Below are 144,179 nucleotides of genomic sequence, written 5' to 3' on the forward strand. Positions count from 1 at the left end.
GCCTGTTATTTCTGTTAAAATAGGAGATCATTGTTATCATGGCTTATATGATATGGGTGCGAGTGCTACTGTTATACCACATACTTTATACGAAGAAATTAAGAATGAAATTGCACCTGCTGAGTTAGAAGGTATTGATGTCACAATTAAACTTGCCAATAGAGATACTATTTCACCAATTGGAATTTTTAGAGATGTTGAAGTCTTGTGTGGGAAAACTAAATATCCTGCTGATTTTCTTGTTCTTACTTCTCCGCAAGATAGCTTTTGTCCCATTATATTTGGTAGACCCTTCTTAAATATTGTCAATGCTACCATAGATTGCACAAAGAATGTTGTTACTGTTGGCTTGGATGATATGGTTCATGAGTTTAATTTCTCTAAGTTTAGTAAACAACATCGCGAGGAAGAATTACCTAGTAAGGATCGAATTATTGGTCTTGCTTCTATTGCCGTACCTCCTAGTGATCCTTTAGAACACTATTTGCTAGACCATGAAAATGATATGTTCATGAATGAAAGAAGGGAAATAGATGAAGTATTCTTTAAACAGGAACCTATTCTGCAACATAATTTGCCTATTGAAATTTTAGGGGATCCTCCTACACCCAAGGGTGATCCCGTGTTTGAGCTTAAATCGTTGCCTGATAATCTTAAATATACTTATCTTGATGAAAAGAAGATATATCCTGTTATTATTAGTGCTAACCTTTCAGAGCATGAAGAAGAAAGACTGTTGAAAACTCTGAAGAAGCATTGTGCTGCTATTGGATATACTCTTGATGATCTTAAGGGCATTAGTCCCACTCTATGTCAACATAAAATAAATTTGGAAGCAAATGCCAAACCAGTTCGTGATGCTCAACGACGTCTGAACCCTAAAATGAAAGAAGTGGTAAGAAAATAAATACTAAAGCTTATGGAGGCGGGTATAATCTATCCCGTTGCTGATAGTGAGTGGGTAAGTCCTGTCCATTGTGTCCCTAAGAAGGGAGGTATTACTGTTGTTCCTAATGATAAAGATGAATTGATTCCATAAAGAATTATCACAGGTTATAGGATGGTAATTGATTTCCGCAAATTAAGTAAAGCTACTAAGAAAGATCATTACCCCTTACCTTTTATTGATCAAATGCTAGAAAGATTATGCAAACATACACACTATTGCTTTCTAGATGGTTATTGTGGTTTCTCCCAAATACCTGTGTCGGCTAGAGATCAATCAAAGACTACTTTTACATGCCCTTTTCGTACTTTTGCTTATAGACGTATGCCTTTTGGTTTATGTAATGCACCTACTACCTTTTAAAGATGCATGATGGCTATATTCTCTGACTTTTGTGAAAAGATTTGTGAGGTTTTCATGGACGATTTTTCCGTCTATGGTTCCTCTTTTGATGATTGCTTGAGCAATCTTGATCGAGTTTTGCAGAGACGTGAAGAAACTAATCTTGTCTTGAATTGGGAAAAGTGCCACTTTATGGTTAATGAAGGTATTGTCTTAGGGCATAAAGTTTCTAAAAGAGGTATTGAAGTTGATAAAGCCAAGGTTGATCCTATTGAAAAGATGCCATGTCCCAAGGACATCAAAGGTATAAGAAGTTTCCTTGGTCACGCTGGATTTTATAGGAGGTTCATTAAGGACTTCTCAAAAATTTCTCGGCCTCTGACTAATTTATTGCAAAAAGATATACCATTTGTCTTTCATGATGATTGTGTAGAAGCATTTGAAACACTTAAGAAAGCATTAGTCTCTGCACCTATTGTTCAGCCACCTGATTGGAATTTACCCTTTGAAATTCTGTGTGATGCTAGTGATTATCACTACTAGGAAAAGGGCTATAGATGAAATTGACACTAATGGCGCACCAGACAAGTGGTGCGCCACTCCAATATACTAATGGCGCACCATGTGCTGAAGCGCCATTAGTGTGGAAGACACTAATGGCGCACCAGACACACGGTACGCCACTAGTAACAATTTTTTTTCATTTTTCCAAACATACTAATGGCGCATCCAAGAAAAGTGCGCCATTACTAGTTCTAACTAGTAATGGCGCACCAGCCACACGGTGCGCCACTACTGTATTTTTTTATTCTTTTTTTGCAAAACTACTAATGGCACACCGTGGCATAGTGCGCCATTACTAGTTTAAACTAGTAGTGGCGCACTACGAAATGGTGCGCCATTTGTATATATATATATTATTTTTTATTTTTTTGCAAAACTACTAATGGCGCACGGCTAGCAGGTGCGCCATTAGTATGTTGGGTTACTAATCGTGCATGGTTGGGTGGTGCGCCATTAGTAACCTGGGACCAACTAGATATTTTGGACAGCCACACCTACACACTCACTTTCCCCACTTCATTCCCTCCACCTCCTTCTCCAAGCTTGTCGGCTGCCTCCTCCTCCTCACGTCATTTGCACCATAGATTCATCAAAATTAAGTGGTTAAAGTACCTTTTTTTGATAGATAAGTAAGGGGAAAGCTATCTTTATGTTGTAGATCTACTTTTTTTCTCCCTAGCTCGCTCCAACAACGTGCACATGCACTTTTTGTGGCCTAGCTAGATCTATGTATGTTTGTGGTGTTGCATATATGTTTGTGGTTGCAGGTACCGGTATTTGAAATGCGATAGTTGCCAATATTTTGCCGGAATGTTGATTCATTTCCGTTTCGGCGAGAATTTTGGCACTATGCATTCTTTTTTGTCCTATTTTTAGGGAAAGTCATGCCAAAAAATTTCTTGGTTCTAAAATATCGTTTTGCTCTACCCCGCAGGCGACCATGGTCCGCACGATGACCGAAGGCATCGTGAATATGTTTTTGAGCTCCGCGAAGGCCGAGATGCTTCAAAAGAATGAGACGGAGATAAGATGTCCGTGTCGAAGATGCAAGCTGAAGAGCCTTATTGCGGGCCCGGATTTCGGGCAGGTGCGGGACCACCTGCTCTTGCGTGGTTTCATGGATGGCTACCGGTGGCAAGGTGATGAAGATGACTATGAAGTTGTCCATGGGGGCCGGGCAAGAAATGAGGAAGGGCAGCAAGACAACCACCGTGGCTCAGGCGGGCGAGAAGACGAAGAATCTCCAGGACATGATCACAACGGTGATGCTGTACACAGTCATCATGTAGAAGATGCCGGACATGATGACGAGGAAGATGCCGGAGCAGACGAAGGGCATGATCATGAAGATGAAGATGCCGGTGGAGCAGACGATGATGGACCATCGATTGGCTGGGTGAAGGACCCTCATATTCAAGAGCTGCTTCTCAAGCAGACGGATAACGCAAGAGCTGCCGCCCGAGAGAAAGCCAAGCTGGATCAACTGGAGATAGATGCGGTTACTCCACTATATGAAGGATTCAGGCCCGAGGATACCCACTTGAAAGTAACGCTCATGGCTCTGGAGATGAACGTAAAACACAAAATGACCGACGCATGCTTCGACGAGAACATGTCATTCTGGCACAAACATCTTCCCAAGGGGAACAAGTGCCCTACCAGTTTCGAGGAGGCAAACAAAATCGTGTGTCCGCTGGATTTACCGCACGTGAAATACCATGTGTGCATGAACAATTGCATCATTTATCGGGACAAGCACGCGGAGTCTACCATATGTCCGGTGTGCGGCGTCACTCGATACAAGAAGGGGAAGAAAGCTCCTCGAAAAGTGGTGTGGTACTTTCCGATCACTCCTTGTCTGCAGCGGTATTTCGCAGACCCTAAGGTAGCAAAGCTCCTGCGTTGGCACGCGGATAGGGAGGAGAAGAAGTGAGAAGATGAAGCAAATGATCCAGAGATAAATAAAAAAGAAAAGATGCTGAGTCACCCTAAGGATGGGAGCCAGTGGCAAGCGTTGAACTTCGAACACCCAGAATTTGGGAAGGATCCAAGGAACATCGTGCTGGGCGTGAGCACCGATGGAGTCAATCCATTTGGCAGCCAGAGAAGCACACATAGCACCTGGCCTGTGTTTTTGTGGATGTACAACCTTCCCCCTTGTTGTGCATGAAGAGGAAGTACATTCACATGAGTATGCTAATTGAAGGGCCGAATCAACCAGGGAACGACATCAATCTGTATCTGGGGTTGCTGAAAGAGGAGCTAGACACGCTGTGGAAAACACCAGCCAATACGTGGGACGCCGTAGAGAAAGAATATTTCCCTATGAGAGCCGCACTGCTCATGACGGTGCACGACTATCTCGGTTACGGATATCTCGCGGGGCAGGTGGTCCACAGATTTTTTGGATGCGTCAGGTGCATGGATGACACAACGTATCGCCAGCTAGATAGAGATCTCGGGTCTTCGAAAACCGTGTTCATGGAACATCGAAGGTGGCTTCGCGATGATGACCCGTGGAGGAAACACAAGGATCTGTTCGATGGTGAAACCGAACCCCGAAGACGCCCGCGTATGAGGAGCGGCGAGGAAATAGATGAGTTGTTGAAAAATTGGAAAGATTGCCCACTGTCGGGAAAGAAGCAAAAGGCGCCAGAGCCAGGAAATAAGCTAAAGGCGCCAGAGCCACTGCTGAAGGTATGGAAAACGAGGTCTGTTTTCTGGGACTTGCCGTACTGGAAGATCCACCATGTGCCTCACAACCTTGATGTCATGCATATGACGAAGAACGTGTGCGAGAGTATGCTTGGTACCCTACTCAACATGCCAGAGAGGACCAATGATGGGCCAAAAGCAAGGGCAGACTTGAAATCAATGGGCATCAGGCAGGAGCTTCACGCTAATGATTATGATGATGATGATGTTGATGATGAGGCGAAGAAGGACACGGAAAGTCGTCGCAAAGGCAAAAAGTCCAAGAAGACCGGAAATGACTACCCTCCCGCGTGCTTCACTCTAAGTCAGGAGGAGATCGAGCAGTTTTTCACCTACCTCATAGGAGTAAAACTTCCTTACGGTTACGCGGGGAAGATAAGCAGATACCTAGACCCAGTGAAGCAGAAGTTCAGCGGGATGAAGTCTCACGACTGTGACGTGCTGATGACGCAGATACTTCCAGTTGCAATCCGTGGGATCATGGACGCGCACGTCCGTGAAATGCTATTTGCCCTAAGAAACTTTTTCAATGTCATCTCTCGGAAGTCGGTTGGTATGAGGCAACTCAGAAGGCTACAGGAAGAGATCGTGGTGATACTATGCGAGCTTGAGATGTACTTCCCGCCCGCATTCTTCGACGTTATGGTGCATCTGCTGGTCCATATCGTGGAGGATATCATACAACTCGGGCCGACGTTCCTGCACAGCATGATGCCGTTCGAAAGGATGAATGGTGTCATCAAAGGATACGTTCGCAACATGTCACGTCTAGAGGGAAGTATAGCCAGGGGCTTTTTGACCGAAGAGTGCATCTCCTACTGCACGAATTATCTAGGCATCGAGAACCCCGTTGGTCTGCCCATCAACAGGCACCTCAGCAGGCTCGCTGGATGGGGTCACCATGAGGGTCGCCGCGAAATGCATGTCGACTTCGAGGGTCGACTCGCCGACTTTGAAATAGCAAACGTAGTCGCGCTACAACACATAGACGTGGTCGATGCTTGGGTGTTAGAGCACAAAACCTTTATTGAGAAGACGTACAATGACCGAGGCCAACAGAGGACGGACGGAGATATAATCAAAGAGCACAACTCATGTTTCACGCGTTGGTTCAAGTAGAAGCTTCTGTCGTACCCTTTACGTGAGGATTCTTCCGCCGAAGAACAACTCATATTCGCCTTGTCACAGGGTGCCGAGCACAACCTGATGACCTATGAGGCATACGATATCAATGGCTACACATTCTACACCGAGGACAAGGACATGAAGAGCGATGGTTATCAGAACTCCGGGGTAACGATGGAATCCTACACCAGTAACGACAAGGACAGATACTACGGAAGGATCGAGGAGATCTGGGAGCTGAGCTATGTTGGAGAGAAGGTCCCGATGTTCCGTGTCAGATGGCCCAAGAGCGTCCTAAAAGAAGACCTGTATTTCACCACCATGGTTATACCCGAAACCAAATCCAAGACCGCGGGCGCAAACATCACCGCGAAAAATGAGCCATGGGTACTGGCTTCCCAAGTGGACCAATGCTTCTTTATTACCGACCCGTCAAATCCAAGTCGTGTTGTCGTGAGGAGAGGCAAAAGGAAGATCATCGGAATGGATGGAGTAGCCAATGAGCAAGACTTCGACAAGTACGGCGACCCGAAGATTGAACATGACGACGACGATGAAGTAGCAGCATACACCACAAGAAGAAGCAGGACAACCCTACCTAAAGGATGTCCGTTCCACAGAAGAACTCCATTTGCGAAAAAGAAGGGCAAGAAGATTGTGAACAGATAGCTAGCTAGCTAAGATCGATTGTATTTAAATTGTAGTATTCATTTCTCGATTGTATTTCATGGGCACTTTTTGAACTATCATGAATATTTTTAAATTTCATGGGCACTTTTAGAATTCATGAAAAAATATTGAATATCCATGAGGACACTCGATCTCGATCCCCCTCCATCTCGATCGCTATCCCCCCTTGCCAGATCCCCCTCGCCGCGGAGCACCCCCCACACCCTCCCACGCTCCACCGCCGCCGCCGACCCCCGCACCCTCCCCCGCTCCACCGTCACAAATGAATGCAACTAAAAATCCAAAAAAACAAATTTGATTATATTTTCAAATAACAAATCTGATGATATTTTTTAAAAAATTATTACTGTTTTTATGAAAAAATTATTACTGTTTCATATTCATATTCATTTTCTAAAAAATTATTAGATGCAACAAAATAATAAAAAAAATCTTACTTATGGTGCACGGCTGGCTAGTGCGCCATTGCTATCTAAAAAAAGAATACTTATGGTGCACGGTCCCGCTGGTGCGCCATTGCTATGAAAAAAACATTCTAATGGCGCGCCGCCAGGGGGTGCGCCATTAGTAATCTTCCCCCATCCATACACTTTGTCCCTTCCTGTGGGGACCCCGACTCATAAGTCGTGATCACCGAATGCACGTGTACAATGATCCCAGAGATCAATGCTCACTGAACACACAGAAGCTGAATAACAAGAGTCTTACATCCATACATACCGTATTACACAAGTAGGACCATTATGGTCAAGTCTTGATTATAACATTGCAGCGGAAATCTTTGTCGATAACTTGGACCCATGCCATCTGCCTTAACCCTATAGGCATTCTGACTGGGAAGCGTCCTAGCTCGCATGCTCGTCACCGAAGTATTCTTCATTATATCTTGTTCTTTCATGCCTGGCCAATAAAATAACCAGTGGCAAGCCAATGAGTACTTTGAATGTACTCGCAAGCAACCCATGTTTTGGTTCAAGGTACAACAAGGCATGATATAGGTAAATTTTTGCGGAAAGCTAGTTTTGAGTGCAATGACATGTTCAACAGCGTGTTAGACATGCATCAGGAGAATTCAAGTAACCATGAGGACAGGTTACAGATATCAACATAAATAGAGTGGGCACCAACCCAACTCAATCATGTCAAGTCCTTGACTTGACCCAAGTAGTTCTTCCCACTTATCCAACACACACACTGGTTTGTAAAAAAGTGGACGTAGCCCAAGAGCGGTTACCCAACTGTCCTTGACCATGGACACGGCTATTCGAATAGTTTTACACTCTGCAGAGGTTGCACACTTTACCCACAAGATCCGGGGAACTTCCGTGTCATCCACGACCCGCGGTACCTCAAGTACCCGGGGTAAGCACCCGATCACTATCTTTCCCTAGACCACACTAACAAGGAGTCCACTCGTTGTTCCGTATCCTCACGATGTACATCATACGAGATTCACTCGAGATCGTAACATCCAAGAGGGGACGCAACGGTGTATCCGGTGCCCTGTAAAAACAGTAATGGCCACCCTACCTGGCACGACCCCATCCCGAGAGAGAGCACCAACTCTCCCCCGTTATTAGTAATGCGGGCTCCAAGCTAGTATCGGCGTAGGTAATCAATAATGCCCTTTCCCATATAAGGGTAGAGTGATTGCGCATGTAAGGTTTGAATAACGGTCGCAACTTAAACCAATCCTTGGACGAGGGAAAGAGCGTGGGAGCTCCGCCTTGCTCAGGGGAGCCTACTGGTGGAGAGAGGAGAGGAAGAAGAGCTCGGGCTCGGTTGAATTTAGGTGGAGGCCGGTGGCTCGGCTCCGGCCTTGGAGGTGGATGGAGGGCTCGGGGAGAGGTTTGGCTTCGTCCCGTGGGTCTCTGGGAGGGAGAGAGGGCGAGTAGTGAGGAGAGGAAGGCTCGGGGAGACCCTTAAATAGGCGGGCGATGGTCCACCGAGGACTCGTGCACCGGCGAGCTCGTTGCCATCACCACGGGTCACAGGAGCTCGTCACAGTGTGTCTGGGGCGTTCCTGGATTCGGTCCAGAGCTAGGGGAGAGAAGAGAGAGAGCAGGGGGGGCCAGGGGCACCGCACGTGTGAGCTTGCTCACTGGTGTACTCGGGCGGCCGGCGTGCGTGCAAGCAGGGGCAGGAGGAGGGAGAAGGAGGAGGGGGCCGACCAGCTGCCATGTCCCGGACGCCGAGGCGTCTTGTCGGGCGTGCTGGGGAGGCCCGAGGTGGCCGGAGGCGATTGGAAGGGGGCGGCTACAGTGCGGGAGCGCACTGTAGCACGCTCCAGAGCGCCCATATGGCCGGCATGGTATTTTCGATGCCTTGTGGGCGCGGCCAACCGTGTCCAGTAGCTCATGGGTGGAGTAAAGAAGTAGGGAGGGGCATTGGATGCTCTAGATGGCCACTGGGTGAGGAGAGAGGAAGAAGAAGTGTGCAAATGGCTGTCCAGAGGGGAAAATGAGGTGGTTTCACCCCTCAATTATTGATCTGAGATGCAGCCAGTGCAACTGGAGGTAGAAGAGGTCTAGGAGGGGCTGTGGTAAAAAGATAGGGTCATGGAGATTAGTGGAAGAGGTCAAAATGATGCTTTTGGGAAAATGGCAGAAGGTGTTTGTTGTTGGTTTGGGCAAGAAAATTAATTCCACTTGCCATGAGAATTAACAGGATGGAATGGCACATAGAAATAGGATGTTCCACCAAGTTTGAGCTCATTTGGGCAAAGTAGCCAATGTAACTTTGGTAAACCCTAGAAATCAACAGAAATGGCTTTACCAAGATTTAGTCATGCAAATCTATTCTCCTTGATGCACCACTTGGTGTAGTGTCATCATTTGAGGTTATGAACATGTCCACAAAAGTTGAGATCAAAAGGAGAAAGTTGCCAATGTAGAGTTGTTCAAATTTGGTTCTGAACAGGAAGGGTTTTGGGGCACTTTGAGCAAGATAACATTCTCTCCAACTTGTGCCATTTGGTCTAGATGAATAATTAGACCATTTGAGTATGTTCACAAGGTTTGAGAACATTTGGACATGTTTGGCAATGTAAAGTTGCTCAAACTTCAAAATGGACAGAAATGGTTTTGGGGAGATTTCATGGGGTTATACTATTCTCCATGACATGATACTTGGCAAGATCATCAAACATCTCATATGTGACATGCTAGAATTTTCTTGGAATTGTTGGGGAATATTTCCTGTAGAAATATTTCAAATCCTTGAAATGGGCAGAAATGGTTTTTGAGGGATTTGATCAATATTTTGAACATGACCATGTGTTGAAACTCTTATATATGGACAATATATGTCCATTGAGTTTCCCTGATTTTTGTCCAATATTTTTGAAACAATAAAATAATTTTTCCCTATTAAATACCATTTCTGGCCTTAAGAAAAAGCTTTTAAATAAAATAGTAAAATAACTTTTAAAATTATATTTTTCTGGTTTATGGGAGTCCTATATCTAATAGGGTTCAAATATACCTTTTGAAAGATTTTTCACACCCCAAATCAAGTACTTGCAGTGCAAACCTCAATTCAGGGGTTTTGGAAAACTAATTTTTGAAAATACTTTTTTGGCAAAATTATTTTTGTAACAAAATACTATATTGCTCTATACACATGGCATGATCATTGGTTCAAGAGTTTGGAGCAAGGAGATGAAGTATAGGAGTTGGAGGATTTATTTTATTTTTAGAGCACTTGCAAACAACAGACAAAATCCAAACAAGGCAAGGTCCAAAACACTCAAAAGTTTTTGGCAAACCACATTTTATCATGATTTATTAGCTTAAGTGTTGTGGCATGAAAATCAGGGTATGACACTCCCTCGTCCCTCCCTCTCACCAGACACTTCGTCCCTCTCCCTCCACCGCGCCGCCACCGCTGCCCCGACCCACTGCGCCGCAGCCGCTCACACTCCCCCGCCGCCTCCCTCTCCCCTTCCTCCCCCTCGAGCGCCACCTCCCCCCCGAGCCCCGCCTCCCCCCGAGCGCCGCCTCCCTCGCCTGCCTCGAAACCCTAGAAACCTGCCGGAGATTTGGAGCCTCGGAGCCACCGGAGACTTGGAGCCTCGGAGCCGCCCCACGTCCACCAGGAGAGGAGGCTCGCTGGAGATTTGGAGCCTCGGAGCCGTCGGAGACTTGGAGCCTCGGAGCCGCCCCACATCCACCAGGAGAGGAGGCCCCACGTCCACCAGGAGAGGAGGCCCGCGACCTTCCCGCCGTCTATCCCCGCCTCCCCCAATCTCGCCATCTCCGCCCTCCGTCATCTCCGCTCCAGCCACCACCTCATCATGGTCAGGTAACCCTCCTCCTTCTGCCTCTCTTCTCCTCTCTTCCACCTCTCCTCCCTCCCGGCCATGCCCTCTTCTTCTCTCTTTTGCTAGGTTTAGGTCAAATCCCTCTCAAATTTAGGTCAAATTAGGTTCAAAAAATTGTGGGAGTAGTGCCTAGCAAACATGAATAATTAGTACTCCATGTGCATTCGAGTACTTGGTACCTGCAAGATTTGGACACTCAACTGCAAAAGTCGAGGTATCTTTTTCATGCTTGTTGTCTATTGGTGGAAGGATCACTGCCTCTGCCTCACTTGCTGACACTTCCATGGTGCTATATCCTCTGTTGCTTTAATTGTACATCATTAGATATAGACATTTGAATCAAATTTGTGATCATCAAACATCAAAATTGCAGGGGAGAGGTTGGTTCCTGGATTGCATTCGTTGTAGTCATCATGCGGCTCTTCTTCCCGCGTCACTTCCCTGGTATCATTTCCTACCTAATCTTTTACGTATCCTTGCTGCCCCTAGAAATTATCACTATGTGTTGCATTTCTCATCTTTGTTGTGCCCTGTAAAGAGAATTTTCTGCTTATATAGCACTACCAAAAAACATGTCCTTATTTTTCATCTATGCAATAAGCCGCTAAACTGTTACATAAATCATGCAATGAATACTTGGTGCCTAGCAAACATGTATTTGTCCATGGTTTATAGACGAAAAAATGCACTGGACACACTGAAGAAAAATGCACTGTATCATGTATTTGTCCATGGTTTATAGATGAAAATGAGTTATTTTCGACATTAACCATTGCAAGTAGTGTGCTTCTACCACTGTCCTGCAAGGTAAGAGACATGTAGGACTGAAACTGGATCTAGTCCTGTTTGCAACTAGATACAGACTAATTGCAAACTGTGCTCTTTATTATATCCCAGTAAAATAAAATATAGGATAAAGTATGTAGTGCTGGCTCCTGAGAATGAGTAGAGCTATCTAGTCTCTGCAAGCAACTTAAAGCCCAAGTATTCAGTTGCTGGTCTGTTTGGTGTGATACATAACACAAGATGGGTTTGGTGTGGTTCTAGTCAAGAGATATGGACTCTTAATTACAAGTAAATATAGGGTTCAAGATGATTATGTTGATTATCCAGGGCTGAATCTTAATTACAAGTAAATATAGGGTTTAATTTGTGTTTGGGGTTGGAGCTGGGAAAGAGAGACAGAGGGATAGGAGGGGGAGAGGAAAGAGAAATGTTTATTTTAGGGTTTAATTAGGGCAGTGGCTGTTGGGGAACGTAGTAATTTCAAAAAAATTCCTACGCACACGCAAGATCCTGGTGATGCATAGCAACGAGAGGGGGAGAGTGTGATCTACGTACCCTTGTAGATCGACAACGGAAGCGTTAACTTGGTTGATGTAGTCGTACGTCTCCACGGCCCGACCGATCAAGCACCGAAACTACGGCACCTCCAAGTTCTACCACACGTTCAGCTCGATGACGATCCCCGGACTCCGATCCAGCAAAGTGTCGGGGAAGAGTTCCGTCAGCACGACGGCCTGGTGACGATCTTGATGTACTACCATCGCAGGGCTTCGCCTAAGCACCGCTACAATATTATCGAGGACTATGGTGGAAGGGGGCACCGCACACGGCTAAGAATATGATCACGTGGATCAACTTGTGTGTCTAGGGGTGCCCCCTGCCCCCGTATATAAAGGAGCAAGGGGAGGAGGCCGGCCGGCCCTATAGGCGCGCCAAGGAGGAGTCCTCCTCCTAGTAGGAGTAGGATTCCTACTAGGAGGGGGAATGAAGTGGGGAGGGAGAGGGAAATGGGGGCGCCGCCCCCCCTCTCCTAGTCCAATTCGGACAAGGGGGGAGGAGGCGCGCGGCCCACCTTTGGCTGCCCCTCTCTCTCTCCACTAAGGCCCATATAGCCCATTACTTCTCCCGGGGGGTTCTGGTAATCCTCCGGCTCTCCGGTTTTCTCCGAAATCACCCAGAACACTTCCGGTGTCCGAATATAGCCGTCCAATATATCAATCTTTATGTCTCGACCATTTCGAGACTCCTCGTCATGTCTGTGATCACATCCGGGACTCCGAACTAACTTCGGTACATCAAAACTCATAAACTCATAATATAACTATCATCAAAACCTTAAGCATGCGGACCCTATGGGTTCGAGAACAATGTAGACATGACCGAGACACGTCTCCAGTCAATAACCAATAGCGGGACTTGGATGCCCATATTGGCTCCTACATATTCTACGAAGATCTTTATTGGTCAGACCGCATAACAACATGCGTTGTTCCCTTTGTCATCGGTATGTTACTTGCCCGAGATTCGATCGTCGGTATTCCAATACCTAGTTCAATCTCGTTACCGGCAAGTCTCTTTACTCGTTCCGTAATACATCATCTCGCAACTAGCTCATTAGTTGCAATGCTTGCAAGGCTTATGTGATGTGCATTACCGAGAGGGCCCGGAGATACCTCTCCGACAATCGGAGTGACAAATCCTAATCTCGAAATACGCCAACCCAACATCTACCTTTGGAGACACCTGTAATGCTCCTTTATAATCACCCAGTTACGTTGTGACGTTTGGTAGCACCCAAAGTGTTCCTCCGGCAAAAGGGAGTTGCATAATCTCATAGTCATAGGAACATGTATAAGTCATGAAGAAAGCAATAGCAACATACTAAACGATCGGGTGCTAAGCTAATGGAATGGGTCATGTCAATCAGATCATTCAACTAATGATGTGACCTCGTTAATCAAATAACAACACTTTGTTCATGGTTAGGAAACATAACCATCTTTGATTAACGAGCTAGTCAAGTAGAGGCATACTAGTGACACTAAGTTTGTCTATGTATTCACACATGTATTATGTTTCCGGTTAATACAATTCTAGCATGAATAATAAACATTTATCATGATATAAGGAAATAAATAATAACTTTATTATTGCCTCTAGGGCATATTTCCTTCAGTCTCCCACTTGCACTAGAGTCAATAATCTAGATTACACAGTAATGATTCTAACACCCATGGAGCCTTGGTGCTGATCATGTTTTGCTCGTGGAAGAGGCTTAGTCAACGGGTCTGCAACATTCAGATCCGTATGTATCTTGAAATTCTCTATGTCTCCCACCTGGACTAGATCCCGGATGGAATTGAAGCGTCTCTTGATGTGCTTGGTTCTCTTGTGAAATCTGGATTCCTTTGCCAAGGCAATTGCAACAGTATTGTCACAAAAGATTTTCATTGGACCCGATGCACTAGGTATGACACCTAGATAGGATATGAACTCCTTCATCCAGACTCCTTCCTTTGCTGCTTCCGAAGTAGCTATGTACTCCGCTTCAAATGTAGATCCCGCTACGACGCTTTGTTTAGAACTGCACCAACTGACAGCTCCACCGTTTAATGTAAACACGTATCCGGTTTGCGATTTAGAATCGTCCGGATCAGTGTCAAAGCTTGCATCAACGTAACCATTTACGACGAGCTCTTTGTCACCTCCATATACGAGAAGCATATCCTTAGTCCTTTTCAGGTATTTCAGGATGTTCTTGACCGCTGTCCAGTGATCCACTCCTGGATTACTTTGGTACCTCCCTGCTAGACTAATAGCAAGGCACACATCAGGTCTGGTACACAGCATTGCATACATGATAGATCCTATCGCTGATGCATAGGGAACATCTTTCATATTCTCTCTATCCTCTGCAGTGGTCGGGCATTGAGTCTTACTCAATTTCACACCTTGTAACACAGGCAAGAATCCTTTCTTTGCTTGATCCATTTTGAACTTCTTCAAAATTTTGTCAAGGTATGTTGTTTGTGAAAGTCCAATTAAGCGTTTTGATCTATCTCTATAGATCTTAATGCCCAATATGTAAGCAGCTTCACCGAGGTCTTTCATTGAAAAACTCTTATTCAAGTATCCCTTTATGCTATCCAGAAATTCTATATCATTTCCAATCAGCAATATGTCATCCACATATAATATCAGAAATGCTACAGAGCTCCCACTGACTTTCTTGTAAATACAGGCTTCTCCAAAAGTCTGTATAAAACCAAATGCTTTGATCACACTATCAAGACGTTTATTCCAACTCCGAGAGGCTTGCACCAGTCCATAAATGGATCGCTGGAGCTTGCACACTTTTTTAGCTCCCTTTGGATCGACAAAACCTTCTGGTTGCATCATATACAACTCTTGATCCAGAAATCCATTCAGGAATGCAGTTTTGACATCCATCTACCAAATTTCATAATCATAAAATGCGGCAATTGCTAACATGATTCGGACAGACTTAAGCATCGTTACGGGTGAGAAGGTCTCATCATAGTCAATCCCTTGAACTTGCCGAAAACCTTTTGCGACAAGTCGAGCTTTGTAGACAGTAATATTACCGTCAGCGTCAGTCTTCTTCTTGAAGATCCATTTATTCTCAATTGCTTGCCGATCATCGGGCAAGTCAACCAAAGTCCATACTTTGTTCTCATACATGGATCCCATCTCAGATTTCATGGCTTCAAGCCACTTTGCGGAATCTGGGCTCACCATTGCTTCTTCATAGTTCGTAGGTTCATCATGATCTAGCATCATGACTTACAGAACGGGATTACCGTACCACTCTGGCGCGGATCTTACTCTGGTTGATCTACGAGGTTCAGTAGTATCTTGTTCTGAAGTTTTATGATCATCATCATTAGCTTCCTCACTAACTGGTGTAGGTGTCACAGGAACAGTTTTCTGTGATGTACTCCTTTCCAATAAGGGAGTAGGTACATTTACCTCGTCAAGTTCTACTTTCCTCCCACTCACTTCTTTCGAGAGAAACTCCTTCTCTAGAAAGTTTCTGAATTTAGCAACAAAAGTCTTGCCTTCGGATTTGTGATAGAAGGTGTATCCAATAGTTTCCTTTGGATATCCTATGAAGACACATTTCTCCGATTTGGGTTTGAGCTTATCAGGTTGAAGCTTTTTCACATAAGCATCGCAGCCCCAAACTTTCAGAAACGACAACTTTGGTTTCTTGCCAAACCACAGTTCATAAGGCGTCGTCTCAACGGATTTTGATGGTGCCCTATTTAACGTGAATGCGGCCGTCTCTAGAGCGTATCCCCAAAATGATAGCGGTAAATCAGTAAGAGACATCATAGATCGCACCATATCTAGTAAAGTACGATTACGACGTTCGGACACACCATTACGCTGTGGTGTTCCGGGTGGCGTGAGTTGCAAAACCATTCCACAATTTTTCAAATGTACACCAAACTCGTAACTCAAATATTCTCCTCCACGATCAGATCGTAGAAATTTTATTTTCTTGTTACGATGATTTTCAACTTCACTTTGAAACTCCTTGAACTTTTCAAATGTTTCAGACTTATGTTTCATTAAGTAGATATACCCATATCTGCTTAAATCATCTGTGAAGGTGAGAAAATAACGATATCCGCCACGAGCCTCAATATTCATCAGACCACATACATCTGTATGTATGATTTCCAACAAATCTGTTGCTCTCTCCATAGTACCAGAGAACGGTGTTTTAGTCATCTTGCCCATGAGGCACGGTTCGCAAGTACCAAGTGATTCATCATCAAGTGGTTCCAAAAGTCCATCAGTATGGAGTTTCTTCATGCGCTTTACACCGATATGACCTAAACGGCAGTGCCACAAATAAGTTGCACTCTCATTATCAACTCTGCATCTTTTGGCTTCAACATTATGAATATGTGTGTTACTACTATCGAGATTCAACAAGAATAGACCTCTCTTCAAGGGTGCATTACCATAAAAGATATTACTCATATAAATAGAACAACCATTATTCTCTGATTTAAATGAATAACCGTCTCGCATCAAACAAGATCCAGATATAATGTTCATGCTTAACGCTGGCACCAAATAACAATTATTTAGGTCTAATACTAATCCCGAAGGTAGATGTAGAGGAAGCGTGCCGACTGCGATCGCATCGACTTTGGAACCATTTCCCACGCGCATCGTCACCTCATACTTAACCAATCTTCGCTTAATCCGTAGTCCCTGTTTCGAGTTGCAAATATTAGCAACAGAACCAGTATCAAATACCTAGGTGCTACTGCGAGCATTAGTAAGGTCCACGAAGAAGCAACCTTGTATATTCCATCACGGCCGTCGCCCACGAAGGACTTGCCTCACTAGCGGTAGATCTTCACGAAGTAGGCGATCTCCTTGCCCTTACAAACTCCTTGGTTCAACTCCACAATCTTGTCGGAGGCTCCCAAGTGACACCTAGCCAATTTAGGAGACACCACTCTCCAAGAAGTAACAAATGGTGTGTTGATGATGAACTCTTTGCTCTTGTGCTTCAAATGATAGTCTCCCCAACACTCAACTCTCTCTCACAGGATTTGGATTTGGTGGAAAGAAGAATTGAGTGGAAAGCAACTTGGGGAAGGCTAGAGATCAAGATTCATATGGTTGGAATGGAATATCTTGACCTCAACACAAGTGTAGGTGGTTCTCTCTCAGAAAATGTGTATTGGAAGCGTAGGTATGTTCTGATGGCTCTCTCCACGAATGAAGAGTGGGTGGAGGGGTATATATAGCCTCCACACAAAATCTAACCGTTACACACAATTTGCCATACAATCCCATCTCGGTGAGACCGAGATCCCTATCGGTGAAACCGATTTGCTAGGGTTTGTGGCAGTGGCTATGACATCTGAAACTCGGTGGCGCCAGATAGAAAGAATCGGTGGGGCCGAGTTTGAATTTTGGTTTAGGTCATATGTGGATGTGGGAAGGTAGTTGAGGATTTTGGAGCATATCAGTAAGCATTTTGAGCAAGCAAGCCATTAAGCAACACCTCATCCCTCCTTGATAGTATTGGCTTTTCCTATAGACTCAATGTGATCTTGGATCACTAAAATATAAAATGTAGAGTCTTGAGCTGCAATCTTGAGACAAACTTTTTGTCCTTAGAATTTTGAGGGATCAACTTTCCTCATCCATGCCATGCCATTCATTGATCTTTTCCTGAAATATTAATCTTGGAATAATGTTAGCTCAATGAGCTATATGTTGTTAGGAATTACCAAAACTACCCAGGGATAGTTGCACTTTCAATCTCCCCCTTTTTGGTAATTGATGACAACATATAGATCAAAGCTTCGACAAATGATAGTAAGAGTGAAAGATATTGTCGCTTTGAGAAGTATGTGAAAAGCAAGAGCTCCCCCTAAATTTGTTCATATCTTAAGATTTGCTTTGGACTGCAAATGCACAATGAGTTAGGATCATGGGTTACTCTTCCATGTCACAAACATCTTGGTGGAGCGCTCAAAATAATAAAGATTGAATACATGCACTCATCACCAAGCAAAGTGAATGATCATATAAGGATAAGTAAGATAATATCATCTAAAAAGCATAAGTGTAGCTTATGATCAACCACATGATCATCAATGTCTCATAGATAATAGCATAGTATCTCAAGCAATCAAAAGACAAACAAAGTTCAACCACCAAAGCAAGAGAGAATAAAAAGCAACGCTCTCTCTCGAAGCCTATGATCTATACATGTTTCTCCCCCTTTGGCAACAAGTTACCAAAAAGTTCATAGAAAATGCATAGCACTAAAACGTCTCTCAAGCTTGGTCTTCAGGTGTTGGTGTCTGGATAACTCCAAGAACGAAGGCTTCAGTCAAAGTAGATGGAGCTGATGGAGTAGCTGCTGGAGCTGGTGGCGCTGAAGCTGTAGCTGGTGCAGATGAAGTGGCTCTAGTGTCTGGTACTATTACTGCAGTAGACCTCTGAGTTCTAGGCACTCTGGCAAATGCATCAGTGGTTGTCTTTCCCTTCCTCTCCTGCATATCATCTTGAAGTTGCTCCACAATAGACTGAATCTCAGTTACCTTCACATCCAAGTCATAGAATTTTTGCTCCATGATTCTTTCCAAGCTCTCCTGGTTTTGAGTCAGGGTGGCCAGTCCCTTCTCAATCCTCAGAGTGGATGCAATCAGGTAGCCAAGCTGATCTTGCTTGCTCTTCAGGAGATACTGAGATGCTTCTTCAGTAGTTGGCATCCTTGCAGCCTTTTCATCTTTTGCCTTCTCCTTCTTGGCTTGTGCGTGCACAGAAGATGGTTCATCCTCATTCATAACCACAATGTTGTCCTCGAAGTCTGGATAGATAGGCATGTGCTCCTTGTCCAGCAGATATGTACCAGTGCCCATCTTGGAGTTGATTAGCTCCTGGATCTGTGGGGCATACCCACAACTCCTCTTCTGATCTGCAGCTGTCCTCTTGATAGTTTCAACTATTAGGCTCATGACTTTGAACTTCTGTGGGACATCAAAGATGTGAAGCAAGTTAATTGCATGGCCTCTGATTATCTTGTGATCACCTGACTTTGGCAAGAGAGTGTGCCTGAGGATCCAGTTGATGGTTGGCAAGCCTGACAGAAGGTAATGTACAGATCCAAACTTATGTGTCTCAAGAGAAGCATCTGGGATCTCCTTATACATGTGTGCCATTGTGTTGTGATCCTTCTTCCTGTTGGCATAGACATCCAAGTCATCTTCACTCTCTTTTCGGGCATTGATCAACTTCGCCCATTCAGAAACCGTGGATTGGTACCTCGTACCTTCAGACATCCAGCCAATCCTTCCATCTGGGTAGAAATGAGCAGTGGAGTAGAACTGCATGATGAGCTCATCATTCCTTTTTGTGAGCTTCTGAGCCACAATCTCATCGACTCCACAAGCCTTGAAACTATCATGTACACCTGGATAGTGATCCTCATTCTCCTTGATGTAGTCCCAATCAACCCATCTCATGTCACACACTATGGGCTTCTTATCAAGCAACACTGTCTCATAGAAGTCCTGCTGTTCCTTTGTGTGGAACCTGTAATCAACAACAGTCCTTCTCCTGGTGGCATATGGATCTGACTCTCTCCATAGCCTCAACCCTGAGTCTCTCCTGATCTTCATGTTCTCAGCCACAGGATGAGCATCATTGTGGTCTGGAATCTTGGGTTTGAGATTTCTCAGGACTTGTCCTTCATCATCTTCATCAGCAGCAACTTCAGGCACTGGGGACTTGTTCTTCTCAGCAGCTGGTATACTCCTCGTATTCCTCTTAGGTGCACTCTTGGGCTTGGAGGCTGCTTTGGGTGCTTCTTTGGGCTTTGATGTTGCATCCCCTGACTTTATAGCATCACCCATCAGCTTTTGTGCCTTGGGTGCTGGTGCAGCAACCTCTTCTTCCTCTTCCTCTTCAGAATCTCTCATGATTGAGGATCTCCCAAGCACTCTAGCAGTGGTATTTTTTATCCTCTCCTTCATCTTCTTCCCTTCTGCAGCAGCCTCTTTGGTTTCAGATCCCAAAGGGACTTGAGTAGATGCTCTGGCCTTAGACATTGGAATTCTCTTTGCAGGAACCTTTTGCTTCATGCCTGGCTTGGTGGCAGCAGTGGTGCTATATTCCTTCTTAACCACTTTCTTCTTTGAAGTGGCCTCATCCTCAACTGCCACATAGTCTTCATCCTTAGATTCAGAGGTCTTCTTCTTTCTGGCCCCGGTGGCAGCTTTGGGTAAGTTGCATGGGGTGCTCCTGCTACCATCATCTGAACTGCTAGAGGGACTAGTGCCCTCACTCAGGTGAACCTGCTCCTCTGACATGTTCTGGCTATCACTCTGATCAGACATATTGCAAACACTGACAACAGACCCTGTGAATAGATATAGATGAGATAGAGTGGATGAGCATCACAAAATGCAGAGGTTTTTGCAAAAAAAATGAGTCAAAAAGTTAGTTTTAGTTTTCCACAGAAAGCATTTCAGATCAACCGATTTGTAAACTCGGTGATACCGAAGCAGCTATTGGAACCTAAACTAGTGAACTCGGTCAGACCGAGTCACAGTTCGGTGGCACCAAGACTGCTAGGGTTTCACAAAGTCCTGAACTCAGTCACACCGATCTCGGTCAGACCGAAAATTACATGTGCAATGGCCTGAGCCGAATCGGTGGTATCGAGTTCCACAACTCGGTGAATCCGAGATGGTTTCGACAGAAACCTCACCCTAAATTTTCAATTCACGACTAACCTACGGAGTGTTTTGACTGGATAAGAATGATCTCAATTGTGGCAAGATACATGGCGAACACAATGTGCTAGGAATCAGATAGGGATAGCACAGTGATTGAGTTCATACCCTAGTTCGGCGATGAACTCGCTACAGCAGCAACGGCGGGGATGATTCCCATTGACGGCGGCGGAGACCAGCGGCAGGAGGCGGCTGGCGACGAGGAAGACGATCCGGACACCCTGGAGGCAGAGCGGGCTAAGCGTGGGTCAAGGAGGTTCGGAAAGTTTTCCAAATTTTGACCCATGGGTATATATAGCTGGACCCTGTCGGTGTGACCGAGTGGAACAACTCGGTGGCACCGAGATTCATAACTGCAATCAGTTACTGAAACTCAGTGTGACCGAAAGGTTCAAATCGGTTGCACCAAGATTGAAAACCTAGATCGACTTAGTGATCTCGGTATGACCGAAATGGATGAATCGGTCAGACAGAAACGCACAAAGAAGTTTTGGAAGTTTAAGTCTATGATGAATCGGGGACTCCGAGTGCTCCTCACACAGAGTGGTTCGAATCTGACTTGATCAAATTTTGTGATGTAGCATGAATAGAGTTTGAGACGAGAAAAGCATAGATAGCTAGACAGGGTTCTTAGGCATTCTTGTCCATCCACTTGGCAAAAGAAAAGAAAACCAATCAATCAAAACAACAAGTGGATGTCCTCGAATGAGTAAAATATGCAATCAACATGCTCACACAATAAAATGGCAATTGAAATATGTGGCAAAGCATGCACAACCAATTATGCATCTATCAAACAATTTGCGATGACTAGGTCATCTATATATGAGTATATTGACTTAGGAGTCAAATGAGAACATTTGATAATAGGTCATACTCATCGTTTAAGCACAAGTGGGGTTACCACTTTTACATAAAGCATTGTTGTGTTCACACCATTAGAGTTGCTTTAGCTCAATTCTTAGAGTAAAGCTCCCCCTAGATGTGAGATCCCCCCTAAGAGGGATGAACTAACCTTGGGTTTTGTCGATGATGACTTCATGTAGATGTTGAAGATGTGGATGCTCAATGTTGATTTAGATCATTTGAAGCTATCCATTGGAGTGAGTTGCACTTTTAATACCTACACGGGTTAGTCCCACAAGGAACAAACAAGGATATCCATAGACATAAAGTGATGCACACACTAGATGATGTCTATGAAAGCTTTTAGGTTACCTTGTCCCTTGTCTTACCAACAAGAGGGTTTGTGACTCCTTGAACTAGTGCAAGATGTGGAAGTTGATTGCACTTGTTCTTGCCAAGATGATAAGAGTGAAGTATGTTGGTGGAGTCACCCTCAAGAACTCTCTAGTTCTTATTCTTCGGGATCCACACCATCTTGATGGGAATCCTCGGTGTTGTAGTTGTACTTGATGAAGTGGAACTTGAAGTAGTCTTGGGAACCCACTTGACTAAGGCCTTAGGAGCTTCTTCAAATGCATCAATTTCCTCTTGAAGCTTGTCCTTGCCTTTTTGCTTGTGGTCTTGTGGTGGAAGATCATCTTGAGCTTGTGTCCCTTTGAAAGAAGTAGGACCATACTTCTCTTGATGAGGAACAAACTTTGTCTTGGGGTATTGATCTTCCTCCCACTCAACTCCATTGGCATTGAACTTTCATTCAAAACCAACACCTTGATTCTTCCGGTGCCTTCCTTGCTTGAATACAATTTCCTTGAGTTGCTTACTTATGGCAAGGCTCTTGTAAACACCTTTCTCTATAATTCCCTTCAATAAACTATTTTCTTGCTCAAGTGTAACTTGGCTAAGAGAATCATTAGTGGAATCAATAGAACTACTAGAAGCAACAATATTGGATTTAGCATGATTATTGTTACTACTAGAGGAAGAATCTTTCTTGTTCTTGTTACTAGACTTGACTTGAGGCATGTAAGTGGATAAGAGTAAACGCTTGGCAATGTAAGAAGAACTTTTATTATGAAGATTATCATTGATTGCTTTTAAGAACTCATGCTCTTGCTCAAGGTTGAGCTTTTCAAAGCGTAATTTCTCATGAGTCCTTAAAAGTTCTCGATGATCTCCTAAGATAGTTTCATGAGCTAACTTAAGAGTGTTTAGTTCTTTAGTTAGAGACTCAATTTTCTCCTTATCATTGTCATTCGTTTTATCTTGATTAGCATGATTAATTGATGTTTCATTACAGTATTCATCACTAGAGTTGTCAACAAGTAAATCATCATCACCTAACAAGTCATCTTCATCACTATTGAAATCAATATACTCGGGGTGTGATACCTTTGGGCCTTTAGCCATGAAGCATGTTCCAAATCCTTCATTTGGTGAGTCAAATATGTCGTAGGAGTTGGTTGTCACAAGTGCTAGACCGGCAACACCTTCATCTTGAGTATATTCGGAGTCGGAGTGATAGCTTCTCTCGTAGTGGTTGTCGGAGTCGGAGCCGGATACCCATTCACCAACATGAGCTCGATGTCTTCGTTTTGTGTAGCTCCTTGATGACTTGTCCTTTCTTTCCGAATCCTTGCATCTCCTTGAGGGTCTTCGTTCATAACGATCATCTCTACTCCTTCTTTCTCTAGATGGTGATTCTTCTCTTCTACTTCTTCTCTTGGGAGAATCTTCTCTTCTCTTGTAGGGGGCCGTACACTCATTGGAATAGTGTCCGGGCCTTCCACAATTGTAGCAGTTTCGCTCTCGACTAGAAGATCTTTTGTCATTGTAGGACCTTGACTTGGAGTTTCTCTCTTTGCTTCTACTCTTGTAGAACTTGTTGAAGTTCTTCACCATTAAGTTCAATTCTTCATTGAAGGTTTGTTTCTCACTCGATGATGTGGGGGCTTCACATGAGGCTTTGTAAGCACCACTTGATTTCTTGTGAAGTTCCTCTTTATCCTTGAGTGACATCTCATGAGCAACAATTGTTCCGATGACTTCCGTTGGCTTGAGATCTTTGTAATTTGGCATCATTTGGATCAATGTGCACACGGTATCGTATTTTCCATCCAACGCTCTTAGGATCTTCTTGATGATGAATCTATCAGTCATCTCTTCACTCCCTAAGCCGGCAATATCATTTGTGATAAGAGCAAGCCTAGAGTACATTTCAGCAACACGTTCACCATCCTTCATTTTGAACTTGTCAAGTTGACTTTGAAGCACATCCAATTTGGATTCCTTGACGGAGTCGGTACCTTCGTGCATATCAATCAAAGTATCCCAAATTTCCTTTGCATTCTCAAGACGGCTGATTTTGTTGAATCCTTCGGGGCACAATCCGTTGAAGAGCATATCACAAGCTTGAGCGTTGTATTGCAGCATTTTCAACTCTTCCGCGGTGGCTTCACGGTTCGGTTCTTTCCCGTCAAAGAATTCACCTTGCAAGCCAATACACACAATAGCCCAAACGGCAGGGTTATGTCCAAGAATATGCATTTTCATCTTATGCTTCCAACTAGCAAAATTAGTGTCATCAAAGTAAGGACCTCTACGGTGATAATTTCCCTCGCTAGACGCCATACTCTCCTAGGTTGTGAAACCAAGGCTATGAGTGCCAAAAGCTATGGAAATCAAAGCAAATGGAGACCAAAGCTCTGATACCACTTGTAGGATCAAAAGTATGTCTAGAAGGGGGGGTGATTAGACTACTTGACCAAGTAAAAATCTAGCCTTTTCCCAATTTTAGTTCATGGCAAATTTTAGCTATCTTAGCACAAGTCAAGCAATCTCCACAAAATTCAAGGAAGCATGCAAAAGAGTATATGAGCAGCGGAAAGTGAAGCATGCAACTTGCAAGAATGTAAAGGGAAGGGTTTGGAGGATTCAAACGCAATTGGAGACACGGATGTTTTTGTTGTGGTTCCGATAGGTGGTGCTATCGTACATCCACGTTGATGGAGACTTCAACCCACGGAGGGTAACGGTTGCGCGAGTCCACGGAGGGCTCCACCCACGAAGGGTCCACGAAGAAGCAACCTCGTCTATTCCATCACGGCCGTCGCCCACGAAGGACTTGCCTCACTAGCAGTAGACCTTCACTAAGTAGGCGATCTCCTTGCCCTTAAAAACTCCTTGGTTCAACTCCACAATCTTGTCGGAGCCTCCCAAGTGACACCTAGCCAATCTAGGAGACACCACTCTCCAAGAAGTAACAAATGGTGTGTTGATGATGAACTCCTTGCTCTTGTGCTTCAAATGATAGTCTCCCCAACACTCAACTCTCTCTCACAGGATTTGGATTTGGTGGAAAGAAGAATTGAGTGGAAAGCAACTTGGGGAAGGCTAGAGATCAAGATTCATATGGTTGGAATGGAATATCTTGACCTCAACACAAGTGTAGGTGGTTCTCTCTCAGAAAATGTGTATTGGAAGTGTAGGTACGTTCTGATGGCTCTCTCCACGAATGAAGAGTGGGTGGAGGGGTATATATAGCCTCCACACAAAATCTAACCATTACACACAATTTGCCCAACTCGGTGGGACCGAATGGTTAAACTCGGTCGGACCGATTCAGCAAACCTAGTGACTGTTAGGATTTTCGGTGGGACTGAGATGCAACTCGGTAGGACCGATGTGGTTAGGGTTAGGGCATAACGTAATCTCGGTGTGACCGATTACACAAACTCGGTGGGACCGATTTTGGTAATAAGCTAACCAGAGAGTTGGTCAGGTAACCTCGGTGGGACCAATTCGCTCATCTCGGTAAGACCGAAATATTACAAAAGGGAAACAGAGAGTTTACATTGCAATCTCGATGGGACCGATCGCTCATCTCGGTAAGACCGAAACGTTATGAAGGGAAACAGAGAGATTACAATCCCATCTCGGTGAGACCGAGATCCCTATCGGTGAAACCGATTTGTTAGGGTTTGTGGCAGTGGCTATGACATTTGATACTCGGTGGCGCCGGATAGAAAGAATCGGTGGGGCCGAGTTTGACTTTTGGTCTAGGTCATATGTGGATGTGGGAAGGTAGTTGAGGATTTTGGAGGATATCACTAAGCATTTTGAGCAAGCAAGCCATTAAGCAAAACCTCATCCCTCCTTGATAGTATTGGCCTTTCCTATAGACTCAATGTGATCTTGGATCACTAAAATATAAAATGTAGAGTCTTGAGCTTGAAGCTTGAGCCAAACTTTTTGTCCTTAGAATTTTGAGGGATCCACTTTCGTCATCCATGCCATGCCATTCATTGAGCTTTTCCTGAAATATTAATGTTGTAATAATGTTAGCTCAATGAGCTATATGTTGTTAGGAATTACCAAAACCACCCAGGGATAGTTGCACTTTCAGCTACCGGACATGCCAGACATCCCTATGGCACAGGATCCGGACATGCATATGGCACAAGATCCAGACGACGGCCACAACGACGACGGTACATTTACCAAGTCGATAAGTACTTTGCCGAACATGGGTACGGTGATGAGTTTTGCGGGCCTCCTTCTAAAGAACCCAACCAAGACGACCGCGATCTAGCTGGTACGGCGGAGAAACGCAATTGCAACAGGCGTTGTCTGGCATTCAATTCTCAAGAGACGCCTGTAGCTGCCGCCTTCACCGAGCCTCAGATAGCTGAGGTGCGAAATATTATCAGCCCCAACACGCTCAAGAAGGCGGTCTATGAGCAGAACTCGGTCCCATTACAGCAAATCAAGAAGAAGGCGGAAACGAAAGGCTAAAAAGGGCGCCGGTGCGAGCAAGCCGGCACCGAGTACGATCCGTGCTTAGGACGGGCCACCTTCACCTAAGGATATCTCGAGGAGGGTGCATGTGGCGGGTAGGGTGATGCTACCGACAAAATATGCTCAATGCTGCAACCGGTGCTATGTGGAGTCTGCATGACAGTGTTCTTTCTTTGGAGAAGCGGTGTCTCAGAGAGAATGATGTGGCATACCCGTTTTTCGTGGCCAAGGTGCCAGAGGGCAAGGGCTTTATGGATGGCGCCATCGGGGGTACGATCGTCCTGCGGTTTGATGACATCTTTGCTATGTTTAACCTTCATCCGCCACACTACACCTTCGTTCGGCTGTTTTCGCTGAGTATGGAGATGCGGATCATTAGAGACAAGACCCCGGACATCGTGATAGTCGACCCCTTCTACATGCATGCCTAGCTCTTGGGCAGCGCTGGTGAGGGAGTCCTGGATTAGGGGGTGTCCGGATAGCCGGACTATACCTTCGGCCGGACTCCTGGACTATGAAGATACAAGATTGAAGACTTCGTGCCGTGTCCGGCACGGACTTCCCTTGGCGTGGAAGGCAAGATTGGTGATACGTATATGTAGATCTCCTACCATTGTAACTGACTCTGTGTAACCCTAGCCCTCTCCGGTGTCTATATAAACCGGAGGGTTTTAGTCCATAGGACGAACGACAATCATACCATAGGCTAGCTTCTAGGGTTTAGCCTCCTTGATCTCGTGGTAGATCTACTCTTGTACTACCCCTATCATCAATATTAATCAAGCAGGAGTAGGGTTTTACCTCCATCGAGAGGGCCCGAACCTGGGTAAAAACATCGTGTCCCTTGTCTCATGTTACCATCCGCCTAGACGCACAGTTCGGGACCCCCTGCCCGAGATCCGCCGGTTTTGACACCGACATTGGTGCTTTCATTGAGAGTTCCTCTGTGTGGTCACTTTTAGGCCCGATGGCTTCTCCGATCATCAACGACGATGCGATCCAAGGTGAGACTTTTCTCCCCGGACATATCTTCATATTTGGCGGCTTTGCACTGCGGGCCAATTCGCTTGGCCATCTGGAGCAGATCGAAAGCTACGCCCCTAGCCGTCAGGTCAGATTTGGAAGTTTAAACTACACAGCGGACGACCGCGGAGACTTGATCTTCGATGGATCTGAGCCGCAGCCGAGCGCGCCGCACTGTCCCGATGGGCATGATCTAGCTCTGCCGCCGAACAGTGCCCGGGAGGCCGCACCTATGTCCGCTCCCACCCTTGGCTCGGAGCCGACGACACCAATCGAGGATGGGTGGTTGGACACCGCCTCGGGGGCTGCAATCTCTACGGCGATCAAGCCGAACACCAGCCCTATTCTCTGCGAAGCCCGTGACTCCAAGGAGCCGGACTCCTCTCCAGACTCTGAGCCCTCCGCGCCCCTACCGATCGAACCCGATTGGGCGCCGATCATGGAGTTCACCGTCGCGGACATCATTCAGCACTTGCGCTTCGGTGATATTCTGAATTCACTAAAGTCTCTCTCTTTACCAGGAGAGCCCTGGCCGGACTATGGTCAGCAAGGTTGGGATGTGGACGACGGAGAAATTCGATGCCCACCCACCACCCACTTCATAGCCACTGTCGATAATTTAAACGACGTGCTCGACTCCGACTCTAAAGACATCGACGGTATGGACGATGATGTAGGAGATGAACATGAACCAACGCCTATAAGGCACTATACAGCCACCTCATCTCATGATGTATACATGGTGGACACACCCAAAGGAAGCGACGACGAGGAACACAGGGATGCAACGAGGGATCGTTCACTCGAAAAGCAATCAAAGTGGCGACGTAAGCGCCGCTCCAAGCCGCGCCTCGACAGAGACTGCAGCCATACAGACCCAGCCATAGAGCAGGACGAGCCGGCGGATGACGAACATGCCTTCGAGCAACCATCCGAACAGGGCAACTTTGATAAACAAACCGAACACCCCGTCCCCGGCGAAAACAACAGTCTGGACGACCTTACGCCGGATAGGATCATGGAGTAGAAGAACCTCCACGAAAGGCTCGTCACCACTGCGCGTAGCCTGAAAAAGCAGAAGCAGAATCTCAAAACTGCGGAAGATGCACTCAGAATCAGATGGAGCAAAGTACGCAACACCGCAGACAAATATGGCGACAGTCGCCGCATAAAAAGCTAACCAAAGCAAAAGCTACTGCCTGAATTTGACGAGGAGGCCTTAGAGCCCCCGCAGTCAAAAAATAGGAAAGCCACCCGGTCGGATAGACGACCGCATGGCCAGCATGGAGCGACAAGCGGCGCCGCACACAAGCCGGCACGCGATCCACCAAAGGATCCCCATAAAAAAGATGGCCCAACCAGATCTATCTACGGGCCAAGAAAGCAGGCTCTAGTAAGCAATGCAACACAACAAATATCCGAACATCACGGCACACCCAAATACAGGGGTGCCGCACACCCCCTATGTTTCACCGATGAGGTGCTGGACCACGAATTTCCAGCGGGATTCAAGCCCGTAAACATAGAGGCGTACGACGGAACAACATACCCTGGGGTCTGGATCGAGGATTATATCCTCCACATACACATGGCCAGAGGAGATGACCTGCACGCCATAAAATACTTACCCCTCAAGCTTAAAGGGCCAGCCCGGCATTGGCTCAAAAGCCTTCCCAAAAACACCATTGGAAGTTGGGAAGAGCTTGAGGAAGCTTTCCGGGCAAATTTTCAAGGGACCTATGTCCGCCCACCGGATGCAGACGATCTCAGTCACATAACTCAACAGCCCGGAGAGTCAGCTCGGAAATTCTAGAAGAGATTTCTTACTAAAAAGAATCAGATAGTCGACTGTCCGGACGCCGAAGCCCTAGCAGCTTTTAAGCATAACATTCGAGACGAATGGCTCGCCAGACACCTCGGCCAAGAAAAGCCAAGAACAATGGCCGCATTAACAAGCCTCATGACCCGCTTTTGCACAGGAGAGGACAACTGGTTGGCAAGATGTAGCACCAGCGACCCAAGTACATCCGAAGTTAGGGATGGAAACAGAAAACCCCGACGCAGCAAGGACCAGCGCCGGAATAAGGGAAACAGCCCAAAGAGCATGGCGGTCAACGCCGGATTCAAAAGCTCGCGGCAGAATCAGAGAAAGCCGCCCCTCAAGGATAACAGGGACGAGCTATCCAACTTAAACAAAATCTTGGACAAGATATGTCAAATACACAGTACTCCCAGGAAGCCTGCGAACCATACCCACAGAGATTGTTGGGTTTTCAAGCAATCCGGCAAACTCAACGCCGAACACAAGGGGCTCGACACACCAAGTGAGGACGACGACGAACCCCACAAGCAGAGCACCAAGAAACAAAAGGATTTCCCACAAGAAGTCAAAACAGTAAACTTACTTCACGTGATGAACAGAATGGCGCCAACAGAGATACGCGCCATACGGCCTATCCCAAAGGAGTCTCGCCAATGGTTGTTAAAACCGATCACCTTCGACCATCAGGTTTACTCTAGAAGTATCTGGAACGCAGGCTGGATTGCCTTGGTATTAGATCCAATAATCGGCAGACTCCACTTTACAAATGTCCTGATGGACGGCGGCAGTGGTCTAAACATGTTATACCAGGACACAATCCGCAACATGGGGATAGACCCAACAAAAATTCGCCATAGAAAAACCTCCTTTCAAGGGGTAACGCCAGGCCCGGATGTCCGTTGCATGGGTTCTCTCTGGCTAGAAGTTATGTTCGGCTCCCCCGATAACTTCCGTCGTGAACAGCTAAATTTCCACATCGCCCCATTCTCAAGTAGCTATCAAGCACTGCTGGGACGCGAAGCTTTCGCCCGCTTTAACGCAGTACCGCATTATGCATCTCTTACGCTTAATATGCCCGGTCCACGAGGCATCATCTCATTAAAGGGAAAACATTGAGTGTTCCTCCCGCGCGGAAGACAGTGCGGCTGCCTTGACAGCCCCACAATAAAGCGGCTTCACCAGCCAAAGAACCTAAATAGGTCGTCAAGACCACGGACACGGCTAGACGAGTCCGGCATAAACATACAATTGATAAAGGCTTAATAGCCGTATACCCCTGTACTAGGGGATCCGCGCATATAAAACAAGAGACAATAAAGCTCAATTTTATCCATTTCGATTTATACTTTGTTTATTTAGTATAACTCATGTTCGGCACGATCTTTCTTCAACTAAGTTCCTCTCTTTTACAGATGAACACCGTGCTACGCCCGTCCAGGATACGGCACAACGGAGACACAGGCGCAGACGTGCAGTAGGGACCCGTTCCAAGGATTCTTTTCAGATTAAGACCCTGCATAAACCTTTTTTACTGTCTCTTGTTGATACACATCCCCTAGTTTCTTAGTATAACCAAGGAGGAGGCTGGCGTTTTGGCATGTGGCCACGTCAGATTTTTGCGTGTACCCGGACACTAGGGGCTTATTACTAAGGGCGTTATCCCGCCCGCCCTCATAAAGACCAAATACCTTAGGGAGTGTTCGGCATCGCGAGTTTGGCCTTTTATGCATCAGCTCCGAATCATGTCTTTGGTCAAATGTTGGGTTTGCCCGGCTCCTGTGTTTTGCTACCTTACGTTCCGCAATATCGGCTAAGGCGGCACCAGGAGAACTACTACAATTGTGCCCCGGTTCGGCCAGGCGAGCACCTTAGTAGAGAAAGCCAAAAACTGACTGTCATGATATAGCGTGAGACTGGTCAACCACTCGATGACTTACCGGAATCTTTAGGATTCCTCTGCATTAACGAAGGGCCACTTCCCGGCCAGGCACATACACGCCCCGAGTTCAGGCGAGCACAGGCGCCACCAGGGGCTATATAAGTAGCCTCACTGTCAAACTCCTATGGCTAAGTGAAAGTGATAAAGCATCATAGTCCGATTGCCTAGTTCGCTGCGCTATCACCTCCTTTGTAGGACCAAGACGTTGGATCAAGTGTGAAAATGCGCCTTTTGCGAACACCCCCACATTATGTGCGTGGGGGCTGAAGCCGACGACTGCCATCTTTCAGATTATATATACATATATGTTAAATGGCCGCACAGGAGGTATTATAATACTTGCAGGCACAAGTATAAAAAGCTTCTACAATTTATCAAAATATTGTTTTACAATAATAATATGCTATTCGAATATAGTATCCTTCGAGCACTACGTCTCTATTAAACGAGCGCCTTGCAGAACTTCCTGAAAATAGTGCTCGGCAGGTACTCGGCTTCCATCCGAGTCTAGGGATGCAACAGCGGTGGCCTCCATTTCCGCCCAGTATGTCTTGACACGGGCAAGAGCCATCCGCGCACCCTCTATGCACGCTGACCTCTTCATCGCATTGATATGCGGTGCCGCACCAAGAAACTGCTGCACCAAGTTCAAATAAATTTTCGGCTCTAGCCTCGCTGGCCACAGATGACTCATGACATACTTCATGGCGAGTCCGAACAACCTATTTAGCTCGGCCCATTCGGCCAAACGATCGTCTAATGACAGTGGACGCTCCGGATTGTGGAACTGCGACCAAAAGAGCTTTTCCATTTCGCGATCTTCTTGATCTCGGAAGTGTTCGGCCGCATCTGCGGCACTCGCTGCCAAATCCAGATAGGTGTCCGCCGTACTCCACATCCGGTCTAACGGAGCATGTTTAGGATCAAAGAACTTTCTCTGCAGCATAAAGGGGTTTCCAGCCGCGATTCCTCCGGCCTGACGCAGCTCCTCCTTCATAGCCCTCATCATAGAGCGAGCATCCTTTGCATCGGCAACGGCCTTCTCCAGGTCCATCTATTCCGCCTGATCTTCTTTTTCAAGAAGCTTGCAATGGTCAGTGGCGCTCTTCAGCTTCACAGCCATCTCGGCCATTTCCTTCTTGCTTCGGCAGTGAGCAGCCTGTTCGGCTTTCAGCTCTTCAATTGCCTTTCCGGCAGCCGCATCACTTTTCCTGGCTTGCTCCTTGGCTCGGGCAAGTTCCACCCAAAGATTCTCCATGGCAGCAACACCATCTGCATCAAGCGCACACATTGTAAGATACTGGCATCAAGCTCCTCTTACCAGGTGCCGCCGGAGGAATTACATACCTTGTGCCTCGTCAAGCCGCTTATGGACAAGCGCGATGTCGGCATCTGCCACGTCAAGTTGCCTCTTTAGCTCGGCAAATTCATCAGTCCGGCTTGCCACCGGACACTTCGCCACCTATGTATGAAGGTGGCATATTAGACCTGGGATTATGATCCTCTGCGCGCCATCACTTTTGAAAACGCACGGAGTCTCAGGGGCTACTATCTACATAGGGCACATCTTATTTATGCGCAACTGTCCAAAAAGGGTACATTACTTCGCGTACCTCAAAACCTGTCAGTAAACTCCTGACGGCCTCGTGCAATCCGCTCTCCGCGAATGAAATCCTCTCAATCACCGTACCCATCAATGCACGGTGCTCCTCTGAGATAGATGCTCGCCCTAGCAGATCCTTCAGCTCCTCCGACCGCGCACCAGACGGTGCCGGACTCGTCCGATGGCCCTTTTCAAAGGCCGGACGCGGAGGGCCTTGGGGGGCCATATGACTACCTTCCGTCCCTACCGGATTCGGAGAAACCCTCCGTGACGATACCTCAGGGTCGCCCGCCTCGCAAGGCGGTACGGCAGGGGGAGGCGTTCCGCTCTCCATCATCTCCGGAAGAAGATCCCCCGAAGACGAGCTCTGCTGAGAAGGGCTAAGGTCCGAGCTACAAGGTAAATTTTTGATTTCTCTTCTCAAATATAACGCAAGGCTTTCTCTCATTTCTTAAAAATAAAAACTCCTCTCTACTTACGGCTCGGTGGAGGGCTGATCCCCTTGAGGGCATAATTCGGTCGAAATATCCCCCGGCGCAGGATCCTCTGACGAAGATTTCTTCCCCCGCTTTGAGGCCATGGTCTCTGGGTCGTCAGAGGCGGTCCTCTTCTTCCCCTGAGGAGAGGAATTTTCGATTCCTCCCTTCTGTACAACCTTCTTTGAGGAGGCTGTAGCTTCCCTGTCCCCTCCCTCGCTTGCCTCCGAAGGCACAACCTCCAACATCCTGACTAACATGGGATCCGGTGTGGTCTCGGGGAGGGGGTTCGGACACCTCATTAGCTTTGCTTTTGCTATCCACTCCTATTTAAAGGACAGCCCTTTCAGGGGCAATTTTATCATAAATATACGGATAGCGAGTCCGGGCACAAGGCTACTTGCTTGAGTATCCGGGCGATTGCAGCTCAGGCATGCGTCCTCGGTCAAGTCCGGACACATTGCTTGTGACCTGAAGAACAATTTGTACATCTCCACGGGCGTTGCGCCCATGAAATGCTGGAGAGTTCATGGTCCCTCCGGATTGAACCCCCACAGGCGGAGGGGGCGACGTTTGCAGGGCAGAGCTCGGCGAATCAGGATAATCTGTGTCACCACGACCAGACTGATATCTCTTTCTAGGAGATCTCGAATGCAGCCCTGCAACAAGGGCACTTCCTCGCATGGCACCCAGTCTAGTCCTTTTTTGACCCGTGACCCAGGTGGTGCCACCCACTTGGGGCCCCTGGGAACGGTGATGTAAAACCACTCTCGTTGCCATAAGCTGGACTCCTCTCGAAAAGAGTCCTCGGGCCATGGAGCACCAGCATTCTTGCTTATAAAGGCACCTCCACACTCCGCGTGCCGTCCCTCGATCATCTTCGGCTCTACTTTGAAGGTCTTGAGCCATAGTCCGAAGTGAGGAGTAATACGGAGGAAGGCTTCACACACGATGATGAATGAGGAAATATGGAGGATGGACTCCGGAGCTAAGTCGTAAAATTCCCGCCCATAATAAAACATGAGCCCCCTCACAAAGGGATCCGTTGGGAAGCCTAGCCCCCGAAGGAAGTGAGACATGAACACCACGCTCTCACCAGGCTTGGGAGTGGGAATGACCTGCCCTTGAGCAGGCAGCCTATGCCAGATTTCGCCGGTCAAGAACCTGGCCCCTCTCAACTTCAGCACGTCCTCCTCCGTATGGAGGAGGGCATCCATCAGCCTCGAAGGTCGGAACCGGACATTGTTGAAGGTCTGAAGCGCCTAAAATCTGGAGCCTTGAGTGTTGGAACCCAAGGCAAAGGGCGAACTCGTTTGAGATTGAAAGAAAGGAGTAAGGCCTTGGTCTCTTTATAAGAGGTTGAATACCAAGGGCCCTCCCCGTGACCGTTTGGGACTCGCCTTTGATCGAGAGAACATACCAACAGGTATGGTTGGGTTACCCACGCCCGTATTGATGAGAATCCCGGAATAAAGGGACACGATCTCTGCTTTCACAAGACGTGCCAAGGAAACCGCCTCGCTAAACGCACTGAGGTGGGACGGTAAAATGATTCGAATAAAGACTTGGCCGTGGTGTGATGTCACGCTACGGAATACGTCAGCAGATTACATTTGTGTAAATATTATTCTCTCTATGGCAATATGTGGAAACTTATTGTGCAGAGCCGGACACTGCCTTTGTGTTCAAAATCTTCTATGAAGTACTTGGAGGAGGAACCCGCCTTGCAATGCCGAAGACAATCTGCGCGCCGGACTCGTCATCATTGAACCCTGGTTCAAGGGCTACTGAGGGAGTCCTGGATTAGGGGGTGTCCGGATAGCCGGACTATACCTTCGGCCGGACTCCTGGACTAAGAAGATACAAGATTGAAGACTTTGTCCCGTGTCCGGAACGGACTTTCCTTGGCATGGAAGGCAAGCTTGGCGATACGGATATGTAGATCTCCTACCATTGTAACTGACTCTGTGTAACCCTAGCCCTCTCCGATGTCTATATAAACCGGAGGGTTTTAGTCCATAGGACGAATGACAATCATACCATAGGCCAGCTTCTAGGGTTTAGCCTCCTTGATCTCGTGGTATATCTACTCTTGTACTACCCCTATCATCAATATTAATCAAGCAGGAGTAGGGTTTTACCTCCATCGAGCGGGCCCGAACCTGGGTAAAAACATCGTGTCACTTGTCTCCTGTTACCATCCGCCTAGATGCACAGTTCGGGACCCCCTACCCGATATCCGTCGGTTTTGACACCTTCGTTCGGCTATTTTCGCTGAGTATGGAGATGCGGATCATTAGAGACAAGACCCCGGACATCGTGATAGTCGACCCCTTCTACATGCGTGCCAAGCTCTTGGGCAGCGCTGGGGACCGCCAAGTCGCGAGTTCACAGCTTGAAGGCGTCATTCGGGCAAACCCAGATAAGGATAACTTCCTCGTGTCTTACTTTCCCGAGTAAGTCATCCCTTAACCGCCCCGAAACAAATAATTTCTTAGATTTCGATCGTTCTTTCTTTTTTCTAACATTCCGTGTTTTCTGAAGTGAAACACATTTCACACTCATCCTCTTAAGCCCGAAATATTCCATGGCCACGTATTTCGATCCGAACCGTGACTCCAAGATAGACTACACAAATATCAAGAAAGTTCTTGATGATGTTCTCCCCGGCTACGCCAAATCTAGAGGCACCTTCACCAGGCCAGTTCATTGGTATGGCAGGCACGTGTTCGCCCACAATACTAAGTTTTACTGCGTCAAGTAGCCGCCTGGCGGTCAGAAGGATGCCTACTACGCCCTCCATCACATGCGGGCGATCGTACGGGACCATCATCACCTTCTGCTACCAGATAATCTCAAAGATTGGGTCACGAGCTTGTCGGCAATCCAGGATGCGGACATCAGACAAGAATTCTTTCACATCTAGTCGGAGTTTGCAGAAATCATCCATTAAGATGTCCTTTATACCTCGGGGCAGTTCTACCTCAGATATCAACCGTCCAACAGTGAGATAGACACAACGCTACAAATGCAGGATGACAACGCCCGCGATTTCATGACCATCACGACAGACGGCGGCTTCATCCACGCTCCGGTCCCATGAGTCGAGTCGAAAGTAGTGATGCTATGTGTAGTTCTGAAACATTGATTGGCTCATGTTGTAATTAAACTTTAATGAATTGAATGTCTCTTTGGTTTGGACGGTCGTTCAACTTAGATGTAATCGATGCTATTTATTAGTAGGACCATGAATCGTGCTATCAATGTCTTGCTTTTCTCTTCCGATCCTTTTGTTGCATATTTATATATTGCTTATGTATTGTCTGTTGTTTGGCTTGTGCATAGAGATGCCGTCGTATGTCGTGTACAAGGGTAAGGTTCCCGGAGTCTACGACGACTGGTACAAGTGTCAGAGACAGGTTCACCCTTTCAGCGGTAACAGTTACAAAGGGTACACCACTAGGGCAGAGGCAGAATCTAGATACGCCCGCTATCTAGCGGGAGAGAGGAGGGAGCGTTGCAGGAACCGGATGAAGACCAGTTTCATCGCGATTATGCTCATCGTGATGACCGCAGCTCTCTTCTATGTGATGGTAGTTTAGATGATCGATATCGACTTGTAATGTAAAGACAAACTCGCTACTCGCGGTCTCGAGACTTGTAATGTTTTATCTTTGTTTGATCTTTTGAATTCGGAGACTAATATGATGAATTGTTTTCGGAGACTAATCTTCTATTGTATTCGATGAATCCGCTGTTGCTGTGTGCTGCTGTCTATATTCTGTCCAATAATATTTTTCGTAACCTATGCAAAAATCAGAAAAGTAAAAAAATAAAACCTAATATTCATACTAATGGTGCATCACCCCAAAAGTGCGCCATTACCATGCCAAAGATACTAATGGCGCATCACTACACAGTGGGCCATTAGTATGCCAAAGGATACTAATGGCGCATCACCCCACAGTGCGCCATTAGTATGCCAAAGCACGTGGGTAAATATGGCCCCCTCGGAGGCATACTAATGGCGCATGGTGGTCCATACTAATGGCGCACAGCGTGGTGCGCCATTAGTATACCAGATACTAATGGCGCACCAGTGGTGCGCCATTAGTAAAAAATACTAGTGGCGTGGTACTAGTGGCGCATCAGTAGTGCGCCATTAGTAGGCAAAACTGGTGCGCCACTAGTAGGCCTTTTCCTAGTAGTGTATGTTGTAGGTGCTGTTCTAGAGCAAAGAGTTGATAAGAAATTAAATGTTATTCATTATGCTAGTAAGACTCTAGACAATGCTCAAAGAAATTATGCTACTACTGAAAAAGAGCTTTTAGCGGTTGTGTATTAGTAAAAAATACTAGTGGCATGGTACTAGTGGTGCATTAGTAGTGCGCCATTAGTAGGCAAAACTGGTGTGCCACTAGTAGGCCTTTTCCTAGTAGTGTATGCTGTAGGTGCTATTCTAGGGCAAAGAGTTGAGAAGAAATTAAATGTTATTCATTATGCTAGTAAGACTCTAGACAATGCTCAAAGAAATTATGCTACTACTGAAAAAGAGCTTTTAGCGGTTGTGTTTGCTTGTGATAAGTTTAGATCTTATATTGTTGATTCTAAAGTAACTATTCAAACTGATCATGCTGCTATTAAATACCTTATGGAAAAGAAAGATGCTAAACCTAGACTTATTAGATGGGTTCTCTTGCTACAAGAATTTGATTTGCATATTGTTGATAGAAAGGGAGCTGAGAACCCCGTTGCAGACAACTTGTCTAGGTTAGAAAATATTCTTGATGACCCACTACCTATTAATGATAGCTTTCCTGATGAACAATTAAATTTTATAAGTACTTCTCGTACTACTCCATGGTATGCTGCTTATGCTAATTATATTGTTGCTAAGTTTATACCACCTAGCTTCACATACCAGCAAAAGAAAAAGTTTTTCTATGATTTAAGACATTACTTTTGGGATGACCCACATCTTTATAAAGAAGGAGTAGATGTTGTTATTAGACATTGTGTACCTGAGCATGAACAGGAACAGATCCTACGCAAGTGTCATTCCGAGTCTTATGGAGGACACCCGCTGGAGATAGAACTACACATAAGGTATTGCAATCTGGTTTTTATTGGCCTACTCTCTTCAAGGATGCCCGTAAGTTTGTCTTGTCTTGTGATGAATGTCAAAGAATTGGTAATATTAGTAGATGTCAAGAAATGCCTATGAATTATTCACTCATTATTAAACCATTTGATATTTGGGGCTTTGATTATATGGGACCTTTTCCTGCCTCTAATGGATACACACATATTTTAGTTGCTGTTGATTACGTTACTAAGTGGGTCGAAGCTATTCCAACTAGTAGTGCTGATCATAACACTTCTATTAAAATGCTTAAGGAAGTTATTTTTCTGAGGTTTGGAGTCAATAGATATTTAATGACTGATGGTGGTTCACACTTTATTCATGGTGCTTTCCGTAAAATGCTTGCTAAATATGATGTTAATCATAGAATTGCATCTCCTTATCACCCTCAGTCTAGTGGTCAAGTAGAGTTGAGCAATAGAGAGCTCAAATTAATTTTGCAAAAGACTGTTAATAGGTCTTGAGGGAGTCCTGGATTAGGGGGTCTCCGGACAGCCGGACTATATCCTTTGGCCGGACTGTTGGACTATGAAGGTACAAGATTGAAGACTTCGTCTCGTGTCCGGATAGGACTCTACTTGGCGTGGAAGGAAGCTAGGCAATACGGATATGGATATATCCTCCTTTGTAACCGACCTTGTGTAACCCTAACCCTCTCCGGTGTCTATATAAACTAGAGGGTTTTAGTCCGTAGGACAACATACAATCATACCATAGGCTAGCTTCTCGGGTTTAGCCTCTCTGATCTCGTGGTAGATCTACTCTTGTACAACCCATATCATCAATATTAATCAAGCAGGACGTAGGGTTTTACCTCCATCAAGAGGGCCCGAACCTGGGTAAAACATTGTGTCCCCTGCCTCCTGTTACCATCCGGCCTAGACGCACAGTTCGGGACCCCCTACCCAATATCCGCCGATTTTGACACCGACATTGGTGCTTTCATTGAGAGTTCCGCTGTGCCGTCGCCATCAGGAAGGATGCCTCATCCCGTCTTTAGAGACGGCACTGTTGCCAGGGGAGCTATGGCTGTCGGCCAAACTCTCCGGCTAGGTGGTTTTCTTATGACCACCTGTTCGGCCGCTGCGCCGACGATGACTTCTCGGGTCATCGGAAGCAATCTTCACATCAACTCGGAACTCACCGAGAAGTTAGATCCAATGGAGCTCTCTTCCCTAAACGAGCTCTTGGATCGCATCGCTGCCCTGGGAGTCGCTACAGACTACGATCAGATTGGGCCTAAACCCGATCTGAGAGAGATCAACTCTCCCCAGGTCACCCATCACGTTGCAGTGGTGGAGGAACAATGCGGCAACCCTTCATCTATCTTAAGGACTAGCTATGTCCGGATTCCCGATCCCTCCAAGCCGGATACCCGCGGAGGGGAGGACATCACTCATGACCTGAACCTAGAGTCAGGCAGCGGGCTAGATTCATTGGAAAACATCCTAGAATCCAAACTTCCGAGTTCGGAAACTCCTTGGCCCCTGAGTCTCAGATTGGGTGAGGATTCGGATTCAATTCCACCCACCCACCCAAACATAAGCGATCTATCCCAAATTAGGCAAGAGCCCGAAGAAACAATACACCATTACTGGGCCAGATTCCTCCTGGTCATGAAAAGGATAAAGGACTGTCGTGAGGAAGACACAATTTCATTCTTCTGCAATAATTGCACGGACAAGGGAATCCTCAACGCCATAAGTCGCCGCTAAATTACATGCTTTGCCGACTTGGTGTCCATAGTACGAAAGTACTGTGCGATGGAAAACGCCTAGAAAACAGAAATAAAATTTTGGGATAATCCGGCCCTGAATACAAACCCAGTCCGATATAAAAGGGAGCACCATCGCCAGACACCCGGGTTAGACACCAAAAAGCAAAAACCCTCTATAGGGCATGGAACTGTACTGGAGGGATGGCTCAATGGACCCTGTAAAATTCACAGTACAGAGGGTGCCACACCAACTCATAGCCTTAGAGCATGTTGGATACTCCGACAGGTGGCCAAAAGTGGCGAAGATCTTCTAACACCAGAAGCCACAGAGTACCAGCCCAGGGATACCAGTTCGGTATTAACAATCTTCGATGCGTGGCGGCTCTAGGCCGCTTCATCTCCCGCTTGGGAGAAAAGGCATTACCCCTTTATTGCCTCCTCCGGCGCACCGAACACTTCGAATGGACGGATGCCGCCACGGCCGGACCCGACGAAATAAAAGCCATATTGGCAACAAACCCAGTCCTGGCCGCGCCAAACATTCGCGAACCAATGCTATTATACATTGCAGCAACTCGTCAAGTAGTAAGCGCAGTGCTCGTCATCGAACAAGTAACGGACGGACACAAATTCCCCCTTCAAAAATCGGTTTACTATGTGTCCACTGTCCTTACTCCATGCAAGTCGCGGTACCCGCATTATCAAAAGATAGCGTACGCGGTATTTATGGCATCCCGGAAGCTGTGACACTACTTTCAAGAGTGTTCGATAACGATAGCCTCGGAAGTACCACTTAACGATATTATAAACAACCGCGATGCGACAGGCCGGATTGCCAAATGGGCCATTGAGCTCCTCCCATTCGACATAACTTACAAGCCACGGCAAGCTATTAACTCACAAGTTTTGGCCGACTTCGTCGCCGAGTGGGCGGAAGCTGAACTCCCTAAAGAGTACGACACATATTCAAACTGGATCATGCACTTTGACGGCTCCAAAATGTTGGCTGGTCTGGGGGCTGGCATCGTTTTGACGTCCCCAACAGGAGATACAGTTCAATACGTACTACACATAATGTATACGGACTCCAACAACGCAGTCGAATATGAGGCCCTTCTACATGGTCTCCGGATGGCAGTATCCATCGGCATTCAATGCCTAGAGGTGTGCGGGGATTCGACCCTCACGATATCCCAAATAAATGGAGACTTTGATGCCAAGGATCCAAAAATGGCAGCTTATCGCAATGTCGCCCTAAAAATGTCAGCTCGGTTCGAGGGGCTTGAATTTCACCATATAGCTCGGGAAAACAATCAGGCAGCAGACGTCCTGGCACGCATCGATGCAAAACGTGATGTCGTCCCTCCAAACATCTTCTTGGAGAGGCTGTTCAAGCCATCCATAGTATGGGAAGGGGAACCCGGAAATAACAGCCCGGACCCAACCGCACTGCCCGACACCGAATATTCTGACATAATTGGAGACTCTACAACGAAATAACATCTTCAGCCCATGTAATAATGGCAGTCATCGCCCCGTGGACAGAACCATTCCTAGCCTACCTAACTAAGCAGGAACTTCCCGCGGACCAAAATGAGGCACGCTGCATAGTGTGGCGATCTAAAGCATATAAAGTGCATGAGGGAGAGCTTTATAAGAAAAGCACCACCGGAGTCCTTCAAAGGTGCATCTCCGAAGAGGAAGGGCGGAATCTTCTGGCTGAAATTCATGCCGGACTCGGCGGTCACCACACGGCAGCCCGGGCCCTTGTAAGCAAGGCCTTCCGTACAGGCTTCTATTGGCTGACGGCCCGGGCAGACGCTCAGGACTTAGTCCAACAATGCGTTGGTTGCCAGCTTTTTGCTAACCAAAGCCATATGCCACAAACCGCCCCCAAACTATCCCCGTCACTTGGCCCTTCGCGGTCTGGGGGCTTGACATGGTTGGACCCCTTAAAGGAGGAACCCACAAGCAAAAATACTTACTGGTCATGGTGGATAAGTTCACCAAATGGATAGAAGCCAAGCCTGTTAAGACGGTCGAATCCGGACCGGTGATACACTTCAAATCCGGGGTCGTACACCGTTACGGCGTCCCCCACAGCATCATCATTGATAACGGCACGAACTTTATGGCCGACGAGGTAAAACTCTGGTGCAAAAACATGGGCATCAAGCTTGATTATGCTTCAGTCTATCACCCACAAACTAACGGTCGGGTCGAGCGAGCAAATGGTCTTATCATGAGCGGCATCAAACCCAGATTAGTGCGGTCCCTCAAGGAATCTAACACGCATTAGGTAGAGGAGCTCGACTCCGTACTCTGGGGGCTGCGGACCATGCCGAATCGCACTACCGGATACACACCATTATTTATGGTATACGGCGCAGAGGCGGTTCTGCCCTGCGACATTATTCATGACTCACCTCGAGTGCGCATGTACGAAGAAAGAGAAGCCGAGCTCGATCGGCAGGATAGTTTGGACGCCTTGGAGGAGGAGCGTGACGTGGCAAAAGCCCGTTTCGCATTCTATCAACAGCAGGCTCGAAGATACCACAGCAGAGAAGTACGGGCCAAAACTTACAATATTGGCAAGTTAGTTCTACGCCTACCGGATAAGAAAAAGGACAAACTCAAGCCCAAATGGGGAAGGTCCCTTCATCATTGACCAAGTCCTGACTGGTGGAGCGTACCGTCTGCGGGAAGCATCGGATAATCGACTCGAGCAGAACCCATGGAACGCAGCCCGACTTCGAAGATTCTACGCCTAACGCTGGACTTTGTGTTCGTCTCCTTCCTATGTCCATTTTTTATACACTATCTGTCTTATATTTTTCTCCTTCTCCTTTTCTTTTCTCTCACAGCCTTTAGGGGCCCATTCGTGCCTTGTTTGCATGCAACTGACGCGCTATCCGCGCTCATCATACCTGGGGGCTTCTTTAACAGAAGCTTATTCATACGGGCTTTATGCCCAACACATGTATTATCCTTCCGCATGTACCCTTTATTCACCATTATATGCATCAATATGACTTAAGTTTTGGCCAAGCTGGGTTTCCTGGATCTTGTATTTATGCCCTATGTCCCCGTTAATTCGGCTAGGGCATAAGGGGTGCACCTCTGCGATTGTTACTGCCGGGTCAGCCGGATGTGTACCTCAGACTGGGTGAAGCCGAAATCTAGCGTTCTTAAGGGAATATTCGGTCGGCGAACTAAAGACGATTTTTCACTTATTTATTTATGCGCCCCAGGATGTTTTTTCTGCGTCTCTTCTCGCAGTCCGGACATGCACTTTAGGGCATGCCTCCCAGGGAAAGGAACCCCTAACGGAACTATTCTCCCTGGAAGATGTTTCTTACTAACCATGTAATATAACATAACTAGTTGGGCACTTGTCCGTTAAAGCACTAATGACCCCTATGCCTGGTCTCCACGCATGCCGCGGTTCTTACATAACCGAGAGGGTATTCAGATACACTCCGGACCGTCGGGTCCCGAGGTTGAAGCGAAAAGGTCTGCCACGACAAACGATCTACAATCCGGCTAGAAGGCATTATACATGTCACTTTAAATTACATAGTCAATTTGACTGGTTGAATTCCTCTTCAATACCATCCAATAGGCTGTCTAGTCTCCAGTCCTGTTGGGAATACTTTGCGGCCAATTCTACTTGGCCGTACACTAAGCTCACAAGGATCTCCTTCCCATCGGGCCCCACAGGTCCGACCTCGGCCATGTGGTTCGGGTCAGCCTTCATGTACCGCGTCTTCACCATTGCCCAGGCTTGCCTGGCGCCCTGACGGCAGGCCGATATCTTCCATAATCGGAAGCACCGCCACGCTCCCTTCAGCTTCTCTGCAAGCTCTCCAAGGCCTTCGGGCATGGAGACGGATGGCCACAAGGCCTGGGTGACGCCTTGCATCACCTGCCGAACTCATTCGTGTAGTTGTGAGAGCTCTGGAAGAAGGTCACCCGTAGAACCGGGCATTTCCTCTGTAGGACGACCTGTTAGCATACCTACAGACATAACTCTGTCAGCCAACTTCCTCGTCGAACTCTTTTTCAAAGTTCGTTCAAGCACTTACTAAATATGCCGCGTCAAAGCCGCTGATTCTCCTTAACAGAATCCGACAGTTGGGCCCGAACATCTTGTAGTTCCACGCCCATCTTGGTGTTGGCATCTAGGAGATCATTCTTCTCCCGCCTCAACCTCGTAAGCACACTCTCACCGGCCTTCAGCTGGCGTAGGAGTTGTTGCTTATCCGGATTTACTCCAGCGTCATCTGCAATTTTATCGTCAGATCTGCATATACGCCGCACTCTATATGATACTTATCATTTGAAGGATATATTACCAGAGGGGGTCTTCTTGGGCCCCCGTGCTGCGGCCAGTGCGGCCTGAAGTTGGGCTTTGCACTCTTCCAGCTCCTGGTACAGTTGGGTATTCTTTTCTGTAAGAACCTACATAACAAATGATCCTTAAATCAGTTATTCTAACTGTTTCAAGTCTCAGGGGCTACTGATATATATAACCACCAAATTTTCTCACCCGTATGTCTTTTACATACTGCTCCGTGGCTCTAGCTAGACCATTTTGAGCGGCACGGAGGTACGCATCTCCCGAGTTGAAGGCATCCAATGCCTCTTGGGACAAACAAGCATCACGAAGAACAGTCCGGCGACGCCTGTGGTTCATGGCACTTTCCACCTTAGAATTGGTGGCGGACAGTCTATCCACATCCTTTGTCGGAGGACCGCCCGGCGCATGCCTCGTATTCGTTCCCGCCTCCGAATCTGGCCTTGGAGCCTAGCTGGTGGAGGCGCGATTAGTAGCCTCTCCGGGTATAGTCCGGCGAGCGCTCTTTTTCCTAAAAATAAGGCATGGGCGTTAGTATGCCTCTGAGAATAATGTCTTGGAATAAAGACAACGCACCGTACCGCTGCACCGGTGTCTCAATCCGGACTATGTGTCATTTCAGCCTGCCTGGCCTCGCTGCCCCTTGTTGGCTAGTCGCCGCAGGTTCGGCCTTCGGCCTCGAGGACCTCCCCTCCAAAACACGGTTGTTATACGGTAATCAAAAACACGCAGGGACGGATCCCTTTTCAAAGTACTGGGACTTCGATCTCAGTTACCTGTGAGGCTGGAAGTAGCCCAGGGTAATCGGCCATAATGGCCACCAAGGCGTTGTCATTGCTCAATTGGTAAAATACCCCATCAATCAGCTCCACATTTATGTCCGGATCCTCCTGGGAGGCCGGGTCAAGGGACCGTTCCGGGTCCTCGGGCTGTGGAGGGGGGTTGTTTATCTCCCTTACAGCCTGGCGCAGCTCTTGCGTTGAAATCGCTAGGCTGAATACTTAACTATGGGAATATGAAACGGATGGGCGAGAAAAAGTCTCCGCTTAGCCTGATCTTTATTAGATCAGCAACCGATCCCGGCCCTTTACGGCCGTAGAGGGTGGCGTCATCCTCCCCATTGAAATCCCACATGGGGTGGCCTCTATACTGAAGCGGCTGCACCCCCCGCATAATACATGTGGCCATGACCTCGATCATGGTCAATCCGGATCGAGCTAACAAACTTATCCGGCTCATCAGGTAAAGAACGTCCCTGTCATCCAGGGAGCTCCATGGACGCCAGCTCCGGCGCTTCTTCAAAGGAGCATTGTTGAACTCGGGGAGGCCGATTCGAATAGGATCCGGGAGGGGGACGTCTTCTATATAAAACCATTATGAAGGCTAGTCTTCGGACGCCTTCTTTGGGGTTCCGGACAGATATCCGGTCCCGGCAATACGCCACACTTCGGCTCCGCCCACTTGATATATTGACCCCTTCTGAGAACGGGGCACAAGGCAGAACAACTTCTTCCACAGCGTGAAATGAACCTCACAGCCCAAAAATAGCTCGCAAAGGGCTACGAATCCCGCGATATGCAATATGGAGGCAGGCGTGCGGTTGTGCAACTGGAGGCCGTAGAACTCCAGGAGCCCTCGGAGAAACAGATGAATTGGAAATCCGAGCCCTCTTACCAAATGAGGGACAAGGCATACCCGCTCTCCCTTGGAGGGATTGGGAAGGCTCTCCGCTTGCTCTCCGCCATTATAGGTGGCGAGCCCGGCTCGAACCGGGACCATGTACGCTGGGGGAAGAAATCCCTTGTTTTGAAGCATCACTAATTTGCTGTGTGGGACGGAACATCTCTCCCAATCTCCAAGCTTGGGGCTAGGGGAGCGAGAGGAGGAGCTGCATCGACCGGCCAGGATGGAATGGATCTCTGTCGGATGCGCTCCGATGAAGGCTCGCCAAGGGAGTATGGTGTGATTTGGATCTGAATCCTCGTATTTTTAATAGGCAGCTCATTCACACAGCTAGGGGGGTAAATTTAAAAACACCCTGGCTCTTCACATTCGCTCGACACGTGGAAAGTGGCCATTATTGGGTGTGGAAGCCAAGGAGCGCAACATTCACAAGAGGCCGGACACTATTTCAACAGGTACACGGAATTTGGAGAGGAACCCGCCTTGCAATGCCGAAGACAATACTGCGCGCCGGACTCATCGTCATTGAAGCCTGGTTCAGGGGCTACTGAGGGAGTCCTGGATTAGGGGGTCTCCGGACAGCCGGACTATATCCTTTGGCCGGACTGTTGGACTATGAAGGTACAAGATTGAAGACTTCGTCTCGTGTCCGGATAGGACTCTAATTGGCGTTTAAGGCAAGCTAGGCAATACGGATATGGATATCTCCTCCTTTGTAGCCGACCTTGTGTAACCCTAACCCTCTCCGGTGTCTATATAAACCGGAGGGTTTTAGTCCGTAGGACAACATACAATCATACCATAGGCTAGCTTCTAGGGTTTAGCCTCTCTGATCTCGTGGTAGATCTACTCTTGTACTACCCATATCATCAATATTAATCAAGTAGGACGTAGGGTTTTACCTCCATCAAGAGGGCCCGAACCTGGGTAAAACATTGTGTCCCCTGCCTCCTGTTACCATCCGGCCTAGACGCACAGTTCGGGACCCCCTAACCGAGATCCGCTGGTTTTGACACCGACAGGTCTAGAAAGAATTGGTCCAAGAAACTTGATGATGCATTATGGGCTTATAGAACTGCATACAAAAATCCTATGGGTATGTCTCCGTATAAAATGGTTTATGGAAAAGCATGTCACTTACCTCTCGAACTAGAACATAAGGCATATCGGGCTATTAAAGAGCTCAACTATGATTTTAAACTTGCCGGTGAGAAGAGGTTATTTGATATTAGCTCACTTGATGAATGGAGAACCCAAGCTTATGAAAATGCCAAGTTGTTTAAAGAAAAAGTTAAAATATGGCATGACAAAAGGATACAAAAGCGTGAGTTTAATGTAGGTGATTATGTATTGCTATACAATTCTCGTTTAAGATTTTCTGCAGGAAAACTTCTCTCTAAATGGGAAGGCCCCTATGTTATCAAAGAGGTCTGTCGTTCCGGTGCCATAAAAATCAACAACTTCGAGGGCACAAATCCGAAGGTGGTAAACGGTCAAAGAATCAAACATTATATCCCAGGTAATCCCATAAATGTTGAAACCAATATTATTGAAACCGTAACCCCAGAGGAATACATAAGGGACACTTTCCGGCATGTTTCAGACTCCGAAAAGGAATAGGTATGTGGTACGGTAAGTAAACCAACTCCAAAACAATTTTTAAGGAAATATTTCTCCGTTTGGATATTTAGAAAAATAGAAAAATAAGTAGCAATCCGGGAAGGACATGAGGGCCCCACGAGGGTGGTGGGCACGCCCCCTACCTCATGAGCACCTCGTGTGCCTTCCGGACTCTGTTTTCTTACACGATACGTATTTTGGTCGGTAAAATTCATTATATATTCTCCCGAAGGTTTTGACTCCCATATCACACAAATCCCCTCTATTTTTGTTTTCGAGCTGTTGCTGCTGCAGATTAGAGCAAGATGTCTTCTCAAGAGTCAATCGGGGAGAGCTGGGTATCTAATCCGGCACCGGAACCAAGGGCAAACAGCGACGCTGACCATTTTGGGCCAGCAATGGAGGAAGAGATGGAGGCTGACTTAATGAGAGTAGATGCCATGGAGGAACAAGAAGTCACCTCTCGCCTCCGAGCTGGGTTCACGATGGGGGAACTACAGAGCTCAGCTATTCAAAACTCGGTTATCCCTTCTAATGCTAGATTTCTTTCTTATGAAAATATGAAGAGGAGTGTCACTTGTTCTCCTGCAGCTATGCAACACCCTTGGGTGCAAGGAGCTTTAGCTGTCACAGGTAAGCTTCGTAAGGAAATAATGGACCTCAAACAGCAAGTCAATAAGCTCGAGGAGGAGAACCGCATCCTGAGGGGAATCATCGCCAAGAATATTACACCAACAACAAAGAAGGAGATATAATGACATGGGTATGGGCACTCCCCTTGGCAACTGCCAAGCTTGGGGGAGGTGCCCTGGTATCGTATCACAATCACATCTCCTGTCCTTACCGTTTTCTTAGTTCGATCCTATTATTAGCATCTTGATCTAGTAGAATAAATTTTATGGCATGATCTAGTTTTGAGTTTGCCTTTTGATCTCTCTATGTAATCAAGTCCGTGAGCTATATATAATAAAGATTAGTGTTGAGTCAAGGTCTTGATTATTTTGCCATGATCTTGGGTGAATAAAAGAAAAGAGAAAAAGAATAAAAAGAAACAAAAAGTTCATATTGATCTTATTGAGAGTAATGACTTCACATAGAAAGAGTATGATGATTAAAAGTTGTTAGGAGTTGGCAGACATAGCTTTGGTCATTGTTGCAATTAATAGGAAGTAATAAGGAAAGAGAGGTTTTCACATATAGATATATTATCATTGACATCTTTTATGATTGGGGGCACTCATTAAAATATGACATGCTAAAGAGTTGATGTTGGACAAGGAAGACAACGTAATGAGTTATGTCTTTCTTATATCTGAGATAAAGTATGTTGTCATGGATCCTCTAACTTGTTGAGCTTGCCTTTCCCCCTCATGCTAGCCAAATTCTCAGCACCAAGTAGAAATACTACTTGTGCTTCCAAATACCCTTAAACCAGTTTTGCCATGAGAGTCCACCATATCTACCTATGGATTGAGTAAGATCCTTCAAGTAAGTTGTCATCGGTGCAAAGCAATAAAATTGCTCTAAATATGTATGATTGATTGGTGTGGGAGAAATAAGCTTTATACGATCTTGTGATGTGGAAGTAATAAAATTGACAGACTACATAATAAAGGTTCATGTCACAAGGGGCAATATAAAGTGACGTTCTTTTGCATTGAGATTTTGTGCATCCAACCATAAAAGCGCATGGGAACCTCTGCTTCCCTCTGCGAAGGGCCTATCCTTTATTATTATCTTCTACCTTATGCAAGAGTCACGGTGATCTTCACCTTTCTTTTTCATTAAATCCTTTGGCAAGCTCAGCATGTTGGAAAGACCATGATATATATATATCTAATTGGATGTGGGGGAGCATGAACCATTATTGTTGACATTACCCTTGAGGTAAAAGGTTGTGGGGCAAAACTATAAGCCCCTATCTTTCTCTGTGTCCAATTAAAACTCCGTAACCACAAGTATTGCGTGAGTGTTAGCAATTATGGAGGACATAAATGATAGTTGAGTATGTGGACTTACTTTTTAGCTCTGACATAGACTCTTTCCGATGTTATGATAAATTGCAATTGCTTCAATGACTAAGATTATAGTTTGTCGAAACCCAATAAGGATTATGATTTATACTTTTGCATTGTGAATAGATCATCACTTGAACATAAGTAATCCTATGACAAAATCTATATATGTTGTTGTTATGAGAATAATCATGCTGCCTTCATGTCCGTATTTTATTTTTATCGACGCCTCTACCTCTAAACATGAGGACATATTTATTGTTATCGGCTTTTTGCTTGAGGACAAGCGAGGTCTATGCTTGGGGGAGTTGATACGTCCATTTTGCATCATGCTTTTATATCAATATTTATTGCATTATGGACTGTTATTTCACTTTATGTCACAATACTTATGGCTATTCTCTCTTATTTTACAAGGTTTACATAAGGAGGGAGAATGCCGGCAGCTGGAATTCTGGGCTGGAAAAGGAGCAAATATTAGAGACCTATTCTGCACAACTCCAAAAGTCCTGAAACTCCACGGAACATCTTAAAATAAATAAAGAAAAATCCTCGGCAAAGATGAAGGCCAGGGGGCCCACACCCTGCTCACGAGGGTGGGGGCGCGCCCCCCCTAGGGCGCGCCGCCCTACCTCGTGGTCCCCCTGGTGGCTATCCGACGTCCATCTTCTCCTATATGAAGTCTTTCAATGAGGAACAAATCAGAAGGAACTTTTCGGGATGAGACTCCGCCGCCACGAGGGGAAACCTTGGCGGAACCAATCTAGAGCTCCGACAGAGCTGTTCTGCCGGGGATACTTCCCTTCGGGAGGGGGAAATCATCACCATCATCATCACCAACGCTCCTCTCATCGGGAGAGGGCAATCTCCATCAACATATTCACCAGCACCATCTCATCTCCAAACCCTAGTTCATCTCTTGTATCCAATTCTTGTCTCAAAGTCCGGGATTGGTGCTAGTAGGTTGCTAGTAGTGTTGATTACTCCTTGTAGTTGATGCTAGTTGGTTTATTTGGTGGAAGATCATATGTTCAGATCCTATATGCATATTATTACCCCTCTGATTATGAACATGAATATGCTTTGTGAGTAATTATGTTTGTTCCTGAGGACAAGGGAGAATTCTTGCTATTAGTAGTCATGTGAATTTGGTATTCGTTTGATATTTTGATAAGATGTATGTTGTCTAGCCTCTAGTGGTGTTATGTGAACGTCGACTACATAACACTTCACCATTATTTGGGCCTAGAGGAAGGCATTGGGAAGTAATAAGTAGATGATGGGTTGCTAGAGTGACAGAAGCTTAAACCCTAGTTTATGCGTTGCTTCGTAAGGGGATGATTTGGATCCACATGTTTCATGCTATGGTTAGGTTTACCTTAATAGTTTTGTTGTAGTTGCAAATGCTTGCAATAGAGGTTAATCATAAGTGGGATGCTTGTTCAAGTAAGATCAGCACCCAAGCACCGGTCCACCCACATATCAAATTATCAAAGTATCGAACGCGAATCATATGAACGTGATGAAAACCAGCTTGACGATATTCCCATGTGTCCTCGGGAGCGCTTTTCCTATTATAAGAGTTTGTTCCAGCTTGTCCTTTGCTACAAAAGGATTTGGCCACCTTGCTGCACTTTATTTACTTTTGTTACTTGTTGCTCGTTACAATTTATCTTATCACACAACTATCTGTTACCACTTATTTTAGTACTTCCAGAGAATACCTTGCTGAAAACCGCTTATCATTTCCTTCTGCTCCTCGTTGGGTTCGACACTCTTACTTATCTAAAGGACTACGGTAGATCCCCTATACTTGTGGGTCATCAGCCTTTTCACTGGAATGGGCCTCTATTGGGCCATGACACGTGTCAACATATCATAGGCACCTCCTGTCCAATGAATGGATGACATCTGTCCCAACGGTGAGCCAACACTTGTTTCCTCTGGCCAATGAGAATTTTACACATGGAAAATCCTCATTGGTCTGGGCTGTTAACGTTTTATCAGATCCAAAACCAGACCTGATAGCTTAACGGCGACCTGTTAAGGTGGATGCCATGTGTAGGTTACCCTTGACGAAAACACTTCCATGTCGCGCTATTTATCGTCATGAAAGTGGACACTTCCATGATGATAATTTTGGTAATGTCATGGAACACTTCTACGACAGCACATGTAAGACTATCTTGATTCTGTCATAAAATCGTCATGGATGTACATGCATGACAGAAAATGTGGCCTACTGTGACAAACACGTATCATCACAGAAGTGTATTTTTTGTAGTGAGTAGGAGGAATCCTACTTGGGGCCCTAGTCTAATTCGGCCCCCCTTACCATGTTTACCGGAGGTGAAAGGAAGGAGGAGGCAGGAGGGAAGGAAGGGGGAGGCCGAATCCCTACCCTTCCTTGTCTCTTCCCCTCTTTCTTTCCCCTCAGGTGCGGCCCATATCGGGGGCGCGTCAGCCCCTACTGGCTGCTGCGTTTTCCCCTCTTGGCCCATTAGGACCGTATCTTTGCCGGGGGTGCCCGGAACCCCTTCCCGTGACCCGATACGTACCCAATACCCTCTGAAACACTTTCGGTGTCCGAATACTATCATCCTATACATAAATTTTTACCTCTAGACCATTTTGAGACTCCTCGTCATGTCTGGGATCTCATTCGGGACTCCGAACAACATTCGGTCACCAAATCACATAACTCATATAATACAAAATTGCCATCAAACATGAAGCGTGCGGACCCTATGGGTTCGAGAACTATGTAGACATGACCAAGACACATCTCTGTTCAATAACAAACAGAGGAACCTAGATGCTCATATTGGTTCCTACATATTCTATGAAGATCTTTATCAGTCGAACCATTATGACAACATACGCTATTCCCTTTGTCATCGGTATGTTACTTGCCCGAGATTCGATCGTCGGTATCTTCATACCTAGTTCAATCTCATTATCGGCAAGTCCCTTTAGTCATTTCATAATGCATCATCCCGCAACTAACTCATTAGTCACTTTGCTTGCAAGGTTTCTTATGATGTGCATTACCGAGAGGGCCTAGAGATACCTCTCCGATACTCGGAGTGACAAAACCTAATCCCGATAAACGCCAACCCAACAAACACCTTTGGAGATACCTGTAGAACACTATAATCACCCAGTTACGTATTGATGTTTGATAGCACATAAGGCATTCCTCCGATATCCGAGAGTTGCATAATCTCATAGTCGAAGGAATATCTATTTGACATGAAGAAAGCAATAGCACTAAAACTGAACGATCAATATATTAAGCTAACGGATGGGTCATGTCCATCACATGATTCTCCTAATGATGTGATCCCGTTCATCAAATGACAACACATGCTTATGGTTAGGAAACTTAACCATCTTTGATTAACGAACTAGTCTAGTAGAGGCTTACTAGGGACATGGTGTTTTGTCTATGTATCCACACATGTATCAAGTTTCCGGTTAATACATTTCTAGCATGAATAATAAAAATTTATCATAATATAAGGAAATACAAAATAACAACTTTATTATTGCCTCTAGGGCATATTTCCTTCAGGGGGCGAGTACCATCGCTTACATAATTTTTTTCATCATGTAGGTATTTCCCATCGTGTGTCATGTCCGCACACCTCTCAACAAAATGTTGTCACTGAGCGGAAGCCCCGTCACTTGGTTGAAACCGGGCTTGCTCTCCTTGCTCACTCTAATCTCCCTCTCCGTTATTGGAGTGAAGCCTTCCTTACCGCATGATTTTTGATCAATTGCATGCCTAGCCGGACCATTAAAAATATGACACCTCTCACACGTCTTCTTGACATCACTCCCTATTAATCGTTCCTTCGTATATTCGGATGTGCATGTTGGCGTAGTCTTTGCAAATACAACTCCCGTAAGCTTGAGTTCCGCTCCAAGATGTCCGTTCTTCTAGGATATAGTTCGTTTCACAAAGGATATAAATGTCTTGATAAATCCACCAGTCGCATCTATTTCCCATGGTGTTTTCTTCGATGAACAAGTGTTTCCCTTTACAATAGTGCTTGTCCCGATTTATCATCCTTAAATCCTCCTATGTCGTTCCATCGAATGAGCCAGTAGTTCAAGATGCTAATGTGAGAAACTGCAATTTTTCCTTTTTGTTTCCTGAAACATGTCCGGCAGGTCTAGAGGAGCAGCGTTCATCTACAGCGCACAAGGCACATGCGACGTGCATGTTACAGCCCCATGCAGCCAGTCGTCTTGTACCACGCGTCCTACTGCACTAGGTCCAACTCCCGCTCCTGGCGATCCTTCGCAGTGTGGGCTGGGTACGAGTGCGCCTCCACTGCGCGCCCCCACAGAGCGCATCGCTCCAGCGCCCGGGAGCATGTCTGTGCGCGTCGACCCTGCAGCAGCTGCACTGGCCGCTGCAGCGGGTGCTCATCCGACACCGCCGACCGCACCGCCAGCTACTCCGCCGGCCGCGTTGTCGGCTCCAGTGGCTCTTGCTGTCGAGCATGCTCGCACGCGCCTGCAGAACAATGTGCGCCACCAAAAGATCCGTACTGATGGTACTGTTTGGTACTACCCGTACTGTCATGGTTTCAGCGCTGTCGTATCCGCTCTGTCCACTCACTGACAAGCTCTCGTTGACCCTGCCTGGAAAGCCGCCATGCAAGAGGAGTTTTCTGCTCTTCAACGAACTGCAACATGGTCGCTCCTCCCACATCCCTTTGGCTGTTCGGAACCTACAATGTGATCTGTAAGTGGATTTTCAAAGGAAAGCAACGCCCTGATGGATCTCTGACAAGTATAAGGCTTGACTGGTTGCTCGTGGGTTTACTCAACAATATGGTATTGATTACGTTGACACATTTAGTCCAGTGGTTAAACCCGCCATAGTTCATCTTGTGCTTTCGCTTGCTCTTTCATAGGGTTGGTGTCTACGACAGATTGATGCCAGCAATGCGTTTCTTCATGGCGTGCTTGATGAGGATGTGTATATGCAGCGGCCACCTGGTTTCAAGGACTCTCATTACCCTCACCACATTTGCAAGCTTCGGAAGTCTATTTATGAGCTGAAACAGTCTCGGCAGGCTTGGTATTCCCGTATTAGCAATCGGCTGTAACAACTTGGGTTTCATTCCTCCAAGGCTGACACCTCCCTCTCCCTCTTTATTTTTCGAAAAGTTGTGGTTATTTGGTGGTCTATGATGATGATACTATGATTGCTGGCTCGTGTCCCCAAGCAGTAGCCAGCTGCTTTGCACTCTCTGCGGGTCTTTTCCAATCAAAGACCTTGGTCGTCTTGCTTACTTCCTTGGGATTGAAGCCACCTAGAATTTCGGGGGAATGATGCTCTCTCAGCGCAAGTATGCTAATGACCTTCTTCATTGCACACACATGGCGAATTGCAATGAGGTTTCTACTCCCATGTTAGTCACTGATAAGTTGGTAGTAGATCTTTGCACTCCACATTGGAATGATGATGCCTTTAGCTATCGGAGTATGGTTGGAGGGTTGTAGTATCTCACGCTCACTCGTCCTGATATTTCATTTGCTGTAAACAAGGTGTGTTAGTATATGTCCAAACCCACTGAAGTGCATTGGGAGGTTGTCAAGCGCATACTAAGGTATATCAAGGGTATTGTAACGATTGGACTTAGCATTCACCGGTCAAGCTCCACACTTATGAGTGTCTTCACATATACTGACTGGGTGGGGTGTTCCGACAACAGATGTTCCACGGGCGGTTTTGTGGTCTTCTTTGGACCTAACCTGGTTTCATGGAGTGCTAGGAAACAACCCATAGTTTCAAGATCTTGTACCGAGGCAGAATACAATGTTCTTGTAAATGGTGCAGATGAAGCTACTTGGGTGTAAAATTTTCTTTGGGAATTGGGAGTACTCCTACCACGTCCACCGGTTTTATGGTGTGATAATTTGGGCGCCACCTACTTAAGTGCAAACCCGGTATTTCATGCAAGGACAAAGCCTATTGAGGTGGACTTCTACTTTGTCAGAGAAAAGGTGGCACAAGGAGCATTGGATGTTCACTTTGTGTCTTCTGGTGATCAAGTGGCAGATGCCTTCACTAAACCTACTACGAAGGGCATGTTGGAGAAATTACGGTGCAATCTCAACCTTGTGGATGGTTGAGATTGTGGGGGAATGTTAATGTAAATATCTCCAGGAATTAGGAATATGATCATTAGCCTATCATATCCGATCTATAGAAATCCTTAGATTGATTATTTGTGATCTCATCTTGTTGTACAAGTTGTAGTTCTGTTTATAAAGGGAAGGCGATGCCCAAGAGGCAATTCACGGCAAAACATATCACTACAAAAAAAAGACACATCCGTGACATTTTGGGCCAAACAAATTTTTTTTGTCAGACATATGACACTTCTACGACGATAATTGTGACAAAACCCGGTATCATCATAGATGTGGTGGACTCCTACTTCTAAGACAAAAAATCATGACAGAAAATGGGCTTTTTGTACTGGGCGGGCCGGAGACGCAGTTGCATGACATTCTTTGGGCCGTACATGACGAAAAAAACTGTGGTAGAAGCGAGGGTGATGAAAATTTCAGGGAGTTCCCGGTTACGGTGGGAGTTCGGGGGCCGAGCGATGCGCGTTTCTCTTGTACACGTATGCGCCTGTGTGCGAGGTGTTGGCTCTAACTGAACCCGAGCGAGGCGTTGGGCTCTGACTGAACCCGAGCGATTGCACTGCAGGCCACGCATTACTGAACCCGAGCGATCGATCGATGACTGTTAACTGAACCCGATCAAGCGACTTCTTCGCTACTGCTGCTAACTAAAGCCAGTCGATTGGATGAATAGTGAGCATTGCGCGGGGGGGGGGGGGGGGGGGTGGATGAAAAGTGAGCGGTGGCGTTGCCTCTGGATGAACATGACCCCATGGTGTAGAGGGCTGGATGAACAGTAGACGGTGGATGGGTGCCCGTGGAGGGGTGGTTGAACAGTAGCCGCTGGAGTAGCGCGCGGTGGAGGCTGGATGAACAGGAGCCCGCACTCTGTCTATATCTTGCGACGCGTCCACGTGCCCCTTTTGAACGCCCTGGAATTGCGCTGGAAGAAATGCTTCCTTAGGCCACTCAGTGTGATACCTGCAGTATTGTGGAATACAGGTTTTAGTGTACCTAGTTGGCATTTTCATAACATCTATGGCATGTTGCAGTCACTTGTTTCACTTTTTATTAACTGTCGAATTGTAATTGCTTCACCAGGTCTACGTCTAAAAATAAAAATAGAGGTATAAACAAAGGAATATGTTTGTACAAGTAGACGGCCGATCGGTGTCTTACCTGGAAGTTTCTCAGGTTGGGTGTAGCATATGCCGTGCTCGCTGTCGATGGTTGGTATGAACAAATCGATGAGAAACTGAAATCTCGCGCTATGAGCACTCACTTTGGCCTCAAGGTGCTCGATCAGCTCCTAATCCGTGGGATCGAACTTGACGCCAGCCGGCAGCACCGGCCAATCCTTCTTCGACTTGCATCGGTAATTGCAGTTATATGGTACTCAATGTATGATCAATCGACTGTTTTAAGTGAATGATGAAAGATTTCGACAGATAAGTGGTACTCCAAATCTGAAGTCCAGAATACCCGAACACGCCCTCGGGATTCTTGTGTCCCCTCACGCGCAGCGTGTTGTCATGTCAATTCAATGTGTGGACATGATGAATAATTTGACCGATGTATACTAGTACTGCTACTGTACTACTTACTAGTCGTATTTAGTGTCACAATTTATACATAGGTTTAACTAACAAGTACGCACTTGAGGCCTAACTGATATATATATATCGGTTTGATGTAATGTTTTGGTCAATTTGGTACGTGCGAATGAGCATCAAATGACCGTCGTCAGTTGAATGAGCGATAAACCACCACTCATTAGCTGGTATGATTCCAGGTCCTGGAATCATGAAGGCCAGCGCATTTGCGTCTGCTGCAACAATTCAAGTTGGAGACCAAAAGGACAAAAATAAACAATCATGTTCAGAGTATGTGGGGAATTAAGATTATTATAACAGTGACACATATCATAGACAGAGAATTGCAATGCCGTGATCATAATCATACCCCAAGTTAAAAAAATAAGCCAATGGCTTTCATATTCTAGCAATATGTCATGGTTCAAACATCATGTAACAATGAGAGGAAAACAGCTATGACAGCGCCTACTCATATTCTACCATAGCACTTACTACTACTGTTCTCATATCAACTCTAAGCAATAACATGCGTTGTTATAAAAATCTTGTAAACGAGAGTAACATATAGCAATCAGGATATTATGCTCATAATATGTATTCTAACAATCATTAGATGCCAATTGTTCTCATATCAACTCTAACAATAACATGTGTGGTCATAAAAAATCTAGGAAATGAGAGGAACATATAGCAATGAGGACATGCTATGCATTCTAAATTTGTAACAAATGAACAGGCAGTCGTATTCATAAGGTAAAGATGACATGAGATAGAACAATTACATGACGATAGATTCCACCAGTATAGGCAGCCAATCTATGTGTCGAGCGCGTAAACGATGAAATCATGCACTATAGCATCAGATAGAAATGTTGCCTCAACAGGATTGATGATGAGCCATAACCATGTATGGCGACCGGATTCCAGATAGACTAATCCCATGTTGAATAAGGCAATGAGCTTGTATTCCATGTAGTCTTCTGATGGTGTGGGCACTTCGCAGATTACAACTTTCTACAAACAGAGGTCGAGCCAAAAGCTTGACGCGTCTCGTGCGTAGTAGGGAGGAGTGTCCGGCGGGCCGCGAGGCTAGATGGCGCGGTATCCAACGATGGAAGGGTGATCTCTCGCTAGGTGTAGATATCCACGAGATGCCACGGACTACCGGTGTGGTGGATGAGGACGATCCAGTTGGCCTTCATGCCCGCCAAGTAGTGGCTGCGCATGAAGGATAGGTGGACGGGTTGTGGTAGCATGTCGAGGGGCACCACGACAACCTCCGTAGGATCGTCAAGTCGGTGTCTGGGCCACCTGCAAGGATCGGGCATCAGCAAGCAGGGTGTCTTGAAAAGAGCCGGCCGGTTGCAGACGAGTAGACGGTACAAAGACACCGAGCATGCGGCCAGACGGACGTTGCTGAGTAGGTCCATACGACTACAGATCTGCTCCAAGAGAACATCGGGGAGGGAATTCCAATCACGGCTCTGTGTGTCAGTCGGTTCTGCCATTTGGGTTTTCGGTGCCTGCGAGCCAGCGGGGAAGTGGATTCGGGCGGGCGAGCGAAGAAGCTTCTCCTTGTGTGGCCGAGCAGTGAGCGGGGGGATATGGTACGCGCGAGCTACCAAGGAAGATGGTGCGAGTGGGCGAGCAGTGAGCGGGGGTAAATGGTGTGCGGTCGACGATGGGGAAGAGAGGAGGAATAAGAAGAGATGGCAGTACTGGGTAAGGTTGATTTAGTAACACCAACACGCTGGTTCAGCTTATTAATACGTGTCCCATCTGATGCAGTGTGTATTGTCACTTCACTGCGAAGACTAGTTGAATAGTTCTCTCTGACCGAGATGGGGAATAATGGATCACGAGGACTACCTTTCTATAGTATCCCTATGCCTCTACGCTCACTTCACTCATTTTGCTCTGTGCCTAGTCACTTGGTGAAATCTGTAGAAAGACAAATACTCTGTATTTGGGAACAGAGGGAGGCTTTTACTCCGTACTATTTGGGAACAGAGGGAGTATCACCATATGGAGGAAACAGAGGAATCTTGAAATATGAACATGTCAATGGGAGGGAGTAAGCCCCATGCATGCATGCATGCATGTATGCAACATGAAACACTCACACGTACACATGGACGCACGCAACACTCACGCACCCATGCGGCACACAGCACACGATGCAACACACACGCTCATGCTCAAGTGCTCAACCTACTCCCTACGTCCGTGAAAGATTGTACATTTAGAGATTTACACATTGACCAGGGCATAATTAACTCCCAAAAGTAGCAGACTTATGTGTGCATGCGACCATTGAAATAAGAAGATTAAATGAAGGATGTTGCATGCTGTAATAAAGGATAGACATGTAGCCTATACCTACATCACAAGTTGGTGCATTAGTCAATCAATGTCGATTTAGATTAAAGGCTAAATGGATTGGAAGTGTAGATGTACATCATGTACTACACTCTTTGTTTTATAGTCGATGTACACTCTTTGTTGGAAGACCAAGGGAGGACACATGCATGCACTGACATACACAGCCAGGGTGGTTCGCGCGCAAGGGTTGGAATCGTGTCGCGCCTGCGTGAAGTTTTGTTTACCTGATTTCTTTGCTCTGCCAACTGACAGGTGGGACCCAGAAACCAGGTGACAATTTAACCAGTCAACAAAGTGCCACGTTGACTATGTGGCCGGTCAGTAGGGTGCAATACGGTGCTCTACGATGATCTAGTGATCGTATAATCGCCGCAAAACTATATATAGTGACCGTAAAGAGCGTATTGTTACATACGTTGGCCGTCAGTGTATTTTTCTCGTTTCAAATTAAGCCATATTAATCAGAAAGGACGCAGTATGGACTGCTACTACTAGTACTAGTAGTGCTTTGATGTGTCATGTCAACTTGCCGAACGAGGAGAAGCTTGCTTACTACGCCTCTCCCTCGCCCACGCGTGCGGTGGTTCGCAGGACGAGGAGAGGGTTTTGATTATAGCTCCCTCTCCCTCTCCCTCTCCCTCTCCCTCGTGGTGGACGTGCAGTAGTTCAATCGGTGTCAGATTGCCAGAAGCATATTTTACTATAGTATCATAATTGTTGCACCTTCTGAAGAGGCGAAGAGCCAAGTGCAAGGTTCACACGAGTACAAACTATTTAACCTCCCGAAGAGGCAAAGAGCCAAGCGCAAGGTTTTATAGGAGTTGTCGTCCTAGTTAGAGTGTACTACAACTATAGAGAACGATGCTACTGTATGATGCCGCCACTGTTGGAAATATGCCCTAGAGGCAATAATAAATTAGTTATTATTATATTTCCTTGTTCATGATAATCGTTTATTATCCATGCTAGAATTGTATTGATAGGAAACTTAGATACATGTGTGGATACATAGACAACACCATGTCCCTAGTAAGCCTCTAGTTGACTAGCTCGTTGATCAATAGATGGTTACGGTTTCCTGACCATGGACATTGGATGTCGTTGATAACGGGATCACATCATTAGGAGAATGATGTGATGGACAAGACCCAATCCTAAGCATAGCACAAGATCGTGTAGTTCGTATGCTAAAGCTTTTCTAATGTCAAGTATCATTTCCTTAGACCATGAGATTGTGCAACTCCCGGATACCGTAGGAGTGCTTTGGGTGTGCCAAACGTCACAACGTAACTAGGTGGCTATAAAGGTACACTACAGGTATCTCCGAAAGTGTCTGTTGGGTTGGCACCAATCGAGACTGGGATTTGTCACTCCGTGTGACGGAGAGGTATCTCTGGGCCCACTCGGTAGGACATAATCATAATGTGCACAATGTGACCAAGGAGTTGATCACAGGATGATGTGTTACGGAACGAGTAAAGAGACTTGCCGGTAACGAGATTGAACAAGGTATCGGGATACCGACGATCGAATCTCGGGCAAGTATCATACCGATAGACAAAGGGAATTGTATACGGGATTGATTAAGTCCTTGACATCGTGGTTCATCCGATGAGATCATCGTGGAACATGTGGGAGCCTACATGGGTATCTAGATCCTGCTATTGGTTATTGACCGGAGAACGTCTCGGTCATGTCTGCATGTCTCCCGAACCCGTAGGGTCTACACACTTAAGGTTCGATGACGCTAGGGTTATAAAGGAAGTTTGTATGTGGTTAACGAATGTTGTTCGGAGTCCCGGATGAGATCCCGGACGTTATGAGGAGTTCCGGAATGGTCCGGAGGTAAAGATTTATATATATGGGAAGTCCTGTTTTGGTCACCGGAAAGGTTTCGGGGTTTATTGGTAATGTACCGAGACCACCGGAGGGGTCCGGGTGTCCACCGGGCAGGGGCCATGGGCCCCAGAGGCATACATGGGCCAAGTGTGAGAAGGCACCAGCCCCTAGGCGAGCTAGGGCGCCTCCCACCATGGCCCATGCGCCTAGAAGGGGAGAGGGGGCAAACCCTAAGGGCAGATGGGCCCTAAGGCCCATGCTCCCTGCGCCTCCCTCTCCTCCCCCTCTTGGCCGCCACCCAAAACCCATCTAGGGCTGCCGCCCCCCCTAGGGGTGGGAACCCTAGAGGGGGCGCACCCTCCTCCCTGTCCCCTATATATAGTGAGGCCTAGGGGCTGCCCACAACACGCGATCTGATCTCTGCCTGTTGGTGCAGCCCTCCCTCTCTTTCTCCTCATATCTCGCGGTGCTTGGCGAAGCCCTGCAGGATTGCCACGCTCCTCCATCACCACCACGCCGTTGTGCTGCTGCTGGATGGAGTCTTCCTCAACCTCTCCCTCTCTCCTTGCTGGATCAAGGCATGGGAGACGTCACCGGGCTGTACGTGTGTTGAACGTGGAGGTGCCGTCCGTTCGGCACTAGGATCGTCGATGATTTGCATCACGACGAGTACGACTCCATCAACCCCGTTCTCTTGAACGCTTCTGCGCGCGATCTACAAGGGTATGTAGATCCACTCCTCCCTCGTTGCTAGATGACTCCATAGATTGATCTTGGTGACACGTAGGAAAATTTTGAATTTCTGCTATGTTCCCCAGTAGTGGCATCATGAGCTAGGTCTATGCGTAGTTTCTATGCACGAGTAGAACACAAAGTAGTTGTGGGCTTTGATTTTGTTCAATATGCTTGCTGTTACTAGTCTTATCTTGATTCGGCGGCATCATGGGATGAAGCGGCCCGGACCAACCTTACACATATGCTTACGTGAGACCGGTTCCACCGACAAACATGCACTAGTTGCATAAGGTGGCTGGCGGGTGTCTATCTCTCCCGCTTTAGTCGGGTCGGATTCGATGAAAAGGGTCCTTATGAAGGGTAAATAGCAATTGGCATATCACGTTGTGGTTTTGCGTAGGTAAGAAACGTTCTTGCTAGAAACCCATAGCAGCCACGTAAAACATGCAAACAACAATTAGAGGACGTCTAACTTGTTTTTGCAGGGTATGCTATGTGATGTGATATGGCCAAAAGGATGTGATGAATGATATATGTGATGTATGAGATTGATCATGTTCTTGTAATAGGAATCACGACTTGCATGTCGATGAGTATGACAACCGGCAGGAGCCATAGGAGTTGTCTTAATTTATTTATGACCTGCGTGTCAACATAAACATCATGTAATTACTTTAGTTCATTGCTAACCATTAGCTGTAGTAGTAGAAGTAATAGATGACGTGACAACTTCATGGAGACACGATGATGGAGATCATGATGATGGAGATCATGGTGTCATGCCGGTGACAAGAGGATCATGGAGCCCCAAGATGGAGATCAAAGGAGCTATATGATATTGGCCATATCATGTCACTATTATTTGATTGCATGTGATGTTTATCATGTTTTTGCATCTTGTTTACTTAGAACGATGGTAGTAAATAAGATGATCCCTCATTACAATTTCAAGAATGTGTTCTCCCCTAACTGTGCACCGTTGCTAAAGTTCGTCATTTCGAAGCACCACGTGATGATCGGGTGTGATAGATCCTTACGTTCACATACAACGGGTGTAAGATAGTTTTACACATGCAAAACACTTAGGGTTAACTTGATGAGCCTAGCATGTACAGACATGGCCTCGGAACACAAGAGACCGAAAAGTCGAGCATGAGTCGTATGGTAGATACGATCAACATGAAGATGTTCACCGATGTTGACTAGTCCGTCTCACGTGATGATCGGACACGCCCTAGTTGACTCGGATCATGTAATCACTTAGATGACTAGAGGGATGTCTATCTGAGTGGGAGTTCATAAGATGAACTTAATTATCCTGAACATAGTCAAAGGTCTTCGCAAATTATGTCGTAGCTCGCGCTTCAGTTCTACTGTTTAGATATGTTCCTAGAGAAAAATTTAGTTGAAAGTTGATAGTAGAAATTATGCGGACTAGGTCCGCAAACTGAGGATTGTCCTCATTGCTTCATAGAAGGCTTATGTCCTTAATGCACCGCTCAGTGTGCTGAACCTCGAACGTCGTCTGTGGATGTTGCGAACATCTGACATACACATTTTGATAACTACATGATAGTTCAGTTAAACGGTTTAGAATTGAGGCACCGAAGACGGTTTTGAAATGTCGCGAAACATATGAGATGTTTCGAGGGCTGAAATTGGGATTTCAGGCTCGTGCCCACGTCAAGAGGTATCAGACCTCTGACGAATTTCTTAGCCTGCAAACTAAGGGAGAAAAGCTCAATTGTTGAGCTTGTGCTCCGATTGTCTGAGTACAACAATCATTTGAATCGAGTGGGAGTTGATCTTCCAGATGAGAAAGTGTTGTTTCTCCGAAGTCATTACCACCAAGCTGCTAGAGCTTCGTGATGAACTATAATATATCAGGGACATATATGATGATCCTTGAGATATTCGCGATGTTTGACACCACAAAAGTAGAAATCAAGAAGGAGCATCAATTGTTGATGGTTGGTGAAACCACTAGTTTCAAGAAGGGCAAGGGAACGAAGGGATACTTCAGGAAACGACAATTCAGCTGCTACTCTAGTGACGAAACCCAAGGTTGAACCCAAACCCGAGACTGAGTGCTTCTGTAATAAGGGGAACAGCCACTGGAGCAGAATTACCCTAGATACTTGGTAGATGAGAAGGCTATCGATAGAAGTATATTGGATATACATTATGCTAATGTGTATTTTACTAGTACTCCTAGTAGCACCAGGGGATTAGATACCGGTTCGGTTGCTAAGTAACTCGAAATAAAAGCTACGGAATAAACGGAGACTAGCTAAAGGTGAGCTGACGATATGTGTTGGAAGTGTTTCCAATGTTGATATGATCAAGCATCGCACGCTCCCTCTACCATCGAGATTGTTGTTTGCGTTGAGCATAGACATGATTGGATTATGTCTATCGCAATATGGTTATTCATTTAAGGAGAATAATGGTTACTCTGTTTATTTGAATAATACCTTCAATGGTCTTGCACCTAAAATGAATGGTTCATTGAATCTCGATCGTAGTGATACACATGTTCATGCCAAAAGATAGTAATGATAGTACCACCTACTTTTGGCACTGCCACGTAAGTCATATCGGTATAAAACGCATGAAGAAGCTCCATGTTGATGGACCTTTGGGCTCACTTGTTTTTGAAAGGTTTGAGGCATGCGAACCATGTCTATTGGTGTATATGCATGAAGAAACTCCATGCAAATGGACCGTTTGGACTCACTTGATTTTGAATCACTTGAGACATGCAAATCATACCACATGGGCAAGATGACTGAAAGCCTCGTTTTAGTAAGACGGAACAAGATAGCAACTCGTTGGAAGTAACACATTTTGATGTGTGCAGTCGAATGAGTGCTGAGGCGTATAGTGGATATCGTTATGTTCTTCACAGATGATTTGAGTAGATGTTGAGTATATTTACTTGATGAATCACGAGTCTGAATTATTGAAAGGTTCAAGTAATTTCAGGGTGAAGTTGAAAGATCGTCGTGACAAGAGGATAAGATATCTATGATATGATCATAGAGATGAATATCTGAATTACGAGTTTGGCACAGAATTAAGACATTGTGGAAATTGTTTCACAACCAATACAGCCTGGAACACCATAGTGTGATGGTGTGTCCGAACATCATAACTGCACCCTATTGGATATGATGCATACCATGATGTCTCTTATCAAATTACCACAATAGTTTATGGGTTAGGCATTAGAGACAACCACATTCACTTTAAAAGGGGCACCACGTAATTCCGATAAGATGACACCGTATGAACTATGGTTTAGAGAAACCTAAGTTGTCATTTCTTAAAAGTTTGGGGCTGCGACGCTTATGTGAAAAAGTTTCAGGCTGATAAGCTCGAACCCAAAGCGGATAAATGCATCTTCATAGGACACCCAAAACAATTGGGTATACCTCCTGTCTCAGATCCGAAAGCAATAAGGGATTGTTTCTAGAATCGGGTCCTTTCACGAGGAAAAGTTTCTCTCGAAAGAATTGAGTGGGAGGATGGTGGAGACTTGATGAGGTTATTGAACCGTCTCTTCAACTAGTGTGTGGCAGAGCACAGGGAGTTGTTCCTGTGGCACCTACACCAATTGAAGTGGAAGCTTATGATAGTGATCATGAAACTTCAGATCAAGTCACTACCAAACCTCGTGGGATGACAAGGATGCGTACTACTTCAGAGTGGTACGTAATCCTGTCTTGGAAGTCATGTTGCTAGACAACAATGAACCTACGAGCTATGGAGAAGCGATGGTGGGCCCGGATTCCGATAAATGGCTCGAGGCCATAAAATCCGAGAGAGGATCCATGTATGAAAACAAAGTGTAGACTTTGGCAGAACAACTCGATGGTCGTAAGGCTGTTGAGTGTAGATGGATTTTAAAAGGAAGACGGACAATGATGGTAAATGTCACCATTAAGAAAGCTCGACTTGTCGTTAAGATGTTTTCCGACAAGTACAAGGAGTTGACTACGATGAGACTTTCTCACTCGTAGCGATGCTAAGAGTCTGTTGGAATTATATTAGCGATTACTGCATTATTTATGAAATCTTGTAGATAGGATGTCAAAACATTGTTTCCTCGACGTTTTTTTGAGGAAAGGTTGTATGTGATACAAACTAGAAGGTTTTGTCAATCCTGAAAGATGCTAATAAGTATGCAAAGCTCCAGCAATCCTTCTAGGGACTGGAGTAAGCATCTCGCAGTTGGAATGTATGCTTTGATAAGATGATCAAAGTTTTGGGTGTATACAAAGTTTATGAGAAACTTGTATTTCCAAAGAAGTGAGTGGGAGCACTATAGAATTTCTGATAAATATATGTTGACATATTGTTGATCAGAAATGACGTAGAATTTCTGGAAAGCATATAGGGTTATTTGGAAAGTGTTTTCAATGGAAAGCCTGGATTAAGCTACTTGAACATTGAGCATCAAGATCTATAAGGATTAGATCAAAACGCTTAATGGTACTTTCAAATGAGCACATACCTTGAGATGATCTTGAAGGTGTTCAAGATGGGTCAGTCAAAGAAGGAGCTCTTGCCTGAGTTGTAAGGTATGAAGTTAAGACTTAAAGCTCGACCACGGCAGAATAAAGAGAAAGGACGAAGGTCGTCCCCTATGCTTAAGACGTAGGCTCTACAGTATGCTATGCTGTGTACCGCACCTGAAGTGTGCCTTGCCATGAGTCAGTCAAGGGGTACAAGAGTAATCCAAGAATGGATCACAGGACAACGGTCAAAGTTATCCTTAGTAACTAGTGGACTAAGGAATTTTCTCGATTATGGAGGTGATAAAGAGTTCGACGTAAAGAGTTACGTCGATGCAAGCTTAACACCTATCTGGATAGCTCTGAGTAGAGATGCCGGATACGTATAATGGAGCAACAATTTAGAATAGCTCCAAGTAGAACAGTTATTTGGAATAGCTCCAAATAGAACATGGTAGCTACATCTAGGAGATGACATAGAGATTTGTAAAGCACACACGGATCTGAAAGGTTCAGACCCGTTGACTAAAACCTCTCTCACAAGCAACATGATCAAACCCAGAACTCATTGAGTGTTAATCACATAGTGATGTGAACTAGATTATTGACTCTAGTAAACTCTTTGGATGTTGGTCACATGGCGATGTGACCTGTGAGTGTTAATCACATGGCGATGTGAACTAGATTATTGACTCTAGTGCAAGTGGGAGACTATTGGAAATATGCCCTAGAGGCAATAATAAATTAGTTATTATTATATTTCCTTGTTCATGATAATCGTTTATTATCCATGCTAGAATTGTATTGATAGGAAACTCAGATACATGTGTGGATACATAGACAACACCATGTCCCTAGTAAGCCTCTAGTTGACTAGCTCATTGATCAATAGATGGTTACGGTTTCCTGACCATGGAAATTGGATGTCGTTGATAACGGGATCACATCATTAGGAGAATGATGTGATGGACAAGACCCAATCCTAAGCATAGCACAAGATCGTGTAGTTCGTATGCTAAAGCTTTTCTAATGTCAAGGATCATTTCCTTAGACCATGAGATTGTGCAACTCCCGGATACCGTAGGAGTGCTTTGGGTGTGCCAAACGTCACAACGTAACTAGGTGGCTATAAAGGTACACTACAGCTATCTCCGAAAGTGTCTGTTGGGTTGGCACCAATCGAGACTGGGATTTGTCACTCCGTGTGACGGAGAGGTATCTCTGGGCCCACTCGGTAGGACATAATCATAATGTGCACAATGTGACCAAGGAGTTGATCACAGGATGATGTGTTACGGAACGAGTAAAGAGACTTGCCGATAACGAGATTGAACAAGGTATCGGGATACCGACGATCGAATCTCGGGCAAGTATCATACCGATAGACAAAGGGAATTGTATACGGGATTGATTAAGTCCTTGACATCATGGTTCATCCGATGAGATCATCGTGGAACATGTGGGAGCCAACATGGGTATCCAGATCCCGCTATTGGTTATTGACCGGAGAACGTCTCGGTCATGTCTGCATGTCTCCCGAACCCGTAGGGTCTACACACTTAAGGTTCGATGATGCTAGGGTTATAAAGGAAGTTTGTATGTGGTTACCGAATGTTGTTCGGAGTCCCGGATGAGATCCCGGACGTTATGAGGAGTTCCGGAATGGTCCGGAGGTAAAGATTTATATATATGGGAAGTCCTGTTTTGGTCACCGGAAAGGTTTCGGGGTTTATCGGTAATGTACCGGGACCACCGGAGGGGTCCGGGGGTCCACCGGGGTGGGGCCATGGGCCCCAGAGGCATACATGGGCCAAGTGTGAGAAGGCACCAGCCCCTAGGAGAGGTAGGGCGCCTCCCACCATGGCCCATGCGCCTAGAAGGGGAGAGGGGGCAAACCCTAAGGGCAGATGGGCCATAAGGCCCATGCTCCCTGCGCCTCCCTCTCCTCCCCCTCTTGGCCGCCACCCAAAACCCATCTAGGGCTGCCGCCCCCCCTAGGGGTGGGAACCCTAGAGGGGGCACACCCTCCTCCCTCTCCCCTATATATAGTGAGGCCTAGGGGCTGCCCACAACACGCGATCTGATCTCTGCCTGTTGGTGCAGCCCTCCCTCTCTTTCTCCTCATATCTCGTGGTGCTTGGCGAAGCCCTGCAGGATTGCCACACTCCTCCATCACCACCACGCCATTGTGCTGCTGCTGGATGGAGTCTTCCTCAACCTCTCCCTCTCTCCTTGCTGGATCAAGGCATGGGAGACGTCACCGGGCTGTACGTGTGTTGAACGCAGAGGTGCCGTCCGTTCGGCACTAGGATCATCGGTGATTTGGATCACGACGAGTACGACTCCATCAACCCCGTTCTCTTGAACGCTTCCGCGCGCGATCTACAAGGGTATGTAGATCCACTCCTCCCTCATTGCTAGATGACTCCATAGATTGATCTTGGTGACACGTAGGAAATTTTGAATTTCTGCTACGTTCCCCAACAGCCACGTCACGTATATCCAAAGCTATGCCACCTTTTTTTTCTCAAAGAGCGTGTTGGAGCCCGTGCAACAACCACACAAGATGCACGTACACATAACACATTTACTAGTAATAACTTCTAAAGGCCAAATGCCAGTATGCCACACAAGTTCATCTCCAATTCATGTGATAAATTTGTGCACGACTAGTCTACATATATTCACAGCGCTACCGTTCACAATTACCGTACTCCACTTACACGTTATAGATGGGCTACATGTCCTCCTCCAGGTTCCAGTCCCAGGTGTTCTTCCTGGATGGCATGATCCATAGCGGTGGGCAACGGAAATCATTGTTGCAGCTTTCTAGTCCGGTTCCACACGATGGAGACTCATCCAAGCTGAAGCGGCATCACTAGTAGAAAAAGGAGCTTTTGTCCCGGTTGGTAAGGCCCCTTTAGTCCCGGTTTTCGAACCGGGACTAAAGGGTCGGTACTAATGCCTCTCCCCTTTAGTCCCGGTTCTTACACGAACCGGGACTAAAGGGCGCGGCCACGTGGAGCTCCACCTTTAGTCCCGGTTGGTAACACCAACCGGGACTAAAGGAAATTTTATGATTTTTTTTTGAAATTTTTTTTGATTTTCAAATTTCTGAATTTTTTTAAACTCTAGTGTGTAATCACCACCCCTCATCACTGCTCAATTTATCCTCTAATCACCCCTCATCATTCCAAATCATCTAACTTCCCGAACGGTCACCCATCCTCCCACTCCCCCAGCCTGAGCACGCTTAACTTCCGGGTTCTATTCTCTCTCGTTTCCAAGTCTGCACTTGTTGTTTTCCTGACAATAGTAAGATGTCAATCCTATTAACCTGCATGAATTTTGCTTGAGCATGAAGTGACACATTTCACTGTTTGAGTTTGAAACTATTTTTTAAAAAACAATAATTATTTAGTAACACTAATATTTCTTGAATAATTAGTTTGACCATAGTTTGACCATAGTTTGACCAGATTTGACCAAAATTCAAAATAACTGAAATAATTATTTAGTAACACTAATATTCTAGAATAATTAGTTTGACCATTGTTTGACGACGGTTTGACCATTGTTTGACCAGATTTGACTAGTAATTTTTTCGATTTTTTCCACTCTAGATCTTAAAAGCCCTGTAACTTTTTTCTGTTAGGTTTTTGAGGATTTTGAAAATGTTTAACAGGTTCCCCCGTTAAATTCGGATGTAACTTTTCGAGTAGATGATTTTTCATATAATTTTTTTTAATTCGAGTTCGTATGCAAAAGTTATGCCCATTTTACAAATTCGAGAGAGATTTTGCAAATAAAGTCGAAATTCATATTTGTAAATTTTCCCAACAAGTAGACCACATATCACATGGGAAACTTATTTTATTTTTGACATTTCCATCATTTTCTTTTGTTTTTTCTTAAACTGAAAAGGCGGTGCACAGGGGGGGGAGTTTGAAAATGGGACCTTAGTACCGGTTCGTGCCATGAACCGGTACTAAGCCTCAAAACCCATTAGTACCGGTTGGTGGCACCAACCGGTACTAAAGGTCTAACCTTTAGTCCCGTTTGGTGCCACCAACCGAGACTAATGGGCATCGCACCCTTTAGTCCCGGTTCGTGGCACGAACCGGGACTAAAGGGCCCAGGTGAACCGGGACTAATGCCTTAGCCGCACGAACCAGGATAAATGCTCACGTTAGTCCCGGTTCTTGACTTAACCGGGACTAATGTGAAAACTTCCCCGTGACCAAAGCCCTGTTTTCTAGTAGTGCATAAATCAGGGATAGCGTGTCCCAGCATGTCGTTCATCCGGTGGTGCGCACTGAAGACACAACCATGCTTCATGAACGGCAGGCCTTCCGTGTCGTGCACGGAAGGTGGCATCCGCTTCACAATGGGGTAGTTGTCCCCGATGAAAAGTGAGTACTCTCCAAGAGTGTTCCTCGGCACCCACGTAGCATCATGGGGGTCGAACTCAGCGCCGTTCATCTGGTACATGCGGCATCCTAGATCTGGACACATGGTAACGTACATAGTCAAGGTCCATGCATAATAATGTTGTGCTCAAATATGGCAGTCAGTAATACTATGCAGCAAATAGAACTACTCCAGTATAGAGGAAGTAATATAACCGGCTTATTATATATAGCCACTCTTGGCTACATGGATGAGATAGTAAGACATGGAAAAACAAAAATGGTGGCAGCTAGTGGGTTCAAGTCTTCAAGGGCCTAGCTAGCTATACGCATCCTCCAAGGTAAAACTACTCCTACTAGTACTACAAAGTATAATATTAGTACAACAATGAAAGAGAAGGCGAGAGGGTTAAAAAATGGAATACCTGGGTAGATGGTGACAGTCCGATCATGGTAGATTGTGTGACCATGTTGCACATTAGTGGTACCATGGGTAACGACTGCTAAGATAGTTGATCCCAATATGCCAAAGTCAGCTACAAGGATCCAGGTTAGACCGAATCGCGGATGCAAATGCACATCCAGGATCGGTGATCTTATTTTGATCGGGGGATGACTGGTCCCTGCAAAATAATGGGGTACCGTTAGGGATGCAAATGATGGTTTGTGCATTCCGTTTGTAATCTCCTGTACCGTAGGATGGCAACTAGATCAAACAAGTTCCCTGGCTTGTCACCGTGAAGATGCGGCCTAGATGGCGCACGGTGTCTTTGAACGTGTAGGGGTACAAATCTGCCGCCGCCAACATGCGCTAGCCTCTGCCATTACTGCCTCTTGCATTGATGGCAATCCTTATGTCGAACACTGCGATGCGATAGTAGTCATCGTAGCCACGTCGCTTTGTCGGTGGCTCCGCAATTGCTATCTTCTTCAATCTCATGTAGTCATCATCATACGTATTCAAGCCCAGCTAGTCCGGAAGGCCAATCCCAATGGTCGAGAAGGGGTCTACCGGAACGGCCGCACTGCTGTGGATGTTGTGCAAAATGATGGTGGTATCTGGCCGGAGGTATGCAAGCCAATATTCGTTGGCACCGACCCAGACCTATATATAAGACGGTGGGCAGCGGAGAAATTACGGGATGGAAATGGAATAACTAAGTACTACATGATCAAACTCCATTACTGACCTACTCATCGAACAAAATCCGACTACCTCTCAACGTCGGCAACTCTAGTGGAATCAACGTGCAACCATGGCCAGGGAGTGGTGGACTGTTCGAAGGATTGTCCCATAGAAGAACCTTCTCCTCGAGGTTGCATGGAAGACCAACAAGCATGGCCTATTTAAGCAGCGTCTTGAAAAAGTTGGTGCAGGAAGCACCGAGTCTTGCGGCGGTGAGGACGTCAGAGCGGCGTGCGATTTCTCCCATAGGATCGTCGTCCAAGGTCTCCCAGCCCCGACGAGGAGGAGAACCGCCTGGAAAATCCATGGGAGCAGCGACGAACTGCCTTCTCTTTGGGGGGAAGGGAACTGGCGAGGAGGAGATAAGAGCATAGTAACCGTAGGGCCTCGTCCCTTCCAACTGTAGATCATTCCTCAACGAAGGGGTGAGGCTATTATTTACTACTAGTACTCCCTCCGTCCAGGTGCATAGGGCACCTAAGAAATGGCACCGTGAACTAGGCATATGTTGATTGGATGCTCATCATGTTTTTCTCTCCCTCTAATTAATCCCGCATTAAGTGTAATGATGGTAGGACTAACCATGCATAGGCTAACAGATTGTTTCAGACAATTCTTTAGGTCCAGCTTGCATGCATGCAAAGAAAAAGTAAATGGTAGAGGCTGGTGATTGGTTTGCATATGGAAGGGAGATAAATGTGAAGCTGACAATGTTAAGTGCATTGGGGTAGGCATATGAGTCATTAGTGCTAACTAATGAAGGGCGACCAATATACATGAAAATCCTAAATTCTCTTAGGTGCCTTATGCACCTGGACAGAGGGAGTACTAGCATTATGGAATGTTATGGGATTGCATTGTACTGTAAATAATAGCACTAGTAAGAAATTTTTGGCACTAGGTAGTAGTTTTTGGCGTGGATTAAGAAATTTTGGGTATGTTTTTGCCATTTTTTGTACACGCCAACTAGTGTCAAAAAACGTCTTACATTATGTGACGGAGGAGTACGTACTCATACTGTAGTAGTAGTAGTACTACATTTCTCAACTAGTAGTGTGATGTACTGTACTTCTAGTGTAGTCTAGTATAGTGCACCAGTTTTGAACTCTTGAATCTCAGGGCCAAGGATCTATAGTTGGAAGTGGAGGGTACTACTGTTCTCTAGAACCATCGCTGTACTATCAATGCAGGGGAAGTACACCTGCGTAGTGGCCTAGTGGGTACTCTCGGTGCTCTACTCAGCTGCTCCCCTCACGTAGCTGGCCTACTCAGCCGCTCCTCTCACGCACACACTAGCAGCCTGTTTATCAGCGACGGTTACTGCGGGGGCAGAACATTTGAGTTATTTGATACAGGGAGACTAGGCTTTTCACTTCCATTTGTGGAGGTGTAATGGATCTCGTCGAACTTTGTTAGTAGTTCCTTCTTTATGAATGAGATGAAGCAAAGCTTTTGCCTCCATTTAAAAAACACATCAAGAGGAATTTCATTTATAGTAGAGCCGATAATGGAGTGAAGTCCATGCATGCAACGCCACAAGCTACAGAGTAGTAGTAAAGCACTTTACGTACAGAGCCATATTGCACAGTTCCCAATGCCCCACCAGGCTTTTCCGGCTCCTCGGGCTTAATTGGGAGGCGCTAGTTTAAATATGCTACTAGCTGATGAGGAAGCTGCAAGCGAGGTGCGGCCATGGCGAGCACGCGAGCCACAGTATGCTGGGAAGGACAACCCGTTCACGTGGCTAGGCTGTCTAGTGCACCCCGATTGTGGGGCCGCACGTCCGTTTGACTTCAAAACTCAAACTACCCGTGTAAAATATTGGCTCGCAGCGAAGTGTAGTAGTACTATTTTTTTTAAAAAGGCCGCCGTGCGTTTGGCCGGGATTGAACCCACAAAATGAGGTATACACTCCCGCGACCACTAGTAGTACTCGTTGGAGTACAACGCAACCTAGAATCGCCTTTTGTCGGTAGTAGTACGTACATTGTTCCTTACAAGAAACCCCTAAGAGCATGGTTAATAGTATAGCCAGCTGCTGGCTATAAGCTAGTGCCATGTCATCTACAACCCATCTTATAGCCAACATGTACAATAATAGATCAAAAGAGTGTACTAGTTTTTTATTATGTTGCCCACTTCTCATTCTCACAAAGTGCCTAGGAGCACGTGCTAGAGCTGGCTCTTCACGAAGAGCCCGCTTACCTTCTCTCTCCTCTTCTCTTTCCTCCAACTAAGCAGAAATATACTAGTTTATTTCTTATAGCCCGCTGACTCAGCTCTATTGTACTTGCTCTAATAATGCAAGAAACCCCTAAAATGCCAAGAAACTACTACCACTTGCATACGTGGCAGACTTAAGATAAGACTACCTTTTCAACCATTGTACATGCTCTTACCAACAAGAATCCTCGAGTGACCTCCTACCTCCGGCCCGTCCACCTAGTCATCCTCAGCCATGGGACGCAGCTACAGCCGCCGGCAGAAGGCGAGGTCAAAACCGCCGGCGGTGCGGAGCCCATGTTGCGGCAGCCCGGATGATAGCTCCGTCCGGTGCTCGCGGCCGCTAGCTAGCCAAGATAGCTCCGTCCAGCGGCTTGTCTGCAAGGTTTGCTAGCTAGATTGGCACGGCAGCGCGGCGGCTTGCTTGCGCACGCTGCACTAAGGCCAACATTCTGGCTCGAGCGAAGGCCAGCGCGGCGGCTTGCTCGCTCATGAGTCATGCTCGGGCCAGCCTGCCAACCCGTGCGGAGGCCAGCGCGGCGTCCGGCCCGTCCGACGGAGCAGTGGCTAACTCGCTCATCACTGGCGCCACCGACGAGCATGCATCAATACTTTTTGAAGTAATGTTCAGGAAAAATAATGATTTGAGGGGGAATAATAGGATAGAAGGTCAGATGTGGGTGCCTCGTGTCAATGGTCAAACAAAATGTGTTGGTTTATGCTACCTCATCAGCACGGACGTGTGGGCCAACTCTGTCATAAATGGGTTTAAACGAACCTATTCGATAGGAGTACTAGGTAGTTTTTGGCGTGCATTAAGAAATTTTGGGTATGTTTTTGCTATTTTTTGTACAATAGATTCTTCCTAGGGCTGGTTGAAAGTGGTAGTTTTTTGTTAAATACTCTAAATATTGTAAGTAGGAGTGAAAGTTAAGCTTTGGAAGCCAATAAGCAAGGCTAGTTACATAGTGCATATGTGTACATGATTGAAAGTAAATATCAACCATGAATTACTAATATCTTAATGGAAAACTTGAAACTATGGAATACTAGGAAAAAATTCATGGTTGGAAATACTAGCAATGTTCATGTCTGTTGCAACGAATCATAATTAGAATAATACTTATTCACAAACTTGGTACAAAACACTCTAATTTTGATATACATATGTCACTAGAGATATATTATGTTTCAATTAGAATATATTCCTTGGGCTGTTTTGGTGAGGTCAGAGAGGGATGCGGTTGGTTTTAAGATACTAATTATGGGTTTTTCTGCAAATTGGTAGACAAGTGGGATGTTGGTGAGAAAAGGCAACAACTGGCCTCACAATCGCTAGATGTAGATCTAATGGTCGGAAACGACGGATGGCACACACACCAGCATCACCAACTTAGTCTTGTGTAGGAGTACTAGCAAGATCCGTGCATTGCACGGAACATCAAGATGCATTTTTTAATAAAACACTTGTTGTGATTGACCCTTGCGGGAGTAATCCCATGTGTAAAAACTAATGATATCTCAAGAAATATGAGATAAGGTGAAGAGGAGTGGGGTGTGGTGGTGGTTGGTGGTCAGACTGAGCGGAGGCACGGGGATTGACGACGCTAGCAGCGGCCACCAGGCTAGTTTGTTCCAGAGGCTTCCTTTCTTAATTGCTCAACAATGAGGTTTGTTGGAGATAAGGATGAACGAGGGAAGGCCTTGTCTGCAAATGTGGAGAGGGGTGCGGGTTCTTTTAGTTTAATTTCCATCCGTCAGATATAGATCGGACGGTCTATATTGCAAGATGGCACACGTACCATCATCACCAACTTGGTTTTTTATAAGAGAAGAAATATAAGTATGGAGATAAAAATGTATTATTGATACTTGCTTCCGTAAACTAGAATCTACATTCTATTCAACGCCTCGGCATGTGGGGCCTTAGCACAATGACTTCTCGACTGTGTAAAACAAAGATTTTCCCTTCCCCGACAAGGATGGGGTGACGGCGGCGCGCTTTTTGGCTTGCTCTAGTCCTAGTAGTCATACTAGGTGGTCTAAGCACGTGTAGATTTATTCTTTTTCACGTCTCGTGTTCGCTGTACTGCCATGACTATTGATGAATAGACGGTAAGTTATTCACGGGGAAACCCTTGTTGAGCGTGTTTGTGAGAGAGAGAGAGAGACAGTGTGCGTGTGTGATATGTTAGAGACTGGGGCAATGATAACAGATTCTTTGTGTCTATGTGTGTGGAGGATAGAGAGAGACATGTACATGGGGCTTGTGTTTTGTAACATGGAGACACATATACATAATTAGAGAGTGAGTGTGTGAGATACACATGCGGACATGTAGAGAGATGAGGATCTAGATAAATGGGTGTTTGTGCGTGTCTGTGTGTTTTTGTGCACGCGTTTGTGTGTGAGAGGGAGAGAGTGTATGTGGTGTAGAGAGACCATTGATGATGTAAACCTAGTATAAGGGAAGGGGGAATGGTGTGACATGTGTAGTAGCGAGATAGCACGGGTGCGGGCGGGGGGAGCAGACTATTTGGAAGAGACATCGGGTGTGTGTGTGGGAGAGGGGTGTGAGAGCGAGAGAAAGAGAGAGCTAGCGATTGTGAGAGAGAGAGAGGAAGAGAGGGGGCGAGAGGGGTCGTTTGTGTCCATAAATGGTGTATAGATAGGGAGACAATGTTGATGTTGTCTGAAATTGGCATATGAACGGAGACGCAAGGGAAGCGAGTCATCGTGTGTGTGATAGGGACTTCATGAGAGATCTAGAATAGATGGTGTAGAGAACAATGTGTGAAATCGAGAATGGTTATACATTAGGGAGCTATGCAAAGAGTCACGACATATATGTATACAGGGAAGGAGCTGGGGCGGGTCCGCATGTGGGAGAGATGGAAAGAGGAGAGTGGTGCACAAGGAGACAAAGTGTGCTTGTTTGCAGTGGGGGTGGTGTGTGAGGTGAGTGCGCGAGAACCACATAACTAGGGAGATAGACGTTTGGGGCGACGTTTTGTGTGTATGGGAAATATACACTCTACATAGTGCGTGTGCTTGGGTAAGAGAGATAGCGGGAGACCTAGAGAGTGAGGGAAGAGATGTGTGCATGCCCGAGAGACAATGTGATTGAGACCTATGTTGTGGTCCGGACTTTACAAGAGAGAGGGGTGTTAATGTGCTTGTTGGTGTTTGGGGGAGAGAATGACTTCTCTATGTGTGTGTGTGTGTGTGTGGTGGTGGGGGGGGTGGGGGGCTTGACTTCAGATAAAGAGTGAGGTGTCTATATTTGAGGGACTTTAGCGTAATTTAGATATTGTGCACTCATGGTTGATCAATTTGTTTCACAGTTTGTACTATGAGATAATGATACTTTTGAACATGCGTGATATACCTTGATGTACCAGAATTACAAACCTAAGATTGGAATTTTGGAATTCGACTCCATCATTAGCTTTTGTAATTCATTTAAACGGAGGTACATTTTTTAAGCCGGGATTTCTTGATTTCAAATTCATATATCAAACCTAGAGATATACACATATGGGCATGTTCAAACTTTATAATCATCCACTTTATTCATACACATACACATTTTTGCTTTTGTCATCATATTTAGGATAAACACATTTGGAATTTCATTTGAATTGGACCATATGATGGTATTTTCTTGTAGTAGCTCAATGATCCATATTTGAATTGAATGGACAATCTAAGTTTCGAGTTGGAGACATTGATTTTCAAAACTTGCAATTTTTTTGCATGCAAAACAAACGAATTATCGGCCATGATATCATAGTCGGCCGTACGAGAGCAGAATACTTATAATTTTAGGCGCCAAAAGCTTTCAAACTTCCCGCTCACATCGAAATATCACGCGCCCGAAAGTTTAGCCCTGCGATATTCCTGTTTTACGCCTGCCACATGAACGGAAAAGGGCTGCTTTGGTAACTCCACTGTCGTCCACTACACCGGACCCGCTCCACGGACGCCATATTCAACTCCACCGGCCCTGCTTTACTGACGCCGCAGCCTCATTAGGTTATTTCAATTTGTACTCCTTCGGTTTTTCTCTTTATCGTGCAACTGTTCACTTACCACAGATGAGCTTTCTTGTAGGTCGACAGGCGCCGCAACCGTAGCACCGGAGCCGCTTCAGCGACAGCGACAGCCGGCCCAAAATCAATCGCAACACGAGCACCATCGATGATCCTTAGCTATCAAGTATTACAATGATACCCATACGCCGCCGAGAATCAGGTACTATTATCCAACGGCCGGCGCCTACGTTCACTTTCCTAGCATAAGCATCGCACCTTTGAATTTCTTCAGGGCATCATTCAGTTTTTCATGAGACGTGTTATTCTGCTTGCACCTGTAGGGCCATACTTCTGGCAGTGAACATGTTACATGTGCTAAATTACATACTAGTGCGCATATAGTTAATATGCTTTAGTTTTGTTCTGATGCCACCTGTTGGTTCCATCAGACTGCTTAATGTTCTCTATGCTTAATTACACATCAGCAAACTAGCATGTGGTTTCGCTGCTTTTTGTTTGTTTTACCCTACATTTTCTGATGCTAGCTATTACATCACTGCTCCGAGCCTCTGTTCATTACTTGTTTGTGTGTTCTTGATCTTCCCAAGTTGCATGACTAATTTGATGCTTCTATTAATTATGGAGCTGCCAACCCCATCAAGCAAAACATTTGTTCTTTTGGGGCTGGCGCCTCGAACAAGCATAAAAATAGAGGGAAGCAGATATATTGTCGTGTATGCACACACCCTTCTTTCATTAGTTTAGATGAACCATTGATGATTAATTCGGACCAGTGCATGCGATTAAAATTAATTTTACCTAAATAGATGGTGCAAAATAAACTACAACAACTAGATTTGCAACCACGGGATGCTGACGATATCTTCAAAGAACATTGCAACAGCAGCTAGGCTTCATAGCAACATATGGTAAGCCAGTATGTTTTAGTACATGTGAAATGTAATGCGAGTGGGTTGCTTTCTTGGCTTGTTCCCTCAACGTGTAATCCTACCGAATTACAAATAGTTCAGTTGTCTACTTTGCTATATTGCTTGATTCGAATGCTTATTTGTTGTTACGCTATACCTAAGTTGGCTAATATGTCAGCAATGTCTGCTGTACTATCGTAAAGAAATGCATGCCTATTTCATTTGAGTCCTTAACTTTTCCTCTCACCTTCATCACAAGACTGTCTTCATAGTTTATATGAGGCCACACTGTTAAGTGCTTTCTCAGATTATTTCAACTGCTTAGATGCCTTGGCAACTTAAATATAGCGGTTGTACACTCCCTTTCAACTAGGGATGTCAACTGGGTCCCGTTTAATCCCGATTAAAGTCCACTAGTGGTATGATAGTTCAAAAGAGTTTTTGTTTTTTGAGGAAAATGAACTAGGGAGGTAGCAAAAACTAACTAGATGGGACTGGCGGATGTCGTTTATTTGCCACTTACATCCCTAGTTTCATCTTACCATTTTAATTTCTTTTCGGCTGATGCTGCTTCGAACCATTTAAATATAGTTTGCCATGCTCGGCAATAATTCATCCGTTGTTTACCATGTAATCTTACTGCCTGGATCATACGATAAGTATCTCTTACTGATGTCCAGCGGAAACCTTTCATGATGCCGTTCACACTAGGACACAATGTACAACCCTAGAATCTATGTGTGGAAGTAGTGGGCCATCCATGTTACCAGATGGTAGCAGTTCAGAGGCAACACCGCCGGAGAGCAGTCTGAGCACAGATATTATAGTGCTTGAGGCTCTACTAGAAGCAGAAAAAGATGGTGTGGCTGCCATGAATGAGGTAATCTTTATCTTGAGGCTGGAAATTACGGAATTAGCGGCACGCATTATGCAAGCAACCCAAGAATTGGAGGAAATAAGAATGTTGCATTTGAAGACGGAGGAGGTCCTACTGTTTCTGCTATCTGAAGCCCAAGGTAATCCCGGTTCTTCTTTAGATACCAGTTGAGATTGTCATTAGATTAGGTGTCAAAAAATTGTCATTAGATTATTGTACTTGCATGTTGTGTCATGTCTCTTAATGGATTATGTTGCAAGACCCCCTATGTTGTCCATGTGTTGTAATGATCCAAATTTTTTAGGCGAGGTAATCCTCAGTACTTGTATGATTGACATAAGGTGAACTGTTTTTCGTGTGAGCATATTGTATTGGATAAAATAACTGTTTGACTCAGAGTGTATCCAACCTACTGAATTCGAACATCATGACATTTCTAAATCATAATCATATATAAAGGTGGAATAAATCTTTGTTTTCGTTTTGAAGAAATAAATAAAAAAATGTATAATTATCTGTGGATATTCGTAATCGAATACAAATTGGATTTGAATTTAGTTTGCGAGGTCCCAGGGCAAATGTGAATGCTAATTCTCCCAAGTTTTGAACGAAGCGGCTAAACACCCACTATAATTTGTGGGCTGCCCGAAGCAAGTGTTTGCGAGATGGAAATTATTGTATACCCCTGACACTTGACATCCTTATCGACCGGGTTTACACTGCTGTCGATAGGGGTAGACTAGTAACTTCAACCAGACATGACATGACGGCCTCTGAGCCCATTCAGACACGGTGGGTGCCAAACGTGGGCAGCAAAACACATTTGATTCAAGCTCGTCCGAAAGACATGTGTCTCTTCCTTCATTTCCCCATTCATACACGGTGGGCGGCAAAACAAACTCTCCTCGTCCGAAATCGATGTAGGCTAATATTTTAAATAGGGGCAGATGTGTAACTTCCATCAGACGTGACACAACCGCCCTACCCGTCAGCCCCGTTCATACACCGTGGGCGCCAACCGTGGGCGGCAAAACACCCTCTCCTCGCCCGAAATAGTTACCTGCAAATATTTGGGAGATGCAAGATTACCGTCCTATCCCCAACCGACGCGATGTCCGAAATTTTAAATGGGGGATAAGTTCGTAACTTTCCCCCATTTCAGAGAAGCGTGTCCCAAAGTTTGAGATCCCCCCTCCCCTCCATTTCCCCATTCATATACCGTCAGCGGCACGACAACCTCCGCACTGCGGCCAGCCTCCTCCGTCTGCCATCCCATCCTCCACCTGCCGGAGCCACTACCCCTACCCCGTCGTCCACTACAAGAGATGGACGTCTCTCATCCACGGCGCTGGACCAGGATCCTTTCATCGCCTCCTCTCGCTTCATCGGTGCCTTCGTCCACCTTGCCGTTGTCACTCAAACGACCGCCTCGTCCACAACAACAGGATATATCCCCTGACCCGGCCGTCTGCCGTCTAAAGTCTTCTTCCCCGCCGCCGACAGCCATCGCACTCGCAGCACCCTCAACGTATCAGCCTAGGCCTACAGGGCGTCGCAAGATAGGTGTTACTCTTCCATATGTGCTTAAATTATTGATCTCACCCGGAAATTAGATCGTAATTTGTTTACTGTACTTTTCTTGTCCGTACCAAATCGTAGTGGCTAGTTGAAAGCAAACATTGGTTACGAAGTAGCTTTGTCCGGTTTGCACCTTCAGATCCGCCATGGCATGGGCACTATACTCGTAAAGCTTATGGTTTCCCTCCTTTATATTCACTAACATCATCGTAGGTGCTTCATGTCGTGCTAGCACTGCTCCTCAAGACCTCAACCCAAAGCTTACGTGTTGAAATACGAACCTGATATGATGCTCATATCACTAAAACAGAGAACGTTTAATTGGTCACCTAATGTTCCTATATTCATTTCGAAAAGCATGTGCGCCACCCACTGGTCCAGCTAGTTCCACTTTCCTTATTTTTCTCTTGATGCTTAGGGTTTTCCCCTTTTATCTACTCTACTATGATCTGCATAGGTGCTTTCGGTCATACTAGCATTACTCCACCCTTCAAGCTAAACAACACAACACTCAGAATTTGAAAGCTTTGTTGTTCAAATATGATTGTGATATGATACTGATATTAGTTAACCGACACATTTAATTGGTTAGCTAAAGGTCCCACTTGAGTTTCCAAATGCATGTCGCGACATACAGAGAGATAGCATAATTGCATTTCTTTGTCACTTGTTGTCTGTACTTTATTGTCCATACCAAATCTTAGTTGTTATTTCAAAGAAACATCGGTTGCTAACTACCCTTTGCGTGGTTTGCAGCTTCAGATCTGCCATCCCACTGCCACGGTCAACACTGTACTCATCATGCTTATGTTTTCCCCATTTTATGATGACCACAATCAGCCTATGTGGTTCGTCTTGTAATAGCACTGCTCCACCCATCGAGCTAAACAAGCTTAGTTGTACAAATTCATATATGATATTATTGCTGATATTAGTAAAACTGAGAGATGTTTAATTGGTTAGCTAAATGTTCCAACTTTAGTTTCGAAATGCATGTGAGCCACATATGGAGAGACTAGAAAGAATAGTATTTCTCTGTGCGCTCTGGTTCATCATGGGTGGCCAACCGACATTGTATTGAAAGACTTGTAATATCTTCAATCTGCTTGCTCTTCTGCTCTTCTTTAAGATGATACTCTTCTCTTGCGGTCGACTTGTCAGGTCGAGTTGTTCTCCCTGAGTATATTTTGAATCTGTCAGGTCAGGTCGACTTGTTCTTCTTTACTATATGTTGAAGCTATCATCTGCGAAGTGTCATCACTTCTGGAGCTCTCATATTTTGAGTAGTAGGCCACATTATATTAATGCACACAACAAATTACAGCATGCATGGCATCTTTTAAAAGAATTGTAGAGATAGCACAAAGGGATTTACAGGGAGGCAGTATTGGATTAGAATCACTTCTGCATTACAAAGAAAATCTCACTTGTTTTTATGTTTTCATGCATGTCAGATATTGAACATTATCAAAATGAATATGAAAATGTGCGCACGAGAGGAATATTGCGGAACAATCCACTGGCTAACAAACTTGGCATGGTGGAGGATGGCCTATATTATTCACCCATCAAGGTGCTTGCTCTAACTTTGCAAAGTTGTATTGGTCGCACATATTTTGCATCTGACCTCTTGCATTACTTCTACTTTGTTACACCATCTGCTTAGTTTAAGCATCATATATGAGTATATGCCATACCTATCCATTTTTTGTACCTATTCCATGTGTCGTCACACTATGTTTTTCCAGTCAAATGTTGTTCTTTCGTAATCGATGTCCAAAAGGAAGAGGGTGAGTGCAGATCCTCAAGGAGTAGAAACTAGGTATTTGGAAAAGGTAGTGATACATGTTAAATCAGATAGATCAGCAGCCACAGAAAACACAGGCCCAACTGTACCACACTTTACCCCTACTCCAGTGGCCAAACCCCTATTAGAACTGCTAGGAGCCCAGCGTCAGGTACTGTATATGATATCAATTCAAAATTTGAACTCCTAAATTTCTGCTTGTGCCTTACCTTCTCTCTTGTATGAAAACAAATTTCAGATGAATCTCCTTGCTCAAAGGATCATACAATCTCAAAACAATAATGGGCTTTGCATTGCTCTTGTCAGTACCTCTCTCCCTTTTGCCTTGTAACGCTGTACTTAATTAATTGCTATTTGATTATGTATCATCAGTCTGCACCTGAGCTTCATTATCCTCTGTTTTTCCAATATTATTTGATCTATATTTACTCTTTGCAAAATGTAGAATAATGGCAACGTTTATAAAGAATTTTCTTTGGGGAATTTATTGAATTATCCTTCCATCAAGATGGAGAAGGGCTTTGTCCAGCCCGTGTTAACATGTAATTTAAGTTCATCCTTCTCAAGCCTTCAAAATTTGTTCTAGTATATATTTGGATAGGCATCATTTCCTCCACTGCTGTTTGCTTTGCTGTTTACATCTGATTGGATGTTTGCAACAACTACCAGTTTCAAATTGTAGTTGTAAAAACATGTTCCTTATACAGAACAAATCCATTTATTTGCTTATATAATTGTGAAACCTGTTACATGTCTCCTTGTTTCTCTTTCAAACTTGTATCTCTTACGTCAGGCAAAACTTTAGGGAAGATAGTGAGCCAAACCATCTTGAGGACAGCGAGATGACCCCAAGGTCCTGTCTTGATGAAGACAGTGAGTTGAAGCTACTCACTAGCAGGTGTGAGACAACCTCTGTGCAGTTGCTGCCTCAATCAGTTTGACTTCTTTAGTCTCCACTTAAAGAGGAAAGGCTTGCTTCAGCTCAGCTCCAACTTGAAGTCAAAGATCCAATGAAGATGTTAGAGGCCTGTCGTGTGCACCATCATGCCTTAAATCTAGTGTTGATGGATCTATCGTTGACACAACTGAGGTCTACTCAGCTTCTTCAGCTATTTGGGGGGCCCGACCTGGCCAGGCCTAGTGCCTTCTGAAGTGCTCTCAGTTTTGTATATTCTTTTGTCGGTGCGTTTATTTGCACTGGTGGTGAACTTTGATGCCCAATGGATGTAATATGTGTGATAGCCATGATAGCCTAGCGTAAGTTGCTTGCTTATTATTTCCTTGGTGTCTTGTTTATTTGTTTGCTTGTAGTCATTGCAGTTCTTTTTCCGCGGTTTGCTAGTGGCTGCAATAACCTATTTTTAAAACTAGGCCACAATAACCATGGGCTAATATTTACTGTAGTGACACTGGGCCTCCTACGGGCCATAGAAACAGTGGGCCTTCTACGAGCCGTAGAAACAGTGGGCCTTCTACGGGTCGTAGAAACAATGGGCCTTCTACGGGTCGTAGAAACAATGGGCCTTCTATGGGCCGTATCATCAATAGGCCTTATACGGGCAGTATGATCGATTGGCCAAACATGGGCCAATAACAGGCCGCATTTTGGCCGTAAACGGGCTAGAGTTGGAATCGTCCATTCATGGACCGACCATAATGGGCCATCGTTAATAGGCCGTATTTGATGACGCTATGAAAACGGCCCAACGTATTAACGGACCACAAACGGGCCGACTGTAACCACGGGCTGAATTTGGCCCACAAGCAGAAAATGACAGTAACGGGCCATAAGTAAACGAATGCTGGAAATGAGCCCAAGAATAAATGGGCTCTGAGAAGGCCGAAAGATAACATGGGCTAGAAACGGCCCAACGGAATAACGGGCCGTTAATGGGTATAAAGTGATACACTATTCATTACGGGCCAGTTTCACCACGGGCCGTTAATGGGTGTAAAGTGATACACTGTTCACCACGGGCCATTAATAGGCCAAGAGTTACATAGGGCCTCATATGGGCCGAAAGACGTCACGGGCCATACATGGGCCAGAAGTGAAAACGGGCTAGAATCATATTGGGTGGCCCAGATGAAGCTACTGGGCCTAATTCGGATAGGGCATAACGGGCCTTGGGTCAGCGGGCTGTAAATGGGCTATATGCGAACATGCCGTTAACAGGCTTTACATGGGCCGACCCGCCACCTTTTGTCCAAGTCAAACGGGCCGGCCTTTACACAGGAATGGGCTTCTGTTGGGCCATGCCACGTGTCGACATATCATAGGCGCCTTCTGTCCAATGAGTGGATGACATCTGTCCCAATGGTGAGCCGACACGTGTTTCCACCAGCCAATGATGATTTTACATGTGGAAAATCCCCATTGGTCAGGGCTGTTAACGGGTTATCGGATCTAAAACCTGACCCGATAGCTTAACGGCGTTTTGTTATGGTGGATGCCACATGTCAGTCACCCTTGACGAAAGCACTTCTGTGACGCGGGATTTATCATCATGGAAGTGGACACTTCCGTGATAATAATTTTGGTAATGTCATGGAACACTTCTACGACAGCACAGGTATGACTATCTTGATTCTGTCATAAAATCGTCATGGATGTACATGCATGACAGAAAATGCGACCTACTGTGACAAACACGTATCATCACGGAAGTGTATTTTTTGTAGTGTATCTTCTTGTTTCCAAATGTACTCCCATTCGACCACTCATCTCAATTCACTGTGCCATCAGGAAAGGAATGTTACGATCGAGTGGTGTATGTAGTAATGCTCACCCACGCTGTACGTGAAGCCTTATAGACTTCAGATGCTTCCTGCATTGATGTACCTTAATTTTCCCTATTCTGATGTAGTTAGAGAGACAAAGGATGCAGACGGTGACAGGAAGGAAGACGACGCCAGGGAGGCGAAGCCGGTAGCCAAGCCTGTAGCGGCCAAGATGAAGAAGGCCCCGCTAGAGCCACTGCCGGTGATGATGGATGAAGAGATCATCCCATCTCTAAAGACCGTGTTGGAGGCCAAGGAGGACGTGTCCCAAGTCCTACTGACCTTCCTGAACAACACGGCTAGAGCAGTTGTTATACTTACAAGTGATTGCACCGCAATCACAGGCCCTGAAGCAGCGACGCTTGTGATTTGTCATCGATACTGTAGTATTACCATCCAAGCTAAGTAATTAGAGTATTTAACAAAATACTATCATTATAGGTTCTAGTCATATTGTTTAGGAAGATAACTATTGACAACCCTACCATATTGCAGGTTTATTTGAACTATGGCTAGTTTTTCAGTGACGATATTACCAGTTCATGCATTAGTAGTTATGTGTGCTTGTTAACTTTGCTAATTATGTGTAGTTCATCAGTTTACATGGCAGCTGTCTGCAACTACTTGCTACTTCATATACATTCACAAGAACAGAGAATTTTACAACGAACAACTCATAGCAGATTACTTCTGTGAAAATCCTACCTATCCTGATTACTACTTTCGTAGAAGGTTCCGCATGGGAACTGTCGGCGTCCTAGGAACGGGGGTACCCAGACTTGCCTGCCTGTGGCCCATAGCGTGGCTCCATTGGTGGCCCGGTACGACCCAGTTTCAGCAACAACAACTCAAGACCCTCGCGAGGGGCCAAGCCTCGCGAGGCGGACGACACCATGACCTCCCTTGGGGTCGGCCTCACTAGGCTGGCTCCCAAGGAGCGGAGATATCAATGCAAGGTGCACCTCACGAGGTTCACTTGACGTGAGCCATGACGACCAAGGCCAGGAGCGGGCGTAATGTACCAGCTTCCCCTTTGGTGCCAAGGAGGCAAGCGCAGGTGTGGAGTCCCGAGAAATCAGGCAAATGTTTCCATATTGGTGCAACAAATGTTTCCATATTGGTGCAACAAGACCAGTACCACCAGGACGACAGGATAGAGGTCATCGCGGAGCCTACTGCAGCGTCACCACAATAGACTTTGCAGGCGAAGACTACTTTTTTCAGGATAACTTATACTAGTTGTCTCCCTTTGAATTTGACCGTTGTGGGATCCCTTCCCGCCTACATTTTGGAAGAGGACCAAGGCCACTATAAATAGGACCTAGCCACCAGAGAGAAGGGGATCGGATCCATTCCACCCTGACCACCTCACTAGCTCATCGAGCTCAAGAACACCTCACCTCTTGAGGCTGTTCATCCAATGTACTAGTTCATCCTCAGCCCCTCGTGGCAATCCACCACAAAGCTCGAGTTGGTATTACACCGCAAGGTGGCCCAAACCAGGGTAAACTGCTTTGTCCCTTGTCCCTCGGGTTCGTCGAGTTAGGCTGTGGAATCGTTGGGTCGGCAGGTTGGGAAGAGGGAGTTCTTCGTACGCACCCCAGTGTTGGAACCTCTTAAGGGTCTACGGAACCCCGAATCCGACATTTGGCGCGGCAGTTAGGGGTGCGTCGATGCTTCTTTTCTGTTGATTGACTCGTCGCTGCACCACTATCTCCATGGCTGACGCTCGTCGAGCCCATGCTGAGCGTCGAGCCGCTCTCGCCGCTCGCGTCGCCCAGACGGCGCCCATCGGCAGGCCTCCCCATCGTTCTCCATCACCTGCCACCAACACCGTCATCGGCCCGGCAGGGCACGAGCAGCAAGCTTCGTCGCAACATCCCTCCGTGAGACGGGACAGACACACCGCCACCCCGTCGCTGACTCTGGCCGGCTCATCGTCCCATGCTCGTCACAGTCTGGCGGACGCACAGGCTGCATTGCTCATGGCGCGTGAGCTCCTACGCTACCGCCGAGTCGACGACCTCTACGAAGACTGGCTAGACCGCATCGCCGAGCTAGTTAGCACGGCTGGGGGATCGCCTGCACCATCCCTCTCGTTACCTCGTCTGCGGCCTACTGCGGGCGACGTAGCCCATGCAGCACCTCCGCCACCTCCCCAACAGGACGTTGCCCTCGGCCAAAGATGCGCGGCCCTGCAGCGTGACCCACCACGCCAGGCGCCCGCACGCGAAGAAGAAAGCTGCCGGGAGATCGAGCGGCCGCAAGAAGGTGCTCAAGTGCTCCCTCCACCACCACATCAAGACCGCGCGCCGCCTGCAGTGGTGGCGCGTGAGAACCAAGACCAGGCTCCACCTCCACGGCGTGCTCTGGTGACCATAGCGGGCTACCGCGCCTTCACCCTTGAGCCACACAGCGTCGTTTGGCCAGGCAAGTTCAAGCCCGACCTGCCACCATGCTACGATGGCACCCCCGACCCTGCGGAGTTCCTACAACTCTATGAGCGGAGCATCGAGGCGACCAGTGGCTACGAAAAGGTCATGGAGAACTGGTTCCCCATGGCCCTCAAGGATGGCGCACGCTTGTGGCTCCTGAATCTGCCTGCAGAATCGATCTCTTCCTGGGGCGAGATGCGCAAGTGCTTCGTCGCCAAGTTCCAGGACACTCGCGACTGCCCGCCTGCTGTGGGTGACCTGCGGCGCATCAAGCAGCAGCTAGGGGAGACCCTGAAGAAGTACATCTAGCGCTTCAACAAGGTTCGCCTCAATATCCCCAAGGTTTCGGATGAGGCCATCATCTCGGTGTTCTCCGATGCCGTACGCGATGTCAAGATGAAGGAGGAGCTCGCCATCCACGAGGACCTGTGCACGGCTCTGGAGATGTTCAACGTGGCAACCAAGTGCGCGAGAGCCGAGGAAGGGCGCCTCTCCCTCCTCGAAGTTCCAGCGGCCGACCCACAAGACAAGAAGGCCAAGGCCAAGGACGTGAAGCGCAAGGGGTCTGGCGTGCTCGTGGCTGAACCAGAGATGAAGCACGGCTGCGACCACCCAAAGTCGTCCAAGGGCAACCATCCATTTTGCGTCTTCCACCACATACACAGCCACAACCACAATGACTATCAGGAGCTCAGGGCCATCCACGACAGGCGCCTCAGTCATCGCCCCGAGCACAACAATCAATGCTACGGCCACGGAGGAGGCAGAAATGGAGGACGCTGGGACGACCGCGGCCCCCGCCAGGAGTGGCGCGACCAGCCTCATGAGCATCTCTGGCAAGGCCAACCTTGTGAGGGAGCCTGGAGAGACCAGCCTCGTGAGGACCGCCCTTAGGGCAATGCCGGCCTCCTTCCACTGCCACCACCTGCAAGAAGGAACGACGACCACCACCAGGACGAGGGGGCTGGGGGCTTCTAGGAGCCTCGCACCGTCGCCTGCATCTTTGGTGGCGCTCACGCACTAGGCTCCCACCGCATCTTCAAGCAGTTCGCTCAGGAGGTGAATGCGGCCCTTCCCAGGCTCGAGGCCACACATCCACTCAGGTGGTCAAAGTGCTCCATCACCTTCAGCTCGTCCGACCAGCTCAAGTGCGCGACAACTGTTGGTGCGCTCCCAATTCTTGGCTCGCCCGTCATCAGCAATGTCCTTGTCACCAAAGCCCTCATCGATGGTGGTGTAGGGCTCAATGTTCTTTCCATCGAGACGTTCGACCGCCTCCAAGTGCAATATGATCAGCTGCAGCCCACCAAGTGCTTCTCAGGAGTGACCGGCGGCTCCACCACCTCGATATGGTAGATCCGCCTCCCTGTTACCTTTGGTCAACACGACAACTATCGCACCGAGCTCATCGACTTCGACGTAGCTAACATCCTCCTCCCGTACAACGCCATCCTTGGATATCCGGCCCTGGCCAAGTTCATGGCAGTGACCCACCATGGCTACAATGTGCTCAAGATGCCAGGGAACCGTGACATCAGCCTGTGAGGAGAAGGACGCGGTGTGCTCCCTCGAGCGCGCCTACCAAGCTGCAGTAGTTGAAGACCTAGACAACAAAGGCACCATCTACCACCAAAGGCTATCCCCAAGAAGAAGAAGCAGCTGCTCCGCTAAGAGCCTCAGGAGAGCGGGGTCTCTAGCAGCACCACCTCAAGATCTGCGCACACGGATGGGGCGCCTCCCTATCGCGCATAGGGAGGCGCTGGGGCACCACATGAAGGCATGCTTCGTCGCGCGCTTCCCCCGCGAGGGCACAAGGTACGTGGTGGCAGGTGCTCAGGAGTTCATCACCAAGGCGACCGAGGAGCTTCAGGAAGTGAGGGCCATGCGCGGCGACCACCGCCTACCACTTGGCATGGCACCTTGTCCTGGCAAGGACAATGAGCTGTGCGTCTATGTCAACATTCCAGGGCTCAATAGAGCCGCATCCCAGGAGCGCTTCTGGCCTTCACGCGCTAGTCGGTGTGAGGGCCCACCTCGCAGCTATGTTCGCATGCCTTTTGGCTTGCTGAACGCGTCTGTCACCTTCCAGCCGCAACTCCGAAGCATGATGGCTGCTCAGGAGGCCGGGCGCACCACGTGGTCGTGGCGGAGATGGCGATGTTTCTTCACGATCCTCTTGAACCTCTGAAGCCTCATGAGGTTCAGGACCCAGGCGGCTCATGAGGAGCAACTTCTTCAGCACACGTCTTCAGCTACATCTCTTTAGCAACGGTGACAGGTGACATTTTCTGGTTTATTCTATTGGGGGCGCCCCTCCGGCTGCGTTATCCCCAGACCGCATGGGCCTGCCCCTGCGGCATGTATATTTTTTTGCATCTTCCAGTCATCCTGCTGGGGGCGCCCATCGGGCTACATGATCCCCAAGCCGTGTGGGTCTGTCCCTGCGGCATGTATCGTTCTTAAATTTATCAGGACTAGCTTTACCTCCTTCCATGAGTTACTTTAAGATTATCACACACCTGTCTGGTACTTCGATACCATGAACATCGTACGCCCTCGCAAACCCACCCGCGACTGCCTCATGATTAAGTACTGGCATGTCGTTCGTGGTCGGGTCTGTCCCTGCAGCATCGCTAAAACCAAGAGGCTGAGCTCTGGCTCGCGGGCTAGCTGCCGTGTACGTCAGCTCCCATGGACCTTGGTGCCTTGTTCTCGCATGAGCTAATCACGGATGAGCCAGGGCGCGTGACCCGGTGCCTCGCCACCATGGGAGCCGCACACCGGTTGTCTTTCTTCAGGATTTTTGCATGAGAATACTGGGCATGGCATCTGTGCTCGGGTCCGTCCCTGCAGCATCGATAAACCCAATGACTAAGCTCTGTCTGGTGGGCCGACCTCGTTCACGTCACCTCCTGGGGTCACTACAAGAAATATGTCAACTAGTGACCTTCTGTCAGTGACCCTGGAAAAATTGGTCATAGATCTACGACCATTTGAGATCAATTGGTCAAAAGCTGTTCAGGGGGCTCCAAACCCTCAACTATATCGACCATTTTGGTCAGAAAGGTCGTAATTTCCTTACACGAAATGGTTATAAAGCAGACAACACTAGTCTGCTTCCTTATTTCTAGCTGATCACGACCAATATAGATGGTCATAACCTTGTAAACTGTGGTGGATTGCTAAGACAAGGCGCCACCTCATCAGTTTTGCCTATGTGTCATGTCCATGTGTAAATTTTGCCCTAGGTTGTGTAGCAACCTATATTTCTCTCATTCCAAAAGTTCCCCAAAAAATCTCATAAACTCTTTGGGTCATATTTTCGTCAAATATGTAAAATTCCTTCCTTGCCTAGTTCTAAAATAATTCAAAAATATTCATTTTCCTATTTTGTTCACATCAATACTTTGTGAAGGAAGTGTTATTTATATATTCTTGATTGCCCTCAAAATTTTTGGGCCTCTTTCCTATCCAAATCATTGCCACGTGACAAAATTGAGCTCTATTTTCCTAGTAAATCTTCCTTGGCAAATTTCCAAAGTTTTTTTTCCACCTAGAAGCATTGTGAATGAAGTACCATTTTATATATCCAAATGACATGAAATGTATACAACTCCTTCATATGCCCAAATTATCACCCTCCTCCAAATTGTAGCTCAGTCAAATCATCTATGTGAGCCCAGGTTCAATTTATATTTTATGGCCAGATTGGCACATTGCAAAGCAAGTGTTATCCAGATCCCTCCTATTACCCTCAAACTCTTTGGGCACTCTTCCATACCCAAATCATTACCACATGATAATATTCATCTCCATTTTCCTGGTAAATCGTTCTCAGGAAATTTCCAAAGTTTCTATCTCGAGAGAAGCTTTGTGAAGTAAGTACTAGCTAGGTTTACCAAAATGATCTGAAAATTTACCAGGGCATGACCATACCTATGTAACTTACCTACACCAAATTTTAGCTCATTTCATTTATCCAATTGCTCTTGCTAATTTTCCCAAGTTTCTGTCTAGGGAATAGCATGGTGAAGGAAGTACCGCTTTGGCATGTCCAAATGGTATCAATTTTTTACAGTGCTTTCCTATTCCCAAATGACCATCCTCCACCAAATTTCAGCTCAATCTATTCATTATTTTGAGCCTAGCTTCAACATTCAGTGCACCAGTGCGCCAGGCCACCGACCGGCGGCTAAGGAATGGCGGCTTTTGTGGCAAGGTCAAGGTGCTTCTCAGCAAAGGCATCTAAGGCTTCTAGCCGGTTAAAGAAGTCCAATGTCGTAGCATCCTCACTGGCGTTGTAGATACCTATGTACACGATTCGCTCATACACATGGATGTGTAGGTCAACAAATTCTTGCAGGGCAAGGCGCCTCGCGGCGAGCGCGACCTCGAGGTGGACATTCTTCGTGGCACCGGTAGGCAGTCGCAGGGCCACCAGTGCTTGAAAGAGGTTCCGACCATCGAGGCCGATTAGGGTGGCAGGCAATGAGGAGCCCGGGCGCGCGGGATGGAGGGGTACGGCGATGTCATCTGCGAGCTTCTTGATGATGGGGAACCTGTTGGTGGTGGCAAAGTTCATCTGGTCGTACTGAGAGTCGTAGCTGGCATCGACGGCGGCCATCCACCAGCCGGTCGCCAACACCGTCTGGAGACAATCCTCTGTGCCATGCCGCAGGCCGGCATCGTGGAGCATCTGGCACAGGCGCTGGCCGCTCGCGCGCATCACTGCCATGGGTCTGGAGTGAGCACTTTTGCGCTTATTATGATAGGTGCTTAGGCAAATTCTTAGGTGCGTACAATGTGGTAGATGCATTGGAATGGAGGGGCACCTTTATATGAGTACAAACTGCGTTGCATTCACATCGTGCTACCTCTTTTCCCGGTCCTCCTCCCATTACTTCCCTCATGCATTCACACGGTGCTAATTGAAGGAGGATGCATCATTGGCCGTTCAACATTTCGGTAACCGCTACCCTCTCCCTCGTCTGCATTAATTAAAGCCGTATCGGGAACTGCGCCGCCCGCTGTCAAATCGAATAGTACAGCACCGCCGGCTGTACGCCCGCCTGAACACGCCTCCTCGCCTCCATCTATGCTTAATTACTGAATTTTAGTTGCAAAAATTAGATATTGTAGTGATTTTTAGCTTCATATTTTAACAAATCGCAATGTTACAAGGTTGAAAAATGGCAATGGTACAAGATCAATAAATGCCAATCTTTCCATTTTGACAAATGGCAACATACCCAATATGACAGATGCAAATCTTACCAAATTGTTTGTAAGTGGTTGCACACAGGTCATCCAAAAGAACCGTTTGCGTCCAAGAGATGCACAAATCCTGCTCTCACTTTGCATACGGGTGTTCTATCTAAAATGTTTGCCATCAAGAGCCATTAAAACCAAGACACGTGAATTGTTAACAAAACACACAGGGTTTGAATTATACAAACATTGGAGATATTAAAGTTGCAGCTATTTTTCAAAATGCCTTTGTTGGCTGTTATTTGAGTGCGCATTCTCTCAAAATGGACACAAAAAATACCACAACATGTCGGGTGCCATTCCATGATAGCATGCCATGTTTCATGAATTTCACATGAGTTTTGGATTTACTAAAATTTCAAAACCAGGTATCTCAATGTTTGCGGCCGAGTGACGGTGGCAGGGTGTTTGACATTCATTCCCATTTCTTGCATGGGGCTAAGCATGCGCCCAAGGACAAAGATTTGATTTTTCAACCAATTTATATGCACTGGAGCATGTGCATGTAGTTCAAATTTGAATTATGCACATAAATGCATTGAAAACTCAGTTAATGCATAAAAATGTCCAAATGAACCCCAAAATATCTCAAAAATTGACACAACACTCCTGTTGTTCTATGTTGACATGAGAAAGATTTTGAAAGCAATAAGAGGCAATGGATATCGTTTCATCGCCAAAGGTGGGACGTTCCCTACCGAAACCATCATGCTTGTTGTGAGAAGCTCTTGTTTGTGAGAAGCATATACACAAACCTGCCCCAAATGGGACAAAAAAATTACCACGGCATGTTGATGCCGCCCCATGATAGGACGCCAAGTTTCATGAATTTCATATGAGTTTTGGATTTACTAGAATTAAAAACCAGGTATCTCAATGTTTGCGGCCGAGTGATGGTGGCAGGGTTTTTGACATTCATTCCCATTTCTTGCATGGGACCTAAGCATGCACCCAAGGACAAAGATTTGAATTTTCAACAAGTTTCTATGCACTGGAGCATGTGCATGTAGTTCAAATTTGAATTATGCACATAAATGCATTGAAAACTCTGTTAATGCATAAAAATGTCCAAACGAACCTTGAATAATTCGCATGTTCATTGCAGATAAAAGGTCTAGCAATTCAAACACGGTCTATTGCCACTGTAACCCCATTATGTAATTCAAATCAAGACGAAAAATCAAGTAGATCCCACACGGTTTATTATAACCAACTGTGTGAGATACAGCACAAAATATCTTGGATCACCGTCATAGTATATTACGCATACAGCTTACGCGAGAAGGTGCGACGGCTACAGTCCACAGCCCACTCTGAATAAGGGACCGTGTCTGATGACACTTTGCGCGCCAGTTTTTTTGCTGAAGCGATTCCAAATTTTCGGCTTCCGCGGAAATATCAACCTCGCCGCCCCCTCCCCTTACCAAAATCCACATTTCCCTTGTTTCTGCCTTCCTTTCCAAGTTGAAACCTTCACACCTTGCTTGCCGCACCGCCTCCTCGCTGGCAACCCTACTTCACACTGCTTGGCCTTGCCTATCCAGGAGGGTAATCCACACCCGACCCCCATTCTCCTCCTCCTTCCACGTCCCACATGCCCTGACCGCCGGAGCGAGCGCGACACCTTCCACCCAAATCACTGACACATCCACCAAATAAGCACCACCCTAAGCAATGGTGCACGCAGTATAGCCAGGATCTCACGGAGCATTTGGCAGCGGAGAAGCAAATCGCGGCCGCGCGCGAGGATGAGGTCGCGATGGATACCATTTGTGCCGACCCCCAGATCTTGGAGGAGCACCTCGCCGTTGAGGCCAGCGTCGACGCCTCGCGCGCCGATGCCGCGATGCGGTTGGCTACTTTAAACAACAGTTCGTGGCGTTTTCTCGAGGCCACCATCGGTGCCTTCGACGAAGACTACGAGGTGTTTTCTCAGCGTGCATGTGCTTACCTCATCTCGAGATCCAGGAGGTTGGTGCCCTGAGCGGCTCAGGCAACTCACCACTACGATGAGGTCACCCACGATGCGATGGCCTCGCCCTCTTCCATGCCCAAGGAGCCAATCGTCATTGATATCTCCGAAAATGAGGAGTAGCTTGTCTTATTACCTCACTATAAGGACCCATGTTCGGTTTACTAGCTACTGCCTTTTATTAACAAATTCTAGTGAATTGTGCTATCTACATTTACCATGCAATCTTCTGCTCTAGTGTATATGTTCTATATGTCGTGCAGTGTGGTGTTCAGTTAACTGTTTGGTTCAATTCTGCAAAAGTGATGTTCAATTCTTCAAGGTGCAATTTTCCAAGTTGTCAAGCATGCTTGGTTTGGTTAACTGTCTGATCTTCTATTAGGAGTATTGTCGTGGAATTGTCATGGCAGATGTCCTAGTGTGAGGACTTAGTCGTGGAGCCATCGCAACGAGGTTAGCTTAAATGGGTTAATCAGGACAAAGGACACGAGGAGCTTATACTGGTTTAGCCCCTTGCGGTGAAGGTAAAAGCCTAATCCAGTTTCAGGTGGTATTGCTAGGGTTACAATGACCAGGGAGCGAGTACGGTTGACCTGGCTCTCGATGTCTTGTTTATTGTCCCTAAACCGCCGCTAGGTCGTCCCTTTATATACACAGGTTGATGCCCAGTCGGTTTACAAAATCCCGGCCGGCTCATAAACGTGTCCGGCTCGGTATCTACTCTGTCCTAACGTACAATACAAGTTATATACTTTATGGTGGTTTACATCTATGGGTCCTAACCCGTCTCTGGGCCTTGGGCCTTGCTATTAAGTTTCCCTTGTAAAGCACTATCCTTCATGTATTCTTGCGCTTCAATACGGGTGAGTGACTATGATCATAACCCGGTCCCTCCAGGGCGGTTTATACTCAATAGTTATCTTCTATATCTAAATAGCTAGCCCCCACTAACATATTTCTCTTAACATGCAAGCATTCCACCTCATCATTCAACATGCATAAGGAAAGACCCACCTCAACATGCAACTATTCATATTAAAAATCTACTACAACATGCATGCATCTAAAATTTCATTTTATTATGCTATTTACATTTAATTCTTATATACTTTCGAAAACTATTGTTTCAAGAATTCATGTTCCATATAATCAAAATCTCATTGAAATATTGCAAACATTCCCGCAACAACGTGCGGGGAATCATCTAGTATCCCCAACATTAGACCCCATGTTGATTTGAACTTGTTCATATCAATCTTCAATACTTTAGAAAAAAAACCCTTCTTCATTACCTTCACGAAACTTATAACTTTCCATGATGTCATCTTCTAGAATCATGATAACCCACTGTGACGTCACCTGCCATTGCCTTTGTACAGAGCTTAAATCTTTAAATATGCCTCCTTTTCTTTAATGAACCTCCAAAAATCAAGGCGTTTGTAGATTGATAGATCCGTTTTTTGACCTCCTCGATTCCCTCGCTTGCCACTTATCCATTTGCCTTATAAATAGGACCGGGGGTCCCTTTCCCTTTTCCCCCTGTGCATGTTCATCTCATCATCTTCCTCGTGACGCCTAGCGCTCGAGCTCCGCTGCCGCCGTTGAACTTCGCCTCTGCCTCAACTTTGGCCGCTGCATCAACCTGTTCGGACTAGACTCTGCTCGCGCACCTCCGCCATTCAACAGCTTCAGTAAGTTCTTCTTCCTCCCCTCTATAGATCTGTCTAGGGCTCGCACAAGCTCATAGAAGTTCAGTGTTGTTCTTCCCCTATTATTCACCATAGCATACATGGCGGATTCAAAACTTGATAGATCCCTGTGCAATAGTAGCAATAGTCCTTCCGTTGTCATCCAATCATCTCTTTTATGTAGAAAAAACGGGAACATCATACACTGCTCAAGTACCCCCTTTTTAGGTCTGAATATCTTTTCTTTTTTGACATGCGGTAGATCTGAAATTGCAATATAAAACTGTGAAACCTGTTTTTCCTCACTTAGCCATTTTTGACCTCAGATCTATACTCTCAATGTCCGTGTAGGCGGTTTATCTTCAGAAATTAATAACCTGCCATGTACCATTAGTCCCCTCTTAAACTGCTAATTTCTGTAACTTGGTAACGTCAATCTCCGGTTTACCATACTTGTATGCTTGAACAATTTCTGCCCTTTAACCTTTAACGGATTAATCATAAATCTTAAACTGGCACAAACCTTCATTCAGGTCGCCGAATAAATGGCCAAGTCATTTTATGCTTGCAACTGGGTTCCGTCCCGGATTACAGAAGAAGAACTAAACGGATGTGTTGCACCTGGCACTTTATCAAAAAAGAATGTCATCCATTGGAGAACCCCCGGTCTAGAAAATCCTCCTGAGCCCAAGGATGGCGAAGTGGTTGTGTTTGTTGATCATTTGAGCCGTAGATTTCAACCTCCTGGATCAAAAAAATTCTGTGACGTACTTCATTATTTCCAACTCCACCCTCAAGATATCAGACCTAACTCTGTGTCCATTATATGCAACTTTCAAGTTTTTTGCGAAGCTTACTTACAAGAAGAGCCCACAGTCGAGCTGTTTAGAGATTTTTTCTACTTGAACTGCCATACCGAGTTTACTAACGGGTCCAATACTGAACTTGGCAGGGTGTCAATTCAGAAAAGGAAAGATGTCAGCTTCCCTCATGCCAAGCATCACAGCCACCCCAAGGATTGGAATCAAACTTGGTTCTACTGCCGAGACACACCTCTCCTACTGGTGAGAACCCTCTACCGGGTTACCGTGCTCATCTGCTCACCAGTACACATCCACTCCCCCAAAGACTCAACGCAAAGGAATAGGCCAGATATGCCCCACAGCTTTCGAAGCTCAGAGCCTTTGTGGAAAATGGTTTGACAGGCATTGATTTTGTTTGTTGCTGGGTCTCTTGGAGCATTTTACCCTTAAGCTGTCGTACCGGCTTAATGTGTGAGTATACAGGGGACGTTAAAGACCCTCAACGGCACATTGATATTCAGCTTACTGATGATGAAATCACTTAATCTGTCAAGAAAATGTTGGATAAACCGGTGGCTGACTGCAGTAAAACGGGGCTTAGTCCTTTCTGCGCCACAAATAAACTGCCAGCTGTAAGAACTAATTAGCTCCTGTTTCAATCCATGTTTTTAATACTCCCTTATGACCTTTTCCAATCTTTAACAGGGCGATGATCCATTCTGAAAGAGGAAAGCGCAAGATAAACCGGCTAAAACACCCCGCACGAAGACCAAGGTCATGAAGAAACTTGCCAAGAAGAAAATGGCCGACTCTTGCGAGTTAATCAATAACAATGATGATCCGGAGTCAGAGGTAGAACTTGATTCACCTGGCTCTTTATTCATGCACCTCATTGACAATGACTGTTATCAGGGTGACGCGGAAGCCAGCCACGCGAGTGACGTAGAGGTAATTACTCCCTCATCTAGTTCAGACTCTCTGCCCACTCAGAGAACCCGACAAGCAATCCGGAAAGCAAAATTTTCTCACCCCCTAGATCACTTTAAACAACAACATGAAGCTTGCCGCACAACCCGACATAGCGGTCATGTGGTCACTTCGTCCGGTTTACGAACACACCGGTTCGTAAAATGCCGCCCAGAGGTCTCTCATATCAAGGCAGGTTATTTCCGACAGCCTCTTAATCCATCTGATTCGAACTATCATGGAACTTCTCATTCATCTTCTAGCAAGTCCACGGGGACACAACTTCTGCCTCTCAAAACTGTTCCTGGGTGAGTATATTAAACTAACCCTTTACACCTTATGTTTGCTTTACTAACCTTTAGGTTCATCCCTTTCAGAGCCAAGGCTAGACCCAGCAAAAAGGCCAAGTTAAATAAACCGGCTGATGACAATATAGCAGCTGAGCCGGTAAAGACCCCAGAGCCGTCTGAACCAAATGTTGATGCTATCCTTGATGATCCACCACCACAAGCTCATGAAACCTTTGTTGAACAAATGGCAATTGATCTGATGGCTCATGATGACAAACCGCCAAGCCCAACCAAAGCTGCTGATGACAAAATGGACAATGTTGTCGTTACTAGTGTCAGCTATACGGCCCCAGGCAACCCCACTGTTCTGTCAAAACACAGTGCTAAGGAAGAATTTTTTGCTATGGATAAGGGCAAGTGGAAGGTGGATTTGGAAAGTTATGCCCATCTCAGCACCCAAGATATTCATTCTTGGTTTTTAAACCGACTGTACACCAGCCGTGATTATGAAGCCGGTTTACTTAACATGATGAAGGAGCGATATGAGGTAAACGTTGCTGATCTCTGCATAATTACTCTTCCCTTATGACCGGTTTAGGTTACCAACTCCATTAGCCCCCAAGGGCTGGTTTATAATACTGATATGAACCGGGACTTTTAGAAAATACTTCAAATTTGCCTATGTAGCCGCCAAGGGCCGGTTTATCATTTCAATATGAACCGGGTCTTTATACTATAAGACTCAAAATTCATTAAACACCTATGTAAACCGATGAATCACCAAGCTGGTTGATGGAAGAAAAATCCATTGTTTTTAACTTGAGCAAATATGCATTAGTCCCCAAGTGCCAAATATTTTACTTTTCATGTGCTTGGGACTTTGTAAATTTTTTAGAGAAGAAGCAATAGACATTAGCCCCCAAGTGCCAAGTGTATGACTTGTCATGTGCTTGGGACTTCAAATATGTACTGCCAGGTCACAAATTGCATATCTCTTGCAGGCTGAGCTTAGCAAAAAAGAAACCCAAGTCGTCGACCTTCAAGAAAATATGAAAACTCAACAAGACGAGACTTCCAAGGCCAAAGAAGAGCTAACCAATGCTTTAGCAGCCATGGAAAAACTGAAGGAGAGCTTTAAGAGCGAGCGGGCAGGCTGGGATACAGAGAAAACCACTCTACTCATGAAGGCTCAGGACGCTGAAGCGGCCCTTAATCCGGTAGCAGAGGAGTTAACTGGCTTGAAATAGCAAATAAATGCCATGACTACTGCTGTTTTTGGTAAATAATCATCTTCATAAACCGTAAACATGTATTATCTAATAAACTGCTGGTTTACCAATGATTTTTGACAATGCAGGGAGTCGCGTTGGTCATCTTGGCTCAGATATGTGTCAAAGTCTGAAAGCTGCCTATACTTTTATAGAGCAGTTATATGCCGGCATACAACGGGTCATCTACACAGCCTCCCATAATAAACCGCCCCCAATCTTGATCAAGGATACGTTGGTAAGGCTAGCTGTGATGCCTGCTCGGATTGAGGAATTGGAGAAATCAGCTGCCTGGGTGGGTGCTCTTACCGCGTTAACTCGGGCTAAAGCATGGATATCTGATCTTGACGTGGCCGATATTGGAAACGGCTATCCAAGCATAAAAGAGGACAGGTCAGATTTTGATAATGATGACCTTAGAGCTTTGATGAGGGAAATGCGTCCATTGGTTATCAAATTGGCTGAACAAACTGATCCTTCACATTATCAGTCGATTTATGATGCCAACAGTAAGAAAGTTAATGCGCCAAGTTGCAACGCTCCAAATCTTATTCCGCCAATCTGTAAGCATACTTATGCTACTGACGTTGATCCCTCCTCACTTATAAGTGATGAAGCTGTATTCAAGGCCTTAACTGGGATCGATTGGTCAACCACTGACTTCCAGCAACTGGGTAGAGAAGAGGAGGATGAACGCGCAAGATGATCCGCAACCTTCAAGCCAGCAAGAGCAAGATTCATAAACCGATAGTCATTTTAGCTTCTTCCTTCTACAAGACTTGTTGAAAACCAATTATTCTTATGGGCATCAAACCACCTTGTAATAGGCTACTTTAAACTCTTTATCTGCTATGCCATTGTGCATATATTTGTCGCAGGACACCGTTAATCAGCCATGTTAAGATATGCTTGTGTTTGCTCATGGTACTTAACAATACGAAATCTGCTCCTGCATATAACAGAAAGAAAAAGGTGTCCTGGCGGTTTACCGCTAAACAGGTTATCATGTCCAATAACATAGTTTATAACCAAGGCTGGACTTAAGAATAACCATATAATTGAGCATATAGCATAGCTGTGATATTTGATCACACTGTTGTTTTATCAAGCCAGTATAAGGGTGATAGCCCAAAACTTGAACACTGGTAATTATATTGCCGGTTTATGAAATAAACCGGGCCGGGTTAATAAACACCAGATATTATGTTACCTTATATTGACTATTTATAATCAGAAACTAGGCCGGGTTAATAAACACTGGTGCATTATAATCAGAAAGCATGATGAAACGCATTAAATAAACCTAAAATCAAGAGGATGTGAGTAGTAATGACTGTGGTATTGCACCAATCAAGAGGGTATAAGCTATGGTTCGGATGACCAAAAGCCCCCAAGTGATCATCCTGGTGGCCTTACGCCGATCAAGAGGGTATAAGCTTTGGTTCAAATATGACCAAAGCCCCCAAGTGATTATCCTAGTGGCCTTACGCCAATCAAGAGGGTATAAGCTGTGGTTCAAATACGACCAAGCCGCCAAGTGATTATCCTGGTGGCCTTACGCCAATCAAGATGGTATAAGCCGTGGATCGAATACGACCAAGCCCCCAAGTGATTATCCAGGTGGCCTTACACCAATCAAGAGGGTATAAGCTGTGGTTCGAATATGTCCAAGCCCCCGACTCTCTTTGGTCCCTTTAACCTAGGTAGCAAGCACCCAAGTTTTTTTCAATTGGCTTATAAGCCGGTTCAAAGGGTAATCATAACTTCATGCCTAAGCCAGAAACCCCATGTAACCAAAAAATCATGTAAGAGAAAACGACAGAGGCCCTGCTTTAGCAGGGATGCCGGTTTATTGTATCAATCGTAATATATACATTGTCTAAAATATGTACATAAGGAGAGCCTGTGGCTCAGGTGTAGTAAGGCCGAAGATGAGAAATATTCCACGGCCGGTGGGTCTCCTCCTCTGATTTACGTGAGTCTTTGTGCTCTCAAACATCGATAAGGTGGTACGACTTGTTGTTTAGATTCTTGCTGACCACAAAGGGTCCTTTCCAAGGTGGGGATAACTTGTGCATATCAGTTTGGTCCTGGATGAGCTCGAGCACGAGGTCGCCTTCTTGAAATGTTCTGGTTTTAACCCGTCGGCTGGGGTAACGGCGCAGATCTTGCTGGTAAATCGTTGAACGAGCCGCTGCGATGTCACGCTCTTCATCTAACAGGTCAAGTGCTTCATGACGTGCTTTTTCATTGTCAGCTTCAACATAAGCCACCACGCGGGGCGGATCATGACGGATGTCACTAGGGAGAACCGCCTCTGCTCCATAAACCATGAAGAAAGGCGTATAAACCGTATACCTGTTGGGGGTGGTATTAATGCTCCATAACATGGAAGGTAATTCCTCCACCCAACAACCTAGCGTCCTCTGCAGGGGAACCATAAGACGGGGCTTGATACCTCTCAAGATTTCTTGATTCGCTCTCTCAGCTTGATCATTGGATTGGGGGTGAGCCACTGATGATACATCAAGCCGAATATGCTGACGTTGACAAACGTCCTTCATAGCACCCATGGAGAGGTTAGTGCCATTGTCTGTTATAATGCTGTGTGGAAAGCCAAAGTGGGAGATCACCTTCTTCATGAATTGATCCGCCGTTGTTGCATCACACTTACTCACTGGCTCTGCCTCTACCCATTTAGTGAACTTATCAACCGCCACCAAGAGGTGAGTCTTCTTATCCTTGGATCTCTTAAAAGGCCCAACCATATCAAGACCCCAGACTGCAAACGGCCAATTAATTGGAATCATCCTCAACTCCTGAGCCGAAACATGAGATCGACGTGAAAACTTCTGACAACCGTCACACCTTATGACCAAGTCCTCAGCATCAGCATGAGCCGTCATCCAATAAAAACTGTGACGAAAAGCTTTGGCTACTAGAGATTTTGAACCGACATGATGACCACAATCTCCTTTGTGGATCTCACGCAGAATCTCACAGCCTTCTTCAGGAGACAAGGAACGCTGAAACGCCCCCATGACACTGCAATGATGCAACTCCCCGTTGACAATGGCCATTGACATGGACCACTGGATTATCTGCCTGGGCAAAGTTTCATCCTCAGGTAACTCACCCTGGGTCGTATATGCCAAATACTAAACTGTCCAATTAGGGATAACATGAAGAGCCGCCACCAACTAGGCCTCCGGGTCAGGAATAGCCAAACCCTCCTTTGTGGGTGACTTGACCTATGGGTTATGAAGAACGTCAAGAAAAACATTAGGGGGCACCGGTTTACGTTGAGAACCCAAACGGCTTAACGCATCAGCCGCTTCATTCTTTCTCCGGTCAACATGCTCAACTTGGTAACCCTTGAAGTGACCAGCGATAACATCCACCTCTCGTAGATAAGCCGCCATGAGTGGATCCTTGGAATCCCAAGTACCAAAGACCTCTTGAGCCACCAAATCCGAGTCACCAAAGCACCTTACCCGGCTTAAGTTCATCTCCTTAGATATCCGAAGACCATGGAGCAAAGCCTCATATTCAGCTGCATTGTTAGTGCAAGGGAACATCGAATGGAGAACATAACAAAATTTATCACCTCGAGGGGAAGCAAGCACAACTCCAGCCCCCGAGCCCTCCAATTGCCTGGACCCATCAAAGTGAATAGTCCAATACGTGTTATCTAGCTTTTCCTACGGTGCCTGCAACTCTGTCCAATCATTGATGAAATCCACCAGTGCTTGGGAGTTGACAGCCGTACAAGGCACATACTTTAAATCGTGAGGTCCAAGCTCAATAGCCCACTTTGCAACCCGGCCAGTGGCTTCCCTGTTTTGGATGATATCTCCCAAAGGAGCGGAGCTAACCACAGTGATGGGATGACCCTGAAAATATTGCTTAAGCTTTCGGCTGGCCATAAAACCCCATATACAAGCTTCTGCCAGTGCGGATATCTCTGCTTGGATTCAATAAGTACCTCATTGATGTAATAAACCGGCCATTGAACCAGATATTCTTTGCATGTCTCCTTCCATTCCACCACAATAGCTACACTGACAGCCCGGGCATTGGCAGCCACATATAACAACAATGGCTCTTTATCAACGGTGGTAGTAAGAACCGGTGGCTCGGCCAACAGTTTTTTCAAATCCTCAAACGCCGCACTAGCGGCATCACTCCAAACAAAATTATATGTCTTTTTCATCATCTGATACAGCGGGAGAGCCTTCTCCCCCAACCGGCTTATGAACAGGCTTAGCGCCGCAATACGACCCGCCAGACGTTGAACCTCGTTGATACACGCCGGTTTAGCCAGAGAAGTGATGGCCTTGATCTTCTTTGGATTAGCCTCGATGCCCTTGTTAGACACCAGAAAACCTAAGAGCTCACCTGCTGGTACACCAAAGACACACTTGGCCGAGTTAAGCATCATCTTAAAAACCCGGAGATTATCAAAGGTTTCCTACAAATCATCTATCAACGTCTCCCTCTTTCTGTACTTCACCACAATATCATCCACATAAGCATGAACATTGCGCCCAATTTGAGTATGAAGACAATTCTGCACACATTGCTGGTACGTCGCCTGGGTACTCATGAGCCCAAATGGCATAGACACATAACAGAAGGCCCCAAAGGGAGTTATAAAAGTTGTCTTCTCCTGGTCCTTAATTGCCATCTTGATCTGATGATAACCATAGTAAGCATCCAAAAACCTCAACCGCTCACAACCCGTCGTAGCATTAATAATCTGATCAATACGAGGGTGAGCAAAAGGATCAGCTGGACAAGCCTTGTTTAAATCTGTGTAGTCCACACACATGCGCCAAGTGCCATTCTTCTTAAGTACCAGCACCGGGTTAGCCAACCACTCAGGATGAAAAACTTCAACAATAAACCCAGCCGCCAAGAGCCGGGCTACCTCCTCACCAATGCCCTTTGTGCCTTTCTTCATTGAAACACCGAAGAAACTGCTTGACCAGTTTAAACTTGGGATCAATATTGAGAGTGTGCTCAGCGAGTTCCCTTGGTCCACCTGGCATGTCAGAAGGTTTCCATGCAAAGATATCTCGGCTCTCACGGATGAACTCGATGAGCGCGCTTTCCTATTTTGGATCCAAATTAGCGATGATGTTGAACTGCTTGGATGAATCATCGGGAACAAAGTCAACTAGCTTATTCTCATCAGCCGATTTAGACTTCAGTGCCGGATCATGCTCTGTAGTTGCCGTTTTCAAAGAAGTCATGTCCGCCAGATCAACATTATCCTTATAAAACTTCAACTCCTCCGTTGCACAAACCGACTCAGCATAAGCCGCATCACCTTCTTCACACACCAAACATATTTTCCGGCTCCCATGCACCATGATGGTCCCCTTATGACCCGGCATCTTGAGCTGCAGATAAACATAACAGGGCCTTGCGATGAACTTATCATAAGCTGGCCGTCCAAACAGGGCATGATAAGGGCTCTTAATTTTCACCACCTCAAAGGTCAATGTCTCTGATCTAGAGTTGTGATCATCTCCAAAAGCAACTTCCAGAGCTATCTTAACAACCGGATACGCCGACTTACCAGGCACCACACCACGGAAAACAGTGTTCGACGGTTTAAGACTTTTACCTGTCAACCCCATGCGACGGAAGGTTCAATAACAAAGGATATTGATGCTGCTCCCTCCATCCATGAGCACCTTGGAAAACTTATACCCTCCAACCTAAGGTGCAACCACCAATGCCAGATGACCTGAATTATCAACCCGGGGCGGATGATCCTCTCGACTCCACACAATGGGCTGCTCAGACCAGCGCAAGTAACGGGGCACTGCCGGTTCAATGGAGTTTACTGCCTTTTATGAAGCTTCCGATCCCGCTTGCACAAACTCGTGGTGAAGACATGGTACTGCCCACTATTCAACTGTTTTGGGTTACTCTGAAAGCCAGACTGCTGCTGCTGATTCCCCTGACCTGACTGTTGATGGTAGCCACCCTGACTGCCTTGATGACCTTGGAACCCAGAGCTTGAACCGCCACCACCGTAAGCCGGACCCTGAGAACCGGATCCTAAACCGCCACCCGGTCCATGGTTGCCTTGAAAAAGATTTGAATTTTGGAGCTCCTTCATAATGAAACAATCCTTCCAAAGATGAGTAGATGGTCTTTATCACGTACCATGCCTTGGGTAGGGCTGATTCAACACATGCTCAAGATTAATGCCTGATCCTCCGGTCTGTGGGGGGTGGTCTACCCTTACGTCCCTAGCCATTATTCTGTGCATTGTTATTTGCCACAAAGTCCAAACTATTATCAGCATTGCGCTTACAATTAGCTCCTTGATTTGCCGCCAGGTTATGCTGCTGCCCTCTGGTGTTGCTGCTCTTTCCCTTTCCTGTCTTTTCATCGTCAGACTCAGGGTCCTTGGTACCATCAGAGTCAGCGTATTTTACCAGAGCCACCATGACCGTCCCCATGTCATTGCAGTGGCGTTTTAGCCGCCCTAATTTCTGCTTGAGGGGCGTAAAACGGCATTTTTTCTCCAACGTTAAGACTGCTGAATCGGCACTGATCTGGTCCGATGAGCGCAAGATCGTTGGAACCCATCACACCTAGTGGGTTGTCGACTCACCTTCTTCATGGACACAGGAGGCCTATTGGCGTTCTGGGAACGGGGGTCCCCAGACTTGCCTGCCTGCGGCCTGCGGCGTGGCTCAGGCAAGGGCCCAGTGCGGCCCATCTTCATCAGCCTAAGTTCAAGACCCTCGCAAGGGGCCGAGCCTCGCAGGGCGGATGACAGGAAGCTTCCTCAAGAGCGGCCTCATCAGGCAGGCTCGCGAGGAGGCGGAGAGATCAATGCAAGGGTACCTCGCAAGGATCCCATGACGCAAGCCATGACGATCAAGGATAGGCGGGCGCCAGGCGGGTGCCGGCCTGCGCAGGGTCCTTGTTTCCCCTTTGGTGCAAAGGGGGCAAGCACTGGCCAAGGTATCACGCAAAGGTTACCATTCCGGTGCAACAAGACCAAGACCAGCCGGACGGCCGGACGAAGGTCACTGTGGAGCCCAAGATGGCGTCATCACCAGTGCTTTTGGCAGCCGAAGACCACCTTTGGTCAGGATAACTTGTACTAGATGTTCCCCTTTAAAATGGCCAATTGTTGGCGCCCTTCCCGCTCAATTATTCTGGGAGAGGCCCAGGGCCTCTATAAATAGAGCTAGCCACCACAAAGTAGGGAGGGCGGCAGCAGAGAGAGAGAGAAGACAGGAGAAAGCCTAGTAGAGACTAAGTAGAACACACCGCATCAGCTCAAGAACACCCCTCGCGAGGCTGTTCTTCCCTTGTACTATCCATCATCAGCCCCAGAGGCAATCCACCACACCACACACTAGAGTAGGGTATTACACCACAACGGTGGCCCGAACCAGTATAAACCTCGTGTCTCTTGTGTTGTTCATCATTTTCATCTTAGTTCGCATGAGAGGATCGGACGTAGATCGGTAGGGGAGAGATCTCCATGCGCACCCCAGTGTTCGAACCTCAAGGGTCTGCCAGAACCCGAAATATGACATTTGGCGTGCCAGGTAGGGGTGCGCCGGAGTCCTCCCTCCTGACGACCCGCTCTCCCCCGACATCGCATCCCGCCCTCATGGCGGACAACGCGCCGCCCGCTCCAGCAACGGATGCCGACACTCGGGCCAGGGGGCTCCGGGCCTTGGCCCCCACCTTGCGATAGGTGCAGTGGCCACGCAAGTTCAGGCCCGAGATGCCGCCGCGCTATGACGGCGCGACGGACCCGATGATTTTCCTGCTGGCGTACGAGGAGGCCATCCTCGGAGCCGGGGGCGATGATCGGGTGATGGCCAACTGGTTACCCATGGCCCTCACTGGCATCTCGCGCGCGTGGCTCCTCCGCCTGTCGACGGCCTCTGTCACCTCCTGGGGGGAGCCGCGCGACCTCTTCCTCGCCCGTTTCACCGCACTAGCACCGCCCGTCATCGCAGCTCTCCTAGGTGGCTCCCAGGCACCACCCTCGAGTCATCACGTCAAGCCATTCGCCAGCCGGATCAGCGCCGCCTCCAAGCGCCGAGAAGCCCCCCCGGGCTGGGTGGCGCCCGAGGCCGATCTGACCTTAGACTCGGAGGACCACCCCTTCAACCCCATTGGTTCGGGCGCGCTCCCGATGCTGTGCACCCCCACCATCTGCCAGGTGGCCGTCACCAGGACCCTCATTGACGGTGGTGCTGGCCTCAACGTACTCTCGGTGGAGGCCTTCAGCCTCCTCCACGTGCCGCTGGAGCAGCTCCAACCCAGCAGGCCTTTCTCGGGTGTTGGAGCCGGTTCCACCGGCTCCTTGGAACAGATCCGCCTCCCAGTGACCTCCGGCACCTGCGACAACTTCCGCACGGAGCTGATCGACTTCGACATCGCCCCCATCGGCCTCCCCTACAACGCCATCCTCGGCTATCCAGCCTTGGCTCGGTTCATGGCAGCAACTCACCCGGCGTACAACCTCATGAAGATGCCCGAGAGCAGTGGCGTCCTCACCGTGTCAGGAGACACAAGGGATGCGCTGCAATTGCTTCGGCTTGTTTTCAGGGCGGCTGCGGTGGCGCAGCCCACTACCACCGACGCCCTTGAGCCCAAGGGGGCTGCGCCGGCTAAAAAGAAGCAGCTGTTCATCCAAGACAAGGCAGAAACCAAGCAGGTACCAATCGATGAGGACGGGTCCACTGGCGCCACCTTCACCATAGGGGCCAACCTTGAGCCCGAGCAGGAGAAGGCCCTGGTCAGGTTCCTGCGTGCGAACAAGAAGGTGTTCGCGTGGGAACCTGATCAGTTAGCAGGAGTCCCGAGAGGTGTGATCGAGCATCACCTCAACGTGTGCCCCAACGTACGCCCCGCGAAGCAGAAGGCAAGGAGGCAGTCTACTGAGAAACAGGCCTTCATCGTTCAAGAGACCCGGAAACTGGAAGCATCAGGGGTTATCCGCAAGGTCCGCTACCCCGATTGGCTGGCTAATCCTGTTGTCGTGCCAAAGAAGGGGGGAGGAGCGCATGTGTGTCGACTTCACCAACCTTAACAAAGCCTGCCCGCAGGACCCATTTCCGCTCCCCCGCATTGACCAGATAGTCGACTCCACCGCAGAGTGTGACCTATTGTGCTTCCTAGATGCCTTCTCGGGCTATCACCAGATCAAGATGGCGGTGGAAAACGTGGAGAAGACTGCTTTCCTAACCCCGTGTGGGGTGTACTGCTATACGTGCATGCCATTTGGGTTGCGCAACGCAGGCGCAACCTTTCAGTGGCTGATGCACATTGCTTTAGGCCGGCAGCTCGGGAGGAACGCTGAGGCTTACGTCAACGACATCATGGTGAAGTCTCGAGAGGCAAAAACCCTGATACAGGACCTGGAGGAAACCTTCGCGAGCCTCAACGATGTGGATCTACGGCTCAACCCGGAGAAATGCGTGTTTGGAGTCCCCTCGGGAAAGCTCCTGGGCTTCCTAGTATCCCTCAGAGGCATAGAGGCCAACCCGGAGAAGGTCAAGGCGGTCGAGGACATGAGCCCGCCAAAGACCCTCAGGGAGATGCAAAAGCTCACCGGGCATGTAACCGCGCTAGGGCGCTTCATATCCAAGCTAGGGGAGCAAGCACTGCCCTTCTTCAAGCTTACGAAGAAGAAAGGCCCCTTCGAATGGACTGAAGAGGCCGACAAGGCATTCCAAGAACTCAAGAGGTACCTTACCAGCCCACCGGTGATGGTAGCCCCTCGCCCTCAGGAGCCCCTGGTGCTCTACCTTGCGGCCACGCCCTACTCCGCTAGCGCAGCTCTGGTGGCGGTCAGGGAAGAGCGCCGGGCCAAGGCCGCATCGACTGACCAGGCTAAAGCAGAGCGAGGCCAGGAGGGCCTCGCGAGGACCGAGACCACAGCTAGAGAGGGGCAGCCGCAGCAGGAGGGCGCACCCGGGGCAGGGGAGGCCCCCACAAATGATCAAGAGTTGGGGGCTTCGTTGCCTCAGGAGACGCCTTGACCCCTGGAGGACGCAAGCTGCGTCAGCACCCTCAACCTCGTCGAGCACCCCGTGTATTTTGTCAGCACAGTGCTACGGGACGCGAGGGCGCGGTACCCCATGCCTCAAAAGCTCCTCCTCGCGCTATTGGTAGCCTCACGCAAGCTGCGGCACTACTTCCAAGGCCACCCCATCAAGGTCGTCTCGGCATACCCCTTGGAGAGGGTACTCAGGAGCGCCAACTCAGCTGGAAGGGTCACTGAATGGAACATCGAGCTACAAGCATTTCAGCTGGAATTCAGTACGACCAGGGTCATCAAGGGAGCCGCACTTGCGGATTTTGTGGCAGAATGGGCAGAAGCACCGGGTCTCGAGGCGGGCAAAGACCGGTCACTTTCCCCTGGAAGCGAAGCGCCGGACGGCTGGGTCATGTACTTCGATGGGGCGTTCTCCCGACATGGCGCGGGAGCTGGCGCGGTGCTCGTATCCCCCACTCAGGAAAAACTCTATTACGCCGTGCAACTCTGCTTCCAGCACAGAGAGAAGGTCTCCAACAATATAGCAGAGTACGAAGGCCTGATAGCAGGCTTGAAAGCCGTGATCGCCTTAGGGGTAAAGCGCCTCACCATCAAGGGCGATTCATAGCTCCTCGTCAACTTCTCCAACAAGATATACGAGCCAAAGGACAAGCACATGGAAGCTTACCTCGCTGAAGTCCGCAGGATGGAGAAACAGTTCTGGGGGCTGGAGCTGCAGCATGTGCCTCGCGGCTCCAATCAGGAGGCCGACGACATTGCAAAGAGGGCGTCTAGGTGGCTGCCGCAGGAACCTGGCGTCTTTGAGGAGCGGCTCTTCAAGCCCTCAGCGGCGCCATCGCTATCGGGCATGGTGCAACCAAGGGAGGATCCTCCTCAGCCGCCTGCCTCGGGAGCTCCGGTCTGCGGCCCGACCACAGGGGCACGCCTGCTCCTGGCGTTGGAGCCTCAGGAGCGATGTTGGATCCCAGAGCTTAAGGACTACTTGATGCAAGGGATTCTGCCGGAGAACGAGGAGGAGGCGGAGCGTGTGGCACGGCAGGCCATGGCTTATTGCATCCAGGATGGCGAGCTCTACAGGAAGTGACCAAATGACATGTCCCTACGCTGCATCTCCCAAGAGCAAGGGAAGGAGCTACTGGCGGACATACACGGCGGAGACTGCGGGCACCACTCGTCATCGCGGACCCTCGTCGGCAAGGCGTTCCGTAGTGGATTCTACTGGCCCACGTCGCTCAACGATGCCATTGAGCTTGTGAAGGCTTGCGAGGCCTGCCAGTTTCACGCTAAGCAGATCCATCAGCCTGCGGGGGGTCTATAGACTATACCCCTCTCATGGTCGTTCGCAGTTTGGGGGCTGGACATTCTGGGTCCGTTTCCTCGGGCGCCAGGGGGCTATCACTACCTCTATGTCGTCGTGGAGAAATTCACCAGGTGGGCTGAGGTGGAAGCCGTCCGCACAATCCTGGCAGGCTCTGCGGTCAAATTCATCAAGGGCCTCGTGAGCCGATTTGGAGTGCCCCACCGCATCATCACCGACAACGGTTCACAATTCACCAGTAATCTCTTCAAAACGTATTGTGCTAACCTTGGAACACAGATATGCTACGCTTCGGTAGCACACCCCCGGAGCAACGGCCAGGCCGAGCGGGCCAACACGGAGGTCCTGAGGGGCCTCAAAGCCAGGACCTTCAAGAAGAAGCTGGAGGCCTGCGGTAGGGGCTGGTATGACAAGCTCCAGTCCGTGCTGTGGTCAATCCGCACAACTGCGACCAAGCCGACTGGCGAGACCCCGTTCTTCCTCGTCTATGGAGCAGAGGCTGTTCTCCCTCACGAGGTCAGGCGTTGCTCCGCACGGGTCCTGGCGTTCGACGCCATGCAGGGGACAGATCTCGTGCTGGGGGAGGAACACCGTCGAGAAGCCGCGCTACGAGCGGCAAGGTATCAACAGGCGCTGCGACGATACCACTCCCGCAACATCCGCCCAGAATTCTCGAGGTAGGGGATCTCGTGCTCAGACGGGTTCTCTCTAGGGAGGGGCTGCACAAGCTCTCTCCCATGTGGGAGGGCCCGTTCAAGGTTGTTCATGTCTCCAGGCCTGGCTCCGCGCGCTTGGAGACAACGGAGGGGGTACCCATCCAGAACGCGTGGAACATTAAACATCTCCGGAGGTTCTATCCCTGAGCGAGGCCTAATGCCTAGGAAATGCCCGGTGCCTGTGAAGAAGGCGAATGCCTGTGAAGCTGCATTTTGGAAAAGGCCCGGTGCCTGTGAAGAAGGTGAATGCATGTGAAGCTGCATTTTGGAAAAGGCCCGGTGCCTGTGAAGAAGGCGAATGCCTGTGAAGCTGCGTTTTGGAAAAGGCCCGGTGCCTGTGAAGAAGGCGAATGCCTATGAAGCTGCGTTTTGGAAAAGGCCCGGTGCCTGTGAAGAAGGCGAATGCCTATGAAGCTACGTTTTGGAAAAGGCCCGGTGCCTGTGAAGAAGGCAAATGCCTGTGAAGCTGCCGCATTTCAAGAAAGGCCCGGCGCCTGTGAAGAAGGCCAATGCCTGTGAAGCTCGCCGCCCGTGACACTCTCACGTAATAATGAGTGGGGCTGTACATGCCCCGGAGTGTCCGGAGTGCCGCCCTTGGGCCTCGGGGGCTCCCGCCCACGCCCAATGGCAGCACTTTGCTCCGCGCTGGTGAGAAGACGTCGAAGACTAGAATAGGTGCCGGACGCGGCTTTTTCATTTGCTTTCCGCAGTTGGCGTGTTTATTCCCGTTTGAAGTCTTATTGGAGTTGTTGGCGTTCCTGGCTTGTGACTCTCTATCTTTTTCATCCACTCGCCTCGTTTTCTCTCGCACAAGTCTCGCGAGGGATGTTCGCGGGCGCCCTCGTGAGCGTCTCCTGCCCCGATCGTCTGGAGCTTTCCTGTCTGAGTCCTCTACAGGAGCACCCCTCCCAGTCCATGCCTCACGGGCATCGCGACACAAACGCAGGACTTAGGCTGATTGCCCCCGCTGCTGGGACCAAAGGTTACCCCTCTAACTAATCCTTGCAGGGCATGAAGCGCACGGCGAGGCCTCAGCCTCCGGAGGCGAGGGTCGCGTCAAGCTCCACCAAGCTCAAATGACTCCCACACATGGACACGCAGCACGGAAACATAGCGCAGAAATGGCAAAAGCAACACGACACTTGACAGCAACAGTTCTAACATGCCCCCACGGGGCCCTTTACTACCTTCTTCTTACGAAGGAAAGGAAGGAAACAAAATGGACACGACCTGTCCAACACCAACCTACAACAAAAGCTCGAGCTGCTCCTGGGGTTCAGGCGGATGCCTCCTCTCGCTTCACCAAGGCGCGACCGCGGGTGGACCCGCTGCATTCACCCAGGCGGGCGCGACGGCGCGGGGGCTGGTCGCGGCCACCGCTGGAGGAGCTGCTTTCTGAGGGAGAGTCGCCGAAGCTTGGCGAGCCCCGAGCACCGCCGCAGGCATGCCTGGCGCTGTCTTCATCCTGGTCGGTGCCGGGGTCGGGCAGGCAGCCACGGTCACCATCTTCTGGGCAGCACCTAGCGCGGTGACCATCTTCCCCAAGCACCCTCACATAGAGGGTGGCGTCGCCATCGAACCTGAAGTGTAGGGTGCACCGCTAACCCAGGCCGCGCGCGCGGGCAAACGTTTGCCAGCCACGAGTCAGGGCCCCATTTCCGGAAGGGGAGACCTCCAGCGAAGCCCAGAAGGCCTTGCTACAGCAACCATCCGCCTGGAGCCAGAAGCCGCACTGGGTGCTGGCCAGCAGCTCACCTACGAAGAAGCGGGGGAGCTGGAGCCAGGTGCTGGTCGGGTCCACCGACCACACGACGAACTCCAGCAGCACCTCCGCCGAGCGAAAGCGCGGCCTCGGGGGCCGCGCGGTCACGACATGCCTCCCCTCGGCAGCCGAGCACTCACCACCGTGCAGGCAACCACCTTCGTGGCCGCGAGAAGCTGCTGCGGGGACCGCGGGATGCTTGCGAGAACGACCCCGGCCGCGCCTGGCCGGGGGGGAGTCGGGCCCTGCCTGGAGGGCCTTTCCCTTCTCTGCGGCCGAGAATCTCTTCGGAGCCATGAGAACGGCGAGTGGCCAATAAGAAGAAGGGAGTAGCAGAAAGGGGTGACCTTAGGAAGCTCACACGGCCTCGTACTTATAGCCGGGGAAGGCCAACCGCTGAGCACCATGACCTCAGGTAATCATGACCCATATCTCTGCATGCAGGGACTTGTCAAGTCGTGCGGTTGCCGAGGCGTCGTGGGAAGTGCAGACGCCCACGTCCAATCAACTGCCACGCGGAGCCCAAGGCCGCAGGCTGTTAGGGCCCCCGGCGCTTCGTGCTTGCCGCTTCGCTTCTCTGCTAAGCCAAGCCCGCGCACGCCTTGGGCCCGGGGGCTACTGTCGGCGTTCTGGGAACGGGGGTCCCCAGACTTGCCTGCCTGCGGCCTGCGGCGTGGCTCAGGCAGGGGCCCGGTGCGGCCCATCTTCATCAGCCCAAGCTCAAGACCCTCGCGAGGGGCCGAGCCTCGTGGGGCGGACGACAGGAAGCTTCCTCAAGAGCGGCCTCATCAGGCAGGCTCGCGAGGAGGCGGAGAGGTCAATGCAAGGGTACCTTGCGAGGATCCCATGACGCAAGCCATGACAATCAAGGCCACGCGGGCGCTAGGCGGGCGCCGGCCTGCGCAGGGTCCTCGTTTCCCCTTTGGTGCAAAGGTGGCGAGCACCGGCCAAGGTATCAGGCAAAGGTTACCATTTCGGTGCAACGAGACCAAGACTAGCCGGACGGCCGGACGGAGGTCACCGTGGAGCCCAAGACGGCGTCATCACCAGTGCTTTTGGCAGCCGAAGAGCACCTTTGGTCAGGATAACTTGTACTAGATGTTCCCCTTCAAAATGGCTAATTGTTGGCGACATTCCCGCTCAATTATTCGGGGAGAGGCCCAGGGCCTCTATAAATAGAGCTAGCCACCACAGAGCAGGGAGGGCGGCAGCAGAGAGAGAGAAGAGAGGAGAAAGCCCAGTAGAGACTAAGTAGAACACACCGCATCAGCTCAAGAACACCCCTCGCGAGGCTGTTCTTCCCTTGTACTGTCCATCATTAGCCCTAGAGGCAATCCACCACACCACACACTGGAGTAGGGTATTACACCACAACGGTGGCCCAAACCAGTATAAACCTCGTGTCTCTTGTGTTGTTCATCATTTTCATCTTAGTTCGCACGAGAGGATCGGACGTAGATCGGTGGGGGAGAGATCTCCGCGTGCACCCCAGTGTTCGAACCTCAAGGGTCTACCGGAACCCGAAATCCGACAAGGCCAAATCCATAATGGACATGGGCTGCTTGCACGTGTCCTTGAAATTCTAGATAAACCAGACTTTTAACTCTGCCCATGACCCAACGGAGTTAGCCGGTAATCCCATTAACCAAGTACGAACCGTCCCTTCCAACATCATGGTGAAGTACTTAGCACATGCAGCCTCATCAACATCCAATAGTTCCATCGCCATCTCATAACTCTCAATCCATGCTTTAGGAGGTAAATCGGTAGAGTTGGGCATCTTACGAGGACCTTTGAAATCCTTGGGCAACCATACGTTACGCAAAGCCGGGGCCAAACACGGCACACCAAAAGTCCTAAAAGTTACACCTGTCTCGGCTGAAGTCGTCGGACGAACCGGAGAAGGTTGACGGGCCGCGTACTGCGCCGCCAACTTGGCCTCTCGACGTGCTCTACCATGGTCCACCACGTTCTGAGCATCGGCACCACTGCCTGCCGGGTTATGGCCACGAGGCGGATTACGATTCTGCGCACTACTTGACATGGCTGGCTCATCAATATGTCTGCTGTAACTCCGGCTTGGGCGCGAGGTGGAATGAATTCTCTCACGGCTGTATGAATAAGCCTGCTGCTGAGCCAGGGCTGTCTGAAGGAGCTCTCTAGCCCGCCGCGTCTCAACCGCTATTGGGGACTCACCTTCGACTGGGAGAGCCGCCAATCATGAAGCGGCAGCGACCATGTTATCCAAGGGGATAGAATAATGACACGGCAGTGTCGGTACATGCTGCGGCGTCGGCACATGTTGCGGCGGGTTATTGTCTTGACGAGGCGGGTCCATCGTGCGCGGTTGAACTAGCGCCCCCGTTCCTAGTGTTTCAGTCTGGTTTACCACTGGCTGGTTACTCGTCCCTGCTCCAGGCATGTTGAAGAGGTTTCTCGCCTCGTAAACCAAAGGTAGGCGGGTCTGATGCCTTCTCCTCATGACATCATTCAATGCGTTCTGAACTAGCATAAGCCGGAAGGACTCCGATTGAATCCACTGCACCAGAGCCTCCAACTGGGCCCGCATCATGGCCATTCTTACATCCTTGGCTGCCTGATCTTCCTTGGCTTGAGTTATCTGGTCTCTCACCTTGTCGACTTCCGCATTATGCTCGTCTCGGTTTGCCGTGCTAACCTCGGCCGTCATCAACGTTGCTAAAGTGTTAAGTAAACCGGACAAGACTTGAGCCGGCGGGTGTGCAGGGCCACCTGCCCCGGCCGTTGTTGCCGCTGCTGATCTAGAAATCAATGCCGCTACAATTGAGGAATTCTGCCCTGGCTGTGTACCTACCATGAAGATTGCGACTCGGTTCGGCGGCTCATAGGGATCCGGAATACTGTCACCATCAGAATAGCCCCCAAGTTGGCCGTCTTGCAGTTGGTACAACGACTCGGATTCTCTAGTAGATGACCCGCCATCGGAGTAAACGATGGTTTCACCACCAGATACCGGTCTATTCTCAGATTCCGCCCCGTGGATGAATCCCACGATGGCACTCTTCATGGCAGGCTGAACTCGGGCGGGTCTCGCAGGCTGAGCCGTCTCGATGATGTCGGTGCAGATGTCCGGCTTAGGGCCCGGTTCGCCGATCTTGCCGATGAAGATGTTAATTCCACCAAAGGGGACCCGGTACCCATACTCAATGGAGTCGGCCTCAGGGCCCCAGCCTGCGTCGTTGATGTAGAGCTTGCCGCGACGACCCTTAGTCATCTGGCCCACTTCGTACCCCTTGATCCCTTCAAAGCTGCCCTTTAAGAACTCGAAACCACCGTGCGCTGGCCCCACGATGGGCGCCAACTGTCATGGAATTGTCACGGCAGATGTCCTAGTGTGTGGACTTAGTCGTGGAGCCATCACGACGAGGTTAGCTTAAAGGGGTTAATCAGGACAAAGGACACGAGGAGTTTATACTGGTTCAGCCCCTTGCGGTGAAGGTAAAAGCCTAATCCAGTTTGAGGTGGTATTGCTAGGGTTACGATGACCAGGGAGCGAATACGCTTGACCTGTCTCTTGATGTCTTGTTTCTTGTGCCTAAACCGCTGCCGGGTCGTCCCTTTATATACACAGGTTGACGCCCAGTCGGTTTACAGAATCTCGGCCGGCTCATAAACTTGTCCGGCTCGGTATCTACTCTTTCCTAACGTATAATACAAGTTATATACTTTATGGCGGTTCACATCTATGGGTCCTAAGCTATCTCTGGGCCTTGGGCCTTGTTATTAAGTTTCCCTTGTAAAGTGCCATCCTTCATGTCTTCTTGGGCTTCAATACGGGTGAGTCACTATGATCATAACCCGGCCCCTCTAGGGCAGTTTATACTCAATAGTTATATCCCCAACAAGTATGTTATATTTTGCAATGTGGTGCTCAGTTAACGTTTGGTTCATTTGGTGTGGTGTTTAGTTACCTAGTTGGTTCAATTCTACAATGCGAAGTTCAATTGTTGTGGGTGCATTCTGTTATTGTATACCATCTGAGAAATAAATCGAATTTGGATGTACTAAATACATGAGAAACAAATACAATTGCTATATTTCCAAGTTGTTAAGCAAGCTTGGTTTGGTTCACTGTTTGATCTTCTATTAGGAGTATGTTATATTGTGCAATGTGGTGCTCAGTTAATGTTTGGTTCATTTGTTGTGGTGTTTAGTTAACTGCTTGGTTCAATTCTGCAATGCAATGTTCAATTGTTGTGGCTGCATTCTGTTGTTGTATACCATGTGAGGAATAAATCGAATTTAGCTGCACTTAATACATGAGAAACATATACGAGTGCTATATTTCCTAGTTCTTAATCATGCTTGGTTTGGATAAATGGGTTTTCCATGCGGCTTGAATTAATCTGATGAATCTGCAATGTGCTTATTTATCATCAACATATTTTACTGATAGCATGCGAACCCTTACTTAACCTGATGACTAACTACCTTATATGTGTTGCAGGGAAACAATGCGAAGCACTGAGGTTTACAAGATGGTACCAAATATTATACCTTGCCTTTTCTTATTGCTTTGCCCCATTTCCAATATAGAGAAGATATTTATGCACATCCTTGTTTTCAAGGTTCACTGATGATTACCTCTCAAGCCACCTCTATGGTCAGGAGGCGGGGAAAGTTTTCATACAATACCCACAGTTCAATATTGAAGTATTCCTGAAGAGGGCGAAGGATGGATGGTCAATCATCCACAGGCATTGGCCTAAAGTTGCAAAGACCTTCAACATGAATGAAGGTTCAATATTCGCCTTCCGCTTCAGTAGTTTTCCAGATGAGATGCATATGTCTATGTACCATCTATGATGCTAATTTCAAAAGGTTCTAGATGTTGCATGTGAAACTTGGTGCTGGTGCAGCTGTGTTATGGGGTAGCTGAGTGTTGAAGCTATATCATGTTGTACTCAGATGTATTTCAATTATGAAATCCTACTTCCTTAATATGGAAATGAAATATATTATGTGCTTAATATGAATGTCAATTAGATAAGTAAATGGATTATTGATAATAGGGCAATTAGCCTACTAATTGTGTTTTCCTATTGCAAACGGTTATTGAGAAAACACCATGGGCGATGACCTCAGGAAACGCACACAGTTTCTAGCAATAGACCGTGTTGGATCAATGAACAATCACACACGACATCCTCTTGAAAACTGTTTGCATTAGGCCACCTTGCGCAAACGTTTACCACATAAAAACTGTGTGTGATGAATAGCCTTTGCCACACTGTTTCTTCTACGCACCGTGTGTGATGCATTCAATATCGCAAACGATAAAATTGTTAATATCATGTGCAATGGCAATGACATCACAAACGATTTAACGGGGAAAATTGTGTGTGATGTACTTGTGAATGGAAACATTTTCCTTGGAGCGACTGTGTGAGATGTACATATGAATGAAAACGTTTAGTGGGGACTGACTATGTGGGATGTACTTGTGACCAAAAACAATTCGCCTGTATAATAGTATTTTGTTAGCTCTACTATACGTATTTCCGTACTTGAGCGCTTGTCGATCGCACACAAACTCATTTTGCCAAGCGTGTGTGCCAGGAGGGCATATCCCCGATGATTTCTGGTTTGTGTGGGAAGGACTCCCCTATTGCCGTCACTCACTAGGCGATGGTTCCAAATGTCATTGCGGAAAGGGGTCAAAAACCGTTTGTATAGCACCAGTGCATACCAGTGTACGTTCCCAACAATAACTATAGTGGGGGCTACCACCTGTGTCTTAGATGTCCTCTCTGCCTCTTTGGTGTCTCACTGCCAAAGGGGGAGAGAGTGTAGGATTTGCGAGTACTTTGATTTGCCTCCTTACTTTCTGTCACAACCCTAGTTCTGTTATGACCTAGGCTAGCTAGTCATGTGTGCATCATGTTTAAATTCCATTTAAATTTGAAATGGGGATTTGTGAAACCCTCAGAAATCATTTCTGGAAATGACCCAGATAAAAATTGCTCCAAAAGGGTCCAAGAAAATGTTCATGTCTCTCTCTGAAAATATTGGGCAGAGGTAAAATTCTAACCAATATTTTTAGGAGCTCATAAATATTTATTTTGGCCATTTGGAATTAATCCAGAAATTATTTGCGTTGGATAAATATTTTTATATTTATAAAATATTGTCCAATAATTCTGAATTTTGGTGAGGGGCTTTGGATTAATCCCTTAGGCCCCTGCAAAAATTGTCAGAATTAAATAAAATGATTTTGTATTTTTATCAAATCAAAAAAAATGTCAGAAAATAGAAAACAAAAACAAAATAGAAAAAAAGGAGGAACTACCTGGACTTACCTGGGCCACTTGCTGGCCTGGCACTATGCAGCCAACCGGCCCAGCTGGCCCAGCTCGCCTCCTCCTCTGTCTTCTTCCTCGCGCTTACTGGCAGAGGCGTGTGGCCGCCGTGCGTGCGCCCACGTGCTCGCCAGCTCCTGCTTGCCGCTGCTGCTGAAGACGGCCACGAGCGGCACGACACCCCCCCTGACCGCCCCTCTCTCTCTGGACCCCCTCCTTCTCCTCTGCCCTCTCTCTCCCGTGACCGACCACGAGCACCTGAGAGCGCCGACGATCACCACCGCGGCCCTCGTCCACCCCTCGCCTCTTTGATGCTTCCAGAAGAACCGCCGCGCCTTCCTCTTCGTCTCCACCAACTTACGTGACGCCGGAAGCCCCGTAGCACCGTCCCCGCCATCGTCTTCTTCCTCCGGACGTCGGAGATCGGCTTCGCCGTTCCGCCCGCACCGGACCTCCCCCGAGCCGCTGACCTCTTCAACGTGATCGTTGTGAGCTTCCGTGCCGAACCCCTCTCTTCTCCCTCGCGTTCGCGAGCTCCAGGACGCATCTCCGCCATGGCCGAGAGCTCGGCTCCACCTCGCGTTCTAGCCACCGCCGCTCGCGTCTGAACCTATAAACGCACTCAGCGCGTTCCCAGGAACCCGTAGCACTCGCGGGTTCGCCCTACCGTGCCCCGCAGCCTGTTTCGCCCGGAGCCGAACTCCGGCCGCCACCTCGAGCCCCGCTCCGCGAGCTCCGGTGCCCCCGCAGCCTCCCACCAGCTCCCCTGGATGCGGACGACGGCGGGCTACGCCCCGGTGGTCTTCGCGCGTCCAGACGCCACTCGTAGCGCAATTCTGGCGAGTCGCCGCCGCGCTATTGGTCGCCGCCGGCCAGAACTCTGGCAGGCTGACGTGGCATCATAGTTAGGCACTAACTACCACCCTAGAGACACTGACAGTGGGCCCCAGAGCCCCTAATCTAAATTAGATTAGGAATAACTCCTCTGTTAACTAACTGAGTCAGCGATGTGTGGACCCCACACGTCAGGTTTGACCTGGTCAGACACGTTGAATCGTTGACGTAGTGATGACGTCATGCTGACGCAATTATTCTTTTTCTGGAATTATTTTAAAACAGGAAATTCCAGAATTTATTCAAAACTTCAAAAATTCATAGAAATTCAACCGTAGCTCAGATTGAAATAATTTATATATGAAAAATTATCAGAAAAATTCAATCTATCCATCTGTACCATTTTCATGCATGACAAACCAACCTATACATGCTGTATATATGAAAACACACTTATGGCATATTTAAGAGCTTAATTTGGAGTTGTATTTGAACCCTTGGTTCAAATGGACTTCAACTAAATAAACGCTAGGTGCTTTAACTCAAACAACATCACATATTCATGCCATGATCATGCATCATATTGTTGCATATACTTGTGTTTGATTTTCGACACCGTTCATTCTCGATAGGTCCTGCTCCGGAAAGTGTTCGGGAGCACCTATCAGTGGAGCAGTGCCCCCTGTTGGTCTACCAGGCAAGCAACCCCCTTGTTCATTCCGATACAATCCACTCTCTCGCTCCTGCTCTCATTTATTGCATTAGGACAACAATGATTCAACTGCTACTTTATGCCGCGGTAGTTGAACCCATTCCACTGCATGACCTGTCATTGCCACAGTAAATAGTTAAAACCCACTAGCATGTGTAGGAGTTGTTTGAGCCTTGTTGTGTTCCTACCATGCCATGCCTGCTATTGCTTAGAGTTGTGCCAGGTCTGATTCATCAGGAATGAATTGGAGTGTTATGATATGTTCTGGTGCTGAGAGTTAAGCGTGTGAACACGATTTGGTAAAGGTAGCGGTGAGAGGCCATGTAGGAGTACATGGTGGGTTGTCTCATTGGGACCGTCCTTAAGAACTGAGTTCTGTGTAAGTTGTTCAATGACTATCTACTACCACACATTGGGCTCCGGGTGATCCAAGCTCTCTCGACTTATTAACCGCCTTGATCTCTGTCCAGGAGTTGCAAATAGTTTCTAGTGTTTGTAGGTAGTGCTATTTTTCTACCGAGTGGCACCCGGCAGGGTGGGCTCGGGACAGACTAGGCACAGGTGGCACGGTGTACCAAGTGGCACCCGGATGGTGGGCTTGGGAACCCTGCTCACATCGTTTGGGGCCGTGAGCGACACCCCGGCCGGATCTCCTTGCGGGTGGAACCCAAATAGGTGATAAACCTGGATTAGAGTCTTGCATGGTTAGTCAGGTCGTGGCCGACACCATCGCCAGGCTTCCGCTTGAAGGTTGCCGAGATACATGACGTGTACATGGTGATAAGTGGTGAGAGCATGTGTGAAGAAGTACACCCCTGCAGGGTTATCATGATCTATTCGAATAGCCGTGTCCTCGGTTATGGACTTCTTGGATGCTTACGTGGTACATAGACAACTTTAAGTGGATACTCTAAAATGCTCAAGACAAGTGTGAGTGCTATGGATGGCCTTCTCGTAAGGAGACGAGGATGGATCCATAGTAGTGTATTGATGTGGTGATTAGTGGACTCATGTGCGCTGCCTCATCTCAAAGAAGTTTCTCGTTGTCGTAGAACAGGATAGCCACTGAGTCAAAGCTGGCTTGCTGCAACTAAACCCCACTTCACCTTCTTGATACAAATGCATGTATGATAGGATCTGATGTAAGTCTTGCTGAGTACCTTAGTACTCACGTTTGCTTTATTTATGTTTTGCAGATGAGACATCTGTCTCACTAGTAGTACCACTTGGACTTCGACGAGTAGCTTGTACCTCTGCTACGATCTTGGTCCCTTGGGAGAGGGACTTGTGGATAGTCAGGCTCCTCGGCCTTTTTCTTTTGTAGATGTCTGTACTCAGACATGTAATGCTTCCATTGCTTGTATGCTCTGAATGATGGGTCATGTGACCCCTGTTTGTATTAATGCCGTGTGGCTCTTCTGAGCCTTTATCTATCTGAGTTTGCATTATGTTGTGATGCCATGTTGTACATCACATACTCGCATGTTATGCGTACGTGTGACATGTATTGCTATGTGTGGGATCCGGCAATCTAGTTGTTTATCCTTGGCAGTCTCTCTTATGGGGAAATGTAGTCTAGTGCTTCCTTGAGCCATAGTAGTCCGCTACAGGCCGGTTCACCGGAGTCCTGCTAGCCCAGCACTACTGCTCAGGACTCTTGACTGGCCGGCATGTGTTTCACTTTGTTCCTGTGTCTGTCCCTTCGGGGAAATGTCACGCGGTGACATCTGGAGTCCTGCCTAGCCTGCTACAGCCCGGGTTCCCGGAGTCCTGTTAGCCCAGTGCTACAGCCCGGATTCACACGCTGCTGACCGACACGTTCGATGTGAATCATGTATGCATGTTCCCATAGGTTAGTGCCGCTTTGGGTTCACGACTAGCCATGTCGGCCCGGGTTCTCTGTCATATGGATGCTAGCGACACAATCATATACACGAGCCAAAAGGCGCAAACGGTCCCGGGCCAGGGTAAGGCGACACCCGTGGGGATACCGTGCGTGAGGCCGCAAAGTGATATGAGGTGTTACCGGCTAGATCGATGTGATTTGGAATCGGGGTCCCGACACTTTCGTTGAACCTTCGTCGTTCCTTTGGTTTCTGTTATTTGCGTGTGAGACCAGGAGACTTATTCTATCATATGGTGTGAGACATATGCCATCACTATTATCCTTTTATTGTCAAGTATGATTAGTAGCTTGTCAGTTTATTCTGTCTTGTGCCCTTATCTTCATGCTCACTTGCTATACCTTGCTTCCATGCTTAGTGTCACTTATCTTGTTGCAAGGATTGACTTGTCTATAAAATATAGGAGGAGTGTTGATCCTAGTGTGTGTGTGTGTGTTTTGTAGTCCAAAGCATATCTATAGAATGCACACATCTAGGGGGAGCCTGTCTATATTTTATAGATTTTGGGTTTGCTTAAGCTCATTATATATCTCTATCTGCAAATCCCGTATTGTCATCAATCCACCAAAAAGGGGGAAATTGTAAGGGCATATTTCTCCCGAAGTGGTTTTGGTGATTGATGACAATGCATTTGACGACTAATCGTGTGCATTGAGAATTTCAGATATCTCATGTCTAGGCACAAGACGATTCGGTGCCCATCGGAGCGTAGCGAAGACGGTTGTTCTCTATGTTTCTTTTCAGTGGATTTGAGTCATAGGAAAGCCGTACTATTAAGAGGGGGTCCGCTTCGGAAATTTTAGGGTGGAATCAACACGTACACATATGTTCCTTTGCACCACCTTTCCTACACTTCGATGGAGCACCATCCGTTTATCCATGTCTCTGCGATATGAAGGCAGCCAAGTGCTAAATCCTATGTGGCGTGCGGTAGTACTACTCAAGGGAGTGTTAGTACCGCAGGGGCCAGCAGTAGTACCGCTCCTTGTGAGTGGTAGTACCACTTCCTCCACCCTGACGCTGATCCATGCGGAAGTAGGCGCGGATGTAACTTTTTATATCCGCCCTTACGCGGTAGTACCGTGACGTCTGTCTCGTACTACCGTGTCAGACTTTTGCACAGTTCCAACCTCAGTGGAAGTTGTTACGGAAGTAAGTTATTACTTCTGTGCATTTCCAGTGCCAGTTGATACCTGCCTTATGGTAGTACCGTAGGGGCGCGCGGTAATACTGCTCCGGCGGCTCTACCACTCGTTAACCTGCTGTCGTAGTACCACAACCTGTGTAGTAGTACCACGGACGTGTGCGGTAGTACCGCGTCACGCGGGCTCCGAGAGGGGACAACGGTTGGATCTTTTCCCCCACTATACATAGGGGGTATTCTTCCCCAAGAAGACCACATCTTCCCTCCCCAAGCTCCATTTTTCTCAAACCTCCATTTTCGCCCGATCTCTCTCCCTAGCCAATCAAACTTGTTGGTTTTCTAGGGATTGGTTGAGAAGGGCCCGATCTACACTTCCACCAAGAGAAATTTGATTCCCCCCACTAATCCCTTGTGGATCTTGTTCCTCTTGGGTGTTTGAGCACCCTAGACGGTTGAGGTCACCTCGGAGCCATATTCCTTTGTGGTGAAGCTTCGTGGTGTTGTTGGGAGCCTTAAGTTGTGGAGATAGCTCCAACCTTGTTTGTAAAGGTTCGATCGCCACCTTCAAGGGCACCAATAGTGGAATCACGTCATCTCGCATTGTGTGAGGGCATGAGCAGAATACAGTGGCCCTAGTGGCTTCTTGGGGAGCATTGTGCCTCCACACCGGTCTAACAGAGACGTAATTCCTCTCAAAGGGAAGGAACTCCAGTAACACATCCTCGTCTCCATCGGCTCCACTCTTGGTTATCTCTTACCTTTACTTGTGCAAGCTTTTATTGTGTTGTATTGCTTTCTTGCTTGTGTGCTTGTTGTTGTTGCATCATATAGGTTGCTCACCTAGTTGCACATCTAGACAACATATTTTGATGCTAAGTTTAATTTGGTCAAGACAAGCTAAAAATTGTTAGTTGCCTATTCACCCCCCGCCCTCTAGTCAACCATATCTATCCTTTCACCTGAGAAGTTTCTTTACAATCTTGTTTGTTTTGTCAGCCTCTAAGTCAACAGAATTGTACTATTGAACGTCTTTTGAGTCGCCTGAATAATTGCATATTAAGCCAGACTGGCGACTCAAGGGTAGGATTCTCCAAGTAACCCAACACCGGCTTAAGTCAACCCCCGTTAAACCATTGGCCAATAACACCTTGAGTTTTGGATAAACAGGGGAGGCTTGAGCATGCTTTCTAGAGTAACCCAGCTAGGGAGGTCAAAATCAATAGGAAGACGATCAGATCTGTAACCCAGTAAGGGGTTCTCATCAGCTGGAACTATATTCTTATAATAGAACCAAGTCTTAATCCATCCTTTATGATGACTTGGTAGAGTGACTAGAGGAAAGGAACCGTCTCTCCCCCTCTGAATCGAGACCCCCCCCCCCCGAGTTCTAGGTTTGGGCCATAAGCAAACTCTGTCTGGCGGTTGATGTAGAAAAACTCCTTGAAGGGAGGAACAATGGCCTCCATTTGAAAATACGCCTCACATAAGACTTGAAATTGGCATAGGTTGGATATGGAATTTGGGGCAAGATCTTGAGGATGAAGGTTAAAGAAATTTAGGAAGTCCTGGAAGAATTTTGACCTGGGAGAAGAGAAGCCACTAAGGAGATGGTCTATAAAAACCATGAATTCTCCTTCGCCGAGTTGGTGAACATCGTCTCCTTGGGTGGCTCGCCAGCCAATCACTTCTTGAGCCGGCAGAAGGCCTTGTTATTTATAGTTGTTGAGCACGAGCTGGGAAACTTTGGAAGGCACCTAGTTGCAAATTGTGGTTTTTGCCATGATGGGCCGCCTAAGTGAGAGTAAGAACTACATAAATTTGAACAGCAGGTTACTTATGAAGCGATAACTCGCCACATAAACTATGTGATGAGATGGCGCTATCAGTTGTGGTTTAGGATAAGATGGCATAATTATTAATGATGGATGAGCTGGTCGAGGGTGAGCCGGTATAGCAATGGATTAATTTCTACATTTTGGCGGGCTACAGTCATAGCGATGAGCCAGCAAAATATAAAGGTGTCTTATGCTACAATAGGGATTTCTGGTTTTCTGCTATGTATGGTAGCAACAAGTTTCTACTGAAGCGTCTATGATTATGGATCTACAAAAGGTCTGAAAAGGAAATATACTCATCAACCCTAAGGCGAGCACTGGTAGTGTGTAGGATCGAAAGTATGTCTAGAGGGGGTGATTAGACTATTTCACACTACTGCAGGATGCTGCTAACGCGACACTACGATCAGAGACCCTTCGAGGAAACTGTGTGCGATGCCATAATCGCAAACGGTGGTGTAAAAAAACTGTCAAAAAAGGTGCAAAATGTTTGCAATGGAGGATGCATCACACACGATTCAGATTTTAGTTGCGTGTGTGATGCTGGGCATACGGTTCATCTCAATTAACTGTTTGCGATGAGGAGGAACAAAAGAAACAGCAACCAGATGAAGGTGTGTGCGATGTACATCATACCAATACTAGGAAAAGGCCTACTAATGGCGCACCAGTTTTGCCTACTAATGGCGCACTACTGGTGCACCATTAGTAGCACGCCACTAGTATTTTTTACTAATGGCGCACCAGTAGTGCGCCATTAGTATGCCTAGAGGTGCGCCACTATCTGACTTAGTAATGGCGCACCACATAGAAGTGCGCCATTAGTAATAATTTTTTTCAATTTTTTTTCATTTTTTTAAAAAAAATCAAATTTTTTTTCATATTTTTTTAAAAAAATAAATTTTTTTTCATTTTTTTAAAATATTCAATTTTTTTTAAAAAAATTCAAATTTAATTAAAAAAAATTCAAATTTAATTTTTTTCTTAATCTCGGGTCACTATGGCTTAATCTTGAGTCAATATGCTTAATCTCAGGTCAAATCGCACTCTGTGGTCAAACTTCCCGAAAGGTCACACATCCTCACACTACTCCAGCCCAAGCACGCTTAACTTCATAGTTCTATCCAACCCCAGCACCACCTCACTTCACAGGCACTTGTTGATATATCTATCATATAAATCCTATTAAACCTTGCTGATGTCTAGGACTTTGTTCATGTTCATGAGTATGATGAAATTTTGAAAAAATATTTCAAACTTCCCGATCATTTTATGTATCATATTTTGAAAAATAATTCAAATTTTTTTTCAAAACCAATTTCTTCTGTTACTAGTGGCGCACCTAGCATACGGTGTGCCACTAGTAAGTTTGAAATTTTTTGAATTTTTTTGCCTCCGGATCTTCGAAGCCCCGTAACTTTTTTCTGTTAGGTTTTTGGGGATTTTGAAAAAATTTCTGTTAGGTTTTTGGGGATTTTGAAAAAAAAATTGCCTCCGGATCTTAGAAGCCCCGTAATTTTTTTGGGGATGTAACTTTTTGAGTAGATGATTTTTCATATAAAAAACTTTTTCATCCGAGTTCGTACGCAAAAGTTATGCCCATTTTTACAAATTCTCGAGAGATTTTGCAAAAAAGTCGAAAATTCATGTTTGTAAATTTTGCTAACAACTAGACCACATATCACATGGGAATCTTATTTTCTTTTATTTTTTTGACATTTCTATCATTTTCTTTTATTTTTTTTGAAACTGAAAAGGCGGTCCACCGGGGGGGGGGTGCATTCGGGCGAATGTTTGGGCCAAGTTACTAATGGCGCACCATGGGAGTGGTGCGCCATTACTAGTTCAACTAGTAATGGCGCACCACCCCCACGGTGCGCCATTAGTAGTTTTGAAAAAAAATTAATTTTTTTTACTGCGCACCGTGGGAGTGGTGCGCCATTACGACCGTGGGAGCGGTGCGCCATTACTAGTTCAACTAGTAATGGCGCACCACTCCCACGGTGCGCCATTAGTAGTTTTGAAAAAAAAATTAAAAAAAATTTGTTACTAATGGCGCACCGTAAATGTGGTGCGCCATTAGTATTTGGACAATAATGGCGCACCAACACATGGTGCTCCATTAGTATATACTAATGGCGCACCATATGTCTGGTGCGCCATTAGTGTCATTTCCATCTATAGCCCTTTTCCTAGTAGTGTACGGTTCACTCGGATGAACAGTTTGTGATTAGGCAACGCAAAAAAATGGTCAGCCAGATCAAAGGTGTGTGTGAAGACCGATAACAACAACATAGGTGTGTAATCGTAAACATGTGCGAAGACCGATAACAACACAGACGATTACTGCTAATAAGGCGTGTGTGTTGTGCGGTGGGATTGCGTACAGAACAACAACATAGGTGGCTACACAGGTGGCTACTATAAGGACATGCTTGCATAACGAAATTAAACATCCACTTACATAGGTGGCTACTACAACCATGGCATTTGCACACACCAAAGTAAACTATTACATGCATAATTACATAGGTGGTTACTACACACATGTCATTTCCACACACCAATAAAGTAAACTATATATTACATGCATGATTAACTAGCATAAACGATCATATGATCATCATCTACTTCTGGTGACACTTGCTCTGCTTTTGGCTCGATCTGGGCTTGTCGATTTGGGTAATGAGGCACTTCCTCATGTCAATGATCCTCCTGTGCATCTCGTAGTATGTGTACACACTCTTAGCCGCAAACCTGAGGTGAGGTTCATCCAGTTACCGCATCCAGGCCCCGTGCCAGGATACGAGACTTGTTCTCTGGGCATCCCGCTTCACCTTTTCGTAGTAGGGGTCGATGATGGCCGAGGCGAGTTCGACCGGGGAGTCCTTCTTCTTGCTGCCCCAGACTCTGTAGTGGTCATGAATTTCGACAAGGTGAGCGTTTTTATATCGTTGGTGGTTTCCACCATGGCAAACTTGTAGTCAGTGATGTTGACAAACCTGTTGAAATGGTCGCAAGGCTCTATAGCCATGCAGTAGTGGTAGATGAGGACATGATGGCGCACACACAACTAGGCGACGACAACATTCTGTTCTATGCTGGGACGACCGGCGGTGTACTGGAGGTCGATGCCGACCACCTTGTACTTGTCTCCTGCAAGCAACTGCTCAATGATGTTGATGTAGTCATCCACCACGGCTGGGTCGATGGTTTACACCAACGAGAGATCCCTCTCCCTCGCGTGGGTCTCCACTCTATGCTCGCCAAACTCCATTGGAGCGCCGCTAGACATCCCCTCTCTATGTGTCGTCGTGGGTGTTGTGTTGTGGGGCACGATCGAAAGGTTGAAGAGACTAAGGTTATAATGGCCACAGGAATTAAAGGGGAAGCCGAACTGCTAGGAATATTGGCAGGCCCTGATGGAAGTTCTAATTTGCAGCGCGTAACTGATAACCCACAAGTATAGGGGATCGCAACAGTTTTCGAGGGTAGAGTATTCAACCCAAATTTATTGATTCGGCACAAGGTGAGCCAAAGAATATTCTCAATTATTAGCAGCTGAGTTGTCGATTCAACCACACCTGGAAACTTAGTATTTTTAGCAAAGTATTTCGTAGCAAGGTGATATGATAGTAGTGGTAAAGGTAGCAAAAGTAATGTTTTTGGTATTTTGTAGTGATGATAGCAATAGCAACGGAAAAGTAAATAAGCGAAGAACAATATATGGAAAGCTCGTAGGCAATGGATCAGTGATGGAGAATTATGCCGGATGCAGTTGATCATGTAACAATCATAACCTAGGGTGACACAGAACTAGCTCCAGTTCATCAATGTAATGTAGCCATGTATTCTGAATATAGTCATACGTGCTTATGGAAAAGAACTTGCATGACATCTTTTGTCCTACCCTCCCGTGGTAGCGGGATCCTTGCTTCCTTGAAGAACCACCTTGGAACATTTTCCTAAGCATATTTCTTCCTCTGAAAAATTTCTGAAATTTTTAGTAACTTCAAAATAAAAGTAAGCCAAACTCAATAATATTGATAGCAACTACTCCTACATGTGCCTAGATCCTGTAACATGCATCAAAACTACTTTTGACCGTATAAATTTGACATGCAAGCTCAAGAACATGGTCACCTAGGCAGCACAAATTTGCAATGAATAAAGCACTAGAACAAAAACTAATTGGACCAATGGAGGAGTCACATACCAAGGAACAATCTCTCCAAGCAGTTTTGTGAGAGGTAGTTTGAGCAAGGAGATCGAAAATGGCAGCAAAACGAGCTTGGGCTCGGGTATGAACTGGATATTCGTGTTTGGGGAGGAAGAAGGAGTGTGTGGGTGAAAGGATAAGTGGAGGAGGGCTACCGTGGGCCCACGAGGTAGGGGGCGCGCCCTAGGGGGTAGGGCGCGCCCTCCACCCTCGTGGCCAGGTGGATAACCCCCTGCTGTGTTCTCAGTGCCAAATATTCTCAAATATTCTAGAAAAAATCATATTTAAATTTCAGGGCATTTGGAGAACTTCTATTTTTGGGGTATTTTTATATTGCATGGATAATTCGATAACAGACAGAAAAATACTATTTTTATTTTATTTAATATAGATAACAGAAAGTAAAAGGAGGGTACAGAAGGTTGTGCCTTCTAGTTTCATCCATCTCATGCTCATCAAAAGGAATCCACTAACAAGACTGATCAGGTCTTGTTAACAAACTCATTCCGAATAACATGGAACCGGAGAAATTTCGAATAACACTATGTTACCTCAACGGGGATATGCACATCCCCAATAATAAGAATATCATATTTCTTCTTGTCAGTAGGATGAGGAAATTCAAAACCTCCAAATATAATCGATGGAATTTTTCCAATAGAGTTGATACTATGAACTTGAGGTTGTTTCCTCGGAAAGTGTACCATATGCTCATTACCATTAACATGAAAAGTGACGTTGCCTTTAGTGCAATCAATAACAGCCCCTGCAGTATTCAAAAAGGGTCTTCCAAGAATAATAGACATACTATCAAGTCTACGATATAAAGAGAGAGGCATAACACTAACACCGGCTCCAAGATCACATAAAGCAGTTTTAACATAGTTTCTTTTAATGGAGCATGGTATAGTAGGTACTCCTAGATCTCCAAGTTTCTTTGGTATTCCACCGTTAAAAGTATAATTAGCAAGCATGGTGGAAATTTCAGCGTCCGGTATCTTTCTGTTATTAGTGAAAATTTCTTTCATATACTTAGCATAATGATTCATTTTGAGCATATCAGTTAATCGCATATGCAAAAAGATAGGTCTAATCAGTTCAGCAAAGCGCTCAAAATCCTCATCATCCTTTTTCTTGGATGGTTTGGGAGGAAAAGGCATAGGTTTCTGAACCCATGGTTATCTTTCTTTACCGTGTTTCCTAGCAACAAAGTCTTTCTTATCATAACGTTGATTCTTTGATTGTGGGTTATCAAGATCAATAGCAGGTTCAATTTCTACATCATTATCATTACTAGGTTGAGCATCATCATGAACATTATCATTAACATTATTACTAGACTCAGGTTCATTACTAGATTGATTTTCATCATAAGAGATAGAAATATCATTTAGATTCTTAGGTGGTTGAGCAATAGGTTCACTAGAAGCATGCAAAGTCCTATCATTTTTCTTTTTCTTCCTTTTAGAAGGACTAGGTGCATCTACATTATTTCTCTGAGAATCTTGCTCAATTCTCTTTGGGTGGCCTTCAGGATACAAAGGTTCCCGAGTCATTCTACCACCTCTAGTCATAACTCTAACAGCATTATCATTATTCTTACTATTCAATTCATTGAGCAAATAATTTTGAGCTTTAAGTACTTGTTCTACTTGAGTGGTAACCATAGAAGCATGTTTACTAATAAGTTTAAGTTCACCTTTGACGTTAGCCATATAATCACCCAAGTGTTCAAGCATATTTGAATTGTATTTCAATTTTCTACCATAATAAGCATTAAAATCTTCTTTCTTAGCCATAAATTTATCAAACTCATCTAAGTATGGGCTAGCAAACTTATTAAATGGGATTTCAGCTTTATCATATCTATAGAGAGAATTTACCTTTACTACCTATGTCGGGTTACCAAGACCATGAGTTTCTTCAATAGGTAAAGGATTAAGATCATATGTTTCTTCAATAGGCGGTAAATTAAGACCATGTATTTCTTCAATAGGAGGTAAATTCTTAAAATCTTCAGCTTTAATACCTTTTTCTTTCATAGATTTCTTTGCCTCTTGCATATCTTCAGGACTGAGAAATACAATACCCCTCTTCTTCGGAGTTGGTTTAGGAATAGTCTCAGGAATTGGCTCCAAAGGTGTCCAATTATTTTCATTTGTCAACATATTATTCAATAGAATTTCAGCTTCATCCGGTGTTCTTTCCCTGAAAACAGAACCAACACAACTATCCAAGTAATCTCTGGAGGCATCGGTTAGTCCATTATAAAAGATATCAAGTATTTCATTTTTCTTAAGAGGATGATCAGGCAAAGCATTAAGTAACTTGATAAGCCTACCCCAAGCTTGTGCGAGACTCTCTTCTTCAATTTGCACAAAATTTTATATATATCCCTTAAAGCAGCTTGTTTCTTATGAGTAGGAAAATATTTAGCAGAGAAGTAATAAATCAAATCATCGGGACTACGCACACAACCGGGATCAAGAGAATTAAACCATATCTTAGCATCACCCTTTAATGAGAACGGAAATATTTTAAGGATATAAAAGTAACGAGTTCTCTCATCTGTAGTGAACAGGGTGGCAATATCATTTAATTTAGTAAGATGTGCCACAACAGTTTTAGATTCATAGCCATGAAAAGGATCAGATTCGACCAAAGTAATTATATCAGGATCAACAGAGAATTCATAATCCTTACTAGTAACACAGATAGGTGAAGTAGCAAAAGTAGGGTCAGGTTTCATCCTAGCATTTAGAGATTTCTTATTCCTTTTAACTAATAACCTCTTAAGTTCGTATCTATCTTTGCAAGCAAAAATAGCTAAAGAAGCTTCTTTATCAAAAACAAAACCCTCAGGAATAACAGGTGAGTCTTCATCATCACTTTCATCAGTATTATCAGATTCAATATTTTCATTCTCTCTAGCCCTAGCAAGTTGTTCATCAAGAAATTCACCAAGTGGCACAGTAGTATCAAGCATAGAAGTAGTTTCATCATAAGTATCATGTATAGCAGAAGTGGCATCATCAACAACATGCGACATATCAGAAAGAATAGCAGAAGCAGGTTTAGGTGTTGCAAGCTTACTCAAAACAAAAGGTGAATCAAGTGCAAAGCTAGATGGCAGTTCCTTAACTCCCCTCGTAGTTGAGGGATAAATCTTGGTTTTTAGATCTCTTAAGTTCTTCATAATGATAAGCAGATATAAATCCCAAGTGACTCAAAGAATAGAGCTATGCTCCCCGGAAACGGCGCCAGAAAATAGTCTTGATAACCCACAAGTATAGGGGATCGCAACAGTTTTCGAGTGTCGGTGTCAAAACCGGCGGATCTCGGGTAGGGGGTCCCGAACTGTTCGTCCAAGGCGGATGGTAATAGGAGGCAGGGGACACGATGTTTTATCCAGGTTCGGGCCCTCTTGATGGAGGTAAAACCCTACGTCCTGCTTGATTAATATTGATGATATGGGTAGTACAAGAGTAGATCTACCATGAGATCAGAGAGGCTAAACCCTAGAAGCTAGCCTATGGTATGTTTGTTTATTGTATATGATCTATCGACTAGCCTGGCCTCGGTTTTAATAATGCACCAGAGGCCTAGGATAACAAGAGTCCTAGCCGAATACGCTGGTGGGAAGGAGTCCTTGTCTTGATCGCCAAGTCTTGTGGAATCTTCCTTGTATGCAGCAGCTATCCAAATTGGCCCATGAGTATACGGCCATGGGGGTCCTCGGCCCAATCTAACAGATTGGGAGGTGACGTGGTGAGGACCCCCTAGTCCAGGACACCGACAGTAGCCCCCTGAACCGGTCTTCAAGTTAGGGACGCTCCTCGATTCTTCCGAACCATTCTTCACCTTCGGTCGTCGGTCTTGAAAACTGGTTCAACAAATCTTCTCATCTTTGATCTTGAGGATCGCCGAAATGCATTCGACGAGTTCACACGTCCGGTATCCGAGGAGCCCCTTTAAGTTTCCGGCTTTTATCAATGCCTTGTTATTTTTATGCCACTCCTCGGGTTTGAAGTTGTTCCCGGGCAGCAGCGTCCTCTTGCGTCCGAGCTCCAACGCCGGACTGCATTCAAGGTATCTTTTGCAGCCGAGCACCAACGCCGGACCGCTTCCCAGCTCTAACGCCGGAATGTATTCGAGCTCCAATGCCGGACTATGTATCTGAGCTCCAACGCCAAACTATATCCGAGCTCCAACGCTAGACTATGTATCCGAGCTCCAACGCCGAACTGTATCCGAGGTGTCGTAAATCACCTTGGTTCAAAGAAGTTTGAAGGAATTTAGCCAAGCTTAATGCCGGAAATGCCCTCTATGGAGCCAGCCACTAGCGCCCGAGCTTTATGCCGGATTGCTTCCGAGGTGGTGCACCACCCCGAATGTGGGCCGATTTTTGTCAATATTTTTGATTGGTGCAATTTATTCTCTGCCGGGATATATAGCCAGTAGCCCTCAATGTGGGTATCGGTCTAAAACCCGAGATGCACATGAGGGATGACATATGACCACTGATCCCAGTAGCCGCTGAGACTCAAGTTGATTTGCAAAATCGGTTTGAGGATCAAGTCCTAGCTCGGCAGAATACTTCGGGACACAAAAAGCGGTGTGCTTAGTCCTCGAGACTCAGGTTGGGTGCGGCCGACCAACCTGAGGATCAAAATCTCCTCGGAAACTATATTGCACATAAAATTTTCTACATTGGACAGGCAATGCAGTAGCCCCCGAGACACTGGTCGTATGGCAACACCAGATCAGGGGATCGATGTGCCCCTTTAATATTTTTAAATAATAAGCCCGAGCCTTAATGTGGGCACAGGTGGCCGAATTAAGGATTGATATCCATAGTAAAATCACAAATTATGTGTAATGACTCTATGTATCCAAGTACTTTACGTCATTAATGCTCGGATCCGCATTGTACAAAACTTTGTTGACCGACCATCGGCTTCCACCTCCTCGGCCAATAGCCGAGGAGTGTTTGTCCTACTTTATAAAGCCTTTATGAGGGCAAAGATTGACGACAAACAAGGCAATCTGGCCATACGGTTTTATAAACAAAGGTACGCAGAGAGATATGTTATATTACTGTTTAACAGAAGAAATGTCTTCCAAAGAAAATAGTCCCACTATCGATTCCTTTCTTTGGGTTGTCATGCTAAGCATGATCATGAAACCTCAGCTCCAATGTAAGAGCAAAATATCGAGGATTTAGTTTGGGAGGCCAGTTAATAGCCCCCGGTAGTGTTCGGCGACAGTCGAGGTCAAGCCGTAAACACTTCGGCCATTGTTATGAATGGCCGGTCATTTAACACTGTCATCGGATCGCTGACCAGTTTACGCTTATTATGACAGTCAGTTTTCGGTTTTCTCCACTGAGATGCTTAACCATGTGAGCTGGAAGCACAATCGTAGTGGTTCTCCCTTTGGACACCTAGCCGAACAAAGCGGAACGTAGGAGGCAAGCGCAAGAGCCGGGCAACCCAACTATTGACCGAAGACACAATTCGAAACCGATGCATATATAGCAATATCCGAGAATGTTTTTGCCGAATCTCTAAAGGTGTCCGGCGTTGCACTGCGAGACTTGTGCTGAAAACACACAAATAGTTTAAAAGTGCCACAAGCTTGGAAAACCAAAAAACGTCAGTAAAAACTTGACGTCCGAACAAGATCAAGTGTTCGGTGCCAATCCAAAAATTGGCCTTAGCAAAAGAAGTGCTTCTGTCGTGCTTTAACATGATACGACCTATCTCAAGACTTCAAGCGGGTCAGCCTACGGCTTCAACCTCCTATCCCGAGGGCAGAATACTTCTCATTAGGCCAGTTTAGTTAACTAAACTCTAGCGTCTTTGAGAGAGAAATTAGGCTCCCCGGCTAGTGACCACACGCTCGTGACGAAAAAAGGAGTGATAGATAATAATAATAATAATAATAATAATAATAAAACTTTGCAATGACTAAGAAGAAGAACACCTATCATAAAACGGCTCATATAAATTTAACAGCCCCCACATGACTTGGGTAAAAGAATGATTGCATGTACCAAAGTACTTATATCATATATATGTTCAACCGAACTTTAAACACGTCTTAACCGACCATCGGCTTCTCCCTCTTCGGTCAAGGACCGAAAAGTGTTATGTACTCCATCTGTCGAGAATATCGACGGTGTTTCCAATAACCAGACAATCAGGCCATAAGGCTGTAACAGACAAAGCGCGCTTAGGGAACTTATGCCATATTATTGCGAAGTGTAAGAAGCATCTTCGAAGAAAATAGTACCCCCACCGATACCTTTCTTCGGTGCTCATTGCTATTATGAGACTTGTGCAATAGATTTTTTGTACCCATGAGTTCCGTTGTATGCCGACCATCATTGAAAAATATAAGAGCGCTATCTTTCGGCTTCACCCAGTCTGAGGTCCGGCTCGGATGACCCGATCGTGACAATCGCAGAGGTGCTCCCTTTACTCCCTAGCCGAACAATCACGAATGTAGGGATAAACACAGGAGCGAGGCAAACCAGCTTGCAAATCGCTTAAGTCAATATGGTGCATATTGTGGCGTAATACACGAACAAGGAATGAAGCCGTACAAGTATAATCATATGCAAGAGGAAAAGCTTCATGAAGGAAGCCCCCAAGTGAATTGGGTATTTGTATTTATGCGCCACAAACAAAGTTTGGACAAGGAAATTTTTTACAAGCAACGTTTTTCCAAAAAAGTATAATGCTTGGTCGAACCGAACACAAGTTAGAAATTAAAGCTTTGAGCATGAAAGCGACTTAGCTGGTATGATGACGCGGTCCGAGCTTGATGCGGGACAAGGTTCCATCCCCCAAGCCGGTCCCGAGGTGGCGGAGCGGAGAGCTCGACACGCCGAAGTGGTGACATAGCATGGTCAATGCAGACCGGCAGAGTGACGCTGAAGTCCCCGGATCATTTTCCTGTGCACAAAAAATAGTGCAAACCGGAGATAATAGTAATAATGATAATTAAAAAAATCGTTGCATAATAAATAATTTATTCAAAGTGAGTAATAAAAAGAAATATGGCCTGGCGCCGAAGTCAATGTCGATTCAGGGCGTCGGCGTGATGCGGTGAAGGCATGGCAAAGCCTGAATTCACAGGTCGGTCCGAGCTCCGGATGCGGTGTTCGCCGGACTATGTACAAAAACTGACCGAACCACCATGCGACCGTCGTTAATGCAGCCACCATTTGATGGACCTATGTACATATGATGGACAAACCAGAGTAATAATTCCTTGGAAAAAATGAACCAAGACAAGCAAAAAATACTGGGATTAATAACACCTGGTTTATTTGTTGTAGCAATCCGAAGGAAAGTGATTCCCAAAATTGGGACTCGATCCGCACACCCATTGCCTGATGGGCGATAAAACAACGGCATGGCAATGCTGACAAAGGTTGGCTCACCGAGGCAAAGCCCTCGGTCCAGCTAACATGACGGAGCTGGTCGGCTAGTGACGCCGAAGTGTTCGGAGTAGGTTGATGAAGAGATGGCGAAGCCCCCGGTCTAGCCGATATGTCGAAGTAGGTCGGCGTGATGGACACCAGCTTGAAGAAGCAATAGTGCGGCCCTGCCGATGTAGGTCGTGACGTGGTCGATGCCGGCTTGATGAAGCGATCGTGCGACAATGCCGGTATGCCCGCTCCGTGTAATCCGTGGGGCGATGATGTTGGTGATGATTTATCCTTCACGATGCCGGACTCTTGTTCAGGTTGGTCGGCCGTCGAGCAATATCACCGGACTGGTTTGACACCAGCATGATGTTGATGATCATGTTCAAAAGATCTTAAAGTTAGTGGGATGTGTTCGGGAACAAAACACAATACCCCATACAAAACTTCCTTCAAAAAGGATGTCCGAAATCCCGTTCATAAAAAAGACGAACTCGGGTCGGATTCGTTTTTGCGCAGAAAATAGATCTGAAAAATGATTCACTAATCGGAAGGTTCCCGGAGTTTGGACGGTCGGATCGAGCTGAAATTTTGAGAGGTGGTAGATATGGGAATTCTACAGCTGATGAACGGTTGGATCTTCCAAAAGACGCATGCGCTAGAAGCTGGACACCACGCCCTAAACTCGTCCAGATTCCCGTCCAAATTTGACAGGGCTCCGGTATATCATGGATTGCCAGAGATTCCTTCATCGGAACTCGATGAAATTTTTCAAGGTTGTTTTAGACTCAATTCCGCACAATTCCAACGAAGCAATCATTAAAAAGACATTTGAGGAGGCGGTGGCGGAGGACACAAATTTGCTGTCCAGAAAAACAGCACGGTCGCCCAAGGGCAATGTTGACGTTGAGCCCCGGGGCTCCCTGGATGATTCCTCCATGCTCTTGATAGAGATAGGAGTTGATGTTTATAAAGGCCCTCATCTGAACATGACGATCGGAGGTAGGCCACAGTCCTTGGTCAAACCAAGGTGACCAGTCGAGCTGGTGACGAAGATGCCGAAGTCGCAGTTGATCTGCAGGCGAGCCATCAACCTTTTGCTGAACACACAACGGAACTCTCAATGAAAGCACCAATGTCAGAGTCAAAACCGGCGAATCTCAGGTAGGGGGTCCCGAACTGTGCGTCTAAGGCGGATGGTAACAGGAGGCAGGGGACACGATGTTTTATCCAGGTTCGGGCCCTCTTGATGGAGGTAAAACCTTACGTCCTGCTTGATTAATATTGATGATATGGGTAGTACAAGAATAGGTCTACCATGAGATCGGAGAGGCTAAACCCTAGAAGCTAGCCTATGGTATGATTGTTTGTTGTATATGATCTATCGACTAGCCTGGCCTCGGTTTTTATAATGCACCAGAGGCCTAGGATAACAAGAGTCCTAGCCGAATACGCCGGTGGGGAGGAGTCCTTGTCTTGATCGCCAAGTCTTGTGGAATCTTCCTTGTATGCGGCAGCTGTCCAAACTGGCCCATGAGTACATGGCCATGGGGGTCCTCGGCCCAATCTAGCAGATCGGGAGATGACGTGGTGAGTACCCCCTAGTCCAGGACACCGACATCGAGGGTAGATTATAAAACCCAAATTTATTGATTCGACACAAGGGGAGCCAAATAATATTCTCAAGTATTAGCAGCTGAGTTGTCAATTCAACCACACCTGGAAACTTAGTATCTGTAGCAAAGTATTTAGTAACAAGGTAATATGATAGTAGTGGTAACGGTAGCAAAAGGTAACGGTAGCAAAAGTAATGTTTTTGGTATTTTGTAGTGATGATAGCAATAGCAACGGAAAAGTAAATAAGCGAAGAACAATATATGGAAAGCTCGTAGGCAATGGATCGGTGATGGAGAATTATGCCAGATGCGGTTCATCATGTAACAATCATAACCTAGGGTGACACAGAACTAGCCCTAGTTCATCAATGTAATGTAGGCATGTATTCCGAATATAGTCATACGTGCTTATGGAAAAGAACTTGCATGACATCTTTTGTCCTACCCTCCCGTGGCAGCGAGGTCCTAGCGGAAACTAAGGGATATTAAGGCCTCCTTTTAATAGAGTACCAGACCAAATCATTAACACATAGTGAATACATGAACTCCTCAAACTACGGTCATCACCGGTAAGTATCCCGATTATTGTCACTTCGGGGTTAACGAATCATACACGAGTAGAAAACAGGGCTATGGTACAGGCCGGCTCAGCCCATTAGTCCCAGTTCAGTCTAGAACCAGGACTAATGTGAGAATTGGTCCCGGTTCGTGCGGCTAAGGCATTAGTCCCGGTTCATCTAGACCTTTTGGTCCCGGTTGGTGGGATGAACCGGGACCAATGGGCCTCGCTCCTGGCCCACAACCATTCGTCCCGGTTCGTGCTACAAACCGGGACTAAAGATTATACCTTTAGTCCCGGTTTGAGGCACGAACCGGGACTAATGGGGATGAGACCTTTAGTCCCGGTTCGTGCCACGAACCGGTACTAAAGGTCCCATTTTCAAACTATACCCCCCCTGTGGATCGCCTTTTCAGTTTTAAAAAAAATAAAAGAAAATGATGGAAATGTCAAAAAAATAAAAGAAAATAAGTTTCACATGTGATATGTGGTCTAGTTGTTGGGAAAATTTACAAATATGAATCTCGACTTTATTTACAAAATCTCTCTGGAATTTGTAAAATGGGCATAACTTTTGCATACGAACTCGGATGAAAAAGTTTTTTATATGAAAAATCATCTACTCGAAAAGTTACATCCGATGGAGACGGCCTACGGCCTATCTGCAAATTTCTAGAATCCTCAAATTCCAAAAGGAAAAAAAGTTATGCTCAAATTTCAGTTTTTTTAAATTTTCAGTAAATCTGGTCAAACTATGGTCAAACTACTTATTCAAGAAGTATTAGTGTTACTAAATAATTATTCAAGAATATTAGTGTTATTAAATAATTATTTCACCTTTTTTGAATTTTGGTCAAATCTGGTCAAACAATGGTCAAACTTTGGTCAAACAATGGTCAAACTACTTATTCAAAAATATTAGTGTTACTAAAAAATTATTGTTTTTTAGAACAATAGTTTTAAACTCAAACAGTGAAATATGTGACTTCATGCTCAAGCTAAATTCCTGAGGGTTAATAGGATTGACATCTTACTATTGTCAGGAAAACAACAAGTGCAGACTTGGAAAGGAGGGAGAATAGAACCCGGAAGTTAAGCGTGCTCAGGCTGGAGTACTGAGAGGATGGGTGACCGTTCGGGAAGTGAGATGATTTGGAATGATGAGGGGTGATTAGAGATTAAATTGAGCAGTGATGAGGGGTGATTAGAGATTAGAGGTTAAAATAATTCAGAAATTTGAAAATAAAAAAAATTCAAAAAAATTTCAAAAAAAATTTCAAAAAAAAACAGGAAATTTCCTTTAGTACCGGTTGGTGTTACCAACCGGGACTAAAGGTGGACCGGCCATGTGGAGGGCCTTTAGTCCCGGTTCTGGATTGAACCGGGACTAAAGGGTCAGGGCATTAGTACCGACACTTTAGTCCCAGTTCCAGAACCGGGACTAAAGGCCCTTACGAACCGGGACTAAAGGCCCTTTTTCTACCAGTGATAACACATAATAGGTGACTATATACTTGCAAGATAGGATCAAGAACCCTCATATATTGATGAAAACATAGTAGGTTCAGATCTGAAATCATGGCACTTGGGCCTAGTGACAAGCATTAAGCATAGCAAAGTCATAGCAACATCAATCTTAGAACATAGTTGAGGGAGTCCTGGATTAGGGTGTGTCCAGATAGCCGGACTATACCTTCGGCCAGACTCCTGGACTATGAAGATACAAGATTGAAGACTTCGTCCCGTGTCCGGAAGGGACTTTCCTTGGCGTGGAAGGCAAGCTTGGCGATACGGATATGTAGATCTCCTACCATTGTAACCGACTCTGTGTAACCCTAGCCCTCTCCGGTGTCTATATAAACGGGAGGGTTTTAGTCCGTAGGACGAACAACAATCATACCATAGGCTAGCTTCTAGGGTTTAGCCTCTCTGATCTCATGGTAGATCTACTCTTGTACTACCCATATCATCAATATTGATCAAGCAGGACGTAGGGTTTTACCTCCATCAAGAGGGCCCGAACCTGGGTAAAACATTGTGCCCCTGCATCCTGTTACCATCCGCCTAGACGCACAGTTCGGGACCCCCTACCCGAGATCCGCCGGTTTTGAC

Source organism: Triticum urartu, chromosome 2A, assembly GCF_056163025.1.
Source record: "Triticum urartu cultivar PI428250 chromosome 2A, HENAU_Tu73, whole genome shotgun sequence".
Lineage (NCBI taxonomy): Eukaryota > Viridiplantae > Streptophyta > Magnoliopsida > Poales > Poaceae > Triticum > Triticum urartu.